The sequence below is a fragment of the Vitis vinifera genome, chromosome 8 (genome assembly GCF_030704535.1).
Source record: "Vitis vinifera cultivar Pinot Noir 40024 chromosome 8, ASM3070453v1".
Lineage (NCBI taxonomy): Eukaryota > Viridiplantae > Streptophyta > Magnoliopsida > Vitales > Vitaceae > Vitis > Vitis vinifera.
This window is the reverse complement of record NC_081812.1, coordinates 11,953,289-12,060,791: the sequence shown is the minus strand read 5'-3', so window position 1 is coordinate 12,060,791 and position 107,503 is coordinate 11,953,289. Positions and strand designations below refer to the sequence as shown.

Genomic DNA, 107,503 nt, shown 5'->3' with positions numbered 1-107,503 from the left:
ACATTTTTTAGTGATTTTATGTTGTTTTCATTTGTTTTTCAATGGCTATTTAAAAAAAATAATTATACACGTAAAATGATTTAAAATAAAAATATAGTCATAAAAATTATTTTTAAAAATATTAAAAACAAATTAAAAATATTTTAACTTTCCAAACAGAGTTTTATTCTACAAAACATTATAAAAATAGCTTTTAAAAACTATTTTCAAAAGTTATTTTTTATAATTGTTTTTCAAAATAGTTATCAAATAAACATAAGCTATTTTGGGTACTTTTTTGTTTTATTCTTTTTAACATTAAGATATTAATTTTTATTTTATTTTATTTTATTTTATTTTTTACCATTTTTATATTTCTTTTGTGTTAAATTCCTAAATTTCATATCTTTAAAAATAAAAAACAGAAAATATGCTTAAATAATAAGCTTTTAATAACAAGTTAAGTAATACCGAGATTATACCACCTCCACTCATCAAATATCAAGCTTATAGTCTTAATATTTGAGAAAAAATTATACATATTTTAATTATATATATATATATATATATATATAAATCTATGAAGTGATATGTGCTGAATGTCAAATTTGAATCGTTAAACATATATAGTAAAATTTAGATGAATGAAAGATGATCCAAACAAATACATATATAGTAAAATTTAGATGGATGAAAGATGATCCAAACAAATAAGATCAGGGTATAAGGATTCAAATTGAATAAATGGGACAAAATAGAGACAATATGATATGAAGATATTTACGTGATATTAGTGATGTTTTTTCCATATTTAGAGAAAAAAAAGTATATTTAGATAATGGATTACTTAATAACTTATATTAGTGCTTATTGCAATTAATAATAAAAATTTACAAAATATGTTAAACATGACGGAAATAAAATAAATCGGTATTAATAATATTTTTAAAATAAAATAAAATAATTTCAAATGATTTTTAAAACAGTCCATATGATTGAAGAAATTGCTTAAAGAAAAACATCCTACGTATCATTTAATTAATTCGGTAATTAAAGGTTTTTAAGCAAAAATTCCTTCTTATCATGTTGGGATTCAGTGTTCCTATCCAGCCACAATTCCAGGGTTTCACAATGTGTGACTGCGCTCCCTCAACTCTTCTACTGAATTCCACCGTCAGAATTCGAAATTTAGGGTTCACTACTCGTGATTGGAACCCAAGAAACCATGCAAAGCTCTCTACTTTCTGCAATTCGCACCTCATATTTCACAGAAATGGCGGGTCACGGTTGATTAGTGCTGAAATTGATGCATTGAATTCAACGACTTGCGTAAGAGCTATCCCAAATCGCGGCGAATTAGGGTTTAAGGACGAAGGAAAGAGAGATTTTGGGTTCGAGACGAAGGGAGTGGATTCATCAACTTCTTCAGCCTTTGATTTCCTTGAATTGGAGGAACAGGAAGGGAGGACAGGTGAAAAGAGTGCAGGGAATCCTGAAGATGAGGATTTGGTTCGGGTTGGTGGTGGTTCGGAGCTGGAGGGGGCGGAGAAGGTGGACGAAAGGTTGGGGTTGAGGAGTGGAAGGCAGGTGATGCGGAGATCGAACATGCTCGCAAAGCAAGTTATCAGCATTCGATCGGCTCTCAGCTTGGGCTTCGTTTCGCAGCTTTGGGTGGACACCACCTCCGTGAGTAATCAATAATGCGTTTATCTCCCCTTGAATTATGTGATTTGAATTTTCCAACTTGTCAGTGTTGTTACTTAGAAGGTATGGTGAAGGATTTTTAATTCTTCATTCAGTGGTATTAATGAATAAGGAAATGCATGCTTACTATATACGATGATCTTGAAATATCAGGGATAATGTGTATGGTCCCAAACAGTGAAATTTGTAGCGCTGACGTTTGTGGGCAGTTGTGTTCTCATCATCATTGTCATCGCTTTTCTTTCCAGCTGATGATATACAATGGACTTGTGGATATACTAATCAAAATTGGAAATTAAGGGGAGAAAGTAATTCAAAATCCTAATTGGGGGGCTCTGACCCTGAGTCTTAATAGAGTGGAGCACTTAGGACTAAATAATGCCCAAGTAGCCATGCAGTCTACAATTCCATTGCGGGAACTATATCCGCAACAATGTGATTTGGAAATTTTGTTATTTTCTCTTATTACCAATCAGGTTCTTGTTAATTATCAGTGATTTGGTCTGTTCATTTTGAATTTTTCCTTTTTCAGTGGATGGTGCTGGTTATAGAAGTGAGGCCAAATTTACTTTCTGGTGAGCTAGAAAGGTTTCTTCTTGAGGATGTTAGCCGGGTAAATTGTCTTCTGTTGTTTTTCATGCTTTCTTTCTCTCCTGAAATGCATATAAGGAGCTTAATTTTTATAGGATGTATAAGGAGTTTAATTAGACAAGGTTATGGTAATTCGACAAGGTTATGATCTTAACCTAACCAGCACATAATAGTGTAGTATACACAAAATAGAAAGCCAAATAAATGTTACGAACCCTTTAACACAAGCTGGAAGTTCAGGACCAGTGAATATGGTTTCCTTTTGTGTATCATTTCTTTCATTCCTACAGATATGTCTTTTGTAGTCATTTGTTAGCAGATGCTTCCATTTGAATGTCAGTTCTTTTTCTTGCCATATAAGAGAGTGAAGCAACTTGGACACCTGTTTGCATGGTTTTTCACCTAGATTGTGGAAATTATCTCAACCAGGGTCCCAATCCCTTGCAAATTTTCATCGTTTTGCAAACAACTAATACTTAATAATGGACACCAACTAACTTTAAGGCATACTGGGATGATGGATCTTCACTGCCTGTGCCGGGTTCATCCAAGTAAGCAAGTGAAAACCTCCATCGCATTATTCTGGCATTGATTTTTGTAGATTTGCCTTGACCCTAGATACATAATAATGCCATCCTGAGTTCTCAAGCTGTATGCGAACGTTAGTAGCTTGTACATCAAGGAACATGCTACTTTGTGGAGCAATAATTCTTTTAACCCCAGTATTTGTCTTGTTAATGAATGTGCACCTCATTCGTCACTTTGTGGTGTTTTTTTTCACAGGTAGGTGATGTTGTGCTGGTCCAAGATGAGAGTGTGATGGATAATGAATATAAAATGCTTGGACTAGAAACATTGGTGCGAGTTTCTGCCTTCTACTTGACTTGTTCTCTTGCAAAATAAACGTTATCGTCCTTTAAGTTTGTGCATAAGATCAATCCATCATTTTTTACTTCGAATCATCTCATGTATCCCAATCTTGTTCACCATTGATTCTTGTTATTCAGGGTACTTTTTTGCCACCGACTTGATGCTATAGATTTGCTCCTATCAGTTTGTCGCATTCTCAGCATGTTATGAGGATCATGATTAGCCACTTATAAAACTGCATTATCAGCATTTAGGCATGTTATGGAGGCGGTAGTTAACCATCTTATAAGGCAGTGATCTATGTCTGATTTTAAAGATCTCAATCTTTTATATTTGTTAGGTAGGATACAATGTCGTAACGCCAGGTCGAAGAAACATTGGGAAGGTGGGTATGTTTCATCAACTCAGCCCTAAGCATGTCTCCATATATCCCACAATTATATTTATTAATTACATCCTATACTTTAGGTGCGAGGATACACTTTTAATATCAACTCTGGGGCAGTGGAATCACTTGAGCTTGATTCATTTGGAATTTCTCTCATTCCATCAAGTTTGGTAGGTGGACTGGTTTTTTTACTCTTAATTTGGAAAATGGCAACTTCAAGCAGAGATTGTGATGTAGTTCACTTTTTGGTTCTATTAAAAAAAATTTTAAAAAAAAGATTTATGCTGGCATGTTGTCTATGTCTCTCTAATATTTGTTGTTAAAAGATGGGTGGCCTTCTACATGGTTTGAACAAATTTTGCTTGTTTTAATTTCAGGTAAGCACATATGCTTTGTTTGTTGAGGATGTTCTGGAAGTTGTATCTGACACAGTTATCGTGCATGAAGTTGCTGCCTCACGCATACAGAGGCTGACTAAGGTACATTTGCATGATGAAACAATTACTCTCTTTTTTTTATAGGTGATTTTTGATTCCCATTGAGACTTAATCTGAAACCTCCCACAAACCCTCCCCACTTGAGCCAGACTTCATGGGCATGATGAAACCTTAACCTTACTCATGTTCTGTAGTTGGTTTTTGTTTGTGCTTGGTTATTTGCATGTTAAATAAACCCGGTTTCTACTGATGTTTTCCATTTTATGATTCCTTTTTCTTATAAATACATTTGTACAAGGTGGTCACTTGTGTGGGCATATAAAGATGGAGGGACAAAAGCTGAATAGTTGATGATTTAGGTGGTGTTTGTTTTTTGACTGAATAGAAAAAATCAAAATATTTGACTTTTTTTATTAAGTTAAAAGTACCTGGTTGATATCAATCAATATAACTAAAGTGAACCTATAAATAACAAGTTCATCTTAGTTATGTTAATTGATATCAATAAATTACTTTTAATTGAATAGAAAAAGTCAAAGAGGGTATTTGTTTTTTCAGTTTTTTGTTGAAAACAATTTGCTTTTAAACTTTTATCAATAAGAATTCTAGTTTCTAGTTAAAAGATGTTATTTTCTTCTTCTTCTAATTATTGACAACAAAACATCCTATTTGCTTATTATGCTAGGGTTTCTGGGACGCTCGGAAAGGAGGGACTTCCATAGATGAACCAGGAGAATATTCTGACTTTGCAAGCAAACGTGTTCGATCTGATCACAGTCAAAGCACAAGAAGAAATTTCAGGAATAAGAAATTTCGTCCAAAAGTGAGAGAAATGGAGGATGATTGGGAGCTCCCAATGGATTATTTATGATGTACTGGGTTTTGATGCCTTCTTCCTTTTATGTATATATTGTTACGTGATTTGTGTCCATAGATGATGGATACTTCTTCTCATTCAGGTTTTTTCTTTCACCCTCTAGTTGAATAAATTTAACATCACATCCCATGGCTTGGGGGCCTTGATGTAGCTGATCATCTGGAGAGGATCTTAATAGTGAAATAATCAAATGATGCAGGAGAAAATCTCTTTAGTAATTGAAGATATTTATAATAAGGGTTAAAATTTGATATTTTATGTTGGGTTATATTATAAAAAATATAAAAGAAAATTTTATATATTTTTAATTTATTTAATTTTTATATAAAAAATTAAAACCTACTACCTTCGCTTTATTAGCACAATGCGCTAACCAACTGAGATAATAGACCATGCTTTTATTCTTCTCATTATTTTTTAACTTCAACTGCATGAAGTTTCAAATATTTTCAAAACAAAATGAAAAAAATTAATAATTTAAGAAAGAAAAACCAAAAGTTGTTTTCAGGAAAAATATAAAAAGAAGTATAAAAAGTAAATAAAATAACAATATAATTTTCTTTTTGTTTCTTTCTACATCCTACCTAAAATTTTTGTATATGATGTAAATTATTTATGCTTTACTACATTCCTCTAAACTTTTTTTATTTATTAAATAAGTGAATTTCAAATCAAGTAAAACTCAATGTCTAGATTTATTCATTTTTAAAAATAATTCAAAACCAACCAATTAATACCAAGAATTAATGAACCAAAGTAATCTCGAATGATAACCTCGGTTTTACCTTTACACACAATCATATTTTTTTTTTTTAAATTTCTCATTACAAAAATTAACTTCAAATCAAATAAGATTTAATGTATTAGATTCGTTAACAAAATTATAGTAGAAATTTATGAAATAAAACTAATCCCAATTAACTCCATGGTTTCTCCCCCTATACAATCATAATTTTCTAATGCTCTTCTTATACAAATGATTCAAATCAAGTGAGACTTGATATACTAGATTTGTTGATAGGACTACTAATTTTAAAGAATAATTAAAATTTTAAAATAAGTCCAAGTAACATATAAAATTTATAAATGAAAAATAATTCAAAATGACTATGTTATTTCTTTGCTACCCATAATTTAATTCTTATAAAAAAATTTATTAGACAAATAAATTTTAAATCAAAGGATAGTTGATGTGCTGATTTCTTTCCCGAGTGTGCTATATTTTTAAAAATGATTTAAAATCTAAAAATTTAAATTCAATAAATATGTAAAATAACATATCAAAAGAAATATAGATACACAATTATATTCTTTGAATTTAAAAAAATATATAATCATGTTTTATTAGAATATTAATATCCGTATTTTAATAGTAACTACAAAATAATGTCATTCCATTCAACAAAAAGTATAATTTATGATTTTTAGTATAATATTAGTGTTCATATTTTATTATGATCTATTTATCTTTAATTTACTAATGATTATAAAATTATTATTTTTGTTAGCGTAAGGGTTATCATAATCATGTTTTGATGATAACAAACTATGGTTAAATTACTAATTGATTTGAATTATAAATAATTTATGGTGTTAATTTGAAAATTCATCAAAGAACCTAATGAATGCAAGATCAAGACCTTTAATCATAGGAAACATATGTAATATGAATGCATGAGTGCATTTACATATCATTTCATGTATATTTGAAAAACCTCATTTATGCTTTAAAGTTACATTTTCATCAAAACCTGAGTTTTATCAAATGAACCTTAGGCAAATCATTTCAAAATTGACATATTAATTTACCTAAAGAACTTGCCTAAGTATTAGAAGAAAAAAGAACAAAAAAAGATAGGTTTTCGGGCCAAAAATGATGAACAGGTCGAGGCACTGTCCAAACTGACTCAACCGATCAAGGTACCGGTCAACTAGTTACCTCTTCCCAGTTGAGGTCTGGTCGAGGGTAACGGTCACCTATTAAGCATTAAATGCTCCAATGGCTAGTGAACCGGTCAACCCTCAGCTTGATCGGTTGAGACTGTTTTTTGGTTTTTTTGGCTCCCGATGTTAGAAACCTATAAATATTTGTCTACCCTGCATTTATGAGCAAGAAAACACCTGCATTTATTTGTCTACCCACTTGTTCCTTGCCTTAAAAGCTCCCATTCCTTTCTTGTTGCATTAAATCTTCATTTGCATATCTTTTAGTGCACCTTTGTGATTTATCCTAACCTTAAGTTGTATTTGAGTTATTGTTGAGCTAGGTTGAGAGATTCATTTTTGTTAATTAAGTGTTAAAGTCGTCAAGTGAGTTGAAACTTGAAGAGATTGTGTAAGAGTCAATTGGAGCCGAAATCCAACTATAAAGGTGATTGGAAGCTTGGTTGAAGCTTTAAGTTAGTAGAACTCTCACTCGATTAGGAGTTTGAAAAGAATGAACGTAAGTAAGGAAGTAGCGAACCACTATAAAATCTAAATTTGATTTCTCTAACTTTTTTATTTATTTATTTGCTCCTCTTATGCTTACATTTGTTGTGTTTAAATTTTTTTTAACCCCAATTCAACCCCACCCCCACCCCCCGCACCCAACCTATCTTGTTATCATCCCTAATATAAATTCATAAAGTTTTCATAAGATAAAAATACAAAATTTTAAAATAATTCTTTTAGTAGAACAATTATCTTCCGGTTTTCTAAAACTGTTTTCAAAAGCAACATTTCAAACATCCTTATTTTTAAAATTATTAATATGAAAAAAAGGTTAATTAGTTTATTTTTGATTGCTCGGATGGTTTTCAAGATATTTTAGAAGCAATCAACATAATAGAAACCGGACCCAGATGGACGCTCCTCAAATTGTTTTATGAGGGACGGTGCACCCACCTGTATTCTAAATGAACAAAAAATTCAAATGAATTTCGGACCCATTTGGGATGCATTATGCATAGTCCCACTTTTTAATTATTATGCTCTTGATACTATTGCTAAAATATTTCAAATTATTATTTATATATATATATAATTAAAAATGCATTTGATAATGTTTTTATTTGAATTATTTTTAACGTGAGCATTTTTAGAAGAATTATCTATCAAGTGTTAATTCATAAATCATTATAAATGAGTTTTTAATATTATAAAACCATGTTTAGTTATCGAAAAGTACCAGATAAAGAAAAAAAACGGTAAGAAAAATGATTAGTTTTCCTATGAAAAATGCAAAAAAAGTTAAATATAATTAAAATAATTAAGAATTTATATATTTTTAAATTATTTAATTTATATATAGAAGAGTTAAATTCATGAAAAAAGTTTAAAATACTGTATAAAAATAATTTATTAACTTAAATCTATTTGTTAGAAAAATCATGTTAATCACATTAGAGGAGAAGAGGGGGGAGGGGGAGTGTATATAGGGTAATGGTATCTTTTTACAAATTTAAATTATATGAATGCAATAGACAATTTTATGCAAATATATAATAAAATAATATAAAAACAATTGCATATAAAGTAAGGGAGTAGGGAAGAGATAATACAAACACAAGATTTTGTAGTGGTTCGACCCAATCCGGCCTACGTCCACTTTCCTCTACTGTCAATCTCAAGCTTGAGGTTCCACTAATTCAAGATTTCCAACATAAGCCTTCAAACAATACAATTAGATTATGATTTTAATTAACCCTTTTGGACTTTTGGTTCCAAACACTTTTTATAATCCTAAAAAAATACCTCACTCTTGTACAACCCCTCAAGTGATACCTCACACTTGAGAATCCTTAAGTGATACCTTACACAATTTCAAAGATTTATAAATAATTTCATAAAATCCTAGTACAAAACTTTAAACTCAAATGATACAAAAAAATTAAGATTGAATGGTACACTAAATATATGCAAATTTTAGAACAATGATGCACTAAAAAATACTTTCCCAAGATTCAAATATATTCAAAAAAGGTTTAGGAAGTTTAAGCTAATGAAATAATGAAGATTGTAGCCTTTTTGTAGAGTAAAAAGAGCCTCAACTAGACGTTAGAGGTTCAACCGGTCGAGCTGGGGGTCGACTGGTTGACTAACCATTAGCATTTAATGTTTGATAGGTGATCGTTGGACCTTAACCGGCCCTTGATCGGACCTCGACTGGTTGAGGCTCAACCTCGATTGGTTGAGGTTCAACTTTGACTGGTTGAACAACCGTTTTGGAAGAGAGATAATATTTTTGCACCCCTCGACCAATTAAGTTGGGGGTTGACTGGTTCCTCATCCAGTTCAACTAGTAGAGTTGTTTTTGGCTCAACAATCATCATTTTCAACTTAAAACATTTTAAACAAGTTTAAAAAACATTTGACACAAGGTTTTAGTTGAAAACATGAAATCGTCAAATTTTAAATGATTTAAAACAAAATTACTTTTGGATGATTTTAGTGTATAAATTAATATCGTAATGTATGAAAGACCTAGTGCACCAATAACCTTACAAAGAGATCTTATAAAACTTAAGTCTTAAAAAGAACTTCTCTTTAAGGTATTTTTTTTCTTATTGATTTATCTTTGCCTAAATTTTGTCTTTGTAATTGCTACTTTGAAAATCGTCTTACCTAATCACACTTGAAATATAATCATTAGTTTCAATCTTATTTTGTTATCATCAAAATCAAGATTAACAAAACCTTAGTTTCACATTATTTTTATTTATTATTCATTTATTTTTATTTTCTTTTACTTTTTCTCTCTATTTTTTCCCTCATAATTTTCTTTAAACTTTTTAGAACGTATAAACGATTTTTCATATTTTGAATTTTTTTTAAATTTTATTAAACATATATATATATATATATATTTATAGAAAAAACTCTTTTTAAGTTAAAAAGTATAGAATCCCTATTAGGGAGTGTTTGATAAAATTAAATAGTTATTACTTAATAATTTAAGTTCTCTTGAGAAAATTATTCTTAATTTGTTAACTTGAAATTTATTGTTTAATTATTAAGATTGTTAAGTAAAATTAACTTAAAATTATTTTAAATTATTAAATTAATATTTTTATTCTCTTTAATTAATGCTTATTATTAAGCATTTTAATTAATATTTATTTTTATAAAACAATAAGTTATAAATGGGGACTTATTAAAATATTCTCATTAGATGAGTAAATTAAAAAAAATAGAATTAAGAATAAATTAGTTATTTTAACTTAATACTTAAAGTTATTTTAAATTTAAATTATGATGTTAAATTATTTTATTAAGTATATTTAATTTATTTAATAACTTAAACTAAGTTATTAATTCGTTAAATTGATTTAACAACGCGCATTGAAATGGACTTCTAATATCGTTAAACTAATTCATTCGTGAATTTTTTATTTTTATAAAAAAAGAACACAAAACAAAAGAGTAATTATTATTTTTGACTCATATATCATCCAATCGGGCTTTATGGGTCAATCAAAATCAAGGGCTCTTTAGTAATTTCAATGCTTAAAAATCAGGCTCCCAGCAAGAATCTAGGGCTTAGGTCCGGCTTTATCTCTACCAATCAGCCTGCCAAACATTTAAAGAAAAAAAGACCAATTATAAAATTGTAGCCGTTAGCGCCTGCCTCTTTCAAATTCAAAAACACTTCTCGTTAATACTTAATATCTCTCCTTCACAATTACAGGCCCAATTTCCAGTCCCGGAACTCAGTAACACCTATTTCCCAACAGAAAATATGCCAACGGCTCGATTTCCTGTCGCCGGAACTCAGAAGCTCCGGACAAAGATAGGCAGGAAACCGCTCCGACCCAGGAATATTTCTGCGGATCTGGACTCGGTTCAGATTAAGGCGAAGCCAGAATGGATAGAGATCTCGCGGGTGGCGGATTCGAACAAGGAGAATCATCCGGTATATGTGACTCCGGTGAGGATGGAATCTTTCGATGCGTCGCTTGCGGAGGAGCTGAGCGCAGTGCGGAAAAGGCGAGAGCGATTGAAAATAGAGGGAGATAAGGTGGAGAAGATGCTGAGAGAGAGGGATCTAGTGATGGGAATGTGGATGAAGGAGGTGAAACAGAGAGGAGAAGAGCAGAAGAAGCTTGAGATGGAGGTCGATCGGTTGTACAGATTGAAGGAACTCAGATCAGCCGTGGTAAGAATAATAATAATAATAAATTCGCGTCTTTACTTTAATCACAAATTTCTCTCAAGAATTAATCATTTTTGTGTTGATCAATGCTGTGTTCAGAGAATATCTCCGATTCGACCGCTGAGAGAGAGGGAAAGAGAGAAGAAGATCGACGCAGCGCAATCGCAGGCAAGTCCCTTCCGGCGTCGATCTGTATTGTTTCTAAAACCATCTACGGACGAAAGCACATCGCCAAGTCAGAGTCAGAGTCTGAGTTTGGGTTTGGATAGATCAAAAAGCACATGGCCGAGTCCAAGTCCGAGTTCGGGTTTGGATAGATCACAAAGCACATTACCGAGTCCGAGTCCGAGTCCGAGTCCAAGCTTGAGTTTGGATAGTTCAGAAATTGGTAAAGAGAAATGAGCTTTGGAGTTGGATAATTATCATCTCTCTCTCTCTCTCTCTTTTTTTCCCCTTTTTTGTTCCACAGATGTATTAAGATAATACCTCATTATTTGCTGTTAGAATTTAAAAATTGAAAATGTCGAGCGCCAGTTGTTGAAGTCTTTTATTTCTGTCTCCAGTCAAAAGCCTCTTTTGGATGATGATTGAGTTTATTACGGCTTTATGCACGTGCGTACACTGGCTTCATTCAAACGAGGGAAAGCCTGTTCGAAGTTGGAAAAAAAAGTGTTTGATATGAGATGAATATTAATAAATTGTTTAAGGGTATTTTTGCATACATTTCATGTTTTCAAAATAGGAACCTAATTCTTTTAAATTTGGGTTTTTAATGACGTTTTTAATCAAATAACCCTAAATTAAATTAAAGGGAGAATGATGCTTTAAGGATATTCGAGTATGATTATGAGAAAAAAAATACCCTTTATTGGCAAACAATTGAATACTATTTACAAGTAAAAATCCTCGATAGCAACCACTTTATGAATTTCTTTTACCAAATTATTAATAGTGCGTTTGACAGTGATTCTGAAAAATGTTTCTAATATTTTTAATATTTGAAATTTTTTATTTTTCAAGTATTAGAAAGACTACAAATATTTCTCATAATCACTATTAAACACACACTAAATCATGGTTAACACACTTGCACTCACATTTAAAAATGTCAATGAATTAACTGTGCAAAAATGCATAAGATAACTTATTTTAGAGGAGTTGAAGTATTTCCATTAATTTTCCTACTTATTTTCCTCTTTATTTGTTTTTTTTCCTCGAAGGCTACTCACTTCCAAGAAAGATACATTATATACTCTTCTCATGCATGTTTGTGAAGAGTTTCATAATTTTAGCAATGGAAGCTTTTAGTTTTAAAAATTTATATAAGAATGTGTTGTGAATTTTATATATATATATAAAATGAATAATAAATATCATAAAATTAAAGAAAATAAATAATACTTCCTAAATTAAAAGTTAATATTTGATTACTTTTAATTTATAAAAATATTTATCGAAATGAATTTTTATCTTTATAAACTTTATTTTATAGACCTCCTTACTTATTTCAATTTTTATATCCTGTCATTTATGTTCTACCATTTTTTTTGTCTTATTATTTTATTTTTCTTAATATGCCCCCTTTAAGTTAAGGTGGAGCCATTTTTCTTCAAATTTAAATTCATGCCTACATATGAAAGGTGGAGCCACTTTTCTTCAAATTGAAATTCTTGCCTCCTCAACCATTTGGACTGACTATGTTGTTTTTAATGTTTTCTGTCATCTTTTGTTAGTAATGAGCGATTAATTTGCTAACATGAAAAGTTTGATCATGAGCAATTGCTTTGCTAACATGAAAAGTTTGATCATTTGGTAATGGATGCGTTAAGTTTTATTAATTCTTTTAAAAAATTTATACAAGAATATGTTGTGAATTATAAAAAGAAAAGATTAATAAATATCCTAAAATTAAGGAAAATAAATATCATTATTAAAATTACGAAAATAAGATATTATTAATATTTAATTACTCTTGACTTATGAGAATATCGAAAATATCAACGGGAGTGGATTCTTATCATTATATGCTTAATTTTGTACATGTTATGTGCATTTCCTTTATTATTTTCATTATGTGTCCTATTTTATTCTTTCCCCTAATAATATCCTATGCTCTTGATTTATGGAAATATTGATTGGAGTAGATTCTCACCATTATGTGCTTGACTATATGCATCTCCTTTATTATTTCCATTTTTGTATCTTATCATGTCCTCCTATTTTGTGTCATATTTGCTAAGAACTCTAGATTACTCCATTCCTTAACCTCGAATCATGTAAGGTGCATGCATCTATAACTAGTGCTCTCTAGTGATAATGCAATAGAAAAACCAATATGATTAAATCTAGAGAATATTGAAAAGCATACTTGCAATTTGGATATTTCTATATTAATTCCAATCTGATGAAGTTCTCGTAAATGTCGCAAAACTCGTCTACCTAGTGTTCTTTCAGTTGATCTTTACTCACACAACTCTAGGCATGAGGAAAGTGTGGACTTTTCTCTTCTTCCTTGAGGGAGGCTAGGGTTTCTCTCTAGTGGCTCTCCGAAAGATAGAGTGACAAAAAACCTTAAAGTTTTAACCCTTAAAGGGGGTATTTATACGCTTCCTTGTGGACTTAAGTGACTTGAACCCAAGTTGGGTTTGTGTCACATAATCTAATCCACTTGGGTTTTAATTAATTAATTATCTTATTATTTTTTAATTAATTAATTTGTCAAAGTCAATTCATAAAATCTAGTACAATCTTACGATTTTTACCAAAATGCCTTTATGCATACTTATGAACTAGAAACTCAAATGTCTCAAATAAAATGTGCTTCCATAAACTAAGAGTTCCAGTAAGAACCATTGAAATCCATAGGAAAATATTGGTTTCCTCATAATTCAATTCTAAAATTGATTCAACACTCTACCAAAGAAAATCAAATGCACTCTAGTATTTTATGAAATTACAATAAGTTGAAACTCAGGTCTATGACCTATTATTCACTATATGTAGACCTCCCATAAATTGATGTTTATAACCTAATAAGATAGTCATATCACAAAATTACTTATCCAATCATTGAGTTACAAATCCTTCAATTATGTAATCAATTGACATACTCTAACTCATAAGAGCATATGTCAAATTTCCATTAAAGGAAATGTTATGACTATTGTATTCTTGATCATATGTCATTTGGATCACTTAAAATAATACATTGTCTCAATTCCATGAGATATCATGGTACTTCTATTAAAAATATTTGTTATCATTAGCCTTTATCAATAATGACCTAATTCGTAGAGACATATGACCACATTAGGGTCTCACTCATAGGTTAAAACATCTTGTTGATTTTAGCACATGCTCAATATCCCCTTAATGTTGAAAGTCTATGCAACATAGTAACTTGACTGAGAAAATAAAGGCTAATCTTAAAGGAGAAAAACACCCAAGAAGGGGGGTGAATTGGGTTTTTCAAAAAAAATTTCAACACAACAAATTCAAGCATAATAGAAACAAATATAAAGAAATAGAATTAGAGAAATCAAACTTAGATTTTATAGTGGTTCGACACTTCCTTACCTACGTTTACTCTCCTCAAGCTCCTAACCGAGTAAGAGTTCTACTAACTTGAAGCTTCAACCAAGTTTCTAATCTCCTTTACACTTGGATTCCGACTCCAATGAGCTCTTACACAATCTCTTCAAGGTTCAACTCACTTGAAGACTTTAACACTCAATTTTACAAGAATGAATCCCTCAACCTAGCTCAATAATAGCTCAAATACAAATCAAAGCTAGGATGAAACACAAAGGTGAACTAAAGGATATGCAAGTGAAGATTTAATGCACCAAGAAAGAAATGAGAGTTTTTAAGGCAAGAACAAGTAGGTAGACAAATAAATGTAAGTGTTCTCTATGTCATAAATGAAGTGGAGCTCTCAATTTATAAGTTTCTAACATTCGGAGCCAAGAAAAACAAAAAGCAGCCTCAACCGATTGAGCTGGAGGTCGACTGATTCACTAGCCATTGGAGCATTTAATGCTTTGGCAGGTTACTGTTGCTTTAATTGGACTTCGACCGAAGGTCGACCGGGAAGGATGATACCTTGACAGGGAAGGGAAGACTATTAGATGAGAGAGAGTGTTTTTAGCACTCCTCGATTGGACCTTGATTGGGCAAGGGTAATCGGTTGACCGGTACTCTAGCCAGTTGAGCCGATTGGCCTAGTGCCTTGATCAGTTCAACTTTTTGGCCCCGAAAACCTATTTTTTTTTTCTTTTCTTTTCTAACACTTACACAAGGTCTTTAGGTAAATTAATATGTCAATTTTGAAACGTTTTGCCTAAGGTACATTTGATAAAACTCGGATTTTAATGAAATTGTAACTTTAAAGAATAAACCGAGTTTTCCAAATATGCATGGAATGATATGTAAAACCTAAGTGCACCTATGCATTCATCTTACATTTGTTTCCTATGATTAAATGTCTTCAAAATGTCTTGATCTTGTATCCATTAGGTCCTTTGATGAATTTCCAAATTAATACCTAAGATTCTTTATCATTCAAACCAATTAGTAACTTAATCATGGTTTGTTATCATCAAAACCCGATTAGGAGAACCTTTAGGCTAACATTGACGAATCATGATAATCGATAGTCTTATGTCTTGATTCATTATACGTCTTGTCCAATATGTAACTATAAACTAGTGCACTCACCATGAGAAATCTATCTTGATGGTCAAAATAAGTTATCCTTCTAATTAAGAGGTAGTGTGCTATAGTTTTTACTGGATTGCTTAAATCCATAAACTAATTGTTAACAACTTATCATCTTATAAAGAACCCATAACTTGTATTATCTGTGTAACTCCTAACACACACAAGTCATATACAATGCAAGTGATATGACCATGTTTGCTCAAATAACCAATTAATGTATAAGGGATAATAAAAGAAAACCAAGAAACATAAATACATAAATTTGTTAATGCATCTAAAATTGTTACATCATGTCATGCTTTTCATGCCTCTAGCTCAAAACTATTTTATTCTTTCCTTTAATAGTTTGCATACCCACATATTGGAGTTGTAAATCTATACTTCTGGTAAATGTATAGGGTCCTCTTAAGAAGCAATTGATATACAAATTTCGTTTATCAAATCACTAAAAATATGGTTACTATACTTATACACATATCCAAGAATAAGAGTGTGGATTTTGAACAACTACTCCTTTTACCAAACCACTAAAAATATAGTTAACATATTTGTACACATATCTAAGAATACAAACATGGATTTTACACAATCGTACAAGACAATTACACTAACTATACAAGGGCCAAATCTAATTCTATCTTGATACGTTCCTTAAAAAATCCGATTCAGGCAAATTCTTTCCCCAACCATATTTGCTAGGTGCATCTCAATGTACATAATCCCATAGCCTTTCCTTTCGCAGTAGTGGACCTTATCTGGGAGAATGCATTTTTGTGGTACATCATATGCTTCCCCCTCCTTGGGGAAGGCCAAGGAGTCAAATTTCAAAACATACGCAAGGAAAATAAGGAGAGATTTAGCATGTCTCTCACTTGCTCGACCTTGAGAATGTATGACTTATATGGTACTTTTGTTTGGCACTTTCACCAATCGTATAAGGAGTGTACAAATGTACTACAATTTATTTATTTAAAGTGATTTATAAATAAGAAAAAAAGGGAAAAGTTATATTCATTAGTTATAAAAGTTTTCTTGACTTATTTTTTCCAAAATTTGTTAAAAAAAAAACAATCTATTTTTGAAACAAATTCTAGAAATATTATGAATCAAAATTCTATTGAACTTATTTTCAAAATTAGAAAACTATTTTTTTCTTCAAAAAATGGTTAGTAGACCATTAAGTTTCCAAACTAAGTTAGCATTGCCAAAGAAGCTATTATAGTTCAAACTTAGACTGAAGTTTAAGTTCAAACTTAGATGGGAGTGACTTGGATTTCAAACTTCCTTTCAGCCACTCGAAGTCATCACGAAGACCAACAAAAAAAATTGAACAAAGATTGTAATTCAAGAGAAAATTTATGTTCTCCCCAGTGAAAATGTATTGCTTTGGGTTTTTTTTAAGCCACTCAAAGAAGAGATAATTGAATTTTTTCCAACTTGACTATGAGTATTGTGATAGAGTTTGTTATTAGTGTGACACTCCGTTGTTTGATAAGAGGGAGGATTATCAAAGAAGTATGTTTGATCCAAGGATCAACTCATATAAGTAGGGTTCCCTTCACCCATTAATCATCCATGTATTGTTATATACTCCATTTAGCATTTTTGTGAGACAATCATCCATCCGTCATTCTTTAGTATCATTGTTGGTGCTTGAACTTGTGGGGATGGGGCGATCCACCAACAGTCCAACTATGTTAACAGGTGACTAAGACGCTACCTTCAGGGAACCCTCAACCACACCCATTGGACGACCAAGTTATGACCGAATTAAATGAAGTGGGACAAAAAAATGGATTGACCTTGAGCTTAAGACGTGGTAGGAAGGAAGGGAGCTGCAGGTTGAAGGGAGTTGAGGTGTGTAGGAACTGACCTCCCTTACTCTAAGAGCTAAGTCTTGCTCATATAGTGTTTATTTACCATGTGCGATTGGCCCATGAGATGGTCAAATCTCTCCTCAAGAAGAGGTAAGCAACAGTTGATGTGTGGGGTGTCGTGTCGAGTTTTCTGTTGATCGATCATGTATGTACTAAACAACACTCAACAGATTACCGTGAGAATGTCTAGTGTTGACAGGACACATCCCTCAAATAAGGTTGATATTTTGTAAGAGTCATAAGTGTGGGTGGTGCCCTGGTAAAGTGAATGGGCTAAGGCCCCTGTGACACCTACATGATGGATGTCGTTGGGCAAGAGATTATGAGGAGGATCGAGTGCGTCAAGTAGTGGACCTTCTTTTGGTGTGCAGAGTATAGTTGGGGGGCTGATAACTCCTTAGTAAGTCAGATTGGTCCAGTTGGGGTATACAACCTAAGGGTTCTTGGGGCGTGCATTCGCCCACTCAAGGCTTGGCCTAAAAAAATCCAACGGATGTTATTGAGGTCTCTTCCACGCACTAGGCAACCAACTCTTGGACCAATTCACCCTAACTTCCGGTTACATTTCATATAAAAATTATTATTATTTTCAAATTTTAAAAATAAAAAAGAAACATAATGATTCAAAATAATACTGAATCCCCACCTACACAAGCAAATTGGTGATAAAACTCCAAAATAACACTTTCTCTTGATAAGCACATCTATTTCATATATATATTTCTTACCAAATAATTAAAACAAGATTTAGATAATATTAACTTTATTACCTAACCACATACTTAAAATGATTTCAAGGGGTGGGATAACACCCAAAACCAAGGTAACAAACATGTTAGAAGGGTCACATTGAATCCTACACTAAAATAAAATGGATACCAAGATGGCGCTCACTCAAGGTAACAGACAATTAATAAGACACACAGAGTATCTCAAACATCATGCTATTCTATCAAAATAGTAACCCATAAAATGACAGCCAGTGCTGCACCTGGAAAGCAACTTATCAGGGATGATTCATATTTCATTGAAATATTTGATTAAAAGATACGAGATAATATCTGTATTTCAAAAAATAACTTCCATGTATTGAAAACAGTATATATATAACCTTGTTTTCAATGTCCCTTTTAATCAAATAACACTATTTCATTTTCAAATCCAAGTTTCAAAGGAACCCAGAATGCAAATTCGAAAAGCCCCATCCTAAACAGAATGAACAACATATATAGACAGCAGAAAAATAGTGTAGAATGACATATTTGCCACAACTAACTTGAATATGCAAACATTTAAAACAATAAACCAACAATAACAGCAACATGATGAATTTTGGACCAACTTTGAGTTCACAATCATAACTTCAACTTGAAATCAGAGAAAGGCTTCACTCCTAATTTAAAGACATCTACCAAGTAGAAAACAGATTTAATGGATTCCACATGGAACAAGTTTGGCATCGCTTGTACAAGCTGACACAAGATTAAAAATGTGTTGATTCAATGAAAATCAATCTAAATTTGTTAGGACTAGGCATAGATTCTATATCTAAACCCCCTCATCACATGCCTGATTATCCATTTAACAAATTATCCTACAAAAACATAAATATGCACCTGAAGGACCACTGTCTTCGGAAGATATCAAAGACCACAAGCACCAATGATGAATGATTATAAAGAGGGGTGGAGCTTCACAGCTGATCAGTTATCCAGCATAAATGGCAACCTCACTAACAGAACTTCCAATGGTTGTTGCAGTTTACACATGTTACAAAGGTTGTCATTGGTTCATCTGCACTCCGCGTCTGCAGTTGATAATAAGTGGTCTTGCGCTGACCACAGCGACCACACTTGAACTGATCAGTTGTGGCCTTTGGTGGGCCACCACGCTCACAATCAAATAAAGCTTTCTCTTTGATTTGGCTATTTTCACGTTGCCTCTGATTACTGGCCATTTCTTCTGGGCTCATATTGATAAGCCTGTCTGGCTTCACCTCTCCGAGAAGAACTTTTCTCCTTAAATCTGGGTTGTTTGGATCCTTGATGTTGAACATTATGGATCTGTACTTAAACTTCTGGGTCCCATTGGATCGACCCATCTTCTCAAACATTACAGATTCTACTGAGACAGCAACTCGAATTGGATCACATGCATTTACCTCATCCTTTATGTCCTCATCAGCCTCGCTAGCAACTTTGAACAGAGCTTCTGCCAGAAGCTCCCGAACTTTGTCACGCAAGGCATCATTGCATTTGATCATTGCAGTGAGCTTAGGAGGACCATTAGATGCTTGTGGTGGTTTCTTCACACTGGAAAATTGTTTCCTTTCATCCACATTTTCAACCCTTTTCTCAACCTTGATAGTTTCTGACCTAGAAACACTACCAGGCTTTGTTGAACTGCCTCTATCAAATTTCTCAATCTTGACAGTTTCAACCTTTGAAGCCTTCTCAACCTTTACCCCACCTGCCTTATGAGCCATCTCAACTTTGACTGTCTCTGTCTTTGAAACCTCGGCCTTTGCTGAACCGTTATTATCAAGGCCACCATTTTTCTTATTTCTTGTTTCATCAATGACTACCTTTTTCCACATCTCAAGCAAGTCAGAAGCCAGACTCTGGATCTTCCCCTTAGGGTGTTTTGTGAGATGTCGAAGCCGTTTCCCTACCTGAAATTTATTTTTTAATAAAAATGAAAAAGTCAGGGCAACAAATGCAAAAAAGGTTAATATGGAGATTAAGATAGAACAATTTATTTTTTATGAAAAAATAGTTCGCCAAGTTCATTAGTATGGGCATTTCCAATATTCTGGCCATATAATTGAAACTTCAAAATAACCCAACAATAATAACAATAAGCAAAAGTAGTGGGGTGCATGTAAAAGTAAGTTCAATAATTGTAAATTTCATAAATGTACGATCATTAAAGCTAATGTTACATGTGCTCGACAATAGGAAAAGAGAAGACAATTCAAGAAGCTCCTCCAGTGTTCATTGTCATCATTTTGATTACATGTGCCAAAAAAAAGCATGCTTAATTGTCAAGGATGATGGCAAGAACACAAAACAAGCTAATTGAAATTGGATAGAAATTAGTCACAACTTACAAGTATCTTGATCTTAATTCTTGAGAGAGAAACTAGATACATACCAACATCTGGTTTCTTTAATTAATACAACCACACTAGAAGCCTGCTAAGAGGGTTTCTACATGCCAAGAGCAGCAACTATTAACAAGAAAGCAATGCCAGCAGCATCCTGCTCACATTCCTATGCAGTACAGACACTTACTCTGAATTCCCAAATTGGATTCTATACACTACCTCCTAACTAAAGAATATTCCCAACACTTGAAATTAAAAAAAGAAAAAGTACAGGGGCAGGGGCCACACCACTGACTACAAGCATAAATTGCTAGAAAATGGTTTCTGTTAGCAACAATTTCTCTGGTTTCCTTTTCTAACACATTTAGAGGCATAAAATATAATTGTGTACGAAATCTAAAACACGAGTAATGTGCCAGCTGGAAGAAGAACTTTGGAGCGAAATTTATTCCTCCTTGGTGGATTCATCCCACAGGTGTAAATACATGGAATCAGATGATGGCATCTGGTTTTTGGCTTTCTTTTTCGAATTTTCTCATGCCCTAATTTCATGGCAGGAGAGGTCAAAATTTCTCCACAATTTCTTTTTTTTCCCTAGCCAATAACAAAAGCGAAAAGAAAAGCATTCTCTGAACCTTTAACTTTACCAGTTCACCCAACAAAATCAGTTTCTTTTGTCTCACCTCCAAGCACCACTTTTTCCAAACAACCAAACACACCCAATATCCCTTTCTTTCAACAAAATCAATCTCTTCTCAACATTAAAAATAAAAATCAACATTAACATATATCAAAACCAGTCATAATAGAATATTCGAATCAAATCAAATCAAATTCCAAAACAAACGTTCATCAGAATCGCAATTCCCAACCACACCTGCGTCGATGCAAGAGCCTCATACGTCACCGGAAAACTCTTCAGCTGTTTCAACGCATCCACGCACCGGCCCACCTCCGGTCCGTTCGACGAAACTCCGTCGGTGGCGGCAGCATCCGCCGCTTTCTTCGCCGATTCGAACAATTCCACCAACTCTCTCTCCATCGATCTGATCCGAGAAAAAAGACGAATTATATGGATGAAACCTCGGGCGATCCGACAAATTCAAGTAATTTATTGGAGAACTTCGTGTGGATCTACGGCAGAGAGCTGAATCATCGTGATATGAGACCGGAGTTTGATATTTTGCCTCCAGGTAGTACAGAAACTGTGTTTTTCACCCCTGTTTTGTAGACCTAGTTATCGTTTGTGAAAGGGGACAAAGATTTTGCGGTAGGGTACGGATCCGACGGTTGTCTTTGTGCTGAGAGCCTGAATCAGAAATGGGCCTTATGGGCTTAAATTGAACTGTTGCTGATTATAATCTGGGCTTGGACTTGAGCCCAGTGTTTCTCCATTGAGTTTATGGTATATTTGCACGGGTTTGGGCCAGGATCTGACCCATCTTTTTCCTTTGACGCTGTGCGAAATTCAACTCGAAATAATTGGAATAAGCTATTATCCCTGTGCCTCTGTGCCACTCCCATGTTTAGTTGAATAAGCAAATACGGTCCATGGGACCATTACTTATCTTATCCGTTAAATAAACATAAGATATGATTAATAATGAGATATATTATTTATTTATTTATTTTTTATTTATATCCTGGATGGGTTAATCTCAAATTAAGATATATATATATATATAAAATAAAATTTTCATATATATTAATTTTCAAGTTAAGATGTACGATATATCAATTTTTTTATTTTTATATACTTATTTTATTAAATAAAATTTTTATTATAAAATTTAAATTGTTTTTAAAAAATACAAATTTTAAAAATATATTGTAAAATAACATACAATAAAATATTATAATATAATATACTTTTTATTTTAAACATTGAAAAATAATATATATTTTAATTTATTTTTTATTATATATATATATATATAGAATAAAATAAATACATATTTGGAATAATAATGCTAGATATTTTAAAATCATAAAATATAATTTTTTTAAAAACAAAACTATTCCCCATTAAATTTTTAATCTCTATCTCACATGCAAAATATTTTTCTTAAAGAAATATAAGGGTAAAAATGTCAAATTAAAATTATATTTATAATTTTCTGATATTAAATTTTTTTTTCAAGTATAGAGATTATCTTGTGAGGACCTAAAATATTTTTAAAATAAAATATAAAATTAATTGATGAATATAATTGTAAAAAAAAAAAAGATGAATTTGATTTTTAAAATAAGAAAATACCTACGGAACTTCCAATATTAATTATTTATGTTTTATACTTTTAAAATAGAAAATATTAATAATTTTATATAAAATTAAATTAATTTTTTCAAAAGTAAAAGACTATATTTGGTTGACATAATAAGATAAAATATTATATCGAATTAGATAGGAAATATATCTTATAAATTTATTTTATTTTTCTTTTAAAAATAATTTAAGTAAATAAATAATTAAATATATTTAATAATTTTATAAAAAATAAATTTTATTATTTAAAAAATGAGTTATATACATAAAATATATTTACAAAATACAAATTGACTAAATTTATAAAAGAATTCTTAAAACGAATTCACGAGGAACGCGTGTGTTACAACTATACTATCTGGAAGGACCGTTAAGCTTCTCCCAAAAACATGAAAGGGGCAGTTTCGTAAAATCGACAAAAGGAAGCACATAAAAGGGAAGGGACAATCCGAAGCCTCACGGACGACTCTAGCTCTGTGTCAGCAACGCTGGCCTAAAAAGGGTAAAATGCAAAGTCCATAACTCATGAGTCATGACTGCAATCCAAAACGTAACAGAAAAGCAACCAAGCCAGTCCCATCCCCAGACCCAAAAGCCAAAGCCTCTGACTCACAAGATAGAGGCCCGACCCTGCGGTCCATCCAGAACAGGGTTAATATAGTAATTTCGTGTAAAATAACAGACAAGGAGAGGAGGAAGAGTGAAGTGTAGTGAAAAAAAAAAAAAAAAAAAAGAGAGAGAGAGAGGGCCAAGATTCCTGCTCCTCCATCCGTCCCTCTCTGCCTCTCTGCAATTTCATCGCCTACTGTGCCCTCTAATCCTTCTTCTCACGTATACAATTTTATTTTTTCTTTTTGTTTTCAATTTTTTTTTCACAGTTTGCCATCATCAACATCATCACCATCATGGCATGAAGCAGCGGCCTCTCTGAAAAACGAATCATGAAAACTCTGAGTTCAGATTCGGCACCGCTTCAGATCTGCAATCGGGAAAAAGGCTCTGCCATTTTACTATGATTTCGTATTCAGTGCATTGAAGGGCCTCTCTGATCTCTCTGATCCCCTTCGTGTTTCTCGAGGAGGCTCGTTAGGGTTTCTCTGGGAGGTTAGTTTCGTTATTTTGTGAATTTTCTTGGTGCTTAATCTTGTTAATTGGTTGCGTTTGGGGTGTAATGTGGGTGTTTTGGAAATGGCCTTCGGTGAGAATTGGGGTCAAATAAGGGGCAGTGGCTTTCTGATTGGTTTCAGGCGATTTTCGACGTGTCTCGTCTATTTCTAGTTTTGGCATTTCTTGCGGATCCGTAGACAGTCGTTGTTTTTCGGGGCGGTGAGCGATGTGTCGACATTGAATGTACGAGTGGTGATCATAAGACTTGCAAATTAGTGAACATTTGTCGGTCTTTGTCTTTTGATCCGTGGGAGCAGAGGGCCGTACATCGTCTTCATTAGGCTTGTGCTGTTTAATTTATTTTGTCCAAGATTGAGAACCGCTTTTATTATAATAATGTGTATTTTGGTCCATGTTATAAGGGGTTTGAGTGCATTTTAACTAATGGTGTTTGTTGGTTTGGTTAGGTCTAAGCAATATGTTCGATTTATTGAGCTGGAAAGATCGTTTGGGGAGAATGAACGTTGTTGATTTAAGATGAAGATTGTGTTTTGGTGTGATGGGTTGTCATTTGTGGAGGAAGGAAGCTCGAATTACTTGGGTTGTTTTATCCGTTGAGGATTGAAACCGACATTGATTTTGGGTCGTAGAAGTGGAATTGGTGTGGGCAATTCTACCATGTTTTCATTGGGAATTTATTTGTGAGTTCCAGTCAACCATTATTGCCATCATTTCGGGTCTTTCATCTGTGGTGCATTATCCTGAGCTCCCCGTGTTGGAGCATAGGCTCTGTTAGCTGTCTCCGTTCCAATCCTTCTTTCTCATCTTCCATCTTTGAGGACCCACAAAGTCGTTTCTTGGATGTGAATTGGAATGCACTGCACAGGAGAGGAAACACCTGGAATTGTGGACTGCAATGGAGCTGCATAACAACTCCACGAGCTTTGAAATTTCGGGCGCATCTTCTCGAGTCCAGGAAAAGTGGAACAAACCCCAAAGGAGCCGCCATAAAAGTGTGCAGTTTGAAGAGGATCTGATACATGAGGAGGATCCGAGGTTGATTTATATAAATGATTGGAGGAGGACGAATGATAAGTATGAGTTCACAGGGAATGGGATCCGGACTAGCAAGTACACATTGATCACTTTCTTGCCCAAGAACATCTTCATACAGTTCCATCGTGTTGCTTATTTGTATTTTCTGGGTATTGCTGCTCTTAACCAGCTTCCGCCTCTGGCTGTCTTTGGGAGAACAGTATCTCTTTTTCCTCTCCTCTTTGTGCTTTGTGTTACAGCTGTTAAAGATGGCTATGAAGATTGGCGGAGGCACAGGTCAGATGAAGTGGAGAACAACCGTGAGGCTCTGGTGCTTTATGCTGGTCAATTTCAGAAGAAAAAATGGAAAAAGATACAAGCTGGTGAGGTGGTGAAGATCTATGCAGATGAGACAATTCCTTGTGACATGGTTTTGCTAGGGACGAGTGATCCCAGCGGAATTGCCTACATTCAGACAATGAATTTGGATGGTGAGTCAAACCTGAAGACAAGGTATGCTAGGCAGGAAACTGCTTCGATGGTGCTTGATGTGGGAGCCATATCAGGGCTCATCAAATGTGAACAACCTAATAGGAATATTTATGAGTTCAAGGCGAATATGGAGTTCAATGGGCAAAGATTTCCCCTCAACCAATCAAACATCATTCTGCGTGGTTGTCAGTTGAAGAACACAGAATGGGTAATTGGCGTAGTGGTGTATGCGGGACAGGAAACAAAAGCAATGTTGAACAGTGCAGCCTCTCCTTCCAAAAGAAGCAAACTGGAAATTTACATGAACAGAGAGACCCTGTGGTTGTCTTTTTTTCTTTTTATCATGTGTCTTGCCGTGGCCGTTGGAATGGGTTTATGGCTTGAACGACACAAAAACCAGCTTGACACTCTGCCTTATTACAGGAAAAGATACTTCACCACTGGGAGGTTTAATGGGAAATCATATAAATATTATGGGATTTATATGGAAACCTTTTTCTCTTTTTTGAGTTCTATTATAGTGTTTCAGATAATGATACCAATATCTCTGTATATTACAATGGAGTTGGTTCGGTTGGGGCAGTCGTACTTTATGATTGAAGACAAGCATATGTATGACAGTAGCTCCGACACGAGGTTTCAGTGCAGATCTTTGAATATTAATGAGGATTTGGGTCAAGTACGATATGTATTTTCAGACAAGACAGGGACACTTACTGAAAACAAAATGGAATTCCGAAGAGCTAGTGTATATGGGAAGAATTATGGAAGCTTCTTGATTAGGGCTGATCCATTGGAGGAAAATGGTTCAGGTAAATCAGTATATTCATTTTACCTTCTAACTTTGTCGAGTTTTTGATAAAGATCAAGTTGTAGTTCTAGCCTGTTAAACAATTTAAATTCAGCATTATTGGAGTATCTCCTCACAACGTTCAGAAAAGCTGTGAAATGCTCCTCTTGTCTTATTCATTCAAATGCATAATGCTTGGTTTTGTTATGCTTTTTTTTTTCTTTCCTTTTTTTTTGTTTATTCCTGCTCTTTTTTGTTTGTTTTAATATATGCACAGTGTTGCCTTGTGTCAACTATTTGGGGCTGGCTAAACAAATTTCACAATTCTATTCTATCCAGGGCCTTATTCTTCTTTTACCTTGTTTTGTATGATGTTTTCATGGCATAGTAGGTCATGTCTCTCTTCATTAGCTCTTTTCATTGTGCTTGTTTTGGCATTCTTCTTGTTCTTTTAGCATCTCTAGCTTACAATATATAACTTCTAGAATTAGGTTCATATATTTGCACATACATTTCATTTAGTTTAATTTGCATAAATGAAATGCCAGCATGCATCTGACCTCAAAATTGGTTAGTAGCTTTGTTGGGTATTTATTTCCCTATTTAAAGCCAAGTACCCACTAAACAGCACCAAAAAGAAGAGAGCACGGTCTATTAGAAGCATAAGATACCGGGAGAGCCCTGGTCTAAAGAAAATCACCTATAACCCTTTTTTTTTTTTATAAGTAAAGAGAAGTATATATATTAAAAGGAGGCACCAAAATGGTGACTCAAGGTATACAAGATAGATACGCCCATCCCCACACAGATAAAACAAAAAAGGCTGCCAAAATGGAGGTACAAAAACATCTCCACCCTCAACGAGAGCTTAATCAATCAATGAAACCAATTAGCATCGAAGGACCATCCTTTATAAACAACTTAGTCTCTAACTAAAGAAAACAAACAAAAGAACTTTCAATCTTTGGATGGAAAGTATGCCATCTTCAAAAACAATTCTATTCCTTATCTTCCAAACCATCCAGAAGATGCATAAGGGGCCTGCTCTCCAAACTTCCCTTCTCTTCTTACCCACAAAGGACCCATCCCTTCTCTTCTCACTATTCTATCACCAGGTTAGGAGAAAGATTTAGTTTAGTGTGGTTAAGAAACCCTGGCGGTTTGAATCTGGGACTCTGGAGTGAAAAATCCAATACGAACTTTTTTTTGCTTCTCCTTTTTGGCTTAAAAACTGATTCTTTCTTCCCTGTAAAAGTCCACCAATTTTTCTGTTCTTAAATGCCACACAAGACAGAATGAGGACTAACCCTCTAAGCAGGGAGCCTCCTTCTAACAAATCTACTATGCTATATTGACAGATGGGTAACATTGTTGTTAAAGATTTAAGAAGTATTAATATTAGATAGCATGCAATATGAAAAAGGTATAGAAGATGTAGCCATAGCTTAGATCCCTTTCTATACCACATTCAGTTTTCTTTTAGATTAATGAGTTCAATTTTTTTTTATAGGTAAAATTAAAGGTATTTTAGCTTTATGAGTTCAATAAAATTCTGGTTAAACCATTTATCATAGTTGATGGCTAATGCTTTTGCTTTTCAGATAAGAGAATAGTTTCATATAACATTCCATTGTTTTAACAGGCAAACACAACTAAAAATTTTATATAACAGTTTTTTTTATTTTGTTTTTTTTTTCTAATATAAATTTGATATAAATTTCAATTCAAACTTGGAAGATTATGAGGCTTTTAATATTATTCTTATTGCCTATCATAAACTTTGAAGATTATAAGACTAGGAGTTTTGAGTGAGAATTGAACTGAATAAATTAGGATTTTAGGAGATCTTAAATGGAATATCGCTTGCTGGAATTTGGGATAAAGGAACTTTCAAACTGGGCCAAGAATAAGTGTTGTTGTTGTTGTTTTTTTTTTTTAATTTATTTTTTATTGTCTGATGCAGTTTATGCCATTCTGGGAGCATAAACACGGAGACACAGAGACCATACACTCTTATTCAAATGATAAAACTATCATATTATCATTATGTAATATGCAATAGTGCCTCTTCCTAAAGAGACTACAGTTTTCAACAATTGCAATCACTATTTCTCTTGGTTTTTTAGCACATAGCAGTTTTCAACAATTGCAATCACTGTTTCTCTTGGTTTTTAGCACATGGCACTTAGACTTTCTAGTTTGTGATGCTGTGCACAATACTGGTCATGTTCAGTTAATGTCAATCTCTTTGAACACTGTATATTTGGTCACTCAATAGAGGAGATTCACCAAGCAATTAAAAATAAAATAAATTCCTGCTTACAGCATTCCCAGTTTTCCCTGTTGACCCCCATTTTATATGACCTTTTTTCAGTACATGCAACAACTGTAGAGGGAAGGGGACAGAAGCTTAAATCTCAAATTGCCATTGATAATGAACTCATGGAATTGTTGCATAAAGACCTAGCTGGAGATGAAAGGATTGCAGCACATGAGTTTTTCCTCACACTGGCTGCATGTAATACTGTGATCCCTATTCCTACTTCATCTGCTAGTTGCACAGAGAGTGGATTACATGAATATGTAGGAGCTATCAATTATCAGGGTGAATCTCCTGATGAGCAAGCGCTAGTTGCTGCAGCTTCTGCTTATGGATATACTCTTTTTGAGCGCACATCTGGCCATATTGTGATTGATGTCAATGGCGAGAAACTAAGGTAGAATAACCTCTTACTTAATACTGTGCATTTTTGGTACATTCTCCAACTATCCTTGTTTTTTATAACTTGGTTGCTGCTCTAGAATTGAATATTTGGATAATAAAAATAATATACCAAATGCTATGTTGCTTAAAGTTGTGTATTCAATGATTAATTACTTCATTATTTCTATGTGCAATTTAGGCTGGATCTGTTGGGTCTGCATGAGTTTGATAGCGTGCGCAAAAGAATGTCTGTTGTCATCAGATTCCCCAATGATACTGTGAAAGTCTTGGTGAAAGGTGCTGATTCTTCAATGTTTAGCATTTTAGCAGAAGACAGTGGGAGGAATGGTCATGTAAGGCCTGCAACTCAGAGCCATTTGACCGAATATTCATCACAAGGCTTACGCACACTTGTAGTTGCTGCTAGGGATCTCACTGATGAGGAACTTTCAGAGTGGCAGTGCAAGTATGAAGATGCAAGCACTTCATTGACTGATAGATCTGTAAAACTTCGTCAAACAGCAGCTTTCATTGAATGCAAGTTAAATCTTCTTGGGGCTACTGGGATTGAAGACAAGCTACAGGATGGTGTACCAGAAGCCATTGAGTCTCTTCGGCAGGCTGGAATCAAGGTCTGGGTTCTAACTGGAGATAAGCAGGAGACAGCGATTTCAATTGGTCTCTCTAGCAAACTCCTGACTACAGATATGAATCAGATTATTATAAATGGGAATTCAGAGGATGAGTGTAGAAGTCTTTTGGCTGATGCTAAGGCCAAATATTTTGTGAAATCATTAGATTGCGGAAGTAAGTATTTGAAATATAAAAAGGATGCTGAAGTCACTCTGGACAACACAAAGTCTTCTACCATGCCACAACAGCATTCAGGGAAGGAAGAAGAGATGCTGAGCACATCACATGCACTCATAATTGATGGGAATAGCCTGGTGTACATTTTAGAGAAAGATCTGGAGTCAGAGGCATGCATCTTTACCCTCTTTCAAGTGAAAGCTTTGATTTGCAACATGATATGTTTTGAGTGCTCATTTGCTTATTCTTGATTTTTATTCTATGATTTCAAGCGCACACACAATATTGTTGGTTTGGCTTCCAGACTATAAATACATAACTTCATGCTGAATGTAATATTCATGGTAACATTTTTTTTTTTTTTTTAATTTTTCAACAGCTTTTCGACCTTGCAACTTCCTGTAAGGTTGTCCTTTGCTGTCGTGTTGCACCCTTGCAAAAAGCTGGAATTGTTGATCTAATTAAGAGTCGTACTGATGATATGACACTTGCTATAGGAGATGGTGAGTTGTTATTTCAATAATTCCTTTGCTGTTGGGGACAGGAGATGGGGAGCTAGTGTGCATGTGTGTATGTGGGAAGTGTCAACAAAGACCCACAGACACCCTTGATTGGGTTCAGTGCTGTTATTCTTCTTAAATTTAATGTACATACTGATGCAGACACACACAAACTCATACAAGTGCTTGCCTGCACACCACCCCCCCTCCCCTCTTCTGGGTACACACATTGGTTGCTAGGCTGGTATTGCTCTTTCCTTCCTCTTACTACTGACACCTGTGCAGGTGCCAACGATGTTTCAATGATTCAAATGGCAGATGTTGGTGTGGGAATATGTGGTCAGGAGGGGCGTCAAGCAGTAATGGCATCGGATTTTGCAATGGGACAGTTTCGGTTTCTGAAAAGATTGCTTCTGGTGCATGGACACTGGAATTATCAGCGTGTTGGTTATTTGGTTCTTTACAACTTCTACCGCAATGCTGTTTTTGTTTTGATGCTATTCTGGTATTTATGAATTTTTATTTTTTTCCGTTAACCCCCAGTTCTCTTAATTGTCTTTTATGTATTTGATATTGGCTGAATTTGAAGTTTTTTATGTGACCTAGGTTTGATGTTTGTGCACTTGCTTTGTTTAGTTCCTAGTCTTCTATACATTCTGATAGAACTTGGAACTTTTTATGAATGTGATGCAACTTCTGTCTTGAAATATGGTTTCAGGACAAGAAAAAATGGATATAGTTTCAGAAGAAGAAAAAATGAATATAGTTGTCAATAAGTTTTCTCAAATTAAGTTCTCAGAATATGGTTGTAGATAGTTTTTTCAAATTAAGGTCTCAGGATTTGATGGGATTCCTATGCAGACTACTGGTAAACCTAGGGATTAGAAAACAAATGACATGTGCATGGAAAAAAAAAAAAAAAAACAAAGGGGGAGCTTTCTTCTATCTTATATAGCTTTATCTATCAAAAAAAAAAATAGGGGAGCTTTCTTGAAATGGCTTGGTTTTTTTTTTGATAGATAAAAAGAACATATATTAATAAGAAAAACACCAAAAAGTGTCCCAAAGTACACTAGGAGTATACAACGGACGCCTAAGATGCCATCAAAAAAATCAAAGAGGGACAACAAAAACGACACCCCTTGATAAGACCTTATCCAATCCACAAAATCTGCAATAGAAGAAGGGCCAAGAGTTATAAATAAATTGGACCACACCCAAATATTACACAAAAAATTAAGTTTAATCCTTTGAACAGAATGCTTTTTTTTTTTTTTCAAATGCCCTACCATTCATTTCCTTTTAAATTGTCCAAAAAAGGTGCAAAGGAGCAGCCCGCCACACCTTTTTCCTTTTCATACCCACTAAAGACCCATGCTAACTTGTGAGCGTCTCTCTCACTAAAGAGGGAAGGCTTAAAGTCCTTAAGATCTTCAAATACTCCTTTCTTTGGAATAAGAACCAAGAAAGAAGCATTCTAACTCTTCACAAATCTGTCATGCTCATGAAAGTCCATAAAGAAACACATCACCCTTATTTTTCACAAAATCCCAATTGAACATCCAAAATACCAAGGAAAAACCATCCGAGCTTGGAGCTTTATCTTCACTAAGATCCAAGAGGGCTTTGAATACCTCTTCTTTAGAGAACGAGGCCTCCAGCAAAGCTGCCTCATCAATGCTTGAAACATCAAAATCCAACCCCAAACAATTGGGACGCCAGTCCCCATTTTCAAACACCAAAGACTGAAAAGCTTGGACCACGCTGTCTTTAATCTCACTTTCCTCAGGGGCCCAATGTCGATTTATTTTGATCCTGACCAGGGAGTTCCTTCTCCTATGGGCATTAGCCATTTTATGAAAGAAACCAGTGTTTTTATCCCCAGCCTTCAACCATGACTCCCTTGATTTTTTGTCTCCAAGAAGCTTCTTCCAACAAAATCCACCTTTTGAACTCCTCCCTAGCCAGTTGCCTAACATTCTACTCCTCCATAGTTAAGGGCCTGGTCCCTTCCATAGAATCTCAAAACATCACCTGATTCAAAGCCAATTTCCTTTCTGGAAATAACATTGTCAAACACCACCTGATTCCAGCTCTTCAAGGAAGATTTTATGGCTTTCAACTTCTGAGCCAAAATAAAGCTAAAAGAACCTCTTAACTAAATTCCCATCCACCTAGAACTCAACAAATCTTTAAAACCTTCCACCCTAAACCACACGTTCTCAAACCTGAAAGGGGTAAGGCCTTTTCTCAACCCTCCCTTGTCTAACAAAATGGGATGCTGATCAGAAATAGGTCTGGGAAGAAGGCTGTGCGCCACCCCACTAAAATGGCTTTCCCAACCCTCTAAGACTAGGAATCTATCTAATCTTGACTGAGATTGAAAATTCAAACAACCTCTCCAAGTAAAAGAACCCCTTTGTAAGGGAAGGTCCCTGAACTCCAATTCCTCAGTTATCTCCGAGAATCTTCTCATAGCAGAAGACAACTTTGAGTTACTGTCCAGCTCCATAGGGAATCTTGATATGTTAAAATCACCACTTACACACCAAGGGACCTGCCACAAGCCCCGGATAGCCCCTAACTCCTCCTGAAAAGCTTCTTTGTATCTGCTCACAGTCAGGACATATACCCCAGAAAAGACCCAACGGAAATTATCCTCACAATTCTTGAACCAGCAAGATATCAAGAACTCTCCCACCTCCAAGCCAATCAACTTTAGCACCTTGTTATTCCAAAAAATCAGGACCCCTCAAACATACCTTGCGAATTCAAAGCACCCCACTCATGGAACCTGCCCATGCCAAGAGAACAAAGCAAACCAGTAGATATCTCCTGAATCTTGGTTTCTTGCAGATGGACCAAGTCTGCCCTTTGAGATTTAACCAAAGACTTAATGTCCTTTCTTTTGTTGAAGTCATTAGCCCTTCTCACATTCCATAACATAATTCTAAGTTTCATTTACTGATTGAATCATTGACCTACCCCTCCCACCCTTGACCTCTTCCGCTACCAAAGCCTTTGAAATTGACTGTACATTCCAAGCTTCAAAGCTCCTTCTCGAACGTTGAAGATCCAACCTTGACCCTACTGCCGCCAGCCACCTGAGCTTTCTGCTCCTTTCTCATCTTCATCTTCTTTAACGAAGTTAAAATTTCCACCTCGACAACCTTCATAGGCATGCCCAGACAGTCACCAAACTGAGCAAGACAACTGGTGGACTAATCCTCAGCTAACGGCCTCTCAGCGTCTACCACCCTTCATCAGAGTCATTATCCCCAAGCCTAGTCTCTACCAGCTCCTGAATCTTGCCAGACGCACACCCCACTGAACTCCTGTCATCCCATAAAATCCTCAATGGGCGGTGGAGGATTTCCCCTTCCATTCCTTCTGAAATTGCGTCCACTCTGGCCACACAGTCCCCTTCAAAACCCATTCCCGAAAAGAAGAAGAAGAAGAGAGAACCTGCACCTCCAAAGGAAACAAAAAGGAAGGAGAAGAAGCAGGGTACCTTGACTCTGTCACGAGCTCTTCGTTGGTGCACCCCACTTGAGCGGATGTAAGAAATAGCCTTTAGGATGTAAAATAAAGGAGCTTTCTTGGAGATGGCTTGGTTGTGAATAAGAAATTCAGAATATGTTTAAGGCACTATCTTAACTAGCATGGTTGCAAACCATAAATCTGGGCATCTTTGGTTTGGCTGCCACAAGGGTTATAAACAGGATTTGCCGACATACATGGTTTGAAGGTGATTGCGTTTATTTGTATTTACTCTTAGTCCTTGTGCTTGATGATGGAATAGGGGGTTGCCCTTGTTATTAGGAAAAAAAGGAAGAAAAAAGAAAGAACAGCTTAGTGTGGAAATCATTAGAGTCATCTCATAAGAAAAGTTTAAAAAAAAAAATGGCACCAAGACAAGCACTAGATGTTTCTCCAATAAAGTGGCACATTCTTAATGATTTCTGATTTGGAAATTCTGGAAATATTTTGTGAATAACCATTTGATGTGAAAATGATTTCTTAAAGAGGGATAATATCTAAGAGAATATAATTCGAATTTGGTTAACTTTCTTTTTCTTTTTCTTTTTCTTTTTGTATTCGTTTATTTAATCTAAAGCTTAAGCTTTGACGTTTAGCCATAGACAAGTTTTTGGTTTTTTTCCCAGAATTCTCTAATCATACCTTTTCATGAAATGAATGAAAAATGGGTTTATCCTGTTTAATCATATGAATAATTAATTATTGAATTTGTTATTCATATCTCAAATTTGACAAATAAATCCAAATTGCAAGTGAAATTTTATAATTTTTCCTTATGAATATTGAATGATAAAATATTGGTCTTCCTTTCTTTACATTCATTGCTTTTCTTAGTTTCATTTGTATGTGCTCAACTTTTTCCAATATATTCCTGATAACTCCTTAATTTTGAATTATTTTGATGTTGAATAATTCCCAAATCTCTACTTTCGTACTATGCTAAGGTTTCTAATTTTTATACGAAATAAAATTGTCAACAACCATCAGGCAATTGCATGTAGGATGACATGAATTTGTCTTTGGATTTGTCATCTATCATTACTCCATCAAGTGAAATGTCGATTTGATTGGTCCATGAAATGGATGTTGGAGGCCCTTTTCAGGATCACTAGCATTTAGCCATGGTATGGTCTCTTAAGATGCTGATATTCCTAATGATGATTTTTAGCAGTCACAATAAAACTACTTTTGAAAGGGGTGTTTTCTGAATGAAGACAAAATCATCCAGGATTGGATGGTATGATGATATTACACATAAAGAAAAAAGATCCTATATATTTTGCACTTCTTTTATGTTGTCTTGAAATGTTTTGCGAGTAAAAAGACTTGGGTTTTTGGTCACTTTGAAGATTGTCATAGGATTCTTGAAAGGTTGTCCACAATTTCTTGTCCAAGTTCATTTTGCCCTCATACTGTGTGAATGTGTGAATACCTTTTATGGGCTAAATGAGTAACCATCGAGTATTATTGGTTGATTTATCTATCCAGAGTGTACAGTTCTGTTTTCACTGAATTACTTGTCATGCTTCAGTTCAAGAAGTTATCAGACCTAAAGTAGCCTCTTATAAAAAAAAAATATTAAGATGCTTTTCCTTTGTATCTGTAGGTATATACTGTCCACAGCTTTTTCAACAACTTCGGCATTAACAGATTTGAGCAGTGTATTCTATTCACTTATCTATACCTCCATCCCTACCATTGTTGTTGGCATTCTGGATAAGGACCTTAATGATGAGACACTACTCCAGTATCCAAGACTTTATGGCGCGGGACATAGACAGGAAAGTTACAATATGCGCCTCTTCTGGATCACAATGATTGACACGCTATGGCAGAGTCTTGTTATCTTTTATATACCTGTTTTCATCTATAGCGATAGTTCAATTGATATATGGAGTATGGGTAGTTTGTGGACAATCACTGTTGTTATTCTTGTGAATGTACACTTGGCAATGGACGTTCAACGATGGATATTCATTACTCATGTTGCAGTATGGGGATCAATTATCATTACATATGCTTGTCTGATTGCAGTGGATTCTATACCTATCTTCCCCAATTACGGGTTAGTCTCCTCCCTTATAGTCATTAATTTTTTACGCTACACTTTTTATGATTTATCTTCATTTTTTCAGGTTTATAATGTAACTCCAATATTTTCTATGTTTGGCAGGACAATTTATCATCTGGCAAAGTCACCTTCCTATTGGCTGTCTATTTTTCTTATACTAACCATAGCATTGCTTCCTCGCTTTCTTTTTAAAGTTATACGTCAGAATTTTTGGCCTTCGGATATCCAGATAGCTAGAGAAGCTGAGATACTGGGAGACCAGCCTGATAATTTGCCTTCAAAATCAAGTAAAGGTTCTGGTTGACATGTATATTACTCTCTACTCAGTTCATATTTTGATATGGCTTGAGTTTGTCCACCATGTTGCATTCCTCTGGTGCTCTGTTGTGAAATCCCATGGTGAGTGAATATATCATTCATGGTGCATAATCACAATATTATTTGCTGCTAACAGCTTACGTTCTAGGATATTTAGAATCAGGTTGTGTGGATCTATCTCTTTCAATTTTGTTGATTGTTTTGATACATTATGCATTAATTATTTGATATTTTGCTTATTTATTGCCAGATTTACTGCAATTTAGCCTTTATCTTCGTGATAGATTGCTGTTTACTTTTTGCCTATCAAAAAACTTTGGGTGATGAATTTCATTTTACACAGTGACTGATGTGGACGAGGGTGCCTTTCTTTACTATTTTAAAGTTTTGGGAGATTGTGATGATTTATCCATGTAAACGATGTAGAAGCTATTGCTTGGTAGCAAAATGAGAAATTTTTTTCTGTTTTCTGGGGGGGCACAAAAAAAGAACATGAAACTCTAAACATGTTTATTGCATGCTTTTCTAAAACTGTTTACAAGAATAAATTTCCTGAAAATTTAACAAATTCCAAAATATTGTTTTTTGCGTTTTAAAAAATGCAAATACTTTTCATGTTTGAAATTGATTGAAAAATGACCATTTTCTGAACATGTTAAATGATTTTATTCAAAAATGATCTTTCTTGGGGGGGAAAGGGGAATAAGAAAGAATATTCATTGTACCACATGCCGGGTCCTCCTATACAACTTAAAATGAAATGATTTTATCCAACAAAGAATAGGAATGAAAGGAAACTTAAGTACCACTATTTTTTTTTTCTGTTGTTTTCCTCTCTTTTTTTCCCCTTTTTGTTTCTGTTATTACAAGAATAAGAATTAAATGATGTTGATGTTCTCTGTCCCCCCCTCCTTTTCCTTCCTTTTTATTTTATTTTATTTTGTTTAGTACTACTTGCCACTACATGGGCATTTAGGTTAGTGAATTTTATAGTTGTTAAAATGCTCACAAATCTTCTTAGAAGTGATCCAATGAACATTTCATATATAAAATTTTAAATACATAGTATATATGTAACATAGTATGTCAAGTCTAGAACAATTTGCTTTTGACAAACTTTAAAGGGTAGGAAAAGGAACAAGAAAGTTTATTTCATAAATAAGTGTGACTAATAGGAAACTATTCAACTCAAAACATGGTCTTAAACAACTACATGTGGTCGACTGCACAAAATCTTATGGCCGTTTAACTCTTTCTAGGATGATGTCTTCAATTTACTGATATGCCTTGATATTGCATGGTCCCAACCCACATTCTTTTCAAAGGTCCTCTTCTCCTTGTATCACCTTCAAGCTGAATCATATCACTCCTTTGAAAGCGGAATCCTTCTGCATGAAGGATAGGAATCATCACAATGTGTTTATAAAAGATGCAGTTTATGCCATTTCTTGAAAAATGACCCTATACATTTTATAAATTGAACCCCTTTGAAAGTCTGAAAACCGAGTTAAGTTGTTGCAACTGCTGTATAAATTAAAGCTATGGGAAAGTTCCTTTTTCCTGAGATGTCTGAAAGCACCCATCTTGTTTTTTTATAGTAGTTTCATAGTATTTGTGGAGATATCTTGTTTGCCGGGTAATGGGATTGGGAAATCATAAAGAAATGTTAGATATAGGTTCTTATCTGTTAAAGACAGTTACTATATCTCAGTTTTTGCTGGACCTTGATGTTTTTGCATATTGGTTTTCTCTGTCTTCAGATGCTTTATACAAGTTGACTGCCAGCATGTGGGACAAATGATCTACAGTTGACAAGGAAGTAAATTCAGGGTAACCAGTTACAGAATGAAAGGAAAGAATGGACAATGGTCATGCCGAGGAGGGAGGGCTGGTGCACAAAGAATGTGATTTGGATGATTCTGGTCAGGGAAGAAAAAAGAGGCTGGAGAAAGGAGGATAAAATCATGACTCAGGTATCTCAAGCAATATGGTTGAGAATTATGAGGGTTGGTCTTGGCACAGATTGTAGGGGTCCATAACCAGGGCATACACATAAAGTGTGAAAAGACAGAAGTGTATAATAGTTTTCTGTAAAGATCAGGTGTGTCATTTCTCACACTTTTAAAATGGAATGAGAAAAAGAGAAAGAAAGTTGATAAACATCCCAAGTCATTTGTTTCTTGATCACCATCCAGTTGTGTTTCCACCTTCAGGAGCGATGCTCTTGAACAGAGGAGTGCTATCATGGATGCCTTATTAAGGGCAGGGGAGGGCAAATCGCATCCCTCTATCTAGAAGGACAACAAACCCCTCAGCCTCAGCCATTGGCACCGAGTGTATATGGTTTGAGGCAGAAGCCCTTGAAGGGGAGAGTGAATGCGAAATGCCTTGTTTTTCTTGTTTTCCATCTCCAACGTCTCTATGCACCTCCTTGATGAGAAAGACGTAGGACATGGTCAACTCCTTTTATAGGCCTCTTATCCTCCTCTGCCTCTGCACCATCTTAATGTGCTTTCCGGTGGGGAACCTGTAGATTGTTTAAATAACCGCTGATGGCAGACTATGAAGGAGAAAGTTCCTTTTATTGTGCAAGTCGGAGATCTTGGTGTAACCTTGAGATCAAATTTTTCATTATGTATAGACAGAGGGAGAGAATCCAATAAGTTGTGGCTCTTCTGAATCAGCAACTTAGTGAAATATGCTCAATTTATTACTGCCAACAGTGTAATCTTTATTTGGATTACACATTTGCTTTGTTCCAGGGAAGTTTTTTTTTATGATTGTACGACATTTTGACTCTGGAGGGAGGATATGGAATCCTTAGTTGCCAACCAATTGGGTCTGAATCACTGGGTAGTAATAAAGTCGGAGATGAGAATCCTAATGTTTGCTTGTAGGGTCGACACCTAAATTGGGTTTGCCTTCCCTCCCACTGTCAATGACATCTGCTTGCCTTCAACATTGGAGGTAAATGAAAATTTGATACGTAGATCCTTGGCAGAAGGTTGCTGCCCGGTTCAGCAAAATGGTTGTAATTGGTATTCCCTTTTAGTCCACAGTTAGAAAAATGATGAAATATAATTGTAGTTTAATCATATGAAATATAATTTCAAGGAAGAGGATAATAAGCCTTCCGTACCATACATACATGTATAGGTCTTGTTTGGACCTCCATTAGATACAATGCATATTTTTATATATAAATAAAACTGTGGCCACATCTTTCAATCCCTATCATTTGCATGATATTTATTAAAGGCTAGAGGAGTTGGGTTTGGAATTTATAAGCATTTTGGTCCATTTTCAATTTGGGATTTAATGATGATATGTTTGGTTGGTTATATGTATATGTTCATAATGACATGTGAGAAATAGATATTAGATAATAAGTGGTGTTGAATTGAGAGGGCACTGGGCACAACCTGATATTTTGTCTTTCTGCGGCACCCCAAAAATATTATAGGAATTGGGCCATTCGGCTCTATTATTAAATACATCTCTCTCTCTCTCCCTCTTCCGGGGCTTAAAATTAGTTACTTTTTACTACTATCAATTCTGAAAATGCAGTTTCCATGAATGCGACACTCAAAAACAAATTCTTTATACTCGAATTTTTCTTTCAGGGAATTACAAAAAATGATTATTTTTTATTTATTATTATTATTATTATTATTTTTTTTTTTTTTTTTTTTTTGAGATTGTAGCATATTTGAAAATATTAATTCTCAAGAAAATATTTTCTTTGCCAAGATTTGAAATCTATTTGATTTTGGATGTTACTCTTTTTTTTTTTTTTTGTTAAATATCACCTCTAAATATTTGTATGTTTTGAATAAAGTTGATTGCTAAAGCCAAGAAAGAAAGACAATAAACTAAAAGGGTGGGTGAAAGCGACGCCTCGAACCTTTTTTTTTTTCCCCTCTACAGGGTGGGCTCACTCATTGAAGCCCAACAACCAGCCTTATCCAAAGGCCCAGGGCCCACCCAAGAATGGTCAATAATACCATGTGCTCAAAACCGGTATCTTCTTTAGAATCTAGTAATCTACTACTGTTTTTTTTGTTTTTTTTTTTTCAAATATATTATTTTTTTAGACCTTTTGGGTTTGATCCAGCTGTCATGAGCTTACTATTCATATCCCATGTGGGAAGTTAATGACCAAAATGCCATTATCTACCCCCTCTCAGTCTTTTGGCCTTGCTGGCACTTGCTCTGGCAGATATCCCGTTAATACAGGGATTTTGCCAAAAATACATTACTTTTTAAAATATCATATTTTAAAAATTATTTTCAAATATGATCTTTTCTGACGCATCAATTCCAAGTTTTTAAAAATATATACATTTATTTTTGGTTTTTTATTACAAAAATATTTTTAAAAGAAACTTTATAAATAAATTTTGAATCAATTCCTTTGAATAAAATTTAATTTGTCCAACTTAAATTCAATTAGAATAAAGAAAAATGAGATTAAATGGGTAATTTTAAAAATCAAATTGAATTGATTTAAGATTTATTGATTTGTTTTTTTAGAGTCATTAATCCGATCGACTCTGTTGGTTTAAATTTTTCTTTCTTAAAATTCCATTTAAATTAAAATAGGTATAATTATATGTGCACATCTGTCAATTTGTCCCTTAAATAGCCTTGAACGAGTGGAGGTGTTATTAAATATGAAATAAGATTCTTCCACGAGGCTCAATGCATGAAGTCATGACCTTTTCTAACAAGCTACAAACAACATCACTAGTTTACAAAATTCAAAGCGTTCATCCTCAACTATCTCATAATTTAAATTTTCTATAAAAAATATAAAATAAAATAAAAAATTATTTTTGTTTTTTTCTTCTTGGCTCCAAATACCTCAACTCCCCAAGTACCTATTTAGTAAAAGCACAAATAGGGGGTGCCCTAAAATAATAAAATCATTTTCCCCACTATTTTCTGACTTCCCAACCACCTCCTTACCATTCTTATACCACAATGTAATTAAAAATAATAAATTTGGAATAAATAAATAAAAACTAATTGGGCTCAAGTTAACTAAGATTGATAATGAAAACCCACTTGATTATTCTAAAGATAAGTTTAATTAGATGGGCTGGCCAGTTGTAGAAGAATTAAGAATAAGCTCAATTGGATGTGCATTGACCAGTCAATTATGGTTAAGTGCATGTTTGATGCATTTAATTATGAATTGATGGAAAAAAATATTAATTAAGGCGAATCCAAACATGGCTCTAAACTACTAATATTGTCAGTTTGTTTTCTGGAAGTTTGGAATTATAGTATGAAACAAGACCCTCCTGCCGCTGAGGAGCCAACTTCCCTCTATTTTTTTTCAACCCCTGGTCGTACGGACATCACCTTCTCAGATGCAGTGGGGGAGATGAAAGGGTGTTGACTTCTGATATCATTAAAAAAAAATCATTTGGAGCGTTTGGCAATTGGGTATAAAATGTTGACGATCTTGTCGGGAAAATTTTAGTGATTCATAGATTGCTGCATGTGAAAGCCAAAAATGAGTGCGATCAACTGTTGGCCAACTGACATTACAAATTTCTAATCTATTAGGAGGAGTTGGTTGCTTCGTCTTTGCATCGGACGGTTCTAATCTAGTCAAGGAAAGTTGTCGAAATCGATGGCCATGAATGGGTAAGGTACATGGAGGATGATGAGACTTGAGACATGTTAGCAGCCCAAGTCATCATTATCCAATAAAGGAATCTTGCAGAAATGAAAAATATGAGTCTGTATTAGCAGTAACTACCCATCCGTTGTCCTCTTATGACCTGCTAGAAGCTCCAATTTCCATAATACCCCCATTCACACCTGCAGGATCCGCTGACAGAGACAAGGCCAAACCCGTCATTTCGGCGTTCAGTTTTGGTCCCGTCGAGAAAAGGTGGAGCCCGCACCTTGTAAACACTAAAACAATTCATCTCACGTGGTCCCCACATGGCAACATGGCTATGAGGTCATAGCCATGACACCACCAGATGACATCACATAAATGACATACCCTTCCACACTCTCCTTTAGCGCGTGCAATAAAGGCTGCCAATGAGATGAGAGAAAGTAAGTTACGTGGCTTCATACTATTGAGCATTGGGAGTGGGTGTGATCATGCGCGTGAGGTGGTGAATTTTTCTTAGGGGGGAATTTTCCACAAAGCTTCCCCTTATCTTCCTTGCAAGTGCACAATGGTATGTTCTTTTTTCATAGATAAAAGCTCTTCCTCTTGATCTTCACTTGGTGAGTATGGAGAGGCACACAGACGCCACCATGAGCACAATGGAGTGCACCTGGTCGGAAAAGATCTCCGGCGATCGGAAAAGAGCCATCGACGAGCTGCTTCGAGGTCGCTCCTTCACCAAGCAGCTTCGCAGCGTCCTCCTCGGAGGGGATCAACAGGAGTCGGCCCAGGATCTTCTAGTGAAAATCTCGAGGTCATTCACCGATACTCTTTCTATATTGAATTCCGGCGAGTCCGACGAGGCCGTCTCACAGATTCCGGCGAGTGGTCAGCTGTATTCGCCGGGTTGGCATGGCCGGAGGTCGGAGGAATCTTGCGAGAGTGGTAAGAGTTCCACCAAGGATCGCAGGGGCTGTTACAAGCGAAGGTGATTATTGATTACTATATTATATTATCATCATCATTATTGATGAAGGGTAGTTTGGTCATTTTAATGATGATTTCTTCGGTGTCCGGCCTGTGAATTCCAGATCAATTAGAAAGATGATATCCTGGGTATTATTGACTATTATGCCCTTGATTCCACACCCAATTTACCATCTCTCATGGGGTTCTAATTTAATTTCCAATGAAACAAATAGAACTTTATCAATTTATCAACGTTTGAGATTTTCCATGTTTAATTGAAAATTTTTTAACAAGTATTTTGCAATTGGTTTCATAATCTGCAGGAAGAATTCGCAATCTTGGATCAGAATCACCCCTAATTTTCACGATGACGGTTATGCCTGGCGAAAATACGGACAAAAAGTCATACTCAATGCTAAACATCAAAGGTATTTGTTGAAACCCTTTTTACAATATTTATCAGATCAAATATGATATATAAATCCTCTTAATTTTATAAAATTTATATATCATATTCATATTTTAATAAAATTCATATATAAATATTTTTTCAAAAGATTTCTAATGCATAAATTTTTTTAATTTTAAACGCATCAACTCTGAAACCCTATTTACATCGCCGATCCAAATCGAAACATTTGCCTCTTTCCCTTGATGGTATGTTTTACCTTTTTTTACCAAAAATGATTTTGTGTGCTTTCTCAAACACTAGTGTTTGACAATTTTATATTTTGATTACATCTCTCATATTCAAACTAACCCTATTACCAAAATAATGGGGGATTTGATTGGAAATTTATTTATTTTTATCAATTTCTTAATTTTTCAAAACATACCTGACTTTTCTTGCTTGTCTTGGAAAAACTGTCCCTTTGCTTCAAGTGGATACACCCAAAACTTGCTTTATTATCAAGTCACACCCACAATCATTTCTTTCCTATTATCTAACAAACACCAACCAAATGGTTCACACTCATCCTTCATTGAAAACCCATCACAACTTTGTCAATACCTTTTGGACCAACCCTCATAATCAAACATTTTACAGTAATTTCTCAACCAAATAGTAATATTGAAAATTAATGGTCTGGAAAAAATAACAAAAACATTCTAAAATTACTCCTTGGGTTTTTGTTTTGTGCAGAAGCTACTATAGGTGCACCCACAAGCATGACCAGGGCTGCATGGCAACCAAACAGGTTCAGATGACTGAAGAGGAGCCCCCAATGTACAAAACCACATACCACGGCCAGCACACATGCAAAAGCATGCTGAAGTCATCTCAGATTATGGTGGAAAATTCTACTGCAAGAGATTCTTCCATTCTGCTCAGCTTTGAATCAAACAATCAAGATGATAGCAACGCCTTTTTCTCATCATTCCCCTTGATAAAACAAGAGGAAGAGATCCCAAATGATGATCAGGAGGTGACCTACAATAACCATACCAATAACAACAACAAGAACAACAACTCCTCATCCTCTGATTATCTTCTGTCACTGGAGCTCACCACATTTGAATCCAATCTGGGGTCTGATCATGGTGATGTCCTTTCTGGGGTTAACTCTTCTTGTACGGACAGCACTCACAGTTTGGATGATATGATGATGGACTTTGATGATGTTCTTATCGGTTTTGAGTGTTAGTGTTTTTTTTTTTTTTTTTTTCTCAGCTGTATTGTAGAAAGAGTGAATTGATCATCTCCAGAATAAGCTGTAAAATAATGGATGGAGCCTTTTATGATTTATGTGTGTTCATAGTACTTACACTCATATCCAAACTCACATGATCAGTATCAAAACTATAAGCTATCCTACTATCTCATTCAGATATAAGTAACCTACTATCTCATTCAGATATAAGCTAACCTACTATCTCATTCAGATACGTGGAAATGAATGGATAATTATTATTCAACTGTTCACTGCATCTGATTGATTCAAATGGATTCACGAATATACCCCACAAAGATTAAGTGGAGGACCATTTGGCTATTGGGTGTGCTTATAATTTGATATGGGGCATCTCATAAAAGATGATTGAAACGGTGGGTGGGGGATAGAATGGCCGCAATTAACATTGGTGTCCTTTAGGATCGGAAAATCTTGAGAGTGAAGCAGTCTTTAATGGAAAAAGATGGATTGCAACAGCAAAGACTGTTCAAGGCTGTCAGACCAACAGCAATGCATGGAACACCCATTCCCTTAGAAAATATGAAATAATGGCAAGTACAATAACATTTATTTATTTATTTATTTATTTTGTTTAAGGCAAAGAAATTTATCCACGATGGGGTTCGGTTTGAAAAGTGTTTTCAAAAACAGTTTTTAAAAATCGTTCATATTTTGTAGGATAAAAGTCTAGTTAAGAAGAGAAATATTTTGCTTTATATTTTTAAAAATAATTTTTATCAACAATACTTTATTTTTTATATTTATATAACTATTTTTTTAACGGATGAAAATATTTAAAAACGATTAAAATTTATTTTCATTTTTTCCCATTTTCCAAGTTTCCATGGAACTGTGCATGAATTTCATCTGATGTTTATCTTATTTTGGAATCTCAATTAATTATATTTAACCAGGGCCAATATCGAGATGAGTATAACCTTTTGTGTTGTTCAATGAGAATTCCAAATGGGATACACTTCACGTCAAAACAATCACTGTCCATATGTTGATCTGGGCACCCTCATACAAGGAAACAGACAGCACAAAGCAACGTGCCCAGGAATTCAAACCAAGTAACCTAGTCTATATCCTGTCTCCCAATTAAACCAGTCCCATCTGATCAGCCTGAACTTTCCCTGAAATTGTGTGAGAAAAAGAGGGAAAAATGCCTTGACTCGTGCAAAAACTCCCAAGAAAATAGGTGGAGAGAGAGGGGTAGCTGGAAACAGTGGAGCAGTTTCCATGAGGAGAGATGAAAATTTCGAAGTGTTTCAACATCAATCATTATGGTGATGAGATGGACAATGGAAGATGGGGGGTGGGGGGAATGGCGAGTGTGAACGCGAGAATTGGAACAGTGTTCACATATCCAGAATGCCTTTTCAACCCTCGTGTGTGGGAAAATATAGGGCCCAGACCCTTTAACACCATGGCACTAAAAGCCAGACTGATGATGGCTCAGCCACTCCATCATGGGTTCCACCACTGTCACAACTACTTGGGAACTTTTCCATCACCAGTTCAGGCTTTGTCTTGTAGCTTGCTAGTCATCGTTGCTATTTGGAATATAAGCTGAAACTGACAAGTAATTTCTGTGATCCTTCCCTAAATCTTATCAAAATTTTCATCCGTGCTGTATCCAAATCCCATCTTTCTTTTTTGAGGCCGGCATCACATATCATGAGTTTGTTCATCATTTGAGTGATCTGTTCACCAGAATTTTTATCATCTCATTTGAAAATCTTTTATTATATTTTACATCATATATTATGGATTTGTTCACCAGTTGATTGGTCCATTCACGAGCAAATTTAAAAGTCATATTGTTGAACATGATAATTCCTTCCAATGTAACATTTTCCAACTCAAATTCATGAACCTTGACTATAATACACCCCCTTATGGGTTTGTTCTATGAGCTATCATTTTATAGATCATTTCCTAAATTTGAAAGTGACATTATTGTAACTCAGTAATTTTACTTTATGTCAATATTTTTATTTTGGTTTTTAATCCTCTTTATCTTCCAAGTTTGCTAATCTTTGTCTAGAAAAGTTTAAAGCAATACCCATGATTATGTCCACATTTTTTATCATTTATGACAAATAATTTTTGTGATGGTTCTCAAAGCTTCATCAAAATCTTTATCATTTATATAATTTTTGTAATATTTAACATCACATCTTACCGGTTTGTTTATTATTTAAGTGATGCATTCATAGGCTCAAAAGTAATATTATTATACTCGACAATTCCTCCCCTAATATCGCATCTTACGAGTTTGTTCTAAGAGTCATTATTTAGTTGATCTATTTCCGAGTTAAGAAAGATACTATTATATCTTAATAATTTTATTTTGTGACGATCTTTTTACTTTTTACTTTGTTTTTAAATTATCATTATCTTCCAAAGTTTATTGATATTCGTTTGGAAAAGTTTTAAAGTAGTATCTTCTTGGTCTCCATTCTTTACTGATGATGACAAAAAAAAATTGCGATATTCATGATATGATTACAAATCAAACCCTTGAAGTTCTTACAAGATTCCCATCCATTCTATCTCATTCATATACTCGTCAAATTGTTCTAGAAAAGTTCACATCCATTTGAATTCAAAAAAGAAAGGTTTGGAAAATACTTCCATAGAAAGCTTATCTAATTGTAGCCTTTTGAATTCAAGAAATGATCCGGTTCACATAGTCTTGTGGTTGTCATTTGACCACACTAGCCTTTTGTTCAGTGTAAACACAACTAAAATATGAAGCAAGTGCTCAATTTTTTAAGAAATTAAGTAGAAGATAAGCCCTAATCAAAACTAAATTAATGAAAGTCTGGGATTCGTGATCTAACCCTAATTTCAAATTCCAATCTTTCATAACCGACCTTGGACTTGTAAATACATTGGAAGAGATTTTTTCTGCACACGAGGGCATACCCATGACTTGAATCCAATAAAGAAATAAAATTCAAAGGGTATTAGTCCCTACAAGCTGTCATGAAAGTGAAAACATCATCCTTTACAAGGCCTACAAAATGAGCAAACAAAAAACAAAAACAAGACAATTGGGAGGACAGGGATTGAAGAAGAAGATATGATGGTGATGATGATGGATTTGGGTTTCCTTTCATCTTAGAAAATGGAGCTGTAAAAACTCAACCTACCCAAATCCTCATCAATTTCTAATAATGGATTAAAGCCTTAACCCATTCTTCTCTTTTGAAATCAACCAATAGGGAAAGTGGGGGCAAGATGGGGGTGTGCCCCTGTTCCGCAGAAAGGGGCAATGGAGCCTCACTTGGGGGATGTAAAGCAGTCACTTCCAGAGGCAGTGGTTGGGTGTGGAGAAAGAAAGCCAGAAAGCAAAACTTTATTGAAAAAGAGAAGAAACGTGGCCAAGGCTGAAGGGTGGGTGTGTGAATGTGATTGTGAATGAGGGAGCCCCCTTTGCCTCAACCCCAGTTGGGCGCTGGCCCTACTGATTTTGGGCCTCTTCTGCTCCCCAATGGGCGTATGGTGGAGGGGGACAGCTTGATGTGCTTCGGTCAGGACTCAACCCCGTTGCTTACTTCATTTTGAATCGCTAACTCTTTTTCCACATGAGTGAATCATTTGATGGCTACATTTCATAAAATAATTCTTAAAGGAGATTCAACCAACCACTCAATCACTCGAGACTTACATGGGGACATGGGCCACAATCAAATCCATCATCCCAAGAACTCTCAAACCACATGCAAATAAGCATATTCAACCTCACTTTTTTCCATTTTTTAATTTATTGATTCTGTCCATGAAAAATCCAAACAATTAATTTGATTTTTGAGTCAATTTCTTTTTGCTTGAATCAAATCAAACAAAATCACACCACGTTGATTTCCCTTTTCACTGCTTCATGTTGTTTTCCTTTTCGATTTGTCATGGACACTTTCTTTATCGATTAAAGAGGTTCTTTTAGGATGATAGAAACCTTTTTCAACATTTCTCGTGTATATATATATTACAAAGTAGAAAATTTATACATTTGATTAAGAAAAGAACATAGTAATCTTCAAAGTCAAATTTTATAACATCTTTAGAAAAATTTGATTTGTAAGTGAAAGACTTTAAATTATAGATATATTTTTTAATTAAATAATTTATTGTTCTATTTGTTTCTCTATAAATATGACGACAAATACAAATATTAAGGTTTTGAGATGTTTTTCAAATATTTATCATTAACAACATAATAGAATTATGATTTTTTTTTTTTGGTTATAACTATTTATCACTACTTTTGAGTCACCTTAAATCCCTAGATTTAAAAACCTATTATTTTTAGCAGACACACCATCTCTAAAAATCATACATTTTGTAATAATTATTGACGCATTATCCATATACCTACTTACAGACATTTTTATCATGCCATTAGAATCTCTTAACCCATCTTGATACATTTCTATTTTTTTCCCTTGAACTTTCAAAGTTTAATTTGAAATTTTCACTAATAAGAGGAATCTAATGAATATATTTTTCAATTACTTGAGGAACAAAACATCATTCGTTCTGAAATTAAGAATCAATCACATATTTCTGTAAATTTTAAAAGTTAAAAGTGGCTTTTTCAATAACGAGAAAAGGATTGGGTTGAATTTTCTTAAACACTATTTGATTTTTATGGATCCATATATTTCACGAGATGATAACAATTTTTTTCATAGGATAATTGAAAATTTTGTAATTAATTTTATAATTTTTATTAACTTTTTCAATCTCCCATAAAAAATCACCTTCAAACAAAGACGTGTAGGACAATTAAACTTAACGGGATACAAAATTCCTTGGACAAAATCTCAATCTTGAGATGAGGTAAGGACGTGTAGCAGATTGGCGATTGCTTGTGACGACAAAAAGTAGTGAATAGAAACAAAAGCAAAATGGTGGATACAATGAAAGCCCATGTGGTAGGGGCATTACCTCCATAATAGAAAGTCGAAGTTCTTGTATTGTCCCTATCAGCCTATCACATGGGTTTTTCATTTTTGGGTTTCTTGGATCTTTGAGCCGGGCCCAGATCAATCCAATTATGGGCCGTCATAATTGATGTGAGTTTGGACTACGGCCCGGTCCAGACTCCGGTTGAAGCACTGGACTATTTGTTACGACCCATCGGTTGTTCTCGAGAATGATCAGGTAATGGTATCTCCTTTTTAAAAACTATTGACTTCGAAAAAAAAAAAAAATTAAGATCGAGTTTGGTAGTAATTATAGAAAATATATTTTTTAATACTTGAAACATTTTTATTTTAATAGTACATTTGATAGTAATTGCAAAAAATATTTTTAATTTTTTTAATACTTAAAACGATAAAAGTGTTAAAAGAGGTAAAAACACTTTTTAAAATAATTGTCAAACCGAATCTAAATTTCAAATTATCTTCTCAAATGTAATTATCAAATTATCATAAATACAACATATTAAGAAGATAAATGATTATTACATCAAATTCTTTCATTTATTTCTTGGAGAGTACTAAGAAAAGAAGAAAAAAAAATTAAATGAATTTTTTATATTTAATTATACCATCAAAATAAAAAATATCAAATATAATATAAATTAGTAAAAAACTTATACATTTTCAAATTATTTCATCTTTATATTAAAAAATTTAAAATAATGTACAAAAATAATTTATTGATTTAATTTATTTTTTTATTTTTTATTTTCCTTCTCAATAACCTTTATATTTTCTTCATTTTGTAATTTCCCTTATCTTCCTTCCTTCTCATGAACAATCATTTGTATTTAATAGGTATATTATAAAATACAATTATAATTAATGTGTTATTTTCCAATTATTTTATATTTAAATTATCTTTTAATTATAAATTTTACAAGTTTTCGATTTTAAAAATTTCTTATATTTTTATAATATGAAAAAATATTTTATATGTTTCTAAAGTTATATAGAAATTAATTTTATTATTTATTGTATATTTTGATTTTAGTGGTCCTTTTTCTATGTTGACTATCTTGTAATATTGATTTGTATAATTTTTTAATGCTACTATCACATATAAAGGATATCATGGCGTACCATTTTAAATGCTATATGGTTGGAATTTTCTTGTTATAATTTTTTTATTAATATAATTTTCTTTTTTAACAAAATTGACCGCTATTTGATTTAAATTTAGCTGAGTTGAGTTAAAATTTGTAAGATTTGGCAACAAAATACCAAATTACACCAACAAAATAAAATCATTAAAAGATAATGTTTGATTGACTGAATATAATATAATTTATGATAAGAGATGAAATAATCGCATGATATATTATCTATCATCATTTTTTTATCCTTTTAGTATAGAATATGTTAATATTGAATTAAGGTGTAAGATGTACATATCCCATTTGTAATAAATTTATTTATTTATTTTAAAAAATAAATAATTTTTGTTAAAAAAATAAATTTGTGATTAAGAGTGAATCCAAGTTCATTGAGAAGGGTCGAGTGGTTGGAAGGAAACCCAGGCAACTTTGGTGCCAAATGGCTCCAAGGCTATTTTACATCACGCCCAATATCATTCTAGTAGCTAAAATCAAAGTGGAACATAGGCTATAGTTCACAGGGCACCAAATACTTCACCCTATGATCTATTTCTTTTCTTTCTCAAGCTGTTCCCCAGATCCAAAAATAACCTTAAGTTTCATATTTCTTTGCATCTTCTTTAATGAAGAGAAGGCTTTGCTTCTTACTTATTGCGCAGTTGCTGCCAAAATCAAGCTCATACAGTCCACAAACCAATGCTACCGAGGACACCACCAGGCACACCGGACCAAGCATCCATGACAGCAAAGGAAAGGCCATGTACAGCATCCTGTTGCCTACCAGGGCGAACATGAACCCTCTCTCCATTATCATTTCTGCATATCCAGGAGACGAGAACTCGCCCGATGCATTTATTAAGATACTGGCATCTATCAAGCACCCAACTCCCATGGAGCTGCACAAGAAGCTAGCTAACAGAAACAGTGAGGCAGAAACATACTTCAGATAGAAGATCGGGCCAGACTGCGACCCGAAAAATGTACCGCTGATCAGACTGTGGCTAGCAGAGTATGCATTGTTGATTAAAGCTGCCAATGCTGTATTAATGGCAATGGCGGTCAAAGCAATCAGTACGGTTTCCTGTAGAGAGTTCCTCAAGCTTTGGACGGCCAGTATCCCCATCCTAACACCACCCTGCAGAAGGCATAAATTCATCTCGGGAAATCATTTGTAATGAAGATACATGTGGATGATCATGAAATTAGGAATTAGGAATTAGGAATTAGGTTTACCTTTTGCAACCACACTCTCCTCATCGATGTTTCCATTCCAATCGCAGTAAGGAAGGGCTTCCTCTTCATGCTGTGCCATAGAAAAACATGGTAGCCCACTGTGAGGAAGAGACTGAAGGGCACGAGGATGGTGTTCAAATCAACAACCCCTCCCATCCCTCAATCAATAGGCACGCATGCAAGAGGAAGTCTTCCCCAAAGAATGAAGCCTGTTAATTCCTGAAGGCCGTCTCCAGCTGAATTCCTTTAATGGGAAGCCATGATAGTGGAGTTCTATGTCATGAGGGAAAGGGTGAACTCATTCTTTGCAGTGTGGTGGAAAGTATGGAATGGGCATTAGGGTTATATGGGGTTTGATTAATTAAGAAATGGCTGAGTGGGGTTGCCACTAAGGCTTTTAATTAAGCTCTTCATGCCATCCCTATTAATCAATGCTAATTTTTGTGTTTAAATTAAGATTAGGGTTTAATTCAATTAATGATCCATCCAATGAGTTCATGCCACTGCATACTACACCAAACAGGTGCTTTTACAACATGACGCTATTATAGAAAATGCGATGCATTAAGCACATGCTTTTCTTTAAAAGCTAGTTTGCTTTGGCATCAACTAGACAGGTTAAGCTTATGAATTCTTATGTTTTGATTATTATTATCATAATTATAATAATAACTACCAAAGTTTTGTGACTATTTTGTTGGAATAGCACCATACAACGAGCTGTGTTTGTTGCTGCATGGAGGGGACTTCCGATTTAAATACTGGATGCTGGGCCATAGTACTCCATCCTGTAATAGAGCCTAGTTGGATCGGGTTAACCAATATGGTCGACTTAATTTAGAATCGAATCAATCTTTTTAGTGATGGAAAAGTGGAAGAAACCAAGCTTGTTGAAGATCTTGTAATAGAGTTTAGTTGGATCGGACTAACCAATATGATTGACTTGACTTAATATCAAGTCGATCTTTTAGTGATGGAAAAATGGAAGAAACCAAGCTTATTGAAGATCTTGTAATAGAGTTTAGTAGGATCGGACTAACCAATATGGTTGACTTGACTTAATATCAAAACGATCTTTTAGTGATGGAAAGCAATAAATCAAGCTTGTTGAAGATTGTGTAATAGAGTCTAGTTGGATCCGATTAACTAATATGATCGACTTAACTAAAAATTGTATCGATCTTTTATTGATGAAAAAATGGAACAAATCAAGCTTGTTGAAGATTGATTTGTTTTGGTTTAAACTATCGAGTGATTGGCTGCAAATGAATTTAAATCTTAAATTCAATTTTTTTTTTAAAACCAACTTCATTGTAAAGTTCAAAAGTTTTTACTTAAAACATAATAAATGCATTTAAAAAATAATTTGATCATAATAATCCCGAATTACTTTAATAGTGTCAACAAATTATGTATAATAATAAATATAAAAAACATATTTAATATTTAAATAATTATAAATTACAAAGGATTAAAGCTTTAAAATGTCAATTTGATTTGGTTTTTATTAGTTAGAATATAAGGAAACCATCAATCAGATCAATAAATTAATTCTCAAAATTCTTAAACCAAATTGATATTTATAGTTGTTGAAAACCAAATCAATTAAATTAGTTTTAGTTGAATTGGATCGATTTTGTTTGTTGATCGACTTTATTTATGCTCCTAATTGATACACTGAAATGATTAGTAGAAAGAGCAATTTAATTTTTTTTTTGCATTTTTTTAATATTTCAATGGGAAATGCATCATTCTAATAAAAAAATAAAGGAAAAGTAAATTTCCACTCACTCATATAAAAAATAATTATAAGCCATAAATTCTTTAAAAATAATTTAAATTTCATACACTCACAGATCAAAAGTAGTATCTAAGATGGTAAAAAATAATACTTATATAATTAAAAGATAGTGTCTAAATGATTAAAGTTATCTTCGATCAAAAAGTACATGAAATGCTAATTATTTTTAGATAGCAGTTTAAAATTTGTATTTTATAAATTTGAGTTTTTTTTTTTTCATATGGATGTATAAAAAACACTTTTCCCATATTTATATTCTATGTTTTATATACACATTATTTAACATTATTTATTCTAAAAAAGAAAATAATAGTTATAATCACTTTTATTATTATATATATTATTTTTCTATCTTTCTATAATAAATTTAACTTATATTTGATTCTTGAAAAAAAATTAGAGAAATTGATTTTTTTTTATATTTGAATTTATTATATAAAATATGGAAAAAATCAATTATAATTAAAATGTTAATTTATTTTTATAAATTTTTTTCACGTTTAATTATGACATAAAGGTGTAGAAAATAGGGGAAGTTAAGTAACCCTAGAAAAAAATATGGTTCAACCAACTTCCTAATTAAAAAGCCAGCCAATCCTGTGATAACAAGGCAGCCGAGTAGAACGACGCCGTTTTGGGTTGGTAATGAATCAGGTCCGATGTCAAGTTCATGGTTCTGATATTTAACTTTTAAGTCATTTCCCTTACCCTTTTCCTCTGAGAAAGAGGAGATGCAACAGAGAAGAAGATTTAGTGAGAAATGGTTGCTAGGGTTTTGTTTGGGGTTTGTGCTTGCATTCAACTCCATCATATACGCAGGTGCTTCAATTCATGAGTACAGAAACGAGCCTTTTACTACTCAGTCCGATTCCTTCTTCTTCCATGGAGGAAGTGAGGGTCTTTACGCTTCTCAACCCAAGTCCAAAGATAAAACCAACAAGGGGAAGTCCTTTATTAGGTAATTCTTGGTCTCTTTTGTTTTTGTTCTTCATTTTCGTGTTTATTTGTTTGAATTGCTAGATTCAATTCACTGAGTTGGACTGGGTGGTGGATGACGCAATTCTTCGGTGAATACTGAAATTTCTGTTTCCATTGGCTGAGAGATTGAGATGGAATCTTGCTATTGTTGAAAATGGATGGATTGTTATGTGTGATCCTGAACTTCACACTTTTGCCCTCTCTTTCTAGCTTGAATTTTGTTGATCACTGCCTAACTCGTTCTTTACACTGGAAAGGCTGTAATAAGGCTTAATGATTCTTGATACATGACAAAATACAGCTTTTGTTGGACAAAATCATCTTTGCTATCTGTTTCAGAAAGTAATGGTTTTAGGAAAGTTGGAAGCTTGATTGAAGATTCCATCTCGCTATGCTGAAAAATGTGGCATTATTTGGTTTTGTATGTGTGCTGTAAATCTGCAACCTTGCATGGGATTAGTCCTACATCCGGGGCTCAATCCTTACGAGGATTAGGTTAGGGTAAGACAACTTGCCCTTGGAGATTATGGTGTGCCATTTTGACACTGGCACTAAGGCTTGCCACATTATTGCTATAACGTTGCCTTGTTTTCACCAAGTTGACACCTAGATGGAACCTTCAGAATTTGGAAATAACCAAGACTGTTGCCTTTGAGGCCTTGCTCAAGTAGCAAGGAGTTGGGGCAGGGATGCGGGAGATTCCAAGTTCAGGAATATTGACCAACTTAATATGCTTCTTAAAAGAGGCTATTTTTGGAATTGTTTATAGCATTTTCAGTTTGCCTAATTCCAAAGAAATTTAATCATGTTTTAATATCTAGAGTTGCATTGCCCTTTTAGCTTGCTTGGCACTTGAAGGCTTTTTATGATAACAAACCTGTTATCTTTTGGAAAGTAAATCGAAGTTTATTTTGAAGATCATCAAATTATCTTAATGAACTTAAGAAAAGTGTGATGAGTTACATGTTCAACACTTTTAGGCTTGGTTTCGACATTCAAAAGAACTCTTCAATCTTCATAGTTTTATTTATACAAATCCATATCAATGGAATTCACTCATATTTGGGTTCTTGCTCTGTGTTATGTTCATTTCATCAGCATTAAAATGTTACAAATGGGGACAGTGGACACATAGTGGAATTTTCTTCCTTATCAGTTGCTGCTTCATATTCCTCAATTCCAACTTGTTCTATAGTGCTTACTAATAAAGGGAGGAGAAAGAACAAGTCCAACTCATTTAACTTTCTATATATGTGCTATTTCTGATTCCAGTCAATATGTTTCTATCACAACTCCATAGTAAATGGAAAGTTCCATTTATTGGATGTTGGGCTCACACATATGCATGCTTCATCTACCATATTGTGGCCAGACTTTGAGTAATTCAGTTATTATTTTTGTTTTTGCCAACTTTACTCAACCAGAATAACTTGATGATTCTATTGTTGGATTTGATTGACATTAAGCATGGGTACCTTTTGTTTTGCACTAGTCAAAGAGCACTAACCGTTTCCTACTTACTACGCTGAATCTCATAATGCTTGGACAAATTTAATGATGGATGTCTCCCTCATTGATGGAATTTCAGGTTTGATTCTGTCACCTTTGTGAGGACAAAAGAGTCAACTAACAAGGTGAATGAAATGCAGCAGAATACTGGATTGGTGGAAGCCATAATACTTGAGATAAAGGACAGCAAGAAGATTGGAGCTTCCTTTAACAAACATGATGCCATATGCTGCACCCCAATTCTTTCCAAGGATATATCCTGCAAGGTCGGAGAGGTTATTATCCAAAACAACCCAGACAACCCTGGGTGGCCAAAACGCATTAAAACCTTCTTTGAAGGAAAAAATGAAGTGGTCAATATGTCTCCTCTATCTGTTGATATAAATAGTACCGGAATGTACTATCTTTATTTTATGATTTGTGATCCAGAACTTAAGGGCACAATTATTAAAGGAAGAACTATATGGAGGAACCCAGAAGGTTATTTACCTGGAAAGATGGCTCCTTTAATGACTTTCTTTGGCTTCATGTCATTAGCTTACCTTGCTCTTGGCCTAGTCTGGTTTCTAAGGTTTGTCAAGTTCTGGAAAGATATTATACAGTTGCACTACCATATCTCTGCAGTAATTGCTCTTGGGATGTGTGAAGTGGCTATCTGGTATTTTGAATATGCGAATTTTAATTCTACTGGAAGCAGACCAGTGGGTGTTACATTGTGGGCAGTAAGCTTTACCGCTGTTAAGAAAACTGTGTCTCGCCTTCTCCTTTTGGTTGTTTCAATGGGCTATGGCGTGGTGAGACCAACACTTGGTGGTATAACCTCAAAAGTTCTTCTTCTTGGTTTGATATATTTTGTTGCTTCAGAGGCACTTGGACTCGTTGAACATTTGAGGAGCATAAATGACTTTTCTGATAAAACAAAGTTAATTTTAGTGCTTCCAGTCACTTTCTTGGATGCCTGCTTTATTCTTTGGATTTTCTCCTCATTATCTATAACTTTAGAGAAACTTCAGGTAACCTTTCTGTTTCAGCCTCCTTTTTCTGGTTTTGTTACTGTCTCAATATGGACCCTAGAATTTGTTTAAGTTGTTTTCGGTTATTGTATGTAATTTATGATAGAGTAATTTAATTAATAACATGTTACAATAACTATAGACATCAGTTATATCATAACAAAAATGTGTAGTGTACCATATGGACCACTTGATTCAATAATTTTCTATGGTCATTCTTGAATCATTATGAATTATACCTCAATTTTACTTGTTGCGACCTTCAAAATGATTATCTTCTGTTCCATTTCTATCTATTTAAAATGCAGATGCGGAGAAGCATGGCTAAACTTGAGCTCTATCGAAAGTTTACTAATTCACTTGCAGTTTCTGTGGTGCTCTCTATAGCATGGATAGGTTATGAGGTAGTTTTTCCCCCTTGTTCTGTTCAAAAATAACTTCTGGGGAATCATTAATGCCATGACCCTTGACAACACTGGCAATGGTGTCTAAGTTGATTATTATAGGAGGTTAATTTTAGGAGAATAATACTAAATAAAATGAAAATTTTCTTAGCTTATGAAAAAAAAAACAGTGGTGTAGGTAAATATTATTCCAATTGATACTTCTAATTCAAGCTCCTCTAACTTCTGTTGGTTCAGCTATACTTCAATGCAAGTGACCCATCAAGTGAGCCTTGGGAAATTGCCTGGATTATTCCAGCTTTCTGGAATCTGCTTTCATTTGCGCTCTTGATTGTCATATGTATTCTTTGGGCTCCTACTCGCAACCCAACTAGGTACACTCTGTGACCTTGCCCTTTAATTGTTTTTTGATTACTACTTCCTCCCCTTGCTTCTTGGGTGGTGATTTTGCCCCACTATTGATTTAAAAGTTTAGGTAGGGCCTGCTGTTTGCAATAAGATAATTTATCTTACACATTTTGTGAACCTAAAACTTAAAACAACATTTGTTGGCACTTCGTAACTGGTTAGTTTTGAGAACCCATCCCATATCCCATGGCTTTGCTCATATCGTTTAATCTACAAATATAGATGGGACATGCATTCACCTATCATAAAAATGGAATAGCTTTTCTCTTTTCCATCACCATTTCTCAAAAGAGTCCTCTACAATAGCTTGTAATCTCAAATGAAGGGACCCATGGGCCATGGTTCTGTTTAGCTATATATCAGTCTAAGAAATAGCCAAGTTGGTACCCTGGTATCAACTTTTGTGAGATTACACATACCACCCCCTAAACTGTGACCAGTGTCTACCTCATTTCAGTGAACTTTGGAATGTATCAAAAATCCCCTAAAGTTTCAATGGGTTAAATCTATGTAACACTACAGACAAAAGTCTGAGTTTACGCTTCCCCTTGATTTTTTATTCAAACAACAATAGCATCCGTCATTTTTTTAAAATTACATATACTTTTCCAGCAAGCAGGTTTTCAATTTTTTTCTTCACCGGCATATTATTTGTGCAATTGTAAGGAAGGTAAAAACGAAATAACTGTTGCTTTCTTATTATGAATGTGAATGAAAACCTTACAGGCTTCATTCATCTTGATGGAAACTATAATTTGGACTTGGAGTGCACTAAAAGATTTATCTCTGTCCTATTAATATAATGGTAGCATGCTATTGTTACTTGGTGATTAATTATATAACTTTCATGTGCACTAATGATGGGAATATTCAATGACTATTAATTATCCTATGCTTCAAATATAAGCATTTAGGGAGTCAAGTAGAATAGCCTCCTGGAGCTAGATTTCTCTAGTGTTATGTTTACTCTGCTAGCTTTTTAAGATGAACCAAGGATATCATATATTATGCCAATTAATTTGATGTCGGGTTTTTTAGATATGCATGCTCTGAGGAGACAGGATCAGACTTCGACGAGGAGGGTGTTTCACTGACAAGCAGCGTGGCAAACATACCAGACATGGTGGAAAGAAAGGAAAGGATGGCATCAACTGCAACAGATCATGTACTCGGGCTTGGAGATGATCTTGAGGATAAGCAAGAGTAAATGATTAATCCGTCTCTTGTGACAGGAATTCCCACTACACAAAGCTTAGTTGCTTATCTAAGGATTTGCCTGTAGTTTCTCTTATACAATTTAATATACATGTATAGGGCTCCTGCTAAAGCCATGTAACGCTCAAATGAAAGTATGACTGTAACATTAGTAAGATTTATGATGTTGTTATATAGGTCCTAGTTTCTTCCAATCTACCTTCACTTCTCACAAATCTTTCTTGTGTTTTTCTTTACCTGTCCATATTCCATCCTGTGATCATAGAGATAAGTGATCATGGATTAACTTCTCCCTAGGGAGATCACCCGGTCGTCTCATTTCACAATATCTTTTCTTCACCAACTTTTCCTCTCTACCCACTTCATTTTTCGTTTTCTTCTTTAATATACTCTTTTGGTTCCTTCTTACCTATCAATCTATCATCACAGGGGCTCAACAACCCATGTCGTAATCCCCTTCTTTCTTTACTCTTTACCAATATATAGTAAATTACAAGTGAATCGAACCCTGCTCTCCCAAGATTTCCACTCCAAGATGTTTCCTTCACACCGATCATGAAGTTCTTGAATCATCTCAACAAGTTTTCCATAAACAAATACACATTATTGCTGCTATTGAGTAAGATGTGATTTCATACTTCATGCTATTAATAATTTTTTTTGAGATTTTATCTCTTTTTTCTATTTCTATTTATTCATGTTTGAAGTTTTATGATTTTGGAAGATTCTCCCTGTTCTTTCCAAAAACTTTCACAATTTCAAAAGCACCCTTCGTCTCTGACACGTGTCATTATCATATCACTTTATTAAAACTTAAAAATAATCTTAAGTAAAAATTATAAAAAATAAAAAATAAAAACAAAAACCTTAATAGTTAAGAAAGCATGTTTGTCCTCCAGTGAATAAATGAAGGACCACACCAACATTATGACAGCAAAGCCAACGCACTTTTCTCCTAATCTTCCTCTGGATTCTGGATTTCCACCAAATCTTTGCTTCTCTCCCAGACAAGGACCCAGTTTTGCTTCAGGGTGGTTGATAGTTGCAGAAGAGAAGATAAAACAAGGCTCCTGAAGAAATCCTGGGTGAAGGTGAGCCCATTAATTTTCCTTTTCTGAAAATATTTGTTCTCTTAGATAACAGCGAAGATTCATCCAAAATAAGGGTTTGTGTTGTGTTTGTCAGAAGGTTGAAGAAAGTTGATGGGTCATCACCACCACCACCACCACGATGATGATGAGCATGGTCTCCTCTTGCTGTGCTGTTGCTGGCCATGCTTGGTGGTGTCCTCTATCTTTAGAGGAATAGGGAGATGCGTCTCCGCGGCCGGTTATTCTCTGATGCAGTGCTTCGGATTTGACTGCCACCACCATCACCATTGTCATTTCCACTGATCATTCTTCATTGCTTTGAGACTTGATTTGGGAGGTCGAATTCATGTGGGGTTTTATTTATCTTTCAGGGTTTCTTTTTTTTTTTTTTTTTGAAGACGAAATCTGATCAACAAATAGTTGATATTGTTGGGTTTTGCAGTTTTTCTTAGCTTTGGATGCTTCCGTTTCAGCAATCTGTTACCCAAGAAAATTTGAATCGGTTTTACAAAAGCTTGCTTCCCATACCTCTCAAACACTAAATCCAGATTTTGAAGTTCAATTCTTCAATTTTTAAGAAGATTGGTTGTTATGAGAAATGGGAGCAACATCTAGTATGGGGGTATCTGCTTCCTGGGCTAATTCCCAATTATTTATCCATAGGACCATATCCTCTCAATCTCTTCCGTTGATTTGGAGGCTTCCTAATTTAAATTGATTAGAGGCATGACTTTTTCAGCTGTCGTGTTTGGTTTGAGATGAAGTACCGATGAAAGAAAGAAAGAAAAATTATTTTTCATGTTTAGTTTTCTTATGAAAACTATAAAATAAACAAGAAAAAATAATTAAAATTAGTTATAAATTCTAATATTAATTTTAAATCCATATATTTTTTATTTTTTATTTTTTTTCGAATACATATAAATTAATAATCTCATTAAAATAATAGAATCTTAAGGTCCCCTTTAGGTAGTGTGCTAAATTAATAAAGTCAGATAATATTTTATTCAAGAATCCTTAAGGGTTAAGTAAATATAAATTAATAATTGTAAAAATACATTAAAAAAATAGCAAGCATAAAAAATTCATAATATAATATTGTGTAATTTTTTATAATTTTTATTTTTTAAATTCAATATTAAGGTTTGGATATCTCTTTTTTAAAACTCTTGAATAAAATACTTTTTCTAAATTAATAAATATTCATTTATTGATAAATTAATAATCTTATTATTCAATGTTTTTTTAATAGACTAAAAAACATTAAAATATTAAAGTTTTTTTGTTTAATTAAAAATAAGTTATCAATATCAATAAATATAACATAATTGAACTTATTAACAATAATTTCAGTTTAATTGTATTTATTGATATTTATTTTTAATTAAATAAAAAAATTAAATATTTTGATTTTTTAATTTAAAAAAAAAACAAATACCACCTTAGATAATAATTTCTTTTATTTTTGATAATATTATTTACCTTATATTTTTGTTTAAGCTACCGCATAAATTGTAATCTTGGAGTCGATAGCGGCCAAAATGAAAAATAAAAAAACATGAAGCATATGTATATGAAGGTTTTGTTAAGTGACTAATTTAATTCAAAAAGTCCAAGATCAATTATGTATATCATATCATGTTAGACTAACAATTTAACTTTTAGTTACGGAAAAATATATGATCCCTGGCTGCTTGATGATATTTAGGCCCCTTGGATGTCCATGGTCAATAAGATTGTCGCCTCTACGTCTAAACGCAGCGTTTCGTTCTCAACTTGTATCTTGTATCTCACCTCGTTTTTATCGACCTTGCCATGTGGGTCAAAAAATGGAATCAACCCCCAACTGGGCCCCAATCCAATGGTGTCAGCTAAATGGGCTTGTTCGGCCCAATACCACAAACTCTTGTCGTATTTTCCACGTGTCTTTTTGCGTGAGACACGTCTGACAAATAAAATATTTGTTAATCAAGGGTTTTATCTGTCTGATGGTTGTCACAATGTTCACGTTTTTTATTATTCCTCTACACTCGGCTCCACGCTACTCTCTCTGAGCCACACCAATCAAGGGGCTCAACCCTCACGACACGTAACTTAAATGCGAAGCAAACTCAAGTGTGGCCCACCACTAAAGCCAAGCTGTGGGCCGGGGAAAATCTGGGCCGTCGAAAGGCATGCAATGAGGGAAGCAAATTAACGCGAGAAATTGATCATGTCGCGATCAAACACAATACGGCGTGGATTGAACCCTTTTCTTAAGCCTCCATTGATGGCGGTTCAGATCTCCTATTAGTTCAAGGATACGGGTCGTGCATGAGCTTCTCTTTATGAGTGTATAACGATTAGGCGAAGTGATTTTCTCGGAATAGAATCCTGTTTGGAAAACAGTTAGAAGTTAGAACTGATTAGATCACTTTGTTCTCCTTGGAAGCCTCCTTTGTTTTCCTTGGGATTCTTTTCTTCCTTACACCCAAACCCAATCTCTTCTGCTGAAGACCCTTAAGGGTTTGTGCTTAATCTTTAATTTTTGTTCCGGGTTTGTGTACATCCTGTTTTTACAAGAGGGTTTGGTTCAATTTCATCGAATTTGGGTTCATTTAATTATTACTCGATTTTTGGGGAGAGCCAAGTAAATTGATTTGGTTGATCTTGATTCTTCTCTTTGGGGGAGAATCTGCGGGAAAATGAGGGAAAAGTTAGGGCTTTTAGTGTGCGTATGGTTTGTGTTATGGGGGTCGTGCGTGGGGAGGTTTGTGGTGGAGAAGAACAGCTTGAGAGTGACTTCTCCGGAGTCATTGAAGGACGTGTATGAATGTGCAATTGGGAACTTTGGAGTTCCTCAGTATGGAGGAACCATGGTTGGGACTGTGGTTTATCCCAAAGCCAATCAAAAGGCTTGCAAGAGCTTCGAGGATGTCGAGATTTCCTTCAAATCGAAGCCTGGAGGGTTACCCACCTTTCTTCTTGCCGATCGTGGAGGTGACCTTTTCATTACTTTTCCCTTTCTCGATTAGAATTAGTTTTTTCTTTTAAGCTTGTAAGGCAACTTGTCTGAAAAAGGTTCATATATTGCTGTCGGCGGGTGTGAGTTTATCTTATTTTAATGACCGCTACTGCAAATTCTTTTGGTTATGTTGTTCCAGACGAATTTGTTGTCTTTGTATGTTGTGTGAATTCCCTAACTTTGCAGAACTGAGATTTGTTTGCTTGAATAGAGAATCTCAACTTTTGATCTTTGATGTTTTTAATTGGTGAACATGTTTCTATGGAGATTAAGTTAAAATCTTGAGTGGTATTCGATCTTTGCAAATGGATTTCATTTGTGAAAATTTGTCTATACTAATTTGTTTATGTGCTTTTCTTCTGATATTTCATTTTCGTGATTTTGGGATTATTTTTTGCTTGGTGTAAAAGAAAATGCAAATACTGGTCACTCCTTAAACCAAATATTCCTAAGGCAGCTGAAAGAGTTTTGAAGGGAGACTTGCATGCAATGGTTTTCCAATGTGTCTTTATATTGTTCTGGTCTACTGGTGAAGTGCATTCTTATTTTTGAGATTGCTGGTTTTGCAGATTGTTTCTTCACCTTGAAGGCATGGAATGCTCAGAATGCAGGAGCAGCTGCTATTTTAGTCGCAGATGACAAGATTGAACCTTTAATCACCATGGACACACCTGAAGAGGAGAATGCACATGCTGATTATCTTCAGAACATAACAATTCCCTCAGCACTTATTAGCAAATCTTTTGGGGACAGTATCAAGAATGCTCTATCTAAGGGTGACATGGTTAACATAAATCTTGATTGGAGGGAGTCTCTTCCACATCCGGACGAGCGGGTTGAGTATGAATTCTGGACAAATAGCAATGATGAGTGCGGGCCGAAGTGTGAGAGCCAGATTGAGTTTGTTAAGAACTTTAAAGGAGCTGCTCAGATATTTGAGCGGAAAGGGTATACTCAGTTCACCCCACATTATATAACTTGGTATTGCCCAGACGCTTTTATTTTGAGCAAGCAGTGCAAGTCTCAGTGCATCAACCATGGGAGATACTGTGCCCCGGATCCTGAGCAGGACTTCAGTAGAGGGTATGATGGGAAGGATGTTGTGGTTCAAAATTTGCGCCAAGCTTGCTTTTTTAAAGTGGCCAATGAAAGTGGAAAGCCTTGGCTTTGGTGGGACTACGTTACTGATTTTGCAATTCGTTGTCCAATGAAAGATAAGAAGTATTCTAAAGAGTGTGCAGATCAAGTTATCCTGTCTCTTGGTAAGGTTAAAAATAGGGCAATTTATGATTTTATCTTTGTTCCATTTATTTATTCATTTATTCATATTGTTGCATTGTGTAATTTAGTGTAAAGTTGTGGTCGACCTTTTAGAGTTTTCAGAATTTTTATATAATTTCCAAGTTTATTGTGATACATGTTTGCACAATTATATTGCATTGTGTGAAGCTTGCGGGATTCTGACAATTTGAGTGGTTCCCTGATTACCGATTGAAAGTTACTTTATTTTCTGTAATTGGCCCATCCATGTATGGATGCTTGTGTTGATGTTTTTGTTTATTTTATTTATGAATTGATCTTTTTTTTTTTTTAGTTGTTTTGGCTTACCAACTGGCTGCTCCATAATTATTCTCAAACTTTTTAATTTATCTCTGAAAAGTTTGCAGAACTTCTCACTAGACACCACCTGTGATTTTTTGAGTTTTTATGGTCTCTTATCTGTTTAATTTCTGAATTCTGATGTAATTGTCACATAAAATAATATTTGAATCCTGAATGTGCCACTGTGAGCCACCTCTTACCAATCTGGACTGTCTAATGTTGTGGCCGGAATTCCACAAAATGGGTCATTCAAATGTTAATGTCATTATGTTGTCTAGGGTGGGTTTTCTGCTCACTCATTATTTGTTTTTTTTTTTTTTCCTAAACCATTGAACCTTTGTTCACCCTTTTTAGCTATCTGAGGTTTTTTTTTTTTTTTCCCCCTTGATGATGAATATTCAATTGCTCTTTTCTAGGTTCAACCTTCAGTCTCATCATTTTTACTTTTTATTCACTATAAATATAAACTTAAGGAAAATGGGTACAATCAATCTTGTAGTTTCAGGAATGTTGGATGAAATACCTCAAAATGTTCATTGGGCATTAGCCTGATTGTATATCATCAAGTATATATTCTTGGATTTGCAGATTATACATTGGTAGTCAATTTATTTTGTCTCTTGTGATATGCTTAAAAGGTGTTGATGTCAAGAAGATAGACCAATGTATTGGAGACCCTGAGGCAGATGTGGATAATCCAGTTCTTAAAGCTGAACAGGATGCACAGGTGAAAGAGACTATCTATGACTAATACTCTTGTATATTGTCTTCTCAGATTTTGCTGCTTGCTTGTATTTTATTGTTTGTGATTTTCCATTTTCTTTGAGTTTTGGCTTCAGATTGGCAAAGGCTCCCGTGGGGATGTGACTATATTGCCCACACTTGTAATAAACAATAGACAGTACAGAGGTTTGTGGCAGTATTTATAGAGAATTTCAGTTGCTAGCCAACTCCTTGGGCTGTTTCCGTAACCTTTACTGCTGCTTGGTTTCAGGTAAGCTGGACAAAGGAGCAGTTCTCAAGGCCATTTGTGCCGGTTTCCAAGAGACCACTGAACCAACCATTTGTCTTAGTGACGGTAATTATTCATAAGCCTTGCCCATCAAACTGCACTTTGGCTCCTATATTTGTTTTTTTGTCTGCAATTGCCAAATTAATGTCCGTCATAGCATGTCATATCACACCACAAAGCAAGCTCCCATCCCCCCATATTTGGGTGAACACACAGGAATGAACTCGCTTTTAACATTGTTCAATTTATTACTTTCTAAAATTGTCAATTTTTTTGTTTATATTTAGAGGAACTAAAATGCTCCTGCTTAAATTTCATCCAGGTTTTTCCTCCCCAAGATTTTCCCCTATCCCCTGCTGACATGCATGCAATTTCACTTGATCAGAATCTTGTTGATTCTTTACTGTCTATAATCTTGAATCTTGTTTTCTCACTTCCGAGGATATGTATCAAAGTCCAATTCAATTTTATTCAGATTATTATTATTTTTTTAATTTTCCTGAACATGACCCTGTCTCTGTTATGATTGTTGATGCAACCATCTTGGCATAAACTTATTACTGAAGCCTGGCTTTAGTGATGTCATAATTAAGAATTAGTTTGATGCTGTTGTGTCTATTATCTTACATTCACATGTTCATTTGGTGCAATATCGGTATATTTAGTGAAGAAGAATTGTCATGTGCATCTTTTTTAATGGTTGAAAATCTAAGTAAAAGCCAATTGCTAGTTGCACTAGACTTTTTCTTCATCCACTAAATTACATTAATTCCTTGTGAGAGGGGACTTTTGTGAAGTAGTGTTACCATCTTAGACAAGTTTTACTTACATTATTGGCTTACTAGTGTCACTTATATTATTGCCTTACAAGTGTTACTTGTATTATTGGCTCCATGTCTAATAACTTTTAATTTTTTATGCTAGCAGTTGTAACTTATTCACAGAATGTAAGTTAGGGGATGGGGGTTGTTTATTTTCTTTAACTTATGAAAAATATTTAAAGCTTAAATTTCTTTCTTACAGCCCTGTTTAGCATTTCATGATTGATCTACAATGAATGGACCATGCTTTTTACTTCGGCTAGATGTGTTTTGCTGGAAATTGTTTACATAATGAGGTTGGGTTATGTGGCGTTGATCATGGTCTAGTGTATATTATATTATTTAGGAAATAAATTGTGGTATGAAGCAAATGAGTACACACCCTTGTGGAATCAGTATTCATCTTCTTCTGTTAACTGTTCTCTACAGAGGTAGAGACAAATGAGTGTTTGGAAAATAATGGTGGATGCTGGCAGGATAAGGCTGCTAATATTACTGCATGCAAGGTACTTTTATGTCTTTTGCCTGTTTCCTGTTATGCGTTCTCTGCATGTCTTCGTTTGGGATTCAATGGTTCTCTGTTATGGTGTTCTTCTGATCAAATAATTTTGTTATAGGATACATTTCGGGGCAGAGTGTGTGAATGTCCTATTGTGCAAGGCGTCAAGTTTACTGGTGATGGTTATACTAATTGTGAAGGTGAGTGTTCTATTTATGGATTACAGGCTTAAATTAATCCTCATGTTGTATTTCTATAATAGATCCATATGTTTAGCAATTGTGTCTCCAATATTATTAGAACTGGCCATTTGACTTTTACATGAATTTATATAGTTTTATTGACCTCATGTTTGAGCATGTATTGTTTGAACAGCTTCAGGAGCTTTACGCTGTGAAATCAACAATGGAGGCTGTTGGAAGGACACCAAAGATGGCAGCACATACTCTGCTTGTGTTGTAAGTGTTCCAATTTCTATGTGTTCTAGATTTCTCCCTCTCTCATAATACTCTCTTCTCATGACAATGATCATTCTATTACATTTTCTTGGTTTTAATTTAAGTGGTTCTTCAATTGATTTTTCAGGATGACAATTCAAAAGGTTGCCAATGCCCACAGGGATTCAAGGGAGATGGAGTCAAAACTTGTGAAGGTACTGCATTTGCTCTTCTTGGTGTCTCTGAACTGTAGCATTACACAAGGATAATTGGGCTTGTTCAGGCATACCCATTCATTTTAGGTTCCTGGCTAATTATCTATAGTCATGCCATATATATTTATATAAGTTCAGAAATCTGGATTTCCTGCCTTCACTATGTAACCACCTCTGTCAATGAATCAACACTAGATGCATTTTATAATTGTTGTTTCATCTCTTCATTCATAACCGATTCATACTGACAGATGGTTCAATGCATATTAATGTTCATTGTTATAGATGTGGATATATGCATATGATTTCAGAAATCTGGATTTCCTGCCTTCATTATGGAACCATCTTTGTCGATGAATTACCGCTAGATGCATTTTTCATCTCTTCATTCATAACCAATTCTCCTTTGACATTCATACTGACAGATGGTTCTATGCATTATCAATGTTTACTGTTTTATAGATGTGAACGAATGCAAGGACAAGGTTGCCTGCAATTGTCCAGAGTGCAAATGCAAGAATACCTGGGGAAGTTATGAGTGCAGCTGCAGTGGCAATTTATTGTACATGCGAGAACATGACGCCTGTATAAGTGAGTATTTTTCTGAATGCTTCTGCTTTCCTTTTTCGATGTAAGGATCCTAGTGAGAAAGAAATAATAACCTGTCCAATTCACCACCATAAAACCCAAGTATCTAAACCACACTGAGTATGCATTTGAGTCTGTGCTAGTGAGCATTTAGGTTCATTTTGCTCCATGATCTAGAGGGATAGCACCATAACAACCTGCCTACTTAAACTGATTTATGCTGGACCGTGCATCACATATAAACTCGGAATTTGGGATTTATTTGGTATATAAGCTCTGTGATGTTCTCCATTATTGATAATTATTGGATTTCCTTTTGAGGCTTAGCACCTGGTTCTTTGTTTCTGATTATATTGGGCACTGCTGCTGATTTCCTCCATCTGGGAATATATGCAGGTAAACATGTTAAAACAGAGGTTAGCTGGAGCTTTATTTGGGTCATCATTCTTGGATTGGCAGCAGCTGGAGTTGGAGGATATGCCCTGTACAAGTACAGAATCCGGGTATGCTGATGTTTTCTGACATTCTTACACAATAGGCGTGCGTGCATGGGATTTATGGATCAGATTTTAACTATTGGTTTATTATCCTAGTTCATTCTGGTTGAAATTTACTGAATCCTACTTAAATAAATATAAATATAATTAAGGCAAGGTAGACTTTGATACTTAAGCCTGATTAGTATTTATCAACAAAAATCTTAAAAACGTAACTACTGAGTGAGATGTGTAATGCATGGATACCTAGATTAATGTGGTACGTGCCTGTAATTGCTATATGGAAATAGGATCAATATGATTGTGTTAATGACAACTTCCTTTTGCTGTTGCAGAGATACATGGATTCTGAGATTAGGGCAATCATGGCACAGTACATGCCTTTGGATAATCAAGGAGAGATTCCAAATCATGTTCCCCATGGGGACATTTAGACAATTGGAGTGGCGGATGGAGGTAGATGAAAAAGAGGAGAAGAGGAGAGACATGCCCATGTCCTAAGATCCTCTCCCCACATATTTTTCATCATCTGTGGAGATGTTAAAACAGAAGCTGGTGGCTGTTGTCATGTAGGAATTACACTTGCATTTTGTGTGGGAAGTCTGACTTCTTGCATCCACATACTACTTTTTTCACTGTTTTTTCATGTAAGACATTTGTTTATCCTACTCCTTAATGTATATTTGAATCTTAATTAGCTAGCATACTTCCATAAAGCTACAAAAATTTTCCCACTTACGATGTGTTTCCGTGGATCTCAATACGGAATTTTTAATGGATATTTTTTTATTTATCGTGATTTTTTCGCATTTCAACCAATATTTTATCTATTTATCACGATTTTCCTACCCCAAGCAAACATACTATTCATTAATGATATGAACTATGTCTTATATATTTTGTATTCACACTTCAATTTTATATATATTTTTAAAATAAAGTTTTAATATATATATATATTAATTTTTAAATTCGATTTAATTTATTAAAAAAAAAAGCAAAATCATGAATTTATAATATATATATATATATATATATATATCATAAAGTAAATAAATTATTATTTTAATATTAAATTTATTTTCAAACTTTACAAATTATTATTTTAGTTTTAAATGAGTTTTTTTAACATTTTCATGACTTTTTATACTTTTTAGATATTTCTCAATATATCCTAATACATTCATCTTAATATATCCATAAAAATCAAGTTACAGGATATGGTTTTGCTTGGAAACTGTCATCCCCATATAACAATTTCATGCGGGTATTTGTGAGAAAAAACTTGAGAATCTGCCATTTTCATACTGATGCGTTCATTCTGACCCACAGGACAGTACTTGGTCCATATGGAAATGGCTGTTGGTCATAATGTACCTGCTCCTATTAGAAATTCTGGTTACTAGTGGGTTCACAAATTATCAGACGCATCCATAAAACAACTGTCATACTGCCATTTCACGACGAATTTTTTTTTAGAGAAAGGAGCGGGAAAAAATGAGGAAAGCAATCCAAAAAAAACACCATTTTTATCCTCTGAAAATGGCAACCGCCTCATTTATCACCTCCCACATCGGGAGAATGTTCACCATATTATTCTGTAACTACGGATCAACATTACACAAACGAAACTTCACAAAAACTCGGATTCAGCACTCTCCCAACCGCCTCATGCATGTTTACCTTTTGAAATCTTCAAGCTTTTTAAGAGAAATAGCAGCCCGATTAGCCTCCTACCTGAAAAGCACATACATGGATCAGTTTAGCATGCTTATATATATATATATCATCAACCAAGGAGTGCTTCCATTCTGGCAGATACAAAAGATTTAAGATTCATACAGGAATCTTTCCATCCGAGTAAGTTCATATCCAGTTATCTCACTCTTGCACTTCCACTGAGTGGCAGTACAAAACATGCAGATTGCATCTTTCCATAGTAAATTGCATGAAAACCACCGTAATGTGTCGATCCAACTAACCTTGCACAGATGCACTAATTTTCCTTCCCATCTTCCCCATTCGACCCTTTTATCAGATCACCATCCAACATGATCCTATACAAATAAAATGCCACCATTGCACCACTGCAGACAGCAACAACTTATCAGCATCCACTCAAATGAAATTCACTATAATTTGAGCTTCATATGAACCCAATTTTGGATGACGTAGAAACAGAGGTCCAAAATATATGGAAAATGCCTAGATGACCATCTCAAATATATATAGATATGAAAATGCATATCTTCAACATATTAACTTTGAGTATCATAACAAAATTCAGATATCAAAAGGATGTGTGTTCCAAGAGAGAGATCCTCAAAAGAAGCAAGAACAAGCAACCCTAAATTTCCCTCAGTAATTCTAATTAGGTGGATGAACATGTCCAAAGATTTAGTACCCACATAGATCAACACAAAATGCTTTATATGAAACTACTAGACATTCTTAAAAATTCTTGACACCCTAAACCAAAATCATTCTATGAATAGATCTTATGATCAATTTAATGCTGCTGTTCCCACTATCCTATGCCCTGATGTTGCAGTAAATCAAACACGATTGATGGATGGCACCAGCACAGCAGACCCTAGTTGCCTTGACTAGATAAAAGCAATAAATCACTTAAAAAGGAATGATAAAAGCAAAGACATTAATCCATATGTGGCACTTATGTCATATATATAAAATTCCAAAGATGAACAAGTACCAACCCAAGCCTTATTACTGTTAATTGCCCTCAGACTTATTAAACTGTGACTTACCTATTTGTGCCTCAACAATGAACAATCTCTAGGCTCAGTTTGGTTCTCAAAAATAATGAGGAAAATTTGGGGAATAATTCAGAATGGCTTCCTTATAATTCCTAAGCATTTTTCTTTACCAATTGATTCTATCCAACAACTAAAAGAAGGGTTAATTTCAACCATAAGCAGAATGTGCTTTCCTTTCTACTGAATTTTAAGCTGCAGGCAAAGTGACATATAACTCCACACAAGGCACTCATATATGGCTTTCAAATGCTCATTTTGTCACTGGCTTGTATGGAAAAGTGACTCCACACCAGAATCACAACAAGAACCATCAACTGTTATCCCAATTCCCAATTGGTTGTGGTCAGCTTAATGGTAGCATAATTATCCTAAATGCTGCTGCTTGGTAAGTAGGAAGGAAATCAAATCCTAGTAATGGATACTTTGTAACCAGTATGCACCATGCTACAAAGTCATAGTATTGATCATTGACTCGGGACGTCCTTATGTGCATTAGTCTCAGCATCCCAGATTGGTATCAGGAAATACACAAAATATAAGTAAAAAAATTTAGAACAATAATGAAAATTATCATAAGAGTAAATAAAATTGAATAGATTCAAAATTTTAATAAAATAAAATTCTAAATACGTTATATTATTTAAATAGCAATAATACTACTCACTCCAATTGGTTTATGATAATATTAAGAACTATATGCTCTTGATTGATTAGACTAGTTAATTTTATATATATATATATATATATATATATATATATATATATTATTTTCTTCAATTCATAAATGCTAAATAATTGATTGATTAATATGGGATGATTTGATAAGAGTAATACAATTCAAGTAAAATGATATTTATATTTGAAATTTATTGTAATTAATTTGGATAATATTTACAAAACATTTATCTAAATTTCTTTTAAGTTGTTTTGTTACATATACTTATATTAAATTATATAATCATATTTAATGATTATCCAAATATCCTAATAATTGTTAAATATTCTAACTATAATATATGTGCATATAATATACATGTGGTAAATTTCCTAAATTCCCAATTCAACATGATTTTAGTTCATTATATATGGATATTTAATTAATATGATAAATAAATTGTTATAAAATAGAAATATCACACTAACAAAAACGCAATTGTTTTAATATAAAATATACTTTACCAAAATTCTCAATCCCAAAATGCAATATAGAAGAGGGACTGCTCTCGACATTATCCCAACCAAGACATGGGTGAAATTGAAAATAAGATATCACTAGAGATTCACTGTTGACAAACAAAGCTGATTCAGACTCCAACAAGGTTGTCCATGGCTTTCAGCTTCTCATGGAAGAACTGAATAGTGAAGACAAGGGAGTCACATTCGTTTCTTTCTTCCTCATTTTCTTCCATTGCAAAGGGAATCTCCATGTAATTCAAAGATATATTTTGGTTTTTTAAGTGCACTACGTTGGATCAAAACTAATTCGGAGTGGTTTCGATAAATAGGCTGGTTCCACAGAGTTGTCTCAGGAACTTGGCAGAGTTGACCGAGTCAAACTGGTTTGAGGCAAAGTCCATGCAGAAATGTGAATTGAGTATTGAACTCATGGCTGACCTTGCCGAGGTGGATACTATTCGTCTAAGTCGTACCAGACTCAGCTGATACTTTGACCCTTGACCATTTGTTTCCTTAATCAAATTGCAAAAGCTAGTGTTAAAGAATACAAATTGACCTTATGATCCTATGAACAAAACCTACAGATATAGTGGCAACAATCCTACAAACTCCTCAAATTAGGAGTTCAACCTGGGGAGGAAGGTGCCATGACAGCAGTCAAATCTTCTACTGATACGTTGAAAATTGGATTAGAACACTCTTCAAGGATTTAGATTACTTTCACAAGCAGCTCTAAAGCAGACATCAAATCTTATATGAATTGAAACCAATGTCCTAGGAGACCGATTGGTGGCAAGAGGTGGACCTGAATTGAACCTTTATCTAGACCAGTTATTTCCAAGGAATAAGTCTTCACAATAAAAGATAATGATCATCGCTTGCTGGTTAGGAGAATCAGCTGCTTTGTCAAACATAACTAAAATTCCAATTTGGAGTGGCCTAAAAGTGTTCGAGCACACATGCTCTTATGTCCACCCAGATCCATACCATGCAACCCAGCACTAAACCTCCTAAAGAAAAGATCAATCTCATTGCTTACTGAAATATGGACATGCTGCTTAGTTAAAAGAACAAAAATTCCATATTTGCTCTAGCTTCTAAAAACAAATTTAAAAACACATATTTAGTCATGCCCAGAAACACAAAAGATATAGCTTAAAGAATTTTAAGAACCTGATGATGGTTGCCAAGCGAGTAGAAAACGATGGTTTCTGCAAGAATAAAAAATTTGAAGAAAAAAATATCAAATATTTGAAAGGTGCCATCGATTTTAACCAGTGCATGAAGCACTTTAGAAATAAAAAAGAGAGGATTTGATGAAGAGCCCCTTACCTGTGACAGTAAGCATATCTCCCTCAGAAAAATAATACCTGCTATAGCTGCAGAATAAACAGACCAGATAAAAAAATGAATTCCAAACCAAAGTATAACATGCATAAGATAAAAACAATTGTGAAAATGTCCTGTATTTCTAGAAACAATCGTCAGTTTAATCTCCAAATGAAATCATTAACTTGGAAATTTTAAGTGAAAGGATCAAACACACCTTGGCTTCACATCTACATCCAAAATTAATACTATCCTGATGAATACCAAATGATTGCATAATCACATTATTAACCACGACCTTAACATCTAGATGTTGACAACAGACAAATGTGGAGACAGATAGACTACCACTTGTACCATAATAGCTGATAAGTAGCAATCTTGGACAACCAGTTCCACCACAACAAGGTCTACCTATTACCATCATTAATATTTCATTTTAACTTAAAGATGCTTAAAGTAATTACCTCATCCTCTTCATTTAAAAAAAAAAAGGCATTTCTCCAACCGTTCTCAAATTCTATAATAGATTTTACTCCTTAACCATTAAACATAACAATCAGAAAGAATAAATAATGGACTCTTTAATAATTTAGATTTTTCTATCCAGGGTTACAAGTAACAACATTCATCTCCTATTACCATGCAATTTGAAACCGTATGTTCTATCGCATTGGATGTATGTACCTCTGAGTAAGCGTACCAGGCCCCAAAATCATAATAAATCAGAGCAGGAGGATGGACTTATAAGATCTATAACAGAATGAACTATGATTAATAACACTGGTTGTACAATAGCACCTAGATGCTATACTAGCTATATATAAAGCCGCAACTAGGGCGGGTCCAATCCATGCCCAACCTGATGTTCAAGTTGGTGTTAGTGAGGTTTGAATGGGTTAGGGTCTCGCTTGGGTTAGAAAAACACCAAATCTGTAAATATTAGAGTTGATGGAGGTTGAAGGTCCAAGCAACCCATCAAAACTCAAACCGGCACATTATTATTTATTTATTTATAATTGTATTATATATTTTTTATTAAAATACAAAAAAATATAAAAATGATAAGAAATAATTCTAACTTTTCTTAATTTTAAATTATATTAGATTAATGAGTTTATCATTTCCCCTAAACTGATAAAGTATCTTTGATAGTTGACATATGAATTTATAAATAGTTATTTATGTTAAATTAGTAACTAATGATTTATATTATGAATTTGAGATATTTAGCTTTTATATCTTCTTTCATGATATAACTTATAATTTATAGATTTTAAAATAATTTTTTTTATTTGATAACCCATAGGAACTTGCGATAATCCATTGGAACTCAAATTGTCCACGGGTTTGGTACGAGTTAGGAATTCCCAACCTGACCTTGGGTTGGGTTTGGTACTAATTAACCTTTTAACTCGCCCAAGTTGCAGTCTTAGCAATATATAAGTAACAAAACATTGAACTCTAAGTTGAATCATCTATGCCACAGTTTTTGTTTCATTGTTACAGGGGTAGTAAGGAAAATTTGAGAGAGAGAGAGAGACTGCAGATAATATTGTTATAGGTGCAGGGAATTGTGAGGACAAATAGTCTCTAATAAAAAAAAAAATGAGTACAAAGTCACTGACAACAATTAATTAAATATGTATGATATGAACTAAAAGTAGTATATAGAAGCCTTCAAAAACTTTGTACCACATGCACACAAGGACTCTCTTCCTCAGTGAGGGCACGGTAGTATGAAATATGCTTGTATCTAAATTGGGCACTAATTTTATAGAAGGGACCAAAACCTTAATGGCAGAGAATACTTTTTTTCCACATCTGAAGTCTATGAAACAACAGCAATTTCAGTCTTCCCAAAAACCAGAACGAGGAGGGATCTCCAGACCAACAACCTCAAAATATACAAGTTTATGATGTTAAAACATGTAATGACAGAGTTGGACAGGCATTTTTCACCCGACAGGCTCAAGGGAAAACATCCCTTTTCAGATGCATAGTGCTATAACCAACTATGATGGACTCACATGGATCCACAATTTAAGTTAGAGAAGTTATTTTAAAGGCAAGAAAACTGTAACGAATTACCAAATTCCAGCCTGATACCAGGATACTAATCAAGTTGGACTATAATTAGAGATATGCTTATCAACGGCTATCATAACAAATTATCCATTTTCCAAATGCTTAAGACACTTCGACACATTTATTTTCACATACCTAAAATTTTCAGGTCATATAGATTATGCAAAATGGAAGTTGATTCAATGTTGCTGAAAGGGTATTGCATTATCACAAAACCAAACAAAGATGACCAAACGTAGGGATTGGAGCAAAGGCTTTCTAGACCCTTGTCCACTGTCAGTGTGACCATGCAATCAGAAAAATCACTTACCGAAAAGGCTAAATTCTAAATCTGGGTGTCATGAGGTGAAACAGGTAGTTTAGGTATTTTATACTACTGCAAGATAGGCACTGCAAACATATACATGAAAAACTAAGATACAAATTGTTCACAAGGAATGAATAAAAAAAGAGAGGTTAGAGAAAGCACACATTCGTTAAATTGCATTAGAACTTTCAGTTCAACAAAATTGCAATATCTCAAGGAAAGAAAAAGTTTAAAAAACCAAGAGCAAACCTTCCAAAGAAAAAAAAAATATTGGAAAAGGAAGGAATTTTTTTTATAGGTAAAAAATTGATGTAAAGAAATTCCTAAGGGTATTTAAAATTATATTTAATGCATAAAAATAAGTGTACTATAAGACTTCATTCAGTGATATGTTTATTTCTTTATTAACTAATGCCGTCAAGGCATAAAGCATATATATTACATAAGACACGAACTGAAGCTTTAACATTAGTGCACTTAACGCTAAGATTTAGGGCATTCCACCTGAACCCAATCAAGGGGCAAACCCCATAACATTTTCATAAAGTGGTGTAGAGGTCCTAATGCCTGGCCCTTAGCTCTGTTGTTTAAAGACATACTATCAAGTAACTAGAAAAATAAAAATAACAACATGAACTTCAAAATCAGGCATTCAATACCTAATTTTGCGCGTACTTAAAGCCTTCAAACATTGAGGTAAAGTTCCATAAATTTACAAAATCAGACGCATAATGTAATTAATCACATAAAACCAGTGAAAAAAAGGAAAGAAAGAAAAATCAATTCCGTTCATTTCCTCCTATTTTGATATGGAAAATAAATGGTTGATGAACAAAGAACCCTAGCAATTCTAATAGTAAAGACACATTCTAATACCGAACTAATATGGCAATATGAAGCATATTTTAGAAGCTAGCCTACTAAATAATCAGTTAATGACAAATTATCTCCTTCAAATAATGCCATATGGTTTTGATTGTATATTGACTATATTCTGTTGGATTACTAACCTGTCTGCCCCTTCAAAGCTAGAGCAAGTGATTCCCCCTTTTTCCATGCTCTCAAACTTGAGATGCTTAATGCCAAAAGAGCACCACCTAGTATAACACCAAACCTAACGGCAGGAATGCTTCCAGTTAGCATGAAGGAAAGTAAGCCACCAACAGAAAGAGCCACACCTGAAAAGCATAAAAATGGAATGAAGAAGATTGAAATCCCAAAACAGGGACACTGCACACCATCCTCTTAATCTTGATACAAACTCTGGGTTAGGATTTAAGCACAAAACCCCATAAGATAAAAACATGAAATAATGAAAACTAGGACGTCAAATATATTCATGCATTGTCATACATTACACATACCATATGGTATCCCAAGGTAAAAGTCACGAACTTTAGAAATTTTATCCAGATCATCACTTGGGGAAGTAAATGTTTCCACAACATCCTTCAGTGGGACAGGGGAATTCTCTGCTGCTAAAGACAGATATTCTTTACCATCTTCACCAATTACTTTTGCAAGCTCATTCAAATCTTGGCTAGCCTTGTCTGCTTGAGCTTTCAACTGCTTTGAAGTTTCAATTAAAATGACTTTTGCTCTTTCAGAGTATATCTCATATGCTTCTTGTGACACAGACTGCATCTTCAAAGCTTGTTCTTTTAAAGAAGCTAGTGTCTTCTGCCATTCTTCCTCTGATGCTTCAGCTCCTGCTCCAACATTAGTATTTTCCTTCTCCACTTCAATCTTTGACTGGAAAACAAAGACTAGATCAAATTTGAAAAGGAAGTAGAAAAGAAAAACAACATGAGCAAAAAGATAAATAAAAATAAACTGCATGCTTGACTCAGAAAATCAGTCATCCAAATAAATAAAAAGACACGCATAGAAATTGAGAGATGTTTTATCATTGAACGAGGTAGTGATTAGTGAAGAGGAAAATATAGCTTTGTATGACTACCATGACTTATCTAGTTAATCACCTTCTTTTCCCAACTATTCCACTTCTTTCAATTGGGTTGATATCTAAGCCTGGAAACCCCACAATAATTCCAAACATCTGGCAGGGAAAATTGGAGGGAAAGAGACCAGAGACGACAAGGTAAGTTACCATTATGTAAATTTCCATTTCATATTCTTTCCTTCTACTTCCTGGACAACCAAACATAGGATAAGCTTCTTCACGACCTTTAAATTGCAACAAAAACCAACCAAATTCTAGGAAAGCCAGAATTCATTATCAAACAACAGAAACAAAATGCAGCAAACTCAAAACCGAACAAAAAGCAAAGCAATAGAAGAAGAAGATAAGACAGAGATAATCAAACAAACAATACGCACAGAGTTGCTCAGAGCTACAGAACCCTAATTAAGAAGTAGAACTAACCGAATCCTCCCGAGAAGCTGCAGATGCCAGCACCAAACGGTTGCACGAAGTCCGACGAGTGAGTGGGACCAAACCATGGCCGAGACCTATGGGAGAAAGGGTGCGAGCCACAGCGGAGACTCCATGAGGTCGAGACCGAGGCCGAGGCCCGAGGAGAGAAGCGAAGCGCAGAGATGATGATGATTGTGATGATGGATGATAAGGTGTTATCCTCAAGGGAGAACCGGTGGTAGGGCTAGGATTAGGGTTAGGGCTAGAGAGTGAGATGGACTCGAGTGTTACAGACATTGTACTGAGCTCTGTGGGAAGAGAGGGGCAAAGAAACTGAGGAGAGAAATGAGGGGAGAAGCGGGAGCAACAGAAGGGGAATGTGTAAAGAGCGCCTGGGTGTGAGATGCGCCACTGGGCTGGGCCTTGGGGCTGAAATGGGGGCAACCTGGGATGCTATGTGGACACGTAATCAACACCTATTTTATGATGCGACCCCACTCAATCATTTCCTGGCAACATATCGCTTTTGTCGTACTCGGCTCAGTGCTTTGCTTTCCCATCGTATATATGCAAGGTGCATACTATCACCATGAGATGCGATGCACACGATTTTTACTCCCATGTTAGAGAATTTTTCTTTGGAATTTTTTCTTTTATGCCATGCCTGCAGTCCGAAGCAAGTATTCATCTAAAGAAGAAAAAACGTCCATTTATATTCGAGGGAGAGGATTTTTACTCCCATGCTAGAGAATTTTTCTTTGATGTTTGCAGTATGAAGCAAGTATTCTTCATCCATTTCTATTAATTATGGCCAAGTAAGCATTCTACTGCAATATGGAGAAGTCTTCCCTCGCTAGTCGCTTCAATACATGGAGGGCCCTGAGGTGATGTGTCTTTTTCGATAAGATTGGAAAGCGAAACTTATTTAAATTTTCTATTAAGCATCCATTCGTATCTTTGTGGGCCATGGACATCTAAGAAGTTTATGGGCCCTCCTAATTAGAGTGTAAATTCGGGCTGCCATGCCAGCCCAAGCCCAAGATTTCAAGCTTTGGGTGGGATGAAGCGTAGTTTTCGGACTTTTGAGATGATTTTGGGATGAGTTGGATGGGTCCATTATCTAAGTCTAACCCATAAAATTTCAAGCGAAGTTCAGATTCGAGCATTTTTGGGCTCAAAAGGGCCCTACATCAGGAATTGGGGGAGCGCCCACTGCATGCCTGGCCCCCCGGACCATATGTTATGTTGAATACTAGTTGACTATAAATGCATTTAGGGTATGTTTGGTATATGATAATGGAAATTGATATTTTATTTTTATTTGTATTTTCTCTCTTGAAAATGAATGAATTTGGTGATTTCAATTATTGCATTTGGATGTATATAGAAATGCAATGTTGGAATAATAATTTGTTTCTATTTCAATATTAAGTAAAAATGGGAATGTCAGATGAAAACAAAAAATTGTCAATAATATTCATAAATATGGTTTAAGATTTTTATTTTTATTTTTATTTTTAGTTTTATTGAAAAAAAAAAAAAAAACTCATGTTGTAGATAGTTTGAAATAATTTTTTATTTTCATTTAAAAAACCCTTTGGAATTTTTATTTTATTTTTGCTAAATAATAAAACTTATTTGGGCATATGATTTAAAAATAAAATTGTTTAAAAAAAATTATACTACCATTTGGTTATTGCTCCTTTAAAACAATTTTTAAAAACAAAATAAAATGGAGAATTGTTTTCCTAGTTTTTTTTCATTAGAGAAAATAAATTTCAAATCAAGTGAGAATTTGTATTGAAATTATTCCTAAGTTTAATAATTTTAAAAAATAATTTAAAACTCAATATATATATATATAAATAATGACTATGAAAATAATAGACATAATTAATGTTTTAAATTCCTTATTAAATCTTGCAATCTTTAAAAATAATTTGAAATTAAAAAAAAACGATTGATTAATTATAGATTAAATAAAGTAATTTAAAATGTGATCTTCATAATTGAATAATACATGTATGCATATAATGAAAGTTTTGGTTTATTTATACATAAAAAAAATTAAATTTTATTTATTTTGACATTTATTTAAAATAAAATAATATTAGAAATTACTAATTTTAATAAAATCAATTAATTATGCTTTTATAAGATTATAATATCCCTATTTTTATAATATTTATAAAATCATATAAATAGTATTAAAAATTATTAAATTTAAATTTTTTTTGAGAAAATAAATCATTTAATATTAATATCTATATTTTTATCATGTTTATAAAAAAATATCAATTATGATTTTATTATATTATTTGTTATGAAGTATTCCAAATTCTTAATTAGTATAGATTCCTTTTTTCGTAAAGAATATTATATAGAATATTTTTAGGTTTATATATTATTATAATATTAGACTTTCTTATAGAATAAGGAAAGTTGTTAGAAATATCTATATAAATATTCCACGGTCATGAAGGGAAAAAGTTATGAGATGTAGATGGACCTGTAGAGATTATACGAGGTGAATAGAGATGTGAGGAAGAACGGGAAGTATTCGATGGAGCGAGAGGGCTCGTAGTAAGGTATAGATACAATGAGTGGGGAAACATAGGATGTTTCAGGAACCTAATAGTTGTATCTGATTATGTCCTCTATAATATTCTCTATTATATAGTGGAATCATTCTCTCTCATCAGTAGACGTAGACATGTTTGGCCGAACAACGTTAAAACATCGTGTACCGTATGTGTGATTGTTTTATCTTTGTGTTCTTAAACTAACATTGTTGGCATCAAAGCTTGGCATAACAACTGGTATCAGAGCTTGGGTTGAAGATTTCCACAAGAGTAAAAGATCATAGAGCACACAAGATAAAAACAAAAGGAATTTTCATTGATGGTGGAGTCGATTGCTCTCTCTTGGTGATATGATACAAAAATGTTTGTGTCATGGAGAGCTTGAAGATTAACTTCATGGAATTTGGTCCAAGGTGAAGATTGTTAGGATTTGTCCCAAATTCCTAATTAGTATAAATTATTTTTTTTTAAAGAATATTTATAGGTTGATATATCATTGTAATATTAGACTTCCTTATAGGATAAGTAAGATTGTTATAAATATCTCTATAAATATTCTAGGTTATGAGAAGAAAAAGTTATAAGATGTAATGTAGATGGACTTGTAAAGATTGTACAAGGTGGATAGAGATGCGAGGAAGAATGGGAGGTACTCGGTGGAGCGAGAGGGCTCATAGTCGGGTATGGATACAAGGAGTGGGGAAACATGAGATATTTCAGGAACCCAATAGTTATATATGATTTTGTCATCTACAATATTTTCTATTGTATAGTGAAATCATTCTCTTTCATTCGTGGACCTAGGCATGGTTGACCGAACCACGTTAAAACATTGTGTACTGTATATGTAATTGTTTTATCTTTATATTCTTGAACTAACATTATTGATATCAAAGTTTGGGTTGATATTCATAATTTATTAAAAACTATTTATTTTTTATTCAAAACATCATAAAACACCTTAAAATAAAAAATCATGCTTAAAAACTATTTTTTAAAAATATTTTAAAAATCACTTCCTAAATAAAACCTAAAAAAATTATTATACGAGTTGGATGACATTTTGTTGCGGATGCTCCTCCACGGGACCACATGGAGGAAGCAATGGGGCCGAAGCAAGGGATATATGCTAATACTAGCCTTCCAAGCAAGGCACCAAGGCTTTTTGTTCCTCCACTCTACTACTGACTATGTGAGCTACTCAAACATTATACTAACACTCAAATTTTGTCTCCTTGATGTTCTGTTTTCTCCTTTGAGAGTAAAACACCATGAGGGATTTCCTTCCATTAAATACCCTATTAGAAATGATTTTCACTCCTTTTGTAAACGTAGCTTAAGTTACAACCTTTCTTCCATGATTACGTGTCTTACATCGATTGATTCTTGTACACGTCTTCTTGATGGTATAATTTGTGAATTCATCTGATAATTTTGAATCACATTTTTCCTTCATAAAAAGAAGGCAATTTTTAAAATTGCAAGCACCACACTGCCGACACAAGAACCATGGGCATCATCCCAAGCTTCACCTCAAGTCTGAAAAATCTATAGAATTAATGTGATTCAACTAAATCAAAATCGATCAAAGATATTCAATAATTATTTTGTCTTTTAGACGATGGGCTCAAGTCTCTCGGGCCCAATGCTTGCACCGAGTGGTGATGCCACCTAACTTATAGTTAACGTTTTAAACCACGGTGAATAGTTCCTAATAAATAGTCATTATACCAATCCACTCATGGACAAATTGGGAAATTTCCCACAGTTTTCTCTCTCTCAATGTGGACATATTCACTAATGTTCTGACTACCAACCCTGTTTGTTTCCATAGAAAAATCAAGGGTCCATCGGTCACACAAATCTGTAATTTGATTCCAAAAAAAAATATGGGTGGGGTGGGGTTGGTGACAGCGCTCTTCACGCCACTCATCTGCACTTCATGGCAAGCCCCGAGAAGCACATTTAGGAGATCTAAAACTTTAATAAGCATGGATTACAGGAATGAAGTTGGGAGATTAACGGGGAGTGGATCTCTGCTTGAAGTCAATCCAAAATTGCCAATTTTGAGATCTCCGAGTCAAACCGTGTCAAGCCCCCAGAAGAAGATTAAACAAATAGTACCTGACACAAAGCTTTGATGAGAGTTTGAAAATTGGAAGATAGAAAAATGGAAAAGAGAAATGTGCTCCAGAGACAGCTTGTACTGCAAAAGTTCGACCACTCTGCGCAGATCTAACTTGCAGGAATCAGCATTAACACTTTGTCATCATTATCTGATTTCTTTTTTTAGAATTTATCATAATTCAGTGGATTTATTAAGAATTTATTTTTCTAATTTCTCTACTTTGATTGTTCGACGTGGTGTGACAAAAGGTTAGGTTTTTGTGATGACCCAGATTTCAGATTTTTTATGTGTCTTTTTATAATTTGTATATTTCTCAAGTCTCTGTATCTCTTCAAATGCTGTTATGAGACGACACGTGGAAAAAGTATTAAATAGCAGCATGATTTTTTTTTTAAAGAATGGGTAGGAATAATTTTATTAAAAAAGTTTATGTTAATTTTTTTTTTTAATTTTAAAACTATTTAAATTTATTTTTTTTCCCACAAAAGGGAAAAATATTAATTTTTTTAAAATATCTAAAAATTCGGCTCTTAATAATCCCAAGGTTTCGTTTCGAGAATTTAAGATATTATTATTATTGAAATCAATGAAATAGTTGCTTTCCTTAATCTTGGAGAAGGACTAGTCACGGATTAACTAAACTTGAATAGGATGTATTTAAGGATAATTTATAGTTTTAAGACATAAAACCAAGCGGAAATGATGCCACGAGGGATGGAGGGGCCACATGGGATGACACCTCGGATTCCGGTTTGACCGAATGAATACCGCCACGTACGTAGGTGAAGTAATAAAGGCTCCACAGCTGCCCTCACTTTTCGCCGTTACCAACTTTAAATGCTTTTATTTATTGTTTTTACTTATTTTTCTCTTGCTTTTCAGAGATTACCAGCAGCAGCACAGACACATACCACTGCTCTCTTTAATGCCCACTAGGGTTCCAGCCTTCTACTTATCTTCCCTTCTCCGGCCAGCTTTGCGACTATTTCCCCTTCAATTTCCCTTCAAAACCTCTCTTATTCCGCCGCCGCCGTTGTAATCTTTCGGCATTCTCGCCTGATTCCGCTGTATCGGGTGGGACACTGACCTTCCGGCGGCGGTGTTTCTTTTTCGGCGTCCGGTGTAAATGGTCTCTTCTTTGTGAAATTTAATTGTTTCTGGTAGCTGGGGTTTATGTTTTGAGGTGTTTGTTTGCGATTCAAGCGGTGTCATTTTTGCTCCATTGCATGTGTCCATGGCTTTCTGAGGTTGGTGTCATAGGCTTTCATGGAGGAGTAGCGTTTTTCAGGCTTGAGTGGAGAGGGAAAATGGTGGTGACACTTTTTGCTGTTCTGTTTATAGTTCCTGTTGTTTTGGGATCTCTGGACCCGGGCTTCAACGACGACGTTTTGGGGTTGATTGTGTTCAAGGCTGGCCTCCAAGATCCGGAGTCGAAGCTCATATCTTGGAATGAAGACGATAACAACCCCTGCAACTGGGCCGGTGTGAAATGCGATCGCCAGACCAACCGTGTTTCGGAGCTCCTCCTTGACAACTTCTCTCTTTCGGGTCGGATTGGTAGAGGCCTTTTGCGGCTGCAATTCCTTCGGATATTGTCGTTGTCGAAGAACAACTTCACTGGGACTATAAACCCCAGTCTCGCGCGCATTGCAAGCCTTCGAGTTATTGACTTGAGTGAGAACAACCTCTCTGGACCAATACCAGACGAGTTTTTTCGACAATGTGGGTCGCTAATCGTTGTTTCGCTTGCTGGGAACAAGCTTTCAGGGCAGATCCCAGATACGTTGAGCTTATGCAAGACACTGAGGGGAGTGAACTTCTCCTCTAATCAGCTTTCTGGGCAATTGCCCGATGGAATCTGGTCTTTGTATGGGCTAAGATCGCTTGATTTATCCAATAATTTTCTGGAGGGTGAGATCCCAGAAGGAATTGGAAGTTTGTATAGTCTAAGAGCAATTAATTTGGGGAAGAACAAGTTCTCAGGCCGCATCCCAGACAGCATTGGAAGTTGTTTGCTTTTGAGATTGCTTGATTTGAGTGAAAATTTATTTTCCGGGGGGCTTCCAGAGTCGATGCAGAGACTTAGAATGTGCAATTATCTTAGTTTACGGGGTAATTTGTTGACGGGAGAAGTTCCTGCTTGGATTTGGGGGATGAGAAACCTTGGGACTCTGGATCTTTCTGCGAATGTATTTTCGGGTCAGATTCCAAATTCAATTGGAAACCTTTTATTGTTGAAGGAACTAAATTTATCCTCTAATCAGTTCGGTGGAAGTTTGCCAGAGTCTATGACAAAATGCACTAACCTTGTGGCTATGGATGTTAGCCACAACTTGTTGACAGGTAATCTTCCCGCCTGGATTTTTAGTTTGGGTTTACAAACTATTTCACTTGCGGGGAACAAACTCAATGGAAGTGTAGAATATTCTCCTCTAACGTCAATGGCTGCCTCTTATCAAAGACTTCAGGTTTTGGATTTATCATCAAATGCCTTATCTGGTGAAATTTTATCCGGGATTGCGGCTTTTAGTAGTTTGCAGTTCTTGAATATGTCGAGAAACTCTCTGATTGGTTCTATTCCAGAAAGCATAGGTGAATTAAAAACTTTACATGTCCTTGATTTGAGCAACAATCAGCTAAATGGAAGCATTCCTTTTGAAATCAGAGGTGCAGTTTTGCTGAAGGAACTAAAGCTGGAGAAGAACTTTCTTACTGGGAAAATTCCAACCCAGATTGAGAAGTGCAAGTCACTGACCTCTTTGTAAGTTGTCTCTTTCTGCCTTTTTTTTTCCTGCATTGTAAAATATTCTTTAGTGGTAGTTTTAACTGCTATTTTTAACTGATTCAGATTGATGGAAGCTTTCTGAATAGTGGAAACATCTTTATTTTTTCTGGTTGTATTTTCTCAATACTCCTGATAGAAAATATATGCACATAGCTTTCACTGTCTTATCAGTTCAACTATCCACAATATTGCCTTAAGTGGTGCCATATAGCAGAATCCGTATACTAACTATTCTTGCCACCCTCCATTGTTGGAGCATTTTGATCCAAGTTTGACTTTCACACGGTGATGCATTGTTACATGAGGTGACTGCATCAGCAGCCAAGTCAGGTGGCAGGAATAGTTAGAAGAAAAAAAACGGTGAAAAAAAGCATGTCTAACCGTTTGATACCTGAGGCTCTTAAAAAAGTTTTCATTTCTGAGTTTGTAACTTAAAATAGTCGAATAGAAAGGCTTGTTGGTACTTTTGATTTTCTTACGTTATTAGGATGTTTATATCTGGAATCCTTTAATATAAAAAATAAAAAATAAAAAATAAAAAATAAAAAATAAGAAAAAGCCACTTGTATCTTCTCATTTAAAGATGAACCCTTGTGGATCTTGATTAATATGATGATTTTTCTTCCTGTCTGGTAACATGGATAAAATGTTTGTTATTTAGTTGATTACTCTCAATTTTTGTTCTCAAATTTATATCTAGTAGCCTACATATTAACAGTTCTGATAAGTGCCTGTTTTTGTGCCTTTCATTTGAATTGTGTAGGATCTTATCTCAGAACCACCTCACAGGTCCAATCCCTGCAGCCATTGCTAACCTCACCAGCATTGAAAATGTGGACTTGTCATTTAACAATCTCTCAGGAAGTTTACCAAAGGAGCTAACAAATCTCTCCCACCTCCTATCCTTCAATATCTCTCATAACAACATCCAAGGTGAATTGCCATCCGGTGGCTTCTTCAACACCATCTCCCCATCATCTGTCTCTGGTAATCCATCCCTTTGTGGCTCTGTTGTGAACCGCTCCTGCCCTTCTGTCCATCCCAAACCCATTGTCCTTAATCCTGATTCTTCTTCCAACTCCTCTAATGCCGGCTCTTTCCCTTCAAATCGCCGTCACAAGATTATACTCAGCATCTCTGCTCTCATTGCCATTGGTGCAGCCATTTTCATTGCAGTTGGTGTTTTAGCGATCACTATCCTCAACATCCATGCCCGGTCATCTATGTCTCATGCTGCTGCCAGCCCAATATTATCTGGTGGGGATGATTTTAGTCATTCCCCCACTAATGATGCTCAGTATGGCAAGCTTGTCATGTTCTCTGGTGATGCTGACTTTGTTGCTGGGGCACATGCATTACTCAACAAGGATTGTGAACTCGGTCGTGGTGGGTTTGGAGCTGTTTATCGAACAATCCTTCGAGATGGGCGTTCAGTTGCTATCAAGAAGTTGACTGTTTCAAGTTTGATCAAGTCCCAAGAAGATTTTGAGAGGGAAGTGAAAAACCTTGGAAAGATCAGGCACCATAATCTAGTGGCACTCGAAGGGTATTACTGGACTTCATCCTTACAGCTGCTCATTTATGAATACATCTCCAGTGGGAGTTTGTATAAACATCTCCATGAGGTTCCAGGCAAAAGCTGCCTCTCTTGGCGAGAGAGGTTTAACATAGTTCTTGGGACCGCAAAAGGTTTGGCCCATTTGCACCAGCTGAACATAATTCACTATAATCTCAAATCCACTAATATTCTGATAGACAGTGGTGGTGAACCCAAGGTGGGAGACTTTGCCTTGGCAAGGCTGTTACCAATGTTAGACCGCTATGTTCTAAGCAGCAAGATTCAGAGTGCACTTGGATACATGGCACCTGAATTTGCATGTCGAACAGTGAAAATAACCGAGAAATGCGATGTGTATGGGTTTGGTGTCTTGGTTCTGGAGGTAGTGACCGGGCGGAGACCTGTGGAATACATGGAGGATGATGTGGTTGTCCTTTGTGACATGGTGAGGGGAGCACTTGATGAAGGTAAGGTGGAAGAATGTGTTGACAGGAGGCTCCAGGGGGAATTTCCAGCAGATGAGGCTATTCCAGTGATAAAACTTGGGCTGATATGTGCATCTCAGGTGCCATCAAATCGGCCAGACATGGGAGAAGTGGTGAACATTTTAGAACTGATCCAATGCCCGTCAGAAGGCCAAGCATTAGAATGAATTGAAGTTTGTAGAGGTTAAGAAAAAAAAAACACAAAAAAACACCAGGTAATGGGTTCTCCGGGGAATAGGAATCCGGTTTGTTTGATTAGCTAGAAGGAGAATAGATTGTGTTGGAAGTCCTTTTCTTTTCAACCTTCTGTTTGTTGTTTTGTATTCTTGTTTGTATTTTTTTATTTGTCCTGGTTACAGTTATATTACCGGATTCCTTTTCACCGGTACCAATTTGGGACCCTTTGATATTATCTCCACCATATTTGTTTCTATAGAAATGAATCTTTGTGTTTTGTTTTACTTTGTTGCCTTTGTTTTTATATTGTAGGTGGGTCTCCACATTTGATGTATGAATACAAATCTAATAATCCCTCCATTCTTCTCCTTAACCTGCACGTGCCCATATAATGACATGAACTTGTCAAAAGCTATGCCACCATTCAAATGATTTTAACATCCCACCCACCCACCAGCATTTCCCCTCAAGATTCCATAATTAAAGAATAAATCCTTCCTATTCTACCTACCTCACCCTCTTTTCTCTTTGTGGGTGAGTGTATCTTCACAGTATTTTCTCATGTACGGAAGGAGTTTGTAAGTCTTGTGAATCATCCAAAACACTTAACAGTGGTACGGGAGACAAAGATTTAGTAAAGAAAGGAGATAATTTGATGGTGAGGGTCATTTTCCAATACAGCAATATCTTTGCAGAAGGGCACTCTTTTGCTTTATTTTATTCAACTTTTGTTCAAATTTATTCAAATACTGAAGAAGTTCAACAAAGTTACTCTATGGTTGCCCCCCAACTTCCCTTCCTTTTTCCCGGGAAATCTTTCCTTCCTCACACCCAAGACTTGGTCCCAAATGATATTTCCATTCAAAACAGCATCATGCCCATTTGTGTCTGCCCACTGGTACTAATCATGTGGCCAGTGCACTCTTGCATGGGTGGGTGAGGCTCACACCACAGAGTCAGCCCCTGTGTTCAGTATGGTTGATCATTATTTATTAATGCTTGGGGCATGAAGGGTGTTTTTTTTTTTTTTTTTTGTGGGTTTTGGGGTGGGGGGTGGGGGAGATCTAACGAAAATGGTGTTGGACCCCAAGGGAACTTAATGGTTTCAACATCATCAAAGCACATCACATGCGTGGTCCTCAAAAGCACTTATTAGCTTTTTGAAATGGAATATTTAGTGCATGAAAATCATCACGGGTCTTTCAATGGGCACTTCTAATGTTTCTGTTCTCAAAGGAGGAGAAACAACTTTTCTTTTCTTTTTTTTTTTTTTTAAAAAAAAAACTATTTATTGTTTATCATAGTTACAGTCTAAAAACCAGAAGGATTGCAGTCAAAGGGTTCATAAAGTTGCAAAAGTAATCCATGCATCTCGTGAAAAAATAGAGTAGATCCTTCTTGGATTGTGGGGGGAAGCGCTCAATTTTTGTGTTTGAAGAACTTTTTCTTTTAACCTTGTTTTACGTGCTTATGGGGAGTCAGAAGAGTGATAGGTCTCCATGCTCTCAATTTCACTTGGTTTTGAGGCCATATAATGTTAGGCCTTGTGGGAGACAAATGAACTTGTTACCATTACAAATCTCAGGTTCATTTAATCAGAGAAATGAAACTTTTCCTTTTTTATCTTTTTTTTTCCTTTCTTTTTTTTTTGGGGGGTGGGGAGGTTGGGGGGAGGTTCTTATGGACATGCAGGCTTAAAAAGGAAAATGGGTTGCCCACATTAGTTTCTTTGCAGGGACAAAGGAACAAGGAAATTACTTTAGCAGCTTAATGAATGGAACACACTTGAGAACTAACAAGAGTAAAGGCAGTTTTTGAATTAGCTAGTGAAGCCATTTGCAATTGGAATGGAGTCATGATGTTGCCATACTGTTGGCCTTTTAAATTTGAAGAGTGGAGAGTCAAGACTGAGGAGCTGTAGTAAACAGGTGAGACTCCATATGAATCATGGAGTCTTGTATAATACTTCAGAGACCTCCTTTATGACAATGTGGCATGACGCAATATAATGAAGCATTTGTCCAAGTCCATAGTAGTTTACTTAATTCTTAAGATCGTTGATAATGGAGCTAAGCTGGTTACCAACTTGAATGAAGAGAATTAAATTGTGTACAGGCAATGGAAGATAGAGCTAGCTTAATCCAAATCAAGCTTGGAACTTTTAAAAAATAAAAATAAATAAAAATAAAAGGCCACAGCAATTCAGGGGAGATGCCCAACAAAAAGGTGAAATATGCCATATCTATTTTGTTTGTGGGGGAGCATTGTGGGGTTCCATTTAGATTGAAGGACAGCCACCAACACCCTGTGTTTCCTAATTTGGGTCCCCCCTCTAAATAAACAAGTGATTCCATTCTTGTTCTTCTTTTCCTTTTTCTTTTTATCCCTTCTGTTTGGTCGAGTGGTAATTCTACTTGAGGCCTTGAAGTGGTGAACATTTTTTGTATTTACATATAAGAATGATGCTTGGGAAGCTCCCTTCCATTATATGATTTTGTATACAATTAGGTGTATTTTTGCTCATATATCCGTTAGACAAACAACCCTCAACTACCCAATAAAAAAAAGAGTATTTCATCCTCAAGTTTTACCACATCTGAAGCACCAGAGGGGCCTTCATAAATTGATTTCAACATTTCCGTTATCAAAGTGGGGTACCTAACCTAACTATATAAATAAATAGGTCACTAGCTTAAGCACCGACTGGCAACCTTAAATGACAAGAGATCAAAACTCTGTTGGTTGAAAGGCACTGATTACCAAAGCCAACGGCTCCATGAATAGAATTTCCACAACCAGAACAGGCCACCTAGGCTTAGTGGAACCATCAGGGAAAATGAAATTACATTTCCAACATGACTAGTCTGTGGACAAGCATTCTCAAAATGATCATTATCATCTACATATAATAATAGTATCATTATCATCTACTCTTCAGAAGAAAACAACCCCTTTTTACACACTTCTGGGGAATAACCAAAATTGTGCTCAACTGTCCTATAACTTCCACTATCAAACACTAAAAAGAAAATTGTGAAAACGATTTACATTCAATATTTTGATTCCTCCTTGTAAACCTATCCTTTGTCTTCTTCTTATTGGACAATCTTCTTCCTTCTTCACTGATACAATTCTAATCATCCCAATCATTTTCCCATCCTTCTCTGTTAGAAGACCTAGTAGTAAGGCCATTTGATGAGATGCTACCTACATACCGTCCTCCTGGTGACTTCACTGCTTTATCCTCATCCCAGTCATCATCCCAACCTTCATCCCAACCTGCTGCTGTTTCCACATTAACAGCTGGAGAAGATTCTGGCAAACCCATTTCAAGCTCTTGATATGGAACTCCCCCCTGATGTCTCCTCTTTCTAAACTTGCAACAAGTCCACATCGCTCCCACAACTAGAGCTGTTAGAAACAAGAAGTAGACACCATAGATGGGTGTTACTAGCTCAGAATGAGGGAGCCACTGGAAAAAGTTTCCTTCAGAAATAAGATGGTTTTCAAACACACAATCTTTATTTCCAGCATTTAATACTAGCTTAGAGCTTCCAGTTGACAAGATGTTCATCTGAAAAACAAACAAGAAATGAAGTGTAAAGTTGCTTAAGAATAAACAATACAGTTCCCTAATCTCAAATAGTAAAGCACAAACACAAATTAGTGAATTATTCAACATTCCAAAATATGAATCTCAGTTGTTATGATAGAGTCCTTAAAAGCATGATATGATATAACAAATTCAGAATTTATTATTTATTTAATAATATCCCAATTTCACCTTTATCTATCTCTATTCCATGTATTATATTTTATGAGCATTCTAGTCTGACATCTCTTGCATTGTATATGACTTGGGTGCATTAGGAGTTGTACAAAAGATCTAAATTATGATTTCCTTACAAGCAGATGATTAATTCATAACCAATTCATGGACTTAAACAATCCATTTGAGGTTGTAATGCATTAACCATCGAGATGAGATCCCTATGGTGACTGCACTAGTGTGTATGGTCACATTTTGAATAGGACATATGGTGAGTTATGACATAAGACTATTGGGTAATCATGAATTTATTAAGCTGCTATATTGTATTGTCTCTCAACTTTGAGGGAATACTAAATTTGTGCCAAAATTGCAGTAACTTTGACCTAAGGGTGAAATTCTAAAATAATCATATATTCCTTATGAATTAAGTCATTTTTTATGGAATTTGGTAGCAACAAGTATATTCAATAGAAGTATCATGATATCTCATAGACTTTGAGACAACACATCCCTTTGGGTGATACTAAAGAAGTGTGTTTAGGTAAACTATGGTCATAGTAATTCCTTAAATGAAGCTCGACATGAGCTCTTTGTGAGATAAGACATGTTAATTGATCACATAATAGGAGGATCTGTAATTCAAGGATGTTACATGTAATCTTGAAAAGCTATTAACATTCACCTAGTTAGATTATAGACGTTAGTTCATATGCATACTGTATACAATGGATAACAAGTCATAGACCCCAGCACTTTGTGTCTTATTGTTATTTATATAGGGTACAAAAGTGCAATTAACTCTTTGCAGTGGGATGTTAAGTCAATTTTAAAATTGGATTTTGAATAAATCAATATTATTTTATGGGTCCCAATGGTTCCTTGATGGCACGGTTTATGAGGATTAGATTAGTTTTTTGTTCACTTATGTACATAAGGGCGTTTGGAAAAAAATGTTGCATAGGAGTTGGTGAATTTTATCTTTGGACTAGACTAATTGATTAATTACAACCCTAGTGGGTTAATTAATCAATCAAGACCCTTTTTGGGCTATTTGGGCTAAATTAAGTGACTAAAGCTATAGGTATGCTCAAGTCACTTAAGCCAGTGGAAACCTATAAATATCCCTTTAAGAGTTAGGGTTTCAAACTTTTGTTGTCCATTCATTTATTCTCTCTTACATTCTAGAGAAAGAGTCATAGCCTCCATCTTTTAGATCACCATTTAAGTGTCAAGATTCAAGGAGGAGCCATTGGGTAGAAGACTTAATGTACAAACTCTTCTTCAATATTTTGTTCTACTCTTCACCTATAGGAATCAATATGGGAACATCCAAATCTTGGTAAGCACATTTAATCACTAATATTCTAGATCTAAAATGTTTTTTGATATCATTTGTTTCCGTGGTGCATAGATCTAGAGGCCTAGGAAGTTTTTGCATGTGCCTAATCAGATTCAAAACCAGTGAACGAACTAATCCAAGATTCCTAGCACATCCAAGCTGAAAAGTTGAACACATGACCAATTGTTGAACTCAATAACAAGATCTCAACCCTGCTCTACCATTTCATACAAGAAATAGCAAAAAAGAAACCATACCGCACTGCACCATCACACCATGTCATCTCCTATGATTTACTATAAAACACTTGAAAATAGACTATTTTTGTGAGCTTATTGTTCTAGATCATTATTACTCAAGAGTGTTTCTATTTAATGCACCCAATGAAAACCAGTGATTCCTTCAATACCATACTAAGATTAAAACCATCATGTGAACAGTAGTTTAGTAGTATTTCATCAGAAAAGGCTTATATTTCAGGTTCATGCCATCATTCTTTTTCCAATGGCTTTCATAACAATCAAAACAAAAAGACAAAGTAGCAAAAGAAAAAGGATTTGTACACTTCTAGTTTGATGTTTTGGTATTACATGATTCCTCAAAGAATCTTTCATAGAATTCAAGATATTAAGATTCACTTTCAAGGTGTTCTCTCTATGGAATGATAGGTGTATTAGCGCAATAAACAAATAATTAAAGTTAAGGCTCAAAACTCCCTTGTCATACAATCCCAAAAATAGTGGAAATGAATGCTTCAGAAATCAGATATGGAGGAATTTTTAAACAAATAAAAAATGAAAAAGGAGGTTCTAACTAGATTGACCTCAAGGGTATGGAAACCCAGATAGAAAAATTATGCTACTATTTAATAAAAAAATTATTTCTATTGTTTTGTGTATAATGAAATTCCAAAATGATCCCCTCAACAATTTTTTTTTTTAAGTGTAGACTACAAGAGTCATAGTTGTTAACTTGTAAAACGTATCGTATATAGTTTTTTTTTGTTTTTTTGTATCATGCATCATATCATATCGTGTATTGTAAGTTTTTTAATAAAGTGAGTATATATATATATATATATATATATATATATATATATGTGTGTGTGTGTGTGTGTGTGTGAATATCTATTGAAAATATGGATTACAAAGTAATAGATAACCAATTTTATGGAAGATAGTATAATCTAAAGAGTTAAACTATATTTTATCATATGAAAACATTGAATATTAAAATTTTGACAAGTTCAAATTAACAAAATATAACTTTAATATATAAGCTCATCACATAATCCACAAAAATAAACTTAGTCAATTTTTAGCTATAAATTTTAATTCCAAATTCTAACTAGGTATATGCACCTATGGTGTTGTTACATATATGCCTTTATGTGTCATTTTCAAATTTCTAGCTTTTAGGTTCATCATCATTACTTTTCCACTAGAAAAGAAATTAAAAAAAAACTAATATATTAAGTAAAAAAATTTATTCACTAATAACTATTATTTTCATTGTCAACATTCAAACCGTTCAAATGAAAATTTTCCAATATTCATTATAAAGATAAACTTATTTGACTTTTGATATAACATATGACAACAAGAATGCAACTTTTCATATAAGATTATTTTACGTATTTCTCCTTTTAAACAATTAACATAATGAATTCTTTTAACAAAAAGAAAATTAATTTTATTTTTTAAAAAAATTATACAAAATAATTGAGGATATATATATCATTGTATTGTAATATCAAGTATCATATTGTGTATTGTATATGTATACTAAGATACGGATTGTGATACATATCGATTTCCATAAAAATGTATCGTATCTTTGTATCATATCTTGTATCATAAGTTTTTAATAACTATGGCAAGAATGCAAAAGAAGTTTTAACAAAGGATGTAAAAAATTTAGCATCAAAACAAATTTGTGCTAGATGGCAAGCCCTACTTACAATCTTTGACTTTGACATATAACACATTAAAGAAGCCAATTGTTTGTTTGACTTCCTCAATCGTGAATTCTTGTAGAACTCCAAAGAGACCAACAAAGCCACTTTACGAATGGAAGCAAGAATCTTCCTTTGAGGCTAATATGCCTTCTACAACAGAAAAATTTTGTAAAGTTGAAATAACTATTGAGGATGAACACTCTAATAAGAGAGTTATTGAATTAGCCAAGCTTTATCTAACAGATCATTTCAATTCTAACCTTCTTCCAAAAAACAGAAAATTCTATGAAGCAATCTTAAATTCAATTAACTCATAATTTCAATATCATGCAATGAGCATAATATTGCTTGTTCTAAAGTCTTGATAAAGAAGATTTTATCTACCTTGGGATGGGGCTTTGACCTAGGAAAATCTTAAGTATTCCAAAAATAAAAATATTTTCCCAAAAGCTCTCAATTACCATAATTATATTCATGTTTGGGATTATTTCCCATATTATCATTTCAAAATGATAAGATAGCTCATAGCTGGTTCATCCAATTTCAATTACTAGACAAACTAATGAATTTTCCAAATTGGTTCAAAGATTGGTTGTTTTTATTAGGGAATGACTAATGACATTTTCCCAAAAGAAGTTCAAAAATCCTTTAGAAAATTTTGTAAGAGAAATCAAGGAGTACTGTTTGAAGATGACGCCTTCCTACACCTTGCGACATTCTAGGAAATTCCATGGATAGCTAAATGGGAGGATATCTCTTCTACAATGCCTAAACTTCAAAGAAGGATCTCAATTAGGTAGTGGCCAAAATTTGAATGACTATCTTAAACCATCAATCTTTAATGTTGTTCTTATCTAGCCTAAACTTAGAATGATTGGTTCATCTTCAACCACTACGGATAAAGACCTAGTCTCTTTAAGAAAAGAAAAGGTGAAAGGGTTATCATATGAAGAACTCAGAGAAAAATTACTCTTCTCTAGCATATTCCCTTTCTACTTCTAGAACCACAATAAACTTGGATGATATCTATGAAGGAGATTTATCTCAAATCTTGATAATTAAAAGAATCTAGATAGATGGTAAAAGCACAATTTGCTCTTAGGTGCATTCACATGGTCTTTGTCAAATGGAATATAGGGGACAATTGTGCAAAAGTTGCTTTTGACGATATTCAACCCTATTCACATGATTATGTACAACTCTGCCAAAGCATTATTGCTTACCCAAGACGCGACAAAGTTCACATAGTTTCTCTTTTATCTAGGCTATCTTTTCTAATCTCTGAAGGACCCCATTAATTATTGTAGCTCTCTTATATAAAGTAACCTCTTCTTGTATTCTTGGTGTGAGCTTCTTGTATCAAAAGTTATCTTTAAGTTTGAATGTAAGATTTCTCTTACTACTATTTTCTTTTTGTATTTCAGATTTTAATTTTGAATTGTTTTTATGTTATATCCATTTAGGAATGTTGGAATTGTATCAGAGCTATAGAACGGAAAAAGATAATATCTTTGACTACAAAATAGAAAACATTGGGGACTTTAGTGCATAGCTTGGTAAGACCCAAGGAAGGGAAGTTTTTTTGAAATCATTGTTTGATTTTTTTCACTGTTTTGTTCTCAAATTGGAGTATTCTTTCTTTCTTTTCATATGAAATATCTGTTCCGCTCATTTTCAAAACCAAAATCCTCCTCTAAACAAATTATTTCTACAGCTGAAATAGAGGATCATCTCCAAAATTGGATGATTCCTCAAAGTCCTCGTGGCCAGGACTCCAAAGTTCCTCTATTGTAAACTACTTTTGAAGAAGTTTTAGGAATCATCTAATTCTGGAGGTGATCCTCTATATCAGTTATAAAAACAATTTGGTTATTTTAGAGGAGGATTTTGATCTAGAAAAGGAGTGGAATAGATATGCCATATTAACAGAAAGCAAGAATACTCATATTTGAGAACAGAACACTGAAAAGGATCAGACAATGATTTATGCAAAACCACCCCTCCATTGTGCCCTACCAAGCTGCGCATTGAAGTCCCTAGTGTTTTTTATTCTCTTATCAGAGATATTACCTCTTTCCAATTCTCTGGTTCTAACACCAATACAGTAAAGACACAAATAAGTGAATTTGTTAAAATTCTAGAACATGAATCTCATCTAAGCTGAAAAATTGAACACATGAATCAACCTTGCTTTATCATTTCATCCAAGAAACAGCAAAAAAAGAAATCATACCCCACTCCACTACCCCACCATGTCATCTCATGCGATTTCCTATAAAACCACCCAAAAATAGACTATTTTTGTAAGCTTATTTTTCCTCGTCATTATTACTTGACAATGTTTCTATTTAATGCATGCAATAGAAACTGGTGACACTTTTGATACTACACTAAGATTAAAAACCATCATATGAACAGTAGTTCAGTAGTGTTCCATCAGAAAGGCTTGTATTTCAGGTTCATGCCATCATTCTTTTTCCAATGGCTTTCATAACGATCAAAAGAAAAAGACAAAGTAGCAGAAGAGAAAGGACCCATACACTTCTAGTTTGATGTTTTGGTATTACTAGAACCTCCAAAGCATCTTTCACAGAATCCGAGACAGTAAGATTCACTTTCAAAGTGTTCTCTCCTTCATTTTGGACAATGAGGGCTTTGGATCCTGTTACAAAGGAAAATGGAAGGCAATGAAGAACTCTCTCCTTGACAAGAAATATGTAAAACTAATGGTATATCAACACAATATTCTGTGGGGAATTGAATCCATGTCAATAAACAACAAATATAACAGAAAATAAGTTAACCGACAAACACTCAGACAGCATTCCAAATTTGCAGAAGACATTAAATGATGTTTTATTAGCTTCCTTGAATCCTTAATAACAAGTTACTCGAAAGATGGCAAAAGAACCCAAGGCCCACTAAAGGGTAGCAAAAATGGATACAGGAGGTTATATTTGAGGCCATTTGAGATAGATAATTTGAGTGACTAAACATGCCTAAAGCTTATCACAACAAAAAAAGCACCCACACAGAATAATATAGCATCAGAAGTACTAACTCATCCTACGTAGAACTGCAGAAACCATCCTAATCAGATATAGCTTAGTAGAAAGTCAATGCCCAGTGAGACATCAATCCTTTATAAGAAACAAAATGTTATTAAAGAATGTGTCCAATAACACATCTTAAACACTCAGAAAGAAATAAAAGCCAAGAATGCAGGCATGGACAACTATCACACACTCATGTGGACTTGGAGCACAGAGATAAGAACTCCTCAAAACATTGAGATGAGGATATGTTTGTGCATATGTGCACTCATGAATCTATATAAATAAAAATATTCACATTGGTTTGAGTCTTGAGTATGGATTTGAACAAATTTATATGAACAAGAATATATTCAGCATGCCTCTAAGGCTGTGCATGTGAAATAACAATAGAAATCAATCTAAAAATATAATTTTTTTATAGTTTTTTCTATTTGGCCTTTAAATGGGAATAAAACCTGGAACCTTCTCCATCATCTTGCACTTTAGATAGGACTCAAGGCCAATACAAAAAACAAATATCAATAGCTTCCAAAACATAAGCAGGACAATCACATATCCTTCCACACAATTCTGAAATAAACAAATGTAGACCCGTTGAAGTTTCCGAACCAAAAGCAGACACTTGTGTTCAAAGTTACACTTTAGTTGCTCTTTACCCTCATAGACAGATTTACACTTTAACTAGTGATTGACATGCCAATAAATGTTGATAGAGGAGTATCCAACATATCATAGAATAAACATCAACACAATTCAATATCTCAAAAAGGAATCCGTGCTTTTAACTAATATATTAAGTTCTGTTTGACAGCTGTAACATAGACACCTAAAGATTAGAATCCACTGTGATTGTTCTAAAACAGGAACCATGAAATGCTTTAAATTATAGTCCACTTCCAATATTTTGCTTATAAAAAAAACTATGAAGTACAAAGAAAATAGCTAAAAATGCATTTGTTTCGGTATCCCCATTGAAACTATTCAGACTACAGGAGAATGCTGCATCTAACTCCACAAGCAGAAAAGTGGAAATGATACACAAGGGAGAATGGTAACCACAGTAACCAGGTTACCGCTCACTAATAAGAGTGGAATTTTGAATTCCTGATTTCCTCCATATTATGTAATAGAAAAGCTTGAAGCTAAACCATTTATTTTGTTGTCAACATTGCAATCCAATTGCTGTTCTATTTAAATTGCACTTCCTGACTGCCACCTTTCGACCCAATAAGTAATTTCAGATATGGTGCTTGCTACCAAGCAAATGCACCTCCAAGAAGTCCAAAATTGTTCTACCAGAAGCAGTAACAGTTTTACTGACATCATTTAGACTCCTACACATGCCTGCCAAACTTTATACTCAACATTTGAAATAGTAAAGTCTCTAAGTTGTACAAGTGTTAATGAGCTGCTAGCTCTAAAATTCCAGCATGGATGTTCCACAGTTGTCTAGCCCTGAATCTGCCATTTATCTCAATTCTCAATGCGTTTAAGCCATCATATTCTCATACTAATATAACAAAATACTTGAGCCCTATATCTGAAATACTTCTATATCAAAAGTTTTGACAAGACAATAGTATTTAGATAACAACTCAGTATGATACCCAACAAATCTTGTCAATAAAAATTTAGTTCATTTAATTTGATATTGCTCTTAGTAGTTTTCCAAAATGAGACTTGCAGACCCCATTCACTAAAACTGATACTAAATGCAAGTACAGAATCATTCTACCTAAAGCAACACCACATTGCAACAAAACCATAATCCATGAGAAAATACCATTTTCAAAACTTTGAATGCAAGCAATCATCTTTTTCTTGGGGTCCGTGCACTTCTCAAGTAACCCATCACAAGTCCCATATGTTCCCAGTTCTGAACTGGCTTTATCATCATTTTTCTCTTTTTGCTTCCCTTTTGAATCTGCTTTTGAAGAGTTGGTGGTGGGTACTGGGGCATCCTTAGATTTCTCCTTCCCGAGTTTGCCTGGATCAATCGGCTTTGGCTCCGATTGATTGCCAACAGAAACTGGAGACGGCGGCGGATCAATCTAAAAACAATGGTTTACGTCTCAGAATCGCAATCATTATTTCACTTCAAAATAAGCAATTCTAATCAGAGAATTGTTTTCAGTACTACCTTGGTTGCAGTGGAATCCTCCTTTGGCTCAGCATCAGCCAATTTTCGGAACTTACCAGCTACTGAACCACCAGAAACATTTACAACCAGAAAAAGCAAGAAAATCACAGGAAGAAATTCATTTCTATCCATCCAAACAGACTTGTGATCATGAAAACAACCTCCTTTTCCTGGAAAATTACAAGTCCTTAGCCAATAGCAACTGAAATCGAATCACTGAGCTTAGACTTCACGCATTAAATAAAGGAAGGAGTTATTGAGGGTATAAGGAGATCGAAGTTTAGGTTTTTGTTTTCGATTCAAAACCAGTGGAAGTGGAGAACCACCAGCTCACCATGACGCAATTGAGTGGGTGAATCAGCGAGAATCGACAGTTCGGGTTTTATGGGCCGAATGGGCCTTCATTCCAATTCCTATATGTCGGACTCATTTACAAACCTCAAGCCAAACCCATTTCCCCCCTAGGCCGAGCCTGATCCGTCTAGACTGGGCCTTGAACAGACTTTTTTAATTCGAGCCCAGCCCATGGTCTGGCCCAATCATTTAACCCCGAGAAATGGTCCACGATATCAACGAAACCCATCCAAAATATACTACTGGGCTCCAAGCTTGGGCCGCTTTTTAATTACGTGTAGTTAGCACACATAAAATAAATATACATAATTTATCTCCCTTAAAACTTATCTAAAAAAACAAATTTTAATTATTTTTTAAAATTAATTATATATATATTTTTAAAAACTTTGTAATTGTATTTATTAACAACAAAGATAATATACCTATTAAATTCTTAGGCTAATCAGTTGGCTTAGGCTTGACTAAAGGTGGTTATATTGTTATCGCAAGGAAAAATAAAGTGGATACTTTGGACTTGTCTGACAATTGTTTTCGGGAGCAATTTTTTGTATTATTCTTAATAAAAAATAAAAAAAAACATGTTTTGTAACAAAAAACTGTTTTCTATTTAAAAACAAAAAATATGGTATTTTTAAAGAACTTTTTAAAATTGTTTTATATTATTTTCACTTGTTTTCTAATAGTTGTATTAAAAAATAATTATATAAACATGTAGAATGATTAAAAATAAAATATTTATAATTTAAAAATAATTTCGGTTTTCAAGTAATTTGTGCATTTGATAACGATTTTAAAAAGTGTTTTTATCTTTTTTAATACTTGAAAGATAAAAATTTTGAAGTATAAGAAAGTTTAAAAACACTTTCTAAAATCATTATGAAATGCACTCAAACTTTTATTTTATAAACATTAAAAAACCGTTTTTAAACACTGTTTTTAAAAACTATTTTTCAAAACTGTTTTAAAAAATAGTTACCAAATTGACTCTTTTTATTTGTGACATTTCTTTGTTGGAATTAGAATATTAGGACTGCATTTTTATATTTTTACAATCTATAATGCTTTTGTGTGGAAGAAGCTTGTAGGAACAAAACATAACTTGTGTGATGCAAGAAAGAATAAAGTGTTTGGCCCGGTTTTGCCCAAGGAATTCTTGCCATGGGGTTTAAGGTTGTGATTGAAACTCTAATAAGAATTATCCTTGGAAAGCATTCAAATAAACCGATATTTGAATATTTTCAATTTCCAAGGACTGTCAAATAAATGCAACCAGCTGCTGTCAGCATATAAAAGTAGAGAGCAAACTGTTCTATATTCATGTACCTTTGTCCATCCAATAAATACTTTGTGAACCCATCAGAAGGAGTTTGATGTGAATGTGATTGAAGCTTAATGGTCGATATGAAGAGAATGGAAGAAATAGCGGCTGTTGTTGGGAAATTTGGAGACGAGCAGAGCACACTGTTGGACCAGTTCGAGAGGCTGTCATTTGAGTTGCAGCTGACGCGGGCGATGCTGGGTCGGAGCCTGTCGGAGCCAGGGGCGGCTCGGTCATTTGCGCCCCTGCCTCAGCCGCCTGCGGTGGGGGCGGAGGTGCGACGTGGGCGTCGTGGGTCCGGGTTCAAGAGGGTGCTGAAGAAGTTGCTGAGTCCAGTTTTTGGGAAAAAGGGAGGAAGGAGAGGGGTACCGGATCATAAGGACCTCGTGTCTTGGAAGGCATTTAGTAGATCTCTGCGTCGTTGAATTTTATTATTTTTCGAGTTTTTCATATCATGTTGTCCGCATATATTGCCTATCCTTTCCTTTTCTTTTTTTTTTTTCCTTTTTGGAGTTGCGTTTGATATCCAAAAATTGCCCACAAATAAGTGAAAAATATTGGGGGAAATTAGAAAAATTGAGGTAGAATCCAATTTAAGTATTGGTTAGGTAAGCGTGAACTCATCCCCACGGGGTAGTGAGGGGAGAGTCATAATCGATAGAAAAAAACCGATAATTGCTCGGGATTATCTTACACTTGAAAGAAGAAGTAACTATATAAGAAAAGAGAGAGTATATATCACTAAAATTATAAATAACTATACACCAAGTCCCATATACAAAGGATAACAAAAGGTATGAATATAAAAAAAGAAAACAAAAAAGCCTTCCCTCCATGGTCTAGATCACGCCCAACCTACAAGATCAATTAAAGATACTCCTTCCATTATGCACATTTTAACCCATCTGGATAAATTTTTAATAAAAGAGTTCTTCAATGATTCATGTTGTCCGCATATATTGCCTATCCTTTTTTTTTCTTTTTCTTTTTGGGTAGAGGATTTGAGACCCATTTTTTATGAAGACAAAATCAATGAAAATTAATGAAACATGATTCATAAAACGACGTGCTTTTTGAGGTGGGTTTTAAATGTATAGTTAGCGAAGCGTTTGATATCCAAAAATTGCCCACAAATAAGTGAAAAATGTTGGGGTAAATTAGAAAAATTGAGGTAGAATCCAATTTAAGTATTGACTAGGTAAGCGTGAACTCATCCCACGGGGTAGTGAGGGGAGAGCCATAATTGATAGAAAAAAATCGACAATTGCTCGGGGTTATCTTCCACTTGAAAGAAGAAGTAACTATATAAGAAAATGGAGAGTATATATCACTAAAATTATAAATAACTATACACCAAGTCCTATATACAAAGGATAACAAAAGGTATGAATATAAAAACAAAAAAACAAAAAAGCCTTCCCTCCATGGTCTAGATCACGCCCAACCTACAAGATCAATTAAAGATACTCCTTCCATTATGCACATTTTAACCCATCTAGATAAATTTTTAATAAAAGAGTTCTTCAATGATTAAATTTGTTGCTCTATATTTTTAAAGGTTATTTAGATTCTTTTCTGTTGTAAAATCCAAAAAAAAAAAAAAAAGGGTAGCTCTCTAGATTTTCTTTTGTTTTCTTCTTATGAATGAATCATCTTTCACCCTAATAAAACATAGAAGGGCCAAAAAGCTTCAAATAAAGAAAGTAACAAGTATCATAATTCCCTAATTTTATTGCAATAAACATTAAACCTCGTAATATGCTACCAAAGTCTTTAATACCATTTGTTATGGCATTCTCTCGTAACATCCTTTCAAAACATTAACTTACAGTTCTAAGTCTAAGTCAAAGTCAAAGTCAATGATAAATTTTGATATCATTTGTAATACTCATCCTTTTCATGTAGATATTGGTACTCAACCTCAATGAAATTTTACCACTTTAAAACACATATACACAATTAAGATAAATTAAAGAAGGTTTTCCCCCTATCTTATGAAAGATATCATAATTCTATAACAACTTGTTATCTACATTTAGATATTATCCATTGACCCACCATCATGTCATAATATATCATTAAATTCATTATATGAAGAGATTTGTTTTTATTTGTTAAAAATTACATTTTTAAAAAACTCGGAGTTATTACTTATTTTAGTATATTTTTATAAGGGAAACAAAATAAGAAATAAAATTCTATATGACTTTATTTGGAAAAGATAAGTTTGTGAAATAAAAATAAATAAAATTGGAAGTCAGGTTACCATCTGGAAGATGCAATGATAAACCGTAACAACTCTTTAATCTTCTATACATATTATTTTTATTAAACAAATTGAGGGAATTGTGACAATTGATTAATTAAATACAAATATCAAGAAAAGTAAGATGTAAATATACGACAAAACTAATTTGGAGAATTATATAAATTGATTTATTAAATTAATTAGAAAAAAAAAAGTTTTATTGTTCAAAAAATCACAACATAATTTAAAAGAATTTTGAAAGAATATATTTACATTAAAAACAATTTCAATGATTTTAATTTATTTATTTGCAAAAGACTTAACTATTATTCACATTCAAATTTATTTTGAAAGAATTTCTCTTATCTTTTATAAAAAGAATTTATTGAATACAATTTCACAAAAAAAAAAAAAGGTTCAATTTGATTTTATTTATAAAAAAATGATTCTGTTTGCTTTTCTAGAATGTATTTTTATAAATTTATTTTCAAAAGTGTTTTGATTCATATTTTGTTTTTTAAAAAATGATTTTCTACTTACTTAAAGAAAGATATATATAAGTTTATAAAATGGACTTTCAGCCCAATTTTATTAAAAAGATTATTTTTGGATTTAATTTTTTTAAAATATATTTTTTATTATCAATTTATTTATTTAGGGAAAGAAATTTCACAAATTTGTTTCCAAGATCCCAATTTTATTAAGAATTTTTTTTTTCACATTAAAATTCGTTAAATTATATTCTTATTTAAAAGATTTTGGATTTCATTTAGAAACAAGATTTACACCAATTATTAAAAAAAAAAATTACAAATTTAATAACAAAGAATGTTCCAATTTGATTTTATTTACAAATGAATTGATTTTTTTCATATACAAAAATATTTTCAATCCAATTTTATTAAGAAAATGATTCTATAATTTTAATTTATAAAAATTATGGAGTTTTATTTAAAAATAAAAAATTTGAACTGTTTTATTAAAAATTAACCTTTTGAATAATGTTATTTAAAAATTAACTGTCTTGACAATTTTATTAAACAAATAAATTTCCAAGTTTTTATTAAAAATAGTTTTTAAAATTCGTCTAAAAACATTTTTTTCTGAACTTTTTATTAAGAGAACTGTCCAGACTTTTATTAAAAGGAATATTTTCTAAATTGTTATTTCATTAAAATATTTTTTTAGAAAAAAAATTGATTTTGAACTTTTTATTTAATAAAAAAAATGGATTAGTAAGGAAATACAGCCCCAATATAATTAGTAAATAGGCCCAATCCAATGTTGAACAAACTTAATTAGGCCTAAATAAGCATGCGGAAAACAAAGCCCAAAAATGTAATACCCAAGTATCATAACAAACCCAAGAATTGGTATTATGAAAATCAAGCTTGGAATATATATATCTTCTTCTTCATTCTTTTCCTCTTTCCTAAACATAGAACTTGGACTCAATACTTAGTCATTTCACCAATGTTCTAGTTTCATCTCTATGAAGTTAAACACCACAAATTTCTTACGGTGGCAAAGTCAAATCACTGCCTTTGTTCGTAGCCTCGATGTTCTCCATCATCTATTAAATGGAGAAAAACATACTGAAAAAATTAAAGATGATGAAAAAATCAAAAGTCCTAACCCACAATACCAACTATGGATCAATAACGATAGACTTCTTATTTCATGGCTTCTTGGAATTATGAAAGAAGATGTTTTGAGCATGATCTTTGGTGTTGAAATAACATATGAAGTTTGGACGTCTTTTGAAGAGCAATTGTTTTGTATTATAGTAAAAAAAGAAAAGAATTTGAAAAATATGTTGATGACTCTCAACAAGAGGTCATTGTTTTTTGAAGAATATTTAAGAAACTTCAAAAATATATGTGACAATCTTGTTATAGTCAAAAAGCCAATTTCAAACCAAGATAAAGTTTTTCAATTAGCTCATGGTTTAGGACAAGGAATGAAATTTTTTTACTTGTTATGCTTATTAAACCACCTTATCATTTCTTTAACTAGTTTATGCTAGCTCTTCAAGGACATAAACAATCACTCACCACCCAAAAAGAGGAAGAGAAAATATTATTAAAGCATGCACAATTTTTCTTTGGACAACAAGGTCGTGATCAAAATGGCCGAGTGGGTAAAAGAAATTTCAACTCAAAGGGAAGAGGATTCACACCTATTAAGCACTATAATGGCAACCATAATCCTCAAAGCAATGTCAACATTCCTAAATGGTCAAATAACAATACAATTCAACCAAAAAAAAGGCATCAACAACAACGTCCTACTAGCTCAAATAATAATAGTAAAGTAACTTGTCAAATATGTGGAAAACCAAATCATCTTGCTATTGATTGTTGGTATAGATTAGATTATTCCTACCAATCTAAAGATTTTCCACAAGTTATTGCTACTCTTGCCATGAATGACTCAAATGATTAGTTATTTATTGTTGATTCCGGTGCTACCTCACAGATGACCAACAATGCAAGTAAAATTTTTCATATTAAATCATATGATGGGAATGTTGTT

The 107,503-nt window shown here is 34.2% G+C and overlaps 11 protein-coding genes across 13 annotated transcripts; 7 read left to right on the top strand and 4 right to left on the bottom strand.

Annotated features, from left to right (window-relative positions):
• Window positions 1-994: 994 nt before the first annotated feature.
• On the top strand, window positions 995-4,996 carry LOC100261869 (uncharacterized). The gene is made up of 7 exons (XM_002268065.5): window positions 995-1,665; window positions 2,216-2,296; window positions 3,058-3,132; window positions 3,485-3,529; window positions 3,613-3,702; window positions 3,910-4,011; window positions 4,655-4,996. The coding sequence occupies exons 1-7, from the start codon at window positions 1,063-1,065 to the stop codon at window positions 4,838-4,840; spliced, it is 1,182 nt and encodes a 393-aa protein (XP_002268101.2). The 5' UTR covers window positions 995-1,062; the 3' UTR covers window positions 4,841-4,996.
• Window positions 4,997-10,391: 5,395 nt separating this feature from the next.
• LOC100267058 (uncharacterized) lies at window positions 10,392-11,521 on the top strand. The gene is made up of 2 exons (XM_002268020.5): window positions 10,392-10,982; window positions 11,079-11,521. Exons 1-2 carry the CDS (start codon window positions 10,566-10,568, stop codon window positions 11,379-11,381), a joined length of 720 nt encoding a protein of 239 aa, XP_002268056.2. The 5' UTR covers window positions 10,392-10,565; the 3' UTR covers window positions 11,382-11,521.
• Window positions 11,522-18,887: 7,366 nt separating this feature from the next.
• Window positions 18,888-22,186, bottom strand: LOC100263760 (transcription elongation factor TFIIS). The gene is made up of 2 exons (XM_002272732.4): window positions 21,559-22,186; window positions 18,888-20,246 (listed from the first exon to the last, which is right to left on the bottom strand). Exons 1-2 carry the CDS (start codon window positions 21,721-21,723, stop codon window positions 19,308-19,310), a joined length of 1,104 nt encoding a protein of 367 aa, XP_002272768.1. The 5' UTR covers window positions 21,724-22,186; the 3' UTR covers window positions 18,888-19,307.
• Window positions 22,187-23,407: 1,221 nt separating this feature from the next.
• LOC100244740 (phospholipid-transporting ATPase 1) lies at window positions 23,408-39,149 on the top strand. Its single transcript, XM_059738968.1, has 9 exons — window positions 23,408-24,051; window positions 24,522-26,393; window positions 28,746-29,088; window positions 29,275-30,055; window positions 30,265-30,388; window positions 30,671-30,890; window positions 35,532-35,990; window positions 36,099-36,283; window positions 38,075-39,149. Exons 2-9 carry the CDS (start codon window positions 24,971-24,973, stop codon window positions 38,113-38,115), a joined length of 3,576 nt encoding a protein of 1,191 aa, XP_059594951.1. The 5' UTR covers window positions 23,408-24,051; window positions 24,522-24,970; the 3' UTR covers window positions 38,116-39,149.
• Window positions 39,150-42,517: 3,368 nt separating this feature from the next.
• Window positions 42,518-44,663, top strand: LOC100255013 (WRKY DNA-binding transcription factor 70). The gene is made up of 3 exons (XM_002272468.4): window positions 42,518-42,937; window positions 43,242-43,346; window positions 44,063-44,663. Exons 1-3 carry the CDS (start codon window positions 42,576-42,578, stop codon window positions 44,562-44,564), a joined length of 969 nt encoding a protein of 322 aa, XP_002272504.1. The 5' UTR covers window positions 42,518-42,575; the 3' UTR covers window positions 44,565-44,663.
• Window positions 44,664-51,277: 6,614 nt separating this feature from the next.
• Window positions 51,278-52,074, bottom strand: LOC132254204 (uncharacterized LOC116803646). Its single transcript, XM_059739355.1, has 2 exons — window positions 51,919-52,074; window positions 51,278-51,820 (listed from the first exon to the last, which is right to left on the bottom strand). Exons 1-2 carry the CDS (start codon window positions 52,072-52,074, stop codon window positions 51,278-51,280), a joined length of 699 nt encoding a protein of 232 aa, XP_059595338.1.
• A 2,213-nt stretch (window positions 52,075-54,287) lies between these two features.
• LOC100241495 (uncharacterized) lies at window positions 54,288-59,440 on the top strand. The gene is made up of 5 exons (XM_002272324.4): window positions 54,288-54,677; window positions 56,286-57,219; window positions 57,528-57,623; window positions 57,861-57,997; window positions 59,070-59,440. Exons 1-5 carry the CDS (start codon window positions 54,451-54,453, stop codon window positions 59,236-59,238), a joined length of 1,563 nt encoding a protein of 520 aa, XP_002272360.1. The 5' UTR covers window positions 54,288-54,450; the 3' UTR covers window positions 59,239-59,440.
• A 687-nt stretch (window positions 59,441-60,127) lies between these two features.
• LOC100265315 (vacuolar-sorting receptor 1) lies at window positions 60,128-69,811 on the top strand. 3 transcript variants are annotated; one of them, XM_059738966.1, is made up of 13 exons: window positions 60,128-60,337; window positions 60,432-63,316; window positions 63,911-64,603; window positions 65,582-65,670; window positions 65,783-65,852; window positions 65,938-66,021; window positions 67,206-67,282; window positions 67,394-67,475; window positions 67,651-67,733; window positions 67,861-67,927; window positions 68,390-68,518; window positions 68,912-69,018; window positions 69,348-69,811. In XM_059738966.1, exons 2-13 carry the CDS (start codon window positions 63,022-63,024, stop codon window positions 69,444-69,446), a joined length of 1,875 nt encoding a protein of 624 aa, XP_059594949.1. In that variant the 5' UTR covers window positions 60,128-60,337; window positions 60,432-63,021; the 3' UTR covers window positions 69,447-69,811. The 3 variants fall into 3 exon arrangements, with proteins under 3 accessions (XP_059594949.1, XP_059594950.1, XP_002267833.2); XM_059738967.1 differs by having other exon boundaries at window positions 60,148-60,337; window positions 60,435-63,316; XM_002267797.5 differs by having other exon boundaries at window positions 60,184-60,337; window positions 60,442-63,316.
• Window positions 69,812-70,522: 711 nt separating this feature from the next.
• Window positions 70,523-79,516, bottom strand: LOC100243025 (protein FATTY ACID EXPORT 3, chloroplastic). Its single transcript, XM_002271832.4, has 7 exons — window positions 79,076-79,516; window positions 78,054-78,441; window positions 77,700-77,867; window positions 74,298-74,344; window positions 74,139-74,176; window positions 70,995-71,099; window positions 70,523-70,749 (listed from the first exon to the last, which is right to left on the bottom strand). Exons 1-6 carry the CDS (start codon window positions 79,361-79,363, stop codon window positions 71,009-71,011), a joined length of 1,020 nt encoding a protein of 339 aa, XP_002271868.1. The 5' UTR covers window positions 79,364-79,516; the 3' UTR covers window positions 70,523-70,749; window positions 70,995-71,008.
• A 5,105-nt stretch (window positions 79,517-84,621) lies between these two features.
• LOC100248331 (probable LRR receptor-like serine/threonine-protein kinase IRK) lies at window positions 84,622-89,065 on the top strand. The gene is made up of 2 exons (XM_002267701.5): window positions 84,622-86,537; window positions 87,325-89,065. Exons 1-2 carry the CDS (start codon window positions 85,003-85,005, stop codon window positions 88,769-88,771), a joined length of 2,982 nt encoding a protein of 993 aa, XP_002267737.3. The 5' UTR covers window positions 84,622-85,002; the 3' UTR covers window positions 88,772-89,065.
• Window positions 89,066-91,596: 2,531 nt separating this feature from the next.
• On the bottom strand, window positions 91,597-101,431 carry LOC100253448 (uncharacterized). The gene is made up of 4 exons (XM_010655031.3): window positions 101,046-101,431; window positions 100,689-100,956; window positions 98,390-98,511; window positions 91,597-92,355 (listed from the first exon to the last, which is right to left on the bottom strand). Exons 1-4 carry the CDS (start codon window positions 101,175-101,177, stop codon window positions 91,915-91,917), a joined length of 963 nt encoding a protein of 320 aa, XP_010653333.1. The 5' UTR covers window positions 101,178-101,431; the 3' UTR covers window positions 91,597-91,914.
• Window positions 101,432-107,503: the final 6,072 nt, after the last annotated feature.

Excerpts from the sequence above, each read along its gene's own strand:
- LOC100263760 (XM_002272732.4), bottom strand. The coding sequence starts at position 21,723 with ATGGAGAGAGAGTTGGTGGAATTGTTCGAATCGGCGAAGAAAGCGGCG. Across the intron at positions 20,247-21,558 it reads AGGCTCTTGCATCGACGCAG|GTAGGGAAACGGCTTCGACA; the intron begins GTGTGGTTGGGA and ends AATAAATTTCAG.
- LOC132254204 (XM_059739355.1), bottom strand. The coding sequence starts at position 52,074 with ATGGGAGGGGTTGTTGATTTGAACACCATCCTCGTGCCCTTCAGTCTC. Across the intron at positions 51,821-51,918 it reads GGAGAGTGTGGTTGCAAAAG|GGTGGTGTTAGGATGGGGAT; the intron begins GTAAACCTAATT and ends TGCCTTCTGCAG.
- LOC100241495 (XM_002272324.4), top strand. The coding sequence starts at position 54,451 with ATGCAACAGAGAAGAAGATTTAGTGAGAAATGGTTGCTAGGGTTTTGT. Across the intron at positions 57,624-57,860 it reads TAGCATGGATAGGTTATGAG|CTATACTTCAATGCAAGTGA; the intron begins GTAGTTTTTCCC and ends CTGTTGGTTCAG. Across the intron at positions 57,998-59,069 it reads CCTACTCGCAACCCAACTAG|ATATGCATGCTCTGAGGAGA; the intron begins GTACACTCTGTG and ends CGGGTTTTTTAG.
- LOC100253448 (XM_010655031.3), bottom strand. The coding sequence starts at position 101,177 with ATGGATAGAAATGAATTTCTTCCTGTGATTTTCTTGCTTTTTCTGGTT. Across the intron at positions 100,957-101,045 it reads AGGATTCCACTGCAACCAAG|ATTGATCCGCCGCCGTCTCC; the intron begins GTAGTACTGAAA and ends CATTGTTTTTAG. Across the intron at positions 98,512-100,688 it reads CATTCAAAGTTTTGAAAATG|GATCCAAAGCCCTCATTGTC; the intron begins GTATTTTCTCAT and ends CCTTTGTAACAG.
- LOC100248331 (XM_002267701.5), top strand. The coding sequence starts at position 85,003 with ATGTGTCCATGGCTTTCTGAGGTTGGTGTCATAGGCTTTCATGGAGGA. Across the intron at positions 86,538-87,324 it reads TGCAAGTCACTGACCTCTTT|GATCTTATCTCAGAACCACC; the intron begins GTAAGTTGTCTC and ends TGAATTGTGTAG.
- LOC100261869 (XM_002268065.5), top strand. The coding sequence starts at position 1,063 with ATGTTGGGATTCAGTGTTCCTATCCAGCCACAATTCCAGGGTTTCACA. Across the intron at positions 3,703-3,909 it reads CTCTCATTCCATCAAGTTTG|GTAAGCACATATGCTTTGTT; the intron begins GTAGGTGGACTG and ends TTTTAATTTCAG. Across the intron at positions 4,012-4,654 it reads GCATACAGAGGCTGACTAAG|GGTTTCTGGGACGCTCGGAA; the intron begins GTACATTTGCAT and ends TTATTATGCTAG.
- LOC100265315 (XM_059738966.1), top strand. The coding sequence starts at position 63,022 with ATGAGGGAAAAGTTAGGGCTTTTAGTGTGCGTATGGTTTGTGTTATGG. Across the intron at positions 63,317-63,910 it reads TCTTCTTGCCGATCGTGGAG|ATTGTTTCTTCACCTTGAAG; the intron begins GTGACCTTTTCA and ends CTGGTTTTGCAG. Across the intron at positions 64,604-65,581 it reads TCAAGTTATCCTGTCTCTTG|GTGTTGATGTCAAGAAGATA; the intron begins GTAAGGTTAAAA and ends TATGCTTAAAAG.
- LOC100267058 (XM_002268020.5), top strand. The coding sequence starts at position 10,566 with ATGCCAACGGCTCGATTTCCTGTCGCCGGAACTCAGAAGCTCCGGACA. Across the intron at positions 10,983-11,078 it reads AGGAACTCAGATCAGCCGTG|AGAATATCTCCGATTCGACC; the intron begins GTAAGAATAATA and ends TGCTGTGTTCAG.
- LOC100255013 (XM_002272468.4), top strand. The coding sequence starts at position 42,576 with ATGGAGAGGCACACAGACGCCACCATGAGCACAATGGAGTGCACCTGG. Across the intron at positions 42,938-43,241 it reads AGGGGCTGTTACAAGCGAAG|GAAGAATTCGCAATCTTGGA; the intron begins GTGATTATTGAT and ends CATAATCTGCAG. Across the intron at positions 43,347-44,062 it reads CTCAATGCTAAACATCAAAG|AAGCTACTATAGGTGCACCC; the intron begins GTATTTGTTGAA and ends TGTTTTGTGCAG.
- LOC100243025 (XM_002271832.4), bottom strand. The coding sequence starts at position 79,363 with ATGTCTGTAACACTCGAGTCCATCTCACTCTCTAGCCCTAACCCTAAT. Across the intron at positions 77,868-78,053 it reads TTACCTTGGGATACCATATG|GTGTGGCTCTTTCTGTTGGT; the intron begins GTATGTGTAATG and ends TATGCTTTTCAG. Across the intron at positions 71,100-74,138 it reads CGCTTGGCAACCATCATCAG|TGGTGCAATGGTGGCATTTT; the intron begins GTTCTTAAAATT and ends TGCTGTCTGCAG.
- LOC100244740 (XM_059738968.1), top strand. The coding sequence starts at position 24,971 with ATGGAGCTGCATAACAACTCCACGAGCTTTGAAATTTCGGGCGCATCT. Across the intron at positions 30,056-30,264 it reads AGAAAGATCTGGAGTCAGAG|CTTTTCGACCTTGCAACTTC; the intron begins GCATGCATCTTT and ends ATTTTTCAACAG. Across the intron at positions 35,991-36,098 it reads CCTATCTTCCCCAATTACGG|GACAATTTATCATCTGGCAA; the intron begins GTTAGTCTCCTC and ends TATGTTTGGCAG.